A 123,892-nucleotide genomic window follows, 5' to 3' on the forward strand; every position below is an offset into this window, starting at 1 on the left:
ACACACACACACACACACAGTGTTCGTCAAGGTCTGTCTGCCCTGCCTGACAAGCAGGGGTCACCCTAGACCCACTGATCTGTGTCTCTTCTTACTCTACAAAAGGCCAGTTAGAGAGCTACCTTCCCGGCCTTCATTATTTCCAATGTCCACATTTCTTTCCCTCACTTTTTTTTCTTGCTAAGAGGTAGTTTTTACGAACGAGTCCCCAAGCTCGGCCCTTTCCAGCCTCGTTAATTCCGTGCCCTACCTCATTTGTTCCGAGGACCTACTTTCTCCTCCCAGCTGCCGCCCTCCTCCCACCGGCTATATTCGGGTTTCTGCTCCGTCCTTGGTAACCTTGTGCGCCACTTAGAGTACTTGCATGTGTTTTTCTCTGCCAAGGAACTCTGAATACAAAGGAACCGCAGAGGTCAGGCATCTGCTCGCATCCAAACCCTTCCTCACACCTGAAATAAAGATCCCTTTTCCTGCGTGCCAAGCCCAAGGTGATCTGGTCTCAACTACAAGGGCGGGGTGCTTGCTGGTCACACAGCCTGCGTAGGTACATGGTATAGTTCACTAAGTGCAGCTTCTTCCAGAAAAAGGCGGCTGGAGACTTACCATGCTCCCTTGACATGGATTCCCTCGGAGTGCTCTGTCTGAGCCTAATCTGCAAGAAGAGGGCCCCTCCACATCTTCCTTGGGCCTCTTTTGGGCCTGATGATCTTGGGATGATCACCCTTGACTTGCATTACAACTGGTACCGAGATACTTGTCCCTGCCCCTCTTGAAGCCACTGTGCTGGGGAATAGTAGGAATCTAGAAACATCTTCTCTGTTTGCACTGGATGTTGCCACTGGGCTCTCCCTGCTCTGGATCCACACGACCCTCAGAAGCACAGAGGGAAGTAATGACATAAATCTGCAAGACACTTGACAGCAGCCAGCCCTCCCCAGCTTGATGGCATTCCATGCCCTGTCCACCACCGGGTTCTGCACCCTGAGCAATGTGCACTCCCTCTCCAGAAAGCGGTTTGTTCCCCTGTCCAAGGTTGGGGGTGCAGGGGTGAGGCTGGAGGGTTGTGGTTTGAGCACTTAGCTGCCTTGTGCTAAAGACGCACAAACAGCTTGGTGGCCAGGCTCTGGCTGGGAGTCACTGGCAGTCCCATCCCAGAGTGCATTTTTGCATAAATGTCTCCTGAGCTACTGTTTGAGTGACTGTTTGAGTGAGTGCTCTCGGGTCCTGATGGTGAGTTTTACATCACTGAATGTTGAGTCCAGTGTCTTCATCTGCCCAGGTGTCTCTGCTGTGGAGGGTTTTTAGAAACCTATGGGGGGTTCTCTTGGTGGGGAGGGGGCTGCCCCTTATGAGTTAATGATGCTAAAAATCCTTCTTTGCAGGGAGAGATAAGGCATCTACCCCTCCCTCTAAGGTCCCAACAAATCAAGGTGTGATTTCACCGCACGCAGTTCACTCTGGAGAACCAGAGCTCATTTGGTGAGGGATTATAGGCAGGAGCCTGGATGGCCTTAAAGAACCCAGGCTGAGCAGTCTTCATCCATTATAGCAGCCTCCACCCATGGCTGTGTAGATGGAGTCTGTTCCCCTTGTCCTTCCACACATATATACTCTGGCTAGCACTTCCCTGAGGCAACGTGCAAGCTAGACAGAATCTCATAGAGCTGGTTGGGAGGAATGGCTGGACGCTCAGGTGAAGATCCCTGACCCACCCACCTCTCCTTCTATATAAAGGAGTATCAACAGTCAACAAGCCCAGCCATGATATTTTTTAAGAGACCCAACAGACCTGAAGATGGTGGCGGCTCGGCTCTGAGGATAGTCTTGTACAACACTCTGATTCTTTTGCCTCCAGCTCTTGCGTCCTTTCCACCCCTCCTTTCTGCAGGGCCCGTGGTCCTTGGAGGAAGTGATAAAGATGTCTGACTGTTCTCCAACTCCAGCAAAGTACGGAAACCTCGTGCCCTCTTGGCATCCGCAAGTCTTGGGGTATTCCTTCTACACAAATGAGGAAAAGTGTAAAAACCAGGAAAATATCCAAACACACTGACTTCGGTAATGACAAATAGCTATTATAATAGCGTTATAAACACAAACTCAGGGAAGCATCTTAACTGCCAGGGCATTTAATACAGCTGTGGCAATTGCTTCCCTGCTAGAACCTGTGACTTCCCTAGTCACAGGGTTTTGTCTAAGGTCACAGCACCTGATGTGGCTCCCCCTGTGTCCAATCAAAAAGTTGCTCCTACCTATAAATGCATAACACACACACACACCACACACACACAGCACACACACACAGCACACACACACAGCACACACACACACACCACATACCACACACCACACACACACACCACACACACACACACACACACACACACACACACACGGCACACATACATATGGGGAGCCAACAGAAGGCAGCTATCATCCTTGCAGCCATCTTGAGCCATGTACCCTGACAAGAGACTTGATTACATTAGCCTACAACAGCTGAGCACACTCTGATAACATCTTGTTTTAGATACCCAGGATTTTCCCTTGGGTGTGTGAGACTTAAAGGTGTGATTTAGAGATAAGACCTAAGGGCATGACTTAAAGGCGTGACTTAAAGGCGTGGCTTAGAAGTGAGACATAAAAGGCAAGAGGCAGACAGAAGAAATTATTAGACACTTGAGACAGAAGCGAGCATTAGACTTTAGACACTTGTACTTGGAAGAGTACTTGAGACTGGAGACCAGAAGAAAACAACTAGGAACTAGACACTTGGAGGCACTAGGGACTAGGAACTAGGGACTTGGAACTCAAGACTTGGGACTTGGGGAGAAGAAGAGTGACTGAAGAATAAACGGGATTGAATCACACTCTGTCTGTCTGGTCTCCATTCTTCAAGTCTGTCCTCACTCTCTCACTTGTCGAACCCCAACCCACGACTGGAGCAGCTTGGAGCAGTGCGGGCTCTAACAATTTAGCCCCCAAGGCTTTTGGCAGTGAGGGTTGCAACACTGATAGAGCGTTCCCCGACATTTTGGCACCCAAGCATGGGGCAGTGCGATCCGCAAGACATACACACATATACACCACACACATACCACACACATACCACACACATACCACACACACACACCACACACATAAACACACATACACCACACACATACATCACACATACACCACACACACTACACACATACCACACACACACATACACACACACCACACACACAACATACACACATATACATCACACACAAACACACCACACAAAAACACCACACACACACACACACATCACTGTTACACAAGCTGGCGCATCTTTTCTGGCACTTCCATCATGAAGCGTGGTGGATCCAGCATCCTTAGTAGCAACTTCTGACAAACACCACAGGAGCCAGCTTGAAGGGAGGAAACACTTTTAGCCCAGCCTGAGCCTTATTTCTCCAATGTCTGCAAGCCGTGCATGAGGTGCCCTCAGCGATGGGGCCTCAGCACCTGGTTCTGGAATAGAAGGGACATCAGCCTGTATTGACCCTCCACTAACAGTGGAATTCTCTGCAAACTTCTGGGATTACCTATATCCATGCACAAGCCACCCTTGTTTATTCTATAGCATTTACCAGCCCAGGCTGGTGCAGAATTCTTCCAGCTGGCACCTGTGTCTTACCCAACCATAAAATTCCCACGAATGCTTCAGCTACACCTAGCCTTGTACCCTCCATAAACTCATGCCCTCTGCTAACTCTTTCACACCCACTCCTATCTTTCAAATGGGCTCTCAGATCTTCCAAGCACTCAGAGGTCAGCATTATGCCATTTATAACAAACCTTCTTTCCAGAGGATGGGCAGGACAACTCCATGTCCTGAGCCTGCCATTCCCATAACAGAGAGTGGGGGGTTACAATGATAACCTTGGGGAAGCACTTTGAAAGCTCCTTGTCATCTGTTCTGAGCACGTCGGTGATTATTTAACGTTCAAAACCAAGATGCTCCACTAAGGTCAAAGCTAAGGCTTAGCACAGCACCGAAAGATTCATCCGTTTGTATCAACTGCTTCCTCAACGGGTCAGTGTTGGAGAGAGAGGAGTGTGGACGGGAGGCACTGACCTAGCTCAACATCCTCCCCAGCTCTCTGAGCCTCTTCACTTCACTGTTTCTCCGCCAGAGGAACCCAGTGGGGTTTGCTCAGAAACCCTACCCTATAATGACCAGGCGAGAACGAGGCTCCTCACTCTTCTCCATTGTGATGCTGGTTACCTGGGGCCCAAGAGGCCTTGGACTGGTTATCACTGTGGTTGTAGATGCAGCTGTGGCCTTCCCACCCACCACACCTGGCTGCCGGGGAGGCCCACTCCTACCACAACCTTTTGCAGGAGGTAGCCTGGTGTGGAGATGATAACTGCCCATCCCCAGGACAGGCTTAATTGTCTCCGGCTGCATTGTTTTATCATGGCTGCCTTCTGTGAACTGCTCCTCCGGCTTTAAAGCCTTCCCACAGGTCCTTAAAACAATTTGGCTTTCTAATGTTTCCCCGCTTAGGAACTTGGGTTCTACACAAATCTTGTCGTTTGCCTTGGACTAGTGACGCCAGATCTCTTTCTCTACTTTGCCTCTCCTATCTCTAGACTGCTGTCATTGTACAATGCTCTTCCCATGGTAGGTCAAGCTGCTTCAAGCCTCCAAAGCCTTCCCTATTTGATGAAAATCTGGTCCCACAGAGATTCATGCAAACCTGGCAGCCCTTAGTGAACCAGTCCTCACATGTCTGGTGAACGCAGGCCTTTCCTGGGAACTGGACTTTATACATCGAGTCCCTTATATCTAGGTCCCTCGGCAGTGCCTGTCCCTCTGTTGTCCTGCAGCCACTGCTATCTGTGGGGACCTCCACAGTTCACTGACAAGGGTCTCTGATGGATCCTATAAGCCAGTCCATCAGGGACCAATCCCTCTTGTCCTGCCTCAGGCTATGCAGCTCCTGTGTCAAGGACAGATGCATGGTTACGTCACTCAGTTTCCCTGCTTCTGCAGGACTCAGATGGCCCCCATCTGCCCCCATACCCCACAGCCTCACAAGCCATGCTACGAGAGAGATCCTTTATTGCTTGTTTAAAGCCTTACCTTAATTCCAGCAATTTTCGAAATTTTAGAATATTCACTGATTACCAGAGTGTCTCACGTTGACTGTTGCTAAGAGCCCTGTGCAGGGTCTCTCACACCGTTGCTAAGCCCCCTGTGTCTGCGTGCTGGGTCCTAGTTTTTCCTTTCTCCATATCATATCTTGGGCTCCAGGGTTGTCTTCGGCCACCTCTATTTTACTTTTTTCTCTTTGCTACCTGATTCAAGGTTTGGGGGGTTCTAGGAAGAGCTTATTAAGACAGAGATGAGGGTTCTTTCCCCCTTTGGCCTCCCAGCTATGAGAAGGGCCAAGCCAATACCTCTATCTCCTTCCTCTTGTATCCAACCATCCCATAGTCAACCCGAGGATGTCAGTTCCATGTCTCTCTCACTGCAACACCCCCCCCACACACACACACACAGTCACCCTCCAGGATGCCACCTTGGTCTCAGATCCATTGTTATCCAGGGTCATGGCCAGGCCGCCTCTGCAGCTGCTTGCTGGTATTGCCACCGCCGCTGCACAACTCCCAGCGCTGGCATTGTGTGGTCTAGACCTTCATCTGTCTTCAGAATATGGCTATACTCCTGGCACAGACCCCACCCATCAAGCAGAAGTGTCATTCCATACCACCTAGAAGACGGACATGCAGGGATTCCCCTGAGACGGCTCCTACTTAGGTGGACTCACCTCAGTGATGTATCTCACAATCTTCTGCTTTTACCATGCCAGGGCCACTACTCCCCAAAAGCACAGGGACAAGAAGCCATGGCGAATTTTCCTCAGCAGACACCCCACCCTTAGGCAGCATGACGACAACTCTTCCCGAATTCATCTCGGCTTTGTTGTATCCCGCCTAACCTGCCAGCTATAGCTGAAACTCTTTCTTCTGGGGAGATGTGAAGAGTGTCTACCCCTCCTCCAACCTTCCCAGTGACAAACCAAGGTTCAATTCTGCCAAAAGGTCCCCCAGTGGTTCACCCTGGGAACCAATGAGTTTGCTAGGCTTACACACAGAGCAATGGGAAAGGCATTATGGGAAGGAGAGCAAGTGACCTTAAAGCAACTATGTTGGACAGTCCTAACCTAACATGGATGACAGAGCCCTCCCCCAGAGTCCTTCCAAGCCTAATCTTCTAGCCCCTTCCTGAGACCATGTGCAGTTAGGAAAGTATTGCATACAACTGGTTAGGAGGAACGGCTAGACACTCAGGTGACGATCCTTCTATGAAGCGATAACATCTGTCAATAAACCCAGCTCTGATGATCTTTTATGAGCAGGCACAGATGATCTAATGAAGATGCTGGCGGTTTGGGTCAGAGAATACTCTGGTATAAGAGTCAGTGCCAGTCCCAGGTATGGTCATCACAGACGAGCTGGATAAAGGCGCTTGCCTGCTAAGCCCAAATTTGATCCCTGAAACCCACGTGGTGGAAAGACAGAACCAGTGGGAGTGTGCATGTGCCTGTGCACACACTAAATAAATGTAATAAAGAATAATAAAGTGGGTGTCGGAGAGGTGGCTCAGGGGGTTAAGAGCACTGGCTGCTCTGCCAGAGAACCTGAATCAGTTCCCAGTAACCACATGATGGTTCACAACCATCTATAATGAGATCTGGTGCCCTCTTCTGGCATGCAGGTGTACATGCAGATAGAGCCGTCATACATAAAATAAAGCTTTTTTTATATAAATAAAGAAATAAAGAATAAATAAATAAAAAGGAGGAGGAGGAGAAGATATCATCCCCACCCAGCACCCAGGGAGGGAGTTTACCCAGAAGCTGCATTCCAGAGAAGGAGAAAGCCCAAACAGGGACCATGAACCCCAGCACTACAGAGCAGTGAGCCACCACCTCCAGGCCTGACCCATCCATAACCACCCTTAGGCCCCCAGACAGGTTCCAGAAGCCCAGAGGGAAGAGCTTGGACCAAGGGCAACTTAAAAGTGCAGAGAGCCACGGAGGACCAAGGATGGAAGGTTTACTATTCCAGGGCCCAGGAATCTCGGACCCAGAAATGAGCATCAGATGTTGGGCAGAAGTTGACTCGTGCTCCTTCTGGTGAAGACTCAGTGTGTGTCACTACACCCAAACCTTCTGGGGTGGGTACAGCAGGTGGCCATGCCAGGTAACAGACACGTGGAGACCCGAGAAAGGGCAGGGGGCCAGGAGTCCAAGACAAGGACCACTGCTTAGCAAACTTCACACATGAGCTCCATGGGGGGGCGGGGGGGTTCTCCACACTACCCTAGGACCTACCATGCTGCTGCATGCCCCTTTGTGGGACATGTCCCAGAAAGCTGGCAGCCTGACACCACCAGACAGGAAAGAGTGTGTGAGGGCCAGGCAGCAATGGGACACCCCCAGGGTCACATCTGGGCTCCATCAGGAGCTATGGCTGAGAACGCCTTTCTTCACACTCTGGGACACAGGAGTCCTGGCTAGTCACTGCCCTATTAGAGCTGAACTTAAAGATGAAGCTCTCTCAGGAGTGTGTGTAGTCAGAAAAACAGCTACGAAGAGTTGTTTGGCTGGACTCCAACACTGAGAAAGAAGAAGACTGAGGCTTGAGGAGTGTGGCCAAAACTGAGGGCGGATGGAGGTCAGGTAGGGATAGCACACTCGACTTCTGATGAAAGCTAATGTGTCCTGCAGCCCTCTGGGGAGACTGGTTTCCTTCCTTGGTTTCCAGGTGACCTTGGGCCAGTCATCTTGATCCCTCTGGCATCTTCAAGAGACCTGCTGCTAACTTGGGGATGTATGCTTGTGAGAGAAGAGCTGCCTACAGCCAGATGATGGAAAGGGAGCAGAGCAGGTGTCTCTGGAGCACGGAAGTCCCCTGGTGCTCTGCTGGACTGATCAGCAGGAAACCAGGACCTGATGCAGAACTCCAGCTCAGAACTCACTTGGAGGGTAAGGGTACCACCTGTTCCTCCGACCACCCCATCCCCTGTAACCATCACTGGTCCTGACCAAGCCACTCCAGGAATTTCTCATGCTAATATATCACCTTTGCTTATCATCTATGGTAGTTCTAGGGGTGAAGGTGTATGTGTGTGCACACATGTGGGTGCACGCATGCCATCTAAGCCCAAAGGCATATGTGTGTGTGTATGGCAGTGGTCAGGGTTATCCAGAGCTTTAGATGTGGAGATAAAGAAAGGTTTCTGGTGGTAGTCATAGGTATTTAAAGCTGTGTGTATGTGTGTGAAAATACTTGTATGCATGTATGCATGTTTTATGCCTCAACTTACCCATTACTGAGAGGAGACAGAGTGGGGAGTCTGAGCAAGCAGGGTGGATGGGGAGAGAGTCATAGTGTCTGGGAGCAGGGGTGTGGCAGGGTGAAGCAGCTGCACACACAGCTGATGTCACTTGATGCTGACCTTCTACCACAGGGATGAGGAGACTGGACTTGTGTGCCTGCATTTTCCTAAGCCTGGAGACCCAGGCGACTCTGCTCCCAGCAAGTGGGATGTCTTGCAGTTGGGGTGCCCTCTCCCCACAGAAGTGCTTCTCTGCCTATGTTGCCCACCTGAGTCAGAGTGAGACCCACAGAGGGACCACATCTCTGTCACAAGGCCAGTTTGAAGATGTTCACTGCTCCCTGATTTATGAACTCTGACGTTCAGCGCAGGTAAGAATTACTGGCCTAGAAATGGAGAAACTGAGTCCCAGATAAAGGAAGCAGAACCGTGGGCCATCCGGTCAGAGGAACAGTCAGAAGGCAGGACTTCAGTTACTGGTCTTGACCTAGAAATGCCCTCTGAGGTCCTGGGAGGAGTGGGGCCCTGAGGGAGGGGAGGGGCCTAGATGAAGGGGCGTGGCCCTGGGGAGGGGAGGGGACACCTCCTCTATGCATCTGTGCCGCTGTCTTCCTCTTGCCTAAGCCTTAGACTGAGGCAGCCCTCCCCCTCCCCGTGTCCCCAGGCTCCTCCACGCAGTAAACCTGTCTTATAAAAACCCATGAAAGGCCTGGCTGTCGGCCACAAAAGCCTTCTTGGTCCTGTATTCTGGCCGCATGTGGCTCTTAGCAAAAGCAGGAGTCAGTGAGATGCAGGCACTCAGAGGCTCTGTAAATCTGTCCAAGATATTGTTTATCACTTCCCGACATGCCTCTGTAAAAGCCACTCCGCTGAGTTTACAAATTATGGAATTCATTTGATGCTGGGGACCTGGCTTTTAGCCTGGGTGAATCCAGCAGGGTAAGACACGGGGGGCCTGAGCTCAGCGACTGTCTAGCTGGACAACCAAGCCACAATAAATATTTCTTCCTCTGCCTCTCCATCTGTAAAATGGGGGTGCAGGCAGCTGGACTAATGATGTCTTGGATGTGCAGACCCTGCTCGAGGCTTGGTACAGATGAGATGCTCACACAGGAAGGTGGAGGTGATGGGCATTATACCCCACCTGGACTAAGGGGCAGGGGGACAGATAACACATAGACAGCTAGAAGCCTGGGGCTCCTGGCTTCCTCTGGCACAATTCTGTGGCAGCCCCTCCTCCAATCCCTGGATAACCCAAGCCTCTCTTCCAAGGTGGACACAACAGAACCCTGCACTGCCCCATTTTAGCTCGCATCTACAAAGGAGGGTGGCTACTGTCTCTTCCGAATGCCCCCTCCTCCTCCCATGTAGGCATCCTCTACTCCACCTGCTGTGCGCCCAAACTGAAAAGGGGGAGGGGGTATCCCCATCATCCCACCAATCCCCACCATAGTCTCACAAAGGTGAGAGCCCCTCAGCACAGGCTGAAGGCTCAGAGCAGTTGTAGGTTCAACACCAACACTGTGTAAATTTAAAACCTGCTTTTGCAGCCTCTCACCTCCGGGGGGCGCTCCGTAGTCCCCCGTACCCAACCAAGAACTCACGCCCTATGGCTATATATTGATGTGGCGACGCCCTCTATCTCCTTCACTGAAGCGGGAGGGGCAAGGGAAGCACCTCTCTCAAAGGAGGCAGAGGGAAGTGGGATGGTGACCCAAGTGGCTGGGGGTCACTGTTTGAACATCCTGTTCGAGCGCCCCTGTTGAGGTATGTCAACAGGATACAAGAGGCTGCAGTCTTAAGGGCTTCAACGCGCTGTATCCAAGGCAGGGGTGGAGGAGACTGGGTGGCCCTAGTGAGGATTTGGGGTTGAGGGCCCGAGGGAGGCAGAGAGAGGAAGGAAAGCTGAGGGTTTTGTTTCCAAGCAATATTTTGTCGGAGCAGACCCCATGAGGTGCTTGGCTAAGGTGCCAAGGCTAGATCCCAAAGGCCAGACCCACGAGGCTCTGCATCTGAGCTCAGGTCCAGCTTGGCCACTCAGGACTCAGGAGCCCATCTCCTATACAGGTATCTACTTGAATGTTTGTTTTGATTTATTTTAAGATAGGGTCCTCTGAGTTGCTCAGGCTGGCCTTGATCTCCCAATCCCCCTGCCTCAGCCTCCTCAAAAGCTGTGATCACAGGTACTCACCATCATATATGGCTTTCTTAGTTTTGGCGTTTGGGGTTGGGGGGGAAGAGGGCAGGGTTTCGAGACAAGGTGTCTCTATGTATCCCTGGCTGTCCTGGAACTCTGTTGACCAGGTTGGCCCCAGACTCAAAGATCCGCCTGCCTCTGCCTTCTAAGTGCTGAAATTAAAGGTGAGTACCACCACCACCATCGCCAGGTGCTAGGGCTCTCAATCTTGTTAGTCTCTGGGTTTATAGCAAGTATGAGGGGCTACATGTGAGCAGCAGTCCTGTGGGGAGAGATGAGCCTGCAACAAGTCAGGAGAGCTTCAGCCAAGCTCACAAGCTCCCCCTGCACAGGAGATTGACAGCGAAGAGACTGAGGAAGGAAGGGCTGGATGAACCAGTGCTCAGACGCTCTGGTGTCTCATCCCCTCCTCCGTGGACTGGGACGGTGGCCACTAGAAGACAAGATTGTCGTGAACAACACAGTCAGCACCAAGCAAGCTGTACCCAGTGGCACCAGAGAAGTAGCTATTATTGCACAAGCAAAGGCCTTTGCCCCTCGGGGTTCATGAGCTAATTACCTCTCCATGGTCGGCTGTCACTCCAAACTCCTGCAGAAACTGCAGATCAACCTATGGCTCCTGAAGTTCAATCACCGTCTAATAACGTCCCAGGGCTTTACAAACGCATGCCCAAGTACACACTCGGGCACAGAGCACACGCAAACAAGTATTGAAAGCCGGGCTGTCCTGGGTGTGAAAGCTTCTGCAGGTATTTCTGGGTTTCATCTTAGAAAACAAAGTTACTGATGACCGTCCACCCCCTGGGGGCATTGGGGAGATCACAGCCTGCACCCACTCAGTGGCAGCCCCTCCGTACCCCAGGAAGATGGGAGCTCTCCCATGAGCTCTCCACCTATCCACACGTCTCCTCATCACTGGGTTGACAGATTTGATTCCTTTCCAGCAACCTGACCTGTTACCACCAGTTCTGGGGGTCATGAACTGCAGTGGCCAGGCCAAAGCAAGCCAGAGAATGAGTCTTGTTTCTAGGCTGTGAAATGCAGGGTCACCAGGGACTTGAGCATCTCCCTCAGGACCTCCATGTCTCCAAAGCTCTTCTCAGAGAACCATGCCCCTCCCACAGCCTAATTACTTCAGTAAATGTTCACGGAAAGTCTGTTCTAGGCTAGGTGGAAAGAGGCCCAGTCGTCAGCAGCCTACCTCAGAGAAGCCTACCCCAGCCAGTCACCATGAAATGAGCTCTGTAGGGGGACCTGCGGTGAGAGAGCCCAGCTAGAAGCTTGTGGCCAAGGGACGCAACTCTGCTGAGCCAGATATGACTATAGAAATGGGTGACTATGTGGTGTGGGCCCAAGAATGTATAGGAACAGTGACTCCTGTCAAGATACAAAGGGATCTGAGTCCCTGTTCAGACTCACCTGAGGCCTTTCTCTAAGATATCTCTGAGTTCCACCTACATAGCAGCTATTGCCAAAGGGACATCACGGTCACTGCAACCACCTGCCTCCAACCAGGACAGAGAGGGGACACCTGCCATGTGGAACTTGGCAGAGATCACAGACCTCCTTTGGGATGAAAGGGTCTGTTAAGCATAGGGCCCCTCCCCCACCCCCTTACTTCCCCCAGAGAGACAAGGCAGAACTTGAGGTCTGGTACTTAGGATCCATTTTGTCCCCCTTCTGGAACCAGATACAAGCTTCCCAAGCCCTGACCCAAGTCCCCATCATCACCTCCTCCAGGAAGCCTGCCCTCTCTCTCCATACCTGTGGTTTCCCTGGTCCTCATTAAAGACCAAACTCAAAGCTTCATTTCTTGCCAAGGGCCGGGGTGGGGGGGAGCAGGGGGGGAGCCTATGAGACCTTTTGACCTCAAAGGTTAGGGAAGAGTCACAGTTGAAGGTGGACTCCGTGCTGCTACCATCAGAAAAGAACCTTGCTCTAACTTCAGACAAAGAAACAAGAAAAGAAGGGAGATGATGTCCCCAGTCACCTGTCTTTGCTCCCGATGGCATCTCATTTGCCTTGCTCTGCTCAGCCCAGAAGAGGGAAAGGCCAGAGAGAGATGGCATGTGAGTGTTAAGGAAAGAAAGACAATTCATAAAGCAGGGAATATCTCTCTCTCTCTCTCTCTCTCTCTCTCTCTCTCTCTCTCTCTCTCTCTCTCTCTCTCTCTCTCCCACTCCTGCCCATGCCAGCCAGCCCAGCAGCCACAGCTCTGCCAAGAAGAGCACAGCTCTTCTCCATGCAGTTGGAAGCCCCGCCCCAGGACGGCAGCAGAGCCCAGGTCCTTGGGTGGCTTCACGCCACCCGTGGGCAGAGAAAACAAAGCGTCCACAAGGACATGTATGACTTATGGCTTTAATCTCCCTGATAGAAGGCCTTTAAAGATTATTTCAGGGATGAAAAAAAAATAATCCTGGGTAATGAATCAGGGCCTTGAGAAACTGATAAGAAGCCGGGGCCGAGTTCCTGATTTAATTAAAGTCTCTCGGATACTCCCTGAGACAAAATCCATGGAGGCCATCAAGGTGATAAAAAGACTGCAGGTCCCTTTAAACCAACTCACCTGCCTCGTGAATCTTCTCTCGAGTAGAGAGGGTGGACAAGGCTCCGTGTCAAGGGCCCAGGGAGGGATCACTGCAGATGGCCTGGTTTGGGGCTTGCTGAGAAGACCTCTGGGGGGACGGAAGGTACTAACTACACAGAGCTCAGAAGCCAGGATTGAGTCAGAACCTAAAGGATGCAGGGGAACAGGTGAGATCTGGAGCAGGATGCTGTGTGCCTGTGGATTGTTGGCTGTCCCTCTCTGGGACTCAGTCTCCACACCTGGTGTCCTCCAATGAGAGTTGAGAATGGGTCTTTAGGAAACACGCCAGAGCTGGCCTTCCAGGTCTGAAATCATGTGTTCCTTAGTTGGGAAGAAGGAGCCGGACAGTGTCTCTGTGTAGGTGAGTCCCTCTCTTCCAGGGTAGGCTGGGACGTAGACTACAGCCAGCTCTCCCACTAGGTTCTGCAAAGGCTCCGGAGAAGCCGGAAGGGCTGGGCCTGGGAGGACGGAACCGGTGAGCAGTGGTCAGGGGGTCTCTGTGTCCTCAGCTCTGGCTCATCCTCATGGAGGTGATGACCTTGTCAGCCCTCAAGCCTTGGCAGGCTGGGCTGGGGCTCTGAGTTGGGTATTTGTGAATGACAGTCGCTCATACCACTGCAACAGGGTGGCTGGATGAGTTTTAATTTCAGATTTATGAAGAACAGTCTGGAGCGTGTTTGTGTCCCAAATGCTGCGTTTATTTGCAACCTCCAGCAACGCTGTGCTTGTGTCTCCTGTACCCCGTGCCCGACCAAGAGCTGCTTCAGAAAGAAGCCCCATGTAGCCAGCAATGAATCCTCACCCCTTGCAGACATGGCCCTGGAGCCTCCAAGGAAGTGGTGGAAGGGTAAAGAGAAAATTCCATCTCAAAACTGTTGTCTGGAATGGGTCAGCCCTAAGCCCAGTCCCTGCTCTCCAAATCCTGGCCCAATCATACAAGAGTTGGTGCCAGGGCAGTCGAGCACTGGCTGCCACCTAGTGGTCATAACGAGAACGACAGGCCGTGGCACCCAGAGCCACGGGAAGTGTTGTTCTATTGGGCGGCTACTTGTTAATATTTTCACCCTACTTGACAGAAAAAAAAAACTCTAAAGTGCAAGGTGAGCCCCAAAACTGTCGCATATGAATACTAGTTCCCATCTCAGCACTTCTCATTCATTTAATAACTGGGCCTAACCAGCTGTGTCTGTCAAACCAGCCTCACCATCAGCCGCTCCCTACTGCCCACAAGTGAAAGGTCTCTTCTCTCTGATGGTCTGCAGAGCCTTCTCTGAGATAGCCCAAACTGTATTCCTCCGACTCTTTATGCCTTCCTAAGAGCCCAACTTCCATCTTTCCTCCTCCCCCACGTGCCACCGTTTCCTCCCCCATCGGCCCTTTGTCCAAGGCAGAGAAGCCCCTAGTGCTCCACACTGAGCAGGCTCTGTGGGTCTGTTCAAAGCTCATCTGACTCTAAACCTTGCTATTCTGATGCCTGCCAACGCCTCTAAGTCATAGCCCACTGGGTCCGGAATACAGACTCACCTGTCCCACTGTGCCCTTGAAGTGTAACAGATTGCTTTAACTTCCAACGGGCTCCTAGCCCTCGAAAACCTCTCTCTCCACTTGTTCAAGCCAAAGATCTTGTGCTTAGAACCCCTGCCTCCAACACAAGACCCCACTCATCATTGCCACTAGCCCCCGACCCCAGAGGACACCATCACATTCATCACACGGAGCTTCTGGGTGAGGACAAACAGAGGCTCCGTGCTCCCCACCCTCATGTCTGGACCTGTCTCCAGGCTTCCTGATGGCTTCTCTATCGTCATGGAATCTCCACGGGGCAAATGCAACTCTAGAAGGTAGGGTATGTGTGTAGTGTGTGTGTGTGTGTGTGTGTGTGTGTGTGTGTGTGTGTGTACGCGTGCATACTCGGGTGGGTGCACGTGGGTGGGTGAGAGAGACAGAGATAGAGACCGAGAGAGACAAACAGAAAGACAAGAGAGATTGTTAAAGATGGGACATGGAGTGTATATCTTGTTTTTTGAGAAGGGTCTCTCAGTGACCTGAGCCTTGTCAAGTAGGCTAAGCTGCCCAGTCCCAGGGATCCACCTGTCTCTTTCTTCTCAGAGCTGGGGTTACAGGCAGGCATCACTCTGCCTGGTTTTGCCTCCGTGGGTTCTGGGAATTGATCTCAGCTCTCCAAGCTCATGCTGGTAGCACTTTTCCGGCTGAGCTATTTCCCCAACCCCCAGGAAGCAGATATTAAACAGTAGGTGTCGCAGGAGTGTTGCTGTGTTGAATTGCCAACATGGGAAGCAGAGGGGGACACAAGAGAAGACGGCGGGAGAAACCACCATGTCCCTTCATCCGAGCCCTTCAAGATGACTTTCCTGGATGAAGAATGGAGGGAGGGGGGATACTCAGAAGGGAGGATTCTCCAGGAGGAAGAAGACACAAGGGGGTCATTACTGGGCCCCCAAAAGCCAGGGATCATTGTGGGAGGGGATAAACAGCACACAGAACATTCTGGCACCTGAGCTGGGGACACCAGGAATTCATCTCCACCTTGCCCTCCGCTTAATTACCTTAGTTACCTCATCTGCAAACAGGGCACATGGTCCTCCATCTCTTCAGAAAACAGGTGGTCAGCTGCTAGGCCTGCCAGAGGGGACATGGTAAGGCTGGCACAGAGCCAGCCCTATAATGGGGACATCACATCATTCCACAGGAGGAAGCAGAAAGGGCAGGGCTCCTCCCAGGAGGCACCATGGTCCACCTGTATACCTTGCATTGCCTTCCTCACTGGCCCCGCAGGAGCTGGAGACAACTCTCCCTTCCTCACACTCAAGCCCAGAGAGACTGCACCCAACCTCCTACACCCTAGCTGCTCATACCTCCAAGGAGTCCCATGGCCTTCTGTCATCTGCTTGTTCCCATGTATCAGAAGGAAAACTGAGGCTTCTTTCTCACCATTAAAGAACCAGAAGGCCGGGAGTGGTGGCGCACGCCTTTAATCCCAGCACTTGGGAGGCAGAGGCAGGTGGATTTCTGAGTTCGAGGCCAGCCTGGTCTACAAAGTGAGTTCCAGGACAGCCAGGACTACACAGAGAAACCCTGTCTTGAAAAACCAAAAGAAAAAATAAAAAATAAAAAATAAAGAACCAGAAGGTGCCATGGGGACACATGACTGTAAATCCTAGCACTGGGGAGGTGGAAGCAGAAGGGTCAGAGACCCAAGGTTACCCTTGGTTAGTTAGAAAATTTGAGGCTAGCCTGGGTTACATGAGATCCTATCTCAAAAAGCATATATATACTAGAGTTCTTAAGATCTGAGCTCTGCCCCCACATCTTTCTCAGTAATGGAGATGTCTCCTGGGCCCTGTTCATCAGCTCAAGTAAGTCTTTAGGAAAGCCCAGACCCATAGACTATCTCACAGATACCCACAAGTAGGTTAGCCAAGGTTGGCCTGAACTCACACTGTACACATACCCTATCTCAAAAACAAAATACACTAGTTAACCCGGGGGGTGCCAGGCTTGATGGACAGCTGCAGGTTAATTGGTCTACACTGACTTTTCTAGGTGTGTTGTAAACCCTGGATCCCTCCTGCAAAATCCATCCCAGCCATAACCCAAGAACAGAACAAAGAGGAGCCGCCTCGGTTTAAAGGACCTGGGCGAGGTGTTTTGAAAAACTGTCTACACTCAACCTTTGCACTGTGGCCTCTGTGGTATCAATCTGCAAGCCTGGTCTATCTCAGTCTGCACAGCTAGGAATGGCTGGAACTGTGCCCCACCCCCATCTGCCAGGACAAACTGTGCCCTCAGTGCTCTTCAGACCCGGAGCTCCAGTCCCGAGTGTCAGACCCAGTGGTCAGCCAGGGTGATGGATGGCCCCAGGGTTGCCTTCTCTGCCACCGTCCCATATGTAGCCTTCTGGGGGCCAGAGCCCCAGATGCTCTTCCTCGCTGTCCCTAACTCAGCTGCCGCACACCTGTCGTCAGCCAGTTATCATCTCTGGATGTTTGCAGGGCTCATTCCCCCTGAGGCTGAGTGTCCTCCAGCCAAAGGGCCCTGTCCTAAGCTGGTGATGCTAGTGGCAGCATCCTGTCCAGTGCACAGCACTCTGCCTTTAAGACCAGGACGAGCAACCGGAAGTGAGCCTTAAATTCTGGGAGTGCCTCTCGGCTTATCTAGATTAACCTCAGATAGGGAGCAGAGAGCAAGATGTTCCCGTAGGCAGGTAAGGCCTAGAGGCGGATCGGATTGTAGAACAGCGACTGTGGCTCCTGACTCCTGAGTCCAGACTCCAGAGTGGACTTGGAAACGGCTAGGAATCCTATTTAAATGTTCCCAGCACAGAAAGAAATGATGCCAGGGAGCCAGCTGTGACTACACAGGGAGTCTAGAAAAGGAGGGTTCAGAGTTCAAGACCAGCCTGGACTATATAGCAAGATCCTGCCAAACAAGGAAGAAAAGAGGAAGCAAGGGAGGGGGGAAGGAGAGATGGAGGAAGTGGAGGAGAGAGAGGAGGGGGGGAAGAAAGGGGAGGGAGGGATGCAGGCACGCTGTGTACTCGTGAGGATGTTAATTATAGCAAACATGTCACCATGTATACACACAGGTAAAGATCACACCACACTCCGTAAATGTCTTCAATTACTATCTGTCAAGTTCACGTCAACGAACAAATAAACCATACTTGTGCAATATTCTGGACACTCGGGAAAGGCCAACAAAGAATTTAAATCCACCTGCTGCGTTCTGCTGGGGCTAACTCAGCCCAGGTTCCCTGTCAGAACGCTGCTCCCTCTGAGCATGCTCAGAACCTCCTCACAACTCCAACCAGGGTTTCAGAACTGTGGAGCCTGGCAGTGTCCTTCCGCGCCTGCAGAGGGCAGAAGTGGCTTCTCTGCTCAGCTGGGGCCACGCAGTCATGTCTTGTCTGGGGCCTCTTTAGTCTTGTTTTTGTTTTCTTTTGTTTTGTTTGTTTGGTTGGTTGGTTGGTTGGTTTTGTTTTATTTATTTATTTATTTATTTATTTATTTATTTTTGAGATACTGTCTCCCTCTGTAATCATGGCTGGACTCACAGAGATCTGCCTGCCTCGGCCTCCAAGTACTGGGATTAAAGGTGTGACTCACCGTGCTTACTCAGCCTTGTTTTTTTTTTGTTGTTTTTTTTTTTAATTATTTACTTAGGTAATATAATATATTTTAATATAAATTATATTTAATATAATATATAAAATAATTACATGTCTCCCTTCCCTTTCCTCCCTCCCATATGCCCCCTTGCTCATTAAAATTCATGACTTCTTTTTTCATTAATTATTGTTAGATACATACCTGTGTATGTGCATACACATATACACATACACGTATACACGTATACATATATACGCACACATAGATAAAACAACCTGCTCGGCTGTCGTTCATACATATATTTAGCATGTCTATTACTGTCCTTGTTCAGCCTGTCTCAGCGATCACATTGGTGACATTTCTAGGAGATGAAATCTCAAAACAAACGCCCTGATGTATTCACTCTTACTATCTTCCCACCCCCTCTCCTGCAATGGTCCCTGAGCCTCAGGTACAGGCCGTCTCGGTTTCAAGATGGGGTTTCTATGTACCCCAGGCTAGATTCAGTTCATAGAGATCCACCTTCTGCATTCTGGGATAGGCATAAGCCCGGCCTTCATTTACTTTTATGACTGCCCAGTGAGGCGAAGGAGAAGGAAGCTTTGATCTCCTATTTCATAGAAGGGAAACTGAGGCACAAGGAGTAAGGTTTGCCTAAGAGCACATATCACACCGAAGACCAGACAGGACCAAACCCAGGGCTGTCCCAGACATGGATGTCAATCATCTTCTTGGACTGAGCTTGCCTCTCCCTGGGCCTCCTACAAAGGTCTATCTGAGCAAAGGCAGTCTGCACTCAGAGCCCTGGAGCCCTGAGGTAAGGCTCAGAGCATGAGAGAGGGAGATGAAGATTGAAAAGCACCTCTTAGCTATGTCTAGCCCTTAGCATGTTGAGGCAGGAGGATTCCCAAGCGGTTAGTGGGTAACCTTATTTCTACACAGCAAGTTCCAAGCCAACCAGGGCTTCCTAGCAAGACCGTGTCTAAAACATATGGGGTCCAGAGAGACAGACAAGAAAAAAGAAGCAATATTTGTTAGGCATGGAGTAAAAAAAATCCAATAAATGCCTCAAACCCAGAATACAAGGAGCTAAGGATGTTCTCCGTTTGGGAGAACGCTTGTCTTGTATGCACAAAGTCCTGAGTTCTGGCCCCATGAACTGGGCTTGGTGGCACATGCCTGTCGTTCCAGCACTTGGGAGGTGAGGTCAGGGAATCAGAAGTTGAAAGTCACCCTCTGATACATCCCTGGTAGTGGTCTAGAGACAGACAGAGACACAGAGAGACTGAGACAGAGACAGACAAGAAAGAGACAGAGAGACAGATCAAGAAAAAAAATCAGACTCTAGTAAGACCTGCAGGGTCTCTCTACACAGGACTGTACAGCATCTAATAAGTGAAGTGTTTTTGACAGCATGGACAGTCAAGGAAAGACAAATTAAAGAGCCTGTGAGGAGTCATTACACTCTCCTGCCCCCACCAAAAAAAAAAAAAATGTGTGGACTCCAAGTCCTGGCAGGTGTGTGGAGCAGCAGACACTCACCTGCACTGCTGCTGGGAGGACTGCTCACCCCAGACACCTGTGAAGCCACCACGCAATAGTAATCAATACTTGGCACATGACTGTGAGTGTGATCCAGCAATCCCTCCCATAGGCATTTACCCAAGTGGAATGAAGGGATGTGACCCAGGAAGGGCAGACTCAAAAAACAGTCAACCAGGCGACCCCAGTGCCCAGCTCCTGTCGCCTGTGTAGATAAAGCATCGTACAGTCTTCTGGAGAATACCACATAGCCACAAAGAACATCAGAGGACTCTGCAGCTCTGGAGAGGAGTCTCAGGCGACACTGGAGGGAAAGAAGCCAGTAGGAATGAGAGAGGATGTTCTCTGTGTCTCAAGTGGGACGCTCACAGGGAGATGTAACTCCCTGTGACTCCAGTCTAAATCGTAGGGAAGGGAATCCTGGCTGGGCATGAGGAAATCTGCTAGGCTATTGTGGTTGAGCCACCACCTTGATCTATCCAGCATCCCCGCTGGTTCTACACCTGTGAAAACCAGCCAAGTTCTCCACAACAGACCTGAGGACTTCATAACAAGAAAAGGCACCCATAAAGCAGGTTTCTAAAACATCTCTTCGGGGGCTGGGGAGATGGCTCAGCAGTTAAACACACTTGCTGCTGTGGCAGAGAAACCACTCGGGTTTGATTGACAGCACCCACTCGGCAGTTCACACCTGTCTGTAATGCCTGTTCATTCTAGGGGATCTGCTGCCCTCTTGTGGCCCCTGAAGGCACTGCATACACATGGTGCGCAGACATACATGCAGGCAGACACTCATTCACAAAAATGGAAAATAATTAATTTTTTAATTGCTTTGGGCACAGATAGAAACTAGACTAGGCAAGGCCAGAAGAACCAGACAACCACTCAGTTGCTCTGTGGAAGGTGGGGATGTATCGTGGGTAGGGAGGTTTCCCACAATGTAGAAGGAGATCACTCACTGGCAGGTGGGTGAGCCTAGGTGACCAGGTCTGATATCCAGAGAAAGACAGAGACAGGAGAGAGGAAAAAGTGGGGACCCGATAGGCTGAGTAGGGACAGCCAGAGGATGAAGGAAAAAGGACCAGGCTATTGCCTCTGGAGGAGATAGGGCTGCTGGGGGCCACCAGAAGTAGATTCAGATGCTGAGCTGTGGCTGTGAACTAAGGACAACATAGCTTTCTGGGGCCCCTCCCTATTCTGGGCTCTGCCTCTCCCTGCCCCAACAGAGGCTAGCCAGATGATTCTGCCCAGCTTGGTGGTAGCATGGGAGAGTCAGCAGGGCTCAGGTGGGAGTCTCGCAAGAAGAAGCAAGCCAACCATGTCACTTTGCTCTCTTCTGGACAATGGACTTCTAGATCTTGTCAGCAATGCCAAGGCTCTGGGTTACCCAGGCATGCATGTCTTCTGCCCACAAGAGATCACTCTGCAGCCCTCCTCCCATGGCCAGCCTCCCACCTCCCTGTAGCAAAGCAGGCGATTCCAGCAGCTTAACATCTTTCTTACCAAAAGATCCAGCCAAGTACCAACCACTGCACCTCCATCCCTGGGGCCCTCCTGTCCCCCTGGCAACCTCTCTTTCGAATTCTGGGAAGAGAGGAAGATGCAGAGGTAGGCAGAGGGGTGCCAAAGAAAATCCATCGTGAGCACCCCGCCCCGGGACTGACTGGGTTCAAACCAAGCTATGCCTAGTGTGGTGACCACAGGGCCTCACTGAGCTGCTGTCCATCTCTGAGCAAACGTGGGAGGTGACACTCCATGCTTGGCAGAACCCTACAGACTGGATGCCCAGTGGTGTGAAAAGGTTACCCAGCCCACTAGTGGCCTCAGAGTCCCTCTATGGAAAGGCAGACAACCTGGAGCCAGAAGACAAGGCATCCTAAGTGAGTCTCCAGCTCCCTGAATTCACATCCAAAAAGATTCCCTGTCTTAATCGGTGTTCTACCACTGTGAAGAGACACCATGCCCGTGATAACTTTTTTAAAGGAAACCATTTCATTGGGACTGGCTTACAGGTTAGTCCATTATTGTCATGGTGGAGAGCATGGTAGCATCCAGGCAGACACAGTGCTGAAGAAGCAGGTGAGAGCTCTTCATCCATATTCACAGGCATAAGGAAGAGAGAGAGATAGAGACAGAGAGACAGAGAGCAACACACAGAGAGAGACAGAGATACACAGAGACAGAGAAAGAGAGACAGAGACACAGAGAAAGAGAGATAGACAGAGACAGAGAAAGAGAGACAGAGAGAGACAGGGAGACACAGAGAAAGAGAGATAGACAGAGACAGAGAAAGAGAGACAGAGAGAGACAGGGAGACACAGAGAAAGAGAGATAGACAGAGACAGAGAAAGAGACAGAGAGAGACAGGGAGACACAGAGAAAGAGAGATAGACAGAGACAGAGAAAGAGAGACAGAGAGAGACAGGGAGACACAGAGAAAGAGAGATAGACAGAGACAGAGAAAGAGAGACAGAGAGAGACAGGGAGACACAGAGAAAGAGAGAGACAGAAAGAGAGAGACAGACAGACAGATTGGGCCTGGCACAGGCTTTTGAAACCTCAAAGCCCACCTCCATCAAGGCCACACCTCCTAATCCTTCCAGACAGTGCCACCCCCTAAGCACTCAAATACGTGAGCCTATGGGGGCCATTCCTGTTCAAACCACCACATACACCTTGGCAGTTGAGGCTGGGATCTGGGAGCCCCTGAGGCCAAGTCAGGCCAGCAGACAACCTGTATCTCACTGGCCAGCACTCTTGGGTCAGAGGTAGAGTAGGAGTTCAGAGGTCACCTAAAGTCACTCCTGCCTCCTCCAGGGTACCTAAGCTGCCAAAGTTAGGCACGGGCAGGGACAGCACAAGCCTCCCGCAGAGCTCCACTGAGGGGGATAGAGAAATGGCCCTGGCAGAGCTGGGAGGGGCACCTGTGGGAGGAAGGCAGCTAACCTAGGCTAACCTAGGCTGGGGCAGGAGGGTGGCAGCCTCAGTCCATGTCACCAAGGCTCTCTTTCCCTGTCAGAGGTGCTAAACTGTGATTGAGCCATCACTGTCAGCTGTGACAGAGGGAGCCCTTGTAGAACCCAAGAGGGATAAGGTCACTAGGGTCAAAGGTCCCTAAACAGGCTGCCCTGGAACCAGCAGAGCCTCCTGGGGTCTTTAACACAACCAGCTGCCCTGTGGATACGCCCAGCCCCTCACACAGGTGGGGGCCCTGCTTACAGCCCTGCTTAATGAAATCGATAAAACTTCGTGCAAACCTGGCTGAGGGCCAGCATTTTACAGCACACCATGCTGGGCCGAAGACCAAATTCAGAGCTGCTGCAGAACAGGAGGGACAGGAAGGAGTGGCTGAGGGGGTGGAGGAGATTAGAGAGGGACAGTGCAGAGGCAGGGTGGGTGTCCAGGACCCCTCCCCCACTTTCATTTTCCCTCTTTTAGGTCTTCCCAAGCTTATATGGGACCGCACAAGAATGGGGCTGCTATCAGTCATTTACACTGTAGGGGAACTTGAAACTAGACTCCAGGGACCTGGATCCCTCTCGGTTTGGAGATGAAGAAGCTGAGGCTCTGAGAGGGACAATGGCCACAAGTTATTCTTGCTCATTAGCACCGAGGAAGCTGAGAAGCGCCTTGGCACAGGCCTGAGTCATGGCCCCCCTGGCTCTGATATGGTTTCTTGTACGTCTCACAGGTTGGGTGAGACACCAGAGTGTCCCATCTGCTGGAAAAGGCTTGTCTTCCTCCCAGGCCGGCCAAGCAACTGACAGAGGATCCTGCCAGGTCTCTCTTCAGCGTTCGTGGGTCTAGACAAGGTGGGGCCCCAAGAAGAGTCTGAACAGGCAGATATGGAGAAAAATATTCACAGCTCTCCCTCCATGCTGAGGTTGGGGGTGGGGGTGGGGGGAGGCAGCTACCAAGAAGCCTGATAACTGAAGGAGACTCCAGGTCCCAAAGAACTCAGTGTCCAGAACCGTATGTGGCTTCCTAGGTTTGTCACTCTTGGGAACCAGCAGGGGAACCTCCTTGAGGGACCTTAAAACAGTGAAAGCCACCACAGCCACCACCAGCTTGCTGGATATACCTCATGGACCAGTTACAACCAAGAGCTCTCTCTCTCTCTCTCTCTCTTGCTCTCTCGCTCTCTCGCTCTCTCTCTCTCTCTCTCTCTCGCTCTCTCGCTCTCTCTCTGGTTCCTGCCTGGAAAACAGGACTAGCTTAGCATCAGTGAATGCCCTTCCCAGCTATGAACTCAGAGCGCTGAAGATGCTCAGAAAGACGAGGCCCAGGGAGCTGAGGGAATGATGGACAGCCTGGAGGACACTTGTCACAGAGGCTTCAAGACACTTGGGGTCAGGGAAACTACAAGCCCCCTGCAGAGCCTTCCCAACATGCCCTACTCTGGGACAGGAAAAGACTGTCTTCCAAAAAAACTGCCACCCAATTCCCCAGGCTCAGTGAAGAGACATTTTCCCCTCTACCTCCCATCTGGCCCTGTGTAGACTGAGTCTGAACACCTATATGGGAGAGACTATCCCTGGGGTGGCAGCCACCCAGTGGCTCTCTTCCTGTATGAACAAGGAGGTGAAGAACAGAGCTGGAGGACTGGGACAGTTGGCACAGTTGACAAAGTATTGGCTTTGCAAGCAGGAGGAGTCCCCAGAACCTACATAAAAAAATAATAATAATGTTAGGCACAGTGCTACATGCTTGGAATCTCAATACTAGGAGGTAGAGACAGGAGGATCCCTGAGCTCACTGGTCAGCCAGTCTAGCCTGCTTGGCAAGCTCAAAGCAAGTCAGACAGAGACCCTGTTCAAAGAATGACACCTGAAGCTGTCCTGTGGCCTCCACAAGCACCTGTACACCCTAATATGTGTGCACACCAAAACCAAAAGAGAGCAAGTTCTGTAGTCCTTCTTCTACCCTGACCCTGGCAGACATCACTAATTGATCACAGAACTCCCCAGCTGAGCCTGGCAGTGCCTTGCCAGATCTTCCTTTCCCGGGCTGCTCTATGCAGCCTATCCCCTTAACCACTGCAGTGAGCCCTCAGAATGAGCTCCTCCTTCACGTTGAGGGATAGGGAAAGTTCAGGAGGCTTCCTGGAGGAAGAAGCCTTCAAATAAGCCTAGGAGTGTTAGGGTCGGAGAATCACTGTAAGACGACCCTAGACTCAAATAGTATGTATACAAAGGCAAAGAACATATATTCTGCAGAAATTACCAGCATGCTGGGGTCAACCATTTATCAAAAACGTGATGTTTCATGGGGCTTGCAGGCCCCTTTTTACGCAGAGCTGGGGGAATTTTCCCGAAGGGTTAGGTAACTTCTAAACTTGATTGGTAGGGACAAAGCAGTGACATTAGTACCATGTTGATTGGTTGCTTTGTTAGTTCCTGATTAGCTGCTGTTAGTTCCATTATATTTGGTGAAACCTCGAAGTTTCAAAGACCAGCTCTCTTCTGGCCTTGTTGTCTCCTCCAGCTAGGCGTCCCAGGAGCTGACTCAGCTCCAGACTTGTCCTCCCTAAGTCGGGCTGTCATTAACTAAAGGCCCATGGTCAGTGGCTCCTTCTGAGGAACCCAGTCTGCTTCCTGGAGAATTGGAATTGTTATTCCCAAGTTTTTTGGGCCTCTCGATGGGGGAGGAATCTAGAAGGGGGGGGGGGAAGAATAACTGAGATAGAGTAAATACAGCGTAGAAAGGGAGAGACAGCACTATATTCCCAAGGACTGGGATGTGCTGCCATGGGGGAAGTGCCCCGGGCAGCTGAGGAAAGCCACATGTGACCAAAACTCCAAGGTGGCTATCCCCAGCCTGGTGAGTTGGGCCTAGGTCCCTGTAGCGTCCTGTACTGGCCCCGACCCTCTAGCTCCCAGGTGGCCAGAAAATATGCAGCCTTTGTTAAGATCTTGCCTTGCTATGGGCTCTCTGAGCATTGGGGCAGGTGCCCAGGAAGCATGAACCATTTCTGACAGCTCAGGCCCCACTCCCCCCACCCACCCACCCCCACCGAGAATCATTGTATCTCAGAGCTTCAGCAGAGGGGTTGGCCTCCAGGAAGATGTGTCCCCATCACTGTGCAACAGGGACCAAGTTCAGAATGACCAGGTCAGATTTCAGCCTTTCCCAGTTGGGGATAGTCAGATAGTTCATCTCTCCCTCTCGACAAACTCTGGGTGCAGGAGGCTGCCACCCTGCCTCCAGAGCCTGTCTGTGTTAGTTACATTTCCCAGGACTAAGACAGAACACCTGACCAAGACAAGCACTTGAAAAGGTTTTTGTGACCTTTCTGAAGGTCTGAAGGTCCTGACCTATCAGGAAAGCCATGCCGGCAAGAGTTGATGTGGCTGAAGTCAGGAGAGGGAGAAAGGGGGGAGGGGGAGGGGGAGAGAAGAGAGATGGAGAGACAGAGAGACAGAGGGAGAGGGTTGGTGGCCCCCGCCCACGTTTGGAATTGGGCCTTAATGGCTCAACTAACCTAATCAAGACAACTCGTCACAGACATTGTCTCCCTGGCGGTACGAGATCTTAGCTCTGGCCTCAGGGAGTCTGCTGGGACTTATGAGCAGAACCCTTAGGGTATTGGTCTCTGAGTTAAATGCTAACCTGCTGTGGGCCTAGAGAAGCTACTCCTGTATCTGGACCTCATGTAATGAGTGCCAGAGACCTCTAGTGCCACAGGAGGCCTGTGAACTGAAAAGAGGGTCAGCTGCCTCTGAGGGACAAGGGAGTGAGGGGAGAGCGAGCAGAGGGGCAAGCCTGGAGAGGATCGGCAATTGCAGAGAGAAGGTGCCTCGGGCTAGGCAACTGGATGCTGAGTGCCTGGCCCTGGGAGCTCCGACCTAGGAGGGGAGGTGAACCCAGGAGAGGCCACGCCCCTGTATAGGCCACGCCCCTAGCCAGCCTACCTCAAAGCTACTATGCCTCTGCAGCAAAGATAAACCAACTTCTCTGTCATTCTCTGTGGATGTAGGAAGTGGAGCCAGAGTATCTCCACGTGTTCTGTGCCCTGACGCTCTTCAGAGCGCACAGAGGCCAGGGAGGCTGTAGCAAGGATCCCAGGACCGCAGGGACTGCAGACGGAGGACCAGTCAGCAAAGCTGAAGGTTAACAGATCCCAGGCACTGAATCTTGTGCCCTCCGTCCCCTGTGCCCAGAATCCCACAAAGGATGGACTTGTGGGGGCTGCGCAAGCTGTTTTCTTTCCAGGCCGCGTATTGCTGCCAGGACGGTGGGTACTGCAAGAGGTCCTTGTGTCATACAAGACAGAGTTGCTGGCGATATTCCCCCAAAGGGTGCAGGGGATTAGGGGAGCAGTAGGAGGTAGGAGCTGGCAGACTATGGTGATCTGACACCACAATAGCATGAAATGGGACAAGCTTCATCAAGCCTGGCTATGAGGACATCTCAATGCGCACTGGGAGATCCTGCACCTCAAATATGGCCCTGCGGTAGGATTCCCCAGCTCTGTCACTGACCAGACAGAATGAACAGAGGCAGGGGTGCCCTGCCCTGTGAGGCAGGCTGCCAGCCACAGTCCTGAGGAGCTTCTCTTGAAGAGAAGTATGCAGGCCATCCCCTTGGCTGCTGCTACTGGTCCACCCAATGAAATACACCTGAACACACTCAGAGGCATCTATCCCTTTATTATCTCAGCCCCTACCTGATGCACACCAGCATCTTGGCTTCTGCCAGGCTCAAAGGCAGTGCAGTTTACCAGGACTCATTCAGCAGGGCACAGATCTGTCTCAGCATATCGGATGCCCAGGTACCACCTCCTGCAATGCTAGGAGGAGCCCCCAGGCCAATAGATATTCAGCTCAGAAGACTGCAGGGTGGGCTGTGGGCATAGCTGTCCCTACTGACCTAGCCTGTTTCCTGCGATGCCTCTACCAATGGTTCCCTGTGGGGAGACAGCCACCAGGAAGACACAGCATGGTCTCCATCTCCTCAGCTCTGGTGCTCTCCACCACAGTCATCAAAGAGGAGTATCGGAGGTACCAGGAAAAGGGCTCTGGGTTATTTGACTGTGTCTGACTTGGCCCTCAACTGACCTGGCAACATGAACAGCTACAGCCAACCGAGTAAGGAAGGACCCAACTTAGTGAGCGAATGGCCATGTCTAGAGGCTCTCTGGGTACCTGGGAATGCTTCTGAAAGGCATAGGCCAATTCCACCCAAGTGTGCTCAGGACTTTGAGACATTCCAAGCTGGCCCCTGGGCCTCTCTTTTCAACAGTTAGCAGGCACTTGGTGATGATGTAGCCTCAGCCCTGCCCTGTAGACCTGTTCTCAAACAAGCCCAGCTCTCAGAAGGGGTCAACCAAGCAGGTCAGGACTTGAGGGTGCCCGCTAAGGAGCACGCATCACAGAAACTAGAGTCCACTGGTGGAAGCTCAGAAAGGTGTCCTGGGTGAGGTCAGAGAAACAGGGCAGATTCTGAATGACTATGGCAGCCAAGTCGAACAGATGTCATGGCAGGTGGGTCAGAAAGAGCAAGCCAGGATGAGTCCCAGGCCTGTGGCTTGAGCAGGGCTGACTCTCTGTGAACTAATTCAAGTTACTTAAGCCTGGGCCTGGCTCCTTGTCTCTGCTTTGATTTGTCTAAGTGTGAGTTAATATGTGGAGATTAATTAGAACATTAATTAGAGCCAAGTAGGTACTCAATAAACACAGGCTGTTGTTAACATCACCATTGTTATGAGGAAGCCATGGATGGATGGGTGGATGGATGGATGGATGGATGGATGGATGGATGAATAGATGGGTAGATGGATGGATGGATGATGGATGGATGGACAGATGGATAGATGGATGATGAAGGATGGATGGAGAGATGGATGGATGGATGGATGATAATGGATTGATGGATGATGGATGGATGGATGATAGATAGATGGATGATGGATAGATGGATGGACAGATGGATGGATGGATAGATGATGGATGGATGGATGGACAGATGGATGGATGGATAGATGATGAATGAATAGATGAATGGATGGATGGATGAATGGATGGACAGATGATGAATGAATGGATGGATGGACAGATGGATGGATGATGGATGGATGGATGGACAGATGGATGGACAGATAGATGGACAGATGGATGGACAGATAGATAGATGGATAAATAGATGATGAATGGATGGATGGACAGATGGATGGATGTAGCTGCCTGCAGCCATGAGTACCGGGTTCTCCTGAGATGAAGCCTGGGAATTAACGGTAATGGAGGGTGAGAGAAATGTGGGGCCAAGACAAAGTATTCTGATCAAGGCCCAAAGTTTAATAATTTGCTTTCTCATATAAAGGGGAAGCCCCACCCCCCAGAGTCTCCTCTCGGTTCAGCCCAGGGGCTGGGCAAGGAGATAGCAGTCCTGAAGGTGTCAAGGCTAGCTCAGCAGGCAGTCCATTCTTCTTAGCTCAGGTAGCAGGCTCCAAGGCGCCAAGGCTGGTAATGCAATGCCTCTCCTAGGTCCTATTGTTGTTCGGTCTATTGTGATAAAAGACTTGCAGGCTTTCTCAGGCCTGGGTGAAAGTCACAGATGGACAGATGGGTGGATGGATAGATGATGAATGGATGGATGGACAGATGGGTGGATGGATGATGGATGGATGATGGATGGACAGATGGATGGACAGATGGATGGTTGGATGATGAATGGATGATGGATGGATAGATGGATGATGGATGGATAAATGGGAAGATAGATTGATAAATAGGCAGATGGACAGAGAGATGGAAAGATGGATGGATGCATACAACGAGGAAGAGAATAGGATATGATGTGTGTATGTGTGTTTGTGTGTGTGATGTATGTGTTTGCAGTGTGTGTTTGTGTATGTCGTATGTTTTTGTGGTGTATATGTATGATATGTGTGTATGATGTGGGTGTGGTGTGTATTATGTGTTTATGTTTGTGGTGTGTGTGTATAATATGTGTGTGTGGTGTAGTGTGTGTAGTGGGAATCTGCAGTATATGTTTATGGTATGTGTGTATTATATGTTTGTATTGTGTATTGTGTGTTTGTAACCTATGCATATAATGTGTGTGTGGTGTGTGTTTGTAGAGTGTGTGTTTTATGTTTCTTGTGTGTGTGTGTGTGTGTATGTGTGTGTGTGTGTGTATGTGTAAGGCCAGGCTGAGTGTCTTCTTTAGTTGCTCTATGCATTGGTTTTTGAGGCAAGGTTTTGACTAAACTTGGAGCCTGCCAGTTCATCTAAGCTGGTCAGAGAGCAAAGTCCACCTTAGCTTTGGGATTGCAGGTGCATGCCAGAGACACCAGGTATTTTGCGGACTCTAGGAATTGAACTCAGGTCCCTCACAGTAGTGCCAGTAAACCCTTTGTGGACAGAGCCATCTCGCCAGCACCACACACTGTGTACTGAGAACCACCACAGATATTCCACCACAGTATCTGGGGTAGCTAGTACCACAGATCTGAAGTCCTGAGCTCAGGCTATGCTGGAGACTTGGGGCTCTAGGCCTCAGGATGAGAGAAAACAGAGGAGGGTGGGTGGATAGAAGCCAGACTGTACCTGTCAGAAAGCAGGCAATTAAAGATGACAAAAAAGCGAGGGGCTGGAGAGATGGCTCAGCAGTTAAGAGCACTGGCTGCTCTAGGAGAGGACCTGGGTTCAATTCCCAGCACCCACATGGCAGCTCTCAACTGCCCATAATTGCAATTCCGAGGGATCAAATACATTCTTCTGGCTTCAATAGGTACCAGCCATGCACATGCATACATTGAGACAATCTTTTTGAAGTGACAATTGAAAACTTCAGATGACTTCAGAGGGAAGCATTGAGTTGGGGACTGCTGGGGACAGGGGCTCAAGGCGGTCTTTGGACTGACTTCTCATCACTGGTTCTGTATTCTTCCTCACTGACCTGATCCTCAACGTGGTGCTCTGTGCCATGGCCAAAATACCAGGCAAAGGGAAGCCAGCGCTCGGCGGCATCCAGCGAGGCCAGACCCATCACTCTGCAACAGAAGTGGAGACTGGGCTCAGCCCAAGTAGGCCTAGATACACACACACACACACACACACACACACACACACCCTCTGGCACCACCGTTAGTCAGACCCATGAGAAAACAGGGCTGGTGAGTTGTAGAGAGAAGGAAAGTCTCCGTGGTAGCAAACAGACATGCTGCTGCTTCCAGCTGGCGCCAACATTTACAGAAAGAATAGAAGAGACCTGAAGAGCTCAGAGGCATGGACAGCACAGAAAGGTCAGGCTCCAGAAGGAGGGAGTGGCTGCCAGTGGCTGCTACAGTCACTGAAATAGTCACTAGTGGCCAAGGGATGGGGAGGAGGGGCAGTCTCGCGATAGGAATGGGGCACCATGATCAACTGCTGCCACCTAGAGGATGGGAGGGACACTGCACAAAGATATCCCTGGAGGGCACCTTTGAAGAGCAGCAGGGTAGGATGGGCCAGGGAGACAGGAGAGCCAGGGACAAGGAGGAGAGGATGGATGAAGGAAAGGAACCTAGGGAGGGTGGGACATTGGAGGAGGGTGTAAGGACACTAGTGGACTGAAGAGGAAAGAGGACAGACGGAAAGAGAGGGAATGTTTCTACCCATCACCCTCCCATTGCCCTCCCTCCCCTCCCCCAAGGCTGAAAGTTAAAAATAGGGCTTGTGGTAAAGCGAAGACAGAATGAGAACAGTTGTCTACAGAGGAGGCAATGGGGGTTGAGGGGAAGCCAGGACGGGGAGAGTCCCCACAGGTCTCAACAAGGGTGGAAAGTACCCATCCACAGGACAGGGCAGCCATCCCTAGGCTACCCCAGCCTGCCCATGCAGCTGAGAGCTGTCTTAGAACCCAACAAGGCCTGCAGGAAGACAGAGGGACAATATCACAACCCCATGCTGTGCCTAAGCAGCTCCCAGCAGCTGGGGTCAGCCCCGTGTCAGCTGCCCTGCCTTGGCACAAGCGAGAAACAGACTCTGAGTTACATGCATGTCCACAACAGTAGCTGGCCCCACAAGACCTGGCCATAGACAAGCCACACAGACCCAAAAGAACAAGCAGCGTCCTTCCTGTGACAGAGGACGAGATAGCAATCTGAGTCACACTACGCTCTATGCCAGGATATATTCTGTCAGTGGAAACTGATGACCAGAAAGGGAAATCCAGCTGCCCCAGTGAGGACAGAGGCAGCCATGAACCCTGGGAACTAGGGGAGTGTTCTGTTCCCAGCCCCACCCACCCCTCCCAAAGCTTTGCTCTCACCTGCCCTCCTGCCCACCTACTGTGGAGGAGCTAATTAGAGGCTGTGGGTGCCAGTAAACAGCACAGGAGCCTGGAGAAAGCTCTGCTCAAGCTATGCCGCTTCCCCACCCAACTTCAAGGCAGCATCACAGTATGGTTAGTGGGTGCAGTTAATAAGGCTTTCGTTTATGGATGGCCTTTCTTTGAGCAGCGTAGCGAGCATCTGCGTTTAGTTTCCCCCTCGTTGCTGGGGGTTGACAACAAAGCACAGAGCAACATTTATCTCTATGGTTTTATGAGGCCCAGAGACATTAGGCTATGCAGCAAATCAGCAACGGAGCAGGAGTTAATATTTATAGTTGGGCCGGAGATCGGCTTACGGGGGAAGATGGCTCTCTCTGCAAATGTCAGGACCCAGAGTTCAGATCCCCAGACCCAGGTAAAACTCTGGGCCTGGTGTATGTGGTTATGGCTCAAGGGAACAAGGTAGAGGGTGATAAAGAAGGGTACCTGTTGCCCTCCTCTGACCTCTGAAAGTGTGCATGGGTGACATGGCACACACAGGCACATACTCACACATATACACATATGCACATACACACATACATATGCACATACATACTCATACACACATACACACATGCACAAACACACACCTATATGCATGCACATATAAACACACTCATACACATATACACACATGCACAAACACACATTTATACACACTCATATATACACACACTAATACATATACACACATGCACGTGCACACACACACACAAGCTTACAATCTTCTGGAGCCCCACTTTCTGACGACTTGGTGCTACCTAGAGAGCTTCCTACCCTTACATGTGCACAGGGCTTCCTTTTAATATGGCTCTATCTGATCAAGGCAGAATTAGTCTAAATTAGAGAAATAAAGGGACCTGCTAAAGGTCACACACTCCTTAAATACATGAATACAACCTGTTCAGCCCGTGTCGCATGTCAGAGATGATCATTTGGTACTGGGTAACCAGCTGCTGCGCTCTTCCCTGGAGAAGACAATTTCTCCTGCACTCCGCATTCCTCGGCTGCCTTCTTGGTGGTCCTTCTTCTGGGGTTGGGGCCCTGTGAGTTTTCCCCCTTCTGTATTACCATGTGTACTCGTGTCAGTCTTGTTCAGGTCATGTTTAGGGAACCATTGTTAATGACACCTCATGGCTGTAACTTCTCTGACGTTTCTGGGACACAATCTCACATCAAACTTCCTGTTTCTCTGGCTCTCACAATACTCCACCCCACCCCCCATCCTCAACGATCCCCGAGCCTTTACGTTGTTCAAGAGTTGTCTTGTAGCCAGGCAGTGGTGGCACACACTCAGGAGGCAGAGCCAGGCAGATCTCTTGAGTTAAAGGCCAGCCTGGTCTACAAAGCAAGTTCCAGGCCAGCCAGGGCTACACAGAGAAACCCTGTCTCAAAACACACACAGGCACACATGTACACACACAGTAGAGTTGTGTTGGAAATGTACCACTGGGCCTGGGCACACAGACTGGGTCCACCTCCTTAGGCCTGCTTTGCCGAGCTTCTCCCCTGTGAGTGGCAACCTAGTGACTTTTATGGACATCTCAAGAAACACCACACGTGTGCAGCTGACTTGTTAGTGTCTGACAAACACCGTTTGCTTGAAGTCCTCCTAGCACTGGCTCTCTTAGAATGTTCTTCTCCCATCTTCCACTATGATCCCTGATACTCAGGAGGAGGGGATATGGTACAGATGCCCCATGCAAGGCTAGACACCCCACAATCCCTGAGGCCCTTCGCGCTGACCAGCTGTGGATCTCTGTGTTAACTGCCATTTACTGCAAAAAGGAGCTTCCCAGGCGAAGGCTAAAGGATGCCTTATAGTGATGTCATAAGCAGTCAGTTATTACTATGTTATTTAACACAATGGTTTTCAACCTGTGCATTGGGACCCCCTTAGGGGTCAAATGAGCCTTTCTGATGGTTTTAGAAAACCATCAGAAAGCACGGATATTTATATTACTATTGGCAACAGTAGCAAAATTGCAGTTATGAAGTAGCAACAAAAATAATTTTATGGTTGGGGGTCAGCACAATGTTAAAAGTTCCCATTCAAGGAACTTGAAAGGGGCAGCAGCGTTAGGAAGGTTAAAAGCCATTGATTTAACAGAATAACCGTGATAGTTTCTCCTCTAGGGCCTAGGACCTCTCTAGCCACAGATCCTTGGCCCTAATAATGGTGCCAGGCGTGGGTTCTGTCTTGTGCAGTGGGTTTTTTAGAACTCAGAGAAGCTGTGACTACATGCACAGGACCTGCTAAGATCAAGCCAATCAAAATCCCAGTGTGGAGGGGGGCGTGGTCACTAGGTCCCAGTGTGGAGGGGGCGTGGTCACTAGGTCCCAGTGTGGAGGGGGCGTGGTCACTAGGTCCCAGTGTGGAGGGGGCGTGGTCACTAGGTCCCACCCCTGTCTGGGGAGCTCTTGGCACTCAATAGCTGCTGGGAGAGGGAAGAATTGGTTTTCTAAATTTAATGACATGGACCCCGAGAGGCTGCCGGGTACACGATCCTACCTCCAGGCATCTGCTAGCAGCACTGAGCGGACTTGATGAGTTTTACACACACACTCACACACACACACACACACACACACACACACACACACACTGGGTAGGTAAGGAAGTAATTTTAGGGAAGGGAATGGGGGTGGACTTGATCAAAACACATTAGATGCATGAGGAGATTCTCAAACAAGGAAAAGAAAACCACCTATACACCAAACGGGAGTGGCAGAGAAATGGATGGTCAACAGTGTTAAAATGATAGAATCATGTGCCAATCTTACTAATAAAAATATGCTTTTACCACTTGAGAAAAAGAAAGACGCTCCCCTCTGCACACCACCCCTGCTTGGAAACACTTCTTGGGGCTTCCTGCAGATAGAGTCTTCACTGCCGATAATGGAGTCCCCACGTGCCTGGGGAGACATCCTTCGAGGGATGGGAGCTCTTTGCGTAGCTCACCTAGATCTCAGCATAGGGCCTGAAGCTTAGAAAATGTCCACTTAAAAGTTCTCACCCAGTGCTCCACCTTAATTACAGAGTCCAGGCGAACCCATATCGTTTCCTGAGGGTGCCCTGCCCCCTGTTGGTAGAAGGCAGCATTGCAGGGACGCCTGGTGATACAGCAGGACTCTCCAGTCCGCAATCATCCTCCTTACCCCTCCCACTCCCGACCCAGCTTTCAGGCGGGGGAGCCCTTAATATCAGTGATTCTGAAGCTCCCTAATGCTGCAACCCTTTAATGCGGTTCCTCGTGTAGTGGTGACCCCAACCATAAAATTACTTCATTGTTCTTCATAACTGTGATTTTGCTACTGATACGTAACATGACGCAAATATCTGATTTGCAGGATAGCTGATATACAACCCCGGTGAAAGGACTGTTTGGCCTCCAAGGGGTCTCGAATTAATATAAACATGGAGGCCTTCTTCATCCTCTCCCTCTGACCCCTCCAACCGAATACAGACTTTTCTTACAGAATCCTCACTTCCACAGTCCTGGTGTCAGTCAGATTGCCTTCTCTCCCAAGACCCCCATGATCACTCCCCACCCCATCTCGGTCTTGCTGCCTCCTAGGAACTCTCAAGCACCTACCACCCATGATTCTCTGTCCCCCTGTGGAGAGTCCCTGTGTGTCTGCTCCAGCCTGACCACTCGCCCACCCTCTGTCACAGCACAGGTAGCACATAGCTCTGGAGCACTTGGGTGTGTCTCCTTCCCAAGATCAAGAGGTCCCTGACAGTACACGGTCTTTCAGCATGGCTGGGACATATAATTGAACACGCATATGTAGTAGTTCCCTCACTATCAACAAAATTCTCTCTGTCCCCCGAAAGGCAGGAGGCTCGCTCCTTAGAAAGGAGGTGGGCTTTTGGTCCTCCGTAAGGAGCTCTCTACTTCTCTTCTTTCTTGTGTTTTGTTCCGTGTTGTTACTGTTGTTCTTGCTTGACTTTTGACCCAGCAACTCACTATGTAGCCTTGGCTGACCTGGGACTTGCTGCGTAGGCTAGAGTGGTCTTGAACTTGCATAAATACTCCTGCCTCTTACTTACAGGTCTGCTTCTCACAACCAGACCTGCGTTGTCCCTTCTGGTAGCTGCGGCCACTTGTGGCTGTTGTCATCCCCTGCTATATGGTGAATCTGAGGCCAGTCAGGAATGCATGAGACCCATCTCAAAGGGAAAAAAAAGTAAAAGTAATTTCAAATTTCCTTTGCTCTTTTTTAATGAAACTACTCGGGACCTGGAATTCCTGTGGAGCCCACACTCTGGGTTCCTATCATGTTCATACTGGGTGGCACTGTAGGAGGCAGGAGTTTCCCAGCCTTAGCAGCTGCTGTCTGGAAGTACCCTGATACTAGACAATGCGTCTTTAGTTGGTACCCACTGAAGACTGTACCACCTCCGTCCCTCAGATATGACTATTGAAAATGTCTGCCAACATCAACAGCTGTCCCCTGGAGGAAGCAAGAGCCATCACCACCCCAAATGAAAAACACTGTCCTGGACCCTCTGCTGATCTCCCTGTGACAGACATTAGTGCTGGGAGTGGAAGAAAAATGTACAAGGCATGTGGCCTAGGAAAGGGACCAGAGGTGGACAGTTCAGGACTGATGGGCTGGCCCCAGGCCTGCAGTCCTTATCTACAGGCTCCATGGAGACAGACAGAGAGTTAGTTTCCCAGGGGGCAGTCTCCATTGCTGGTCAGCTTAGAAGCTGCTTTGTGGGGTAAGCTCATTGTGGGCTTGGTTTGGATGCCCTCTTTCAGGGCAGGCTATACACAGAGCTGTCATTTCTGTGCGGGAGTCTGAGAAGGCTCCAGAGGGGACACAAAGGTGTGTGGGGGGGGGCATTGGCATCATATACAGTGAAAGCAAAGACAGCAACTAGAAGCTGGCTCCTGGGGAGCAGCTCCTTCTTTGGTATCATGCAAAGACCTGGGTTCTGGTAGCTTATTTCTTCGCTAGTGAAATGAGCCCATTCAGGCCAGATTAGACTATATTAAAGTCAGGTTCATTGAGAAGCTGGTTTGGGGCAAGTTCATTGCCCCAACTCCAAGAACTGAGGCCAGGGAAGTCACCAAGGGAGAAGGATAGAGAAAGCAGAGAGAGAGTGTGTGAGAGAGAGATGGCGGGGAGAAGAAGGGGAGGAGAGAAAGGGGAGAGACTAAAATGTCTGGGTTATATTAGGAAAAAGCCTCTGAAGGAAGGGCACCCCAGCCCCTGGCTGAAAAGTTCAGGGTTGGGGGCAGGGTATGCTAGGTAGGGACTGAGGGATGCTGGAAGAACTTGGAAGCCAGGTCTGCTTTGATCTGTAAAATATACACCTCAGTCCCTTGTCCCAGTCCCAAACCAAACAGGTTCCATCTTGGGAAGGAGTCAGTGCTGAGGTGAGGAAGCCCTGGATACAAGTGACACTCCCAGATGCTTGGCGAATGTTGTGACACTCCAGCATCCCCATGGTGGAAAAACATTTGTGTCCAGAATATCTTGGCAATCGGCTTCCCAGAACTTATGCCAGGGAGGCTGTGGAAGTCAGAGAAAGGGCTGGACAGAAGGGGAGCGCAGCCAGAGAGGCAGCCCAAGGAGCAGACACGAGGCCCAGAATCAAGACATGGAAGTTCAAAGGCCCGGCTTCATCCAACAGCCCTTGCAAGCAGCTTTAACTGCCATCCAGGGCTCTGTGACCTTCAGAGAGGTCACATTCTTTCTCACCCATACCAAACAAAACCATGAATAAAAGTTCATCAACAGGACTAGAGGTGACTTAACAGCTCCGTGCACCCTGAAGGCCAATTAGAATTGTAATTGGAAAATATCTCATATGCCATGCCCAATCCAGATTCTAAAGGAAAAAAAAAAAAAGCAAACAAGCAAGAAGTGTCCACTTCTTCATATAGGGACACAGCAAACGCTCACTGAAGGACACAAAGGCCTGCGTAAGTGGAGCGATATATCATACTCGGGGACAGGGAGACGCAATAATAGGAAGATGTCAATTCTTCCCAAATTAAAATCTACAAACTCAATGCCTATCCAATCAGATTCCTAAGGGGATTTTTATAGAACTTGACAAGCTGACTTGAGAGCTCATCTGAAAGAGTAAACAAGCCAGATCAAGCAAGAACATTTGGAAGAAGAAAAAAAAAATGGGATGGGACTTGACCAGATATCAAAATGAACTCTAAAGCTTCAGAAATTCAAACCTGTTAAAGTGGGCAGATCAAAGGGCTGTGGCAGAAAATGCAGAGCCCGATGCCAGGAAGATGGAGGAAGCGGGTTACGAAGGTGGCTGTGTCTTTGTCACTACTTTCCTCTTCGATGTGAGCCAAAGTCACCTAAGGGAGGGGAGAGCTTATCTTGACTCATGATTTGAGGGGATACAATCCACATCGGTGGAAGGGCGTGGTGTCCGGAGCACGAAGCAGCTGGTCAAGTGGTGTCTTCAGTTAGGAACGAGATAGATGCTGGTGCTGACAACTCACTTTCTCTGTTTCCCCTCTTTTTGTTTAGTCAGTGACACCACACTCTGGAATGAGTCTTCCCTCCTGTGATGGCTTGAATATGCTTAGCCAGGGAGTGGCACTATTAGGAGGTGTGGCCCTGTTGGAGTGGGTGTGGTCTTGTTGAGGTGGGTGTGGTCTTGTTGGAGGAAGTGTGTCACTGTGGGCGTGAGCTTTAAGACCCTCATCCTAGCTGCCTGGAAGCCAGTCTTCTCCCAGCAGCCTTCAAATGAAGATGGAGAACTCTCAGCTCCTCCTGCACCATACCTGCCTGGACGCTGCCATGCTCCTGCCTTGATGATAATGGACTGAACCTCTGAATCTGTAAGCCAGCCCCAATTAGATGTTGTCCTCATAAGAGTTGCTATGGTCATGGTGTCTGTTCACAGCAGTAAAACCCTAACGTAGACATTTCCCTAGTCCTCTGGAAAGACCTTCAGTGAGCAGCTCAGAAGTGTGCCTCCTAGGTGATTCCAAATCCAGTCAATGACAATGAAAATTAACTACCACAGCAGGGTTCAGGTCGTGGGGAAAGATGGACCAGTCAACAATGGAGGTAATTGCTTATCTATTGGATAAGTCAGTGATAAGCTTCGGGAACGATTTTGCATCTGTGGGTACTGTTTTTGTATCTTACATGATGCCCCCAAGTAAATGCCAGAGAGATGGTGTTGCTAAAATTCCTTCTCAGTAATAGGCTATTTCTCCACTGGTGAAATGGGCCAATTCAAGCCAGATTAGAATATATCTAAACAGGTTTATCGGGAAGCTGCTTTCAGGCAAGTTCACTGGCCCCAAGAACAGAGGGTGAAAGCTCACAATCATAGAGAGGAGAGAGGGAGAGGAAGAGGGAGAGAGGGAGAACCCAAAAGGTCCATATTATATAGGGAAGGGCCTCTGGGGGAAGGGGCAGCCAAACCCCTGGGCTGGAACGTTCAGGTTGTGGGCAGGGTATGCCAAATAGGGACTAAGGGATGCTGGAAGAATCTGGAAGCTTGGTCTGCTTTGGTATGTAAAACGTGCACCTCAGTCCCTTGTGAGGAGGTGTCCAAAACCAAACTCCCAGGGGGACATGTAAACACCTGCCTTTCCTCCTAAGATCTCAATAACACACCAGGTACAATTCCACCAAAGTTCACTCCGGAGAACCAATCAATACCTTACTGGGCTTCCTTTCAGAACCTAGGCAAGGGCTTAATTACTGGAGTTTGAGGGTGCCTCCTTCAAAGGCCAAACAGGAAAGTCTCCACAAGGCAGTGAGGAGGCCTTTCTCCTTGATGGAGCCCTTCCCCTAGTCCTCCCAGCCTATACACTCTAGCCCCTCCCAGAAAGTTTAAGGCAGAATTGTATAAGACTAGTCAGGAGGTGTGGCTGGAGACCCAAGTGAGGGTCCCGTGACCGTCCAGACCTCCTTCTTCCAAGAGGGAGTGTCAACAGACAACGAGTCCAGCTGTGAGGATCTTTTGTGGGCAGATCCAGCCGAACTCCCCAAGATGGCAGTTGTTTGGCTCTAGGTATAATCCTGTATAACAAACACAGCTTTTGCCAGCTGCTTTATAAACAACAACTGTTAATATAAAAAATATTAGGAGATCACTGACAAATCCTCTCTGATACTGGGGTGAGGAAGTCTCCCTCAGCAAGCCACAGACACAGACATGAACAACAAGCCAGACAGATTGGACTATGGGAGGATGTAGTCGTTAGGGTGTCTGCCTGGGTTGCTAAGCTGAGAGACAAATGAGACTGAAGAAATTCTTCAGTGCAGATCATAAACAAAGGCTCCTTCCTGCAAGTCTATGAAGGATGGAGTTGCTGCAACAGGGGGGCCACTGGGGTGATCCAGAGGGTTCGAGTGGTTGGCTTACAGACAATTCTGCTAGACTCCTCCCAACGACCTAGCAACAGTTACGTTATCACCTGCAGCCACTATTACCTGCCCAGCAGCCTGGACTGCTCACTACCCCAGCCTGTCCCTCTTCCTCCTCCATCTCCTCCTCCTCCTCTTGCTCTTCTTCCTCCTCCTTCTTCTTCCTCTCTCTCTCTCTCTCTCTCTCTCTCTCTCTCTCTCTCTCTCCCTCCCTCTCCCTCCCTCCCTCCCTCTCTTCTCTCTCCTCCCTCTCCCCTCTTTTTTTCCTCTCCTCTCTCTCCCCCTCTCTCCTCTCCCCTCTCCCTCTCCTCTCTTTCCACTCCTCTCTCTCACTCTCTCTCTCTCCCCTCCTTCCCCTCCCCTCTCTTTTCCTCTCCTCTCTCTTTGTTCCCATGTGTTCCCAGCCATACTCTCTTTCTCTGTCTGTCCTCTGACCCCACTCCCCCATTCTCTGCCTCTGCCTCTACCTCTACTGTTTCTCCAAGTCTTCACTTCCCTTCCCCCACAATAAACTTCCCTTATATCAGGTCTGTCTCATGCCGTGATGTCCGAGGGAGACGCCTTGTAAGGGTCCATGATTTGCTGAAGAATGATACCCTGGAGTCAAATATTATGCAAATACAGAGTGTTTTATTCTGCAGAAGTCCAGTATGCTGAGGTCTCCCATTACCAAGATAGAGAGACACTTGAGTGAACTCACAGGGTGGGTTTAAAGCACATTACAGGAATTCCAGGGTAGGTGACCTTATCAGAGCATGCTAGGTTTAAAGCACATTATGGGAATTCCAGGGTAGGTGACCTTATCAGGGCATGGGGGGGGGGGGGCGGGCTGGAATCTATTGACAAATTCCGGAGTAGGTGGCCTTATCTTGTTCTCTCTCAAAGGACATTCTATTACCTGGGGCTGGGGGCTGGCTGGAAACTGCTGACCCATTGTCCTTGCTTCAGGCTTGGTGGTTGGGCAGTTTCTGAAGGCAGGCAGGTCAGTTTCTGACTAGCTACCTGAAGCCTGGGTTTTTAGGCTTAATCTCTGAACTGCCACTTTGAAGCCTGTCATGGAGTCAGTCTGTCTCATCAGAAGGAAAGAAGGGGAGACAGTGGGGTGTTCGAGGGGGTTCCAGTTCTTGGTTTATAGACAATTCTGCTAGACTCCTCCCAGAGACCTAGCAATAGTTACGTCATCACCTGAGGCCACTATTACCTGCCCGCTGCCTGGTGTGGGTGGCCTGGCAGCATACAAGAGGAGTGCTGGCTACCTCAGCCCACCCCCTCTCTCTCCCCTAGCCTCTCTCTCTCTCTCCCTCCCTCCTATCTTCTCCCTTTCCCTCCCCTCTTCTCCCTTCCCCTCCCCTCCCCTCCCCTCCTCTCCTCTCCCCTCCCCTCCCCTCTTCTCCCTTCCCCTCCCCTCCCCTCCCCTCTCCTCTCCTCTCCTCTCCTCTCCCGTGTGTTTCTGACCAGCCTCTCTTTCTCTCTGTCCTTCTCTGACCCCTGCTTCTCTGCCTCTTCCATTTCCCCAAGTCCTCACCCCTTTCCCCCACAATAAACTTCTCTTACACCAGGTCTGTCTCATGGTGTGATTTCTCAGGGGGACACTTTGTCAGGAGCCCACCAGGTACCCCCTTACCACACCACCACATCATGACATTTCATAACCCCAGTGCCCCTAAGCAGGTTGCTCCTGCTGGCAACCTGAGAACTATGTGCAGCATACCAGACTCTTCCTTGCTCACTGTCTAACCAGGAATGGGAAATTCCTGCTTACTGTCAAACCTGCCCACTTTTGTTTGAGAGGGGACCTTAACTCCCTGTACCTTGAAGTCTGTAGGGGTCGAGGAGAGAGACTGTCCCCAGACAGAAACAGACAGTCATGGCTTGGAAGGTGACCTTCAGGTTGGGGCAGTGAGGACACAGGTGGCACCAGTATTTCTCATGAAATGTTGGTTATTTATTCACTACAACAGCCCTACAAAGCTGTTATTATTGTCCCCTCCTCTCAGGTGTCCCATAACTAAACCCAGAGAGGAATGGGACTCAGGGCTATGCTGTCTTTAAAGATGTTGATGTAGACATGTCTGTGTGGGACCATGACAGGCTCAGGCTGGTATGGGCAGGCAGCATTCTCCTTATACCTAAATATATACTCTCCAGCCCCTTTTAGATGGAGTACTGCCATGTAGCCTGGCTGGCTTCGAACTCAAGATCTTCCTGTTTCAGCTCTTAAGTGCTGGGGTCTGTTTTGTGGCTGTGGCTAGTTTTATTTGGTTTTGGTTATTTTCTTCCCCCGTTTCTCTTTTATTTTTTTCCCAGTATCGAGAACATGTGTTTTTTTTCTTTTCTTTTCTTTTTTTTTTTTTTTTTTTTTTAAAGTTTTTAAAAACTCCTTTGGGTTGTTAGTCCAGGACCTGGCTCAAAATTAAATAAGATTTAAATAAAATAAAATATTGGCATATAAATGGCAGGGTGTCAACTGTCGTGAAATAGAACTTATAGAGCTTGCTGGTGCTGTGTGAAATGGCTACACACACACACACACACACACACACACACACACACACACACATTTAAGAAGATTTGTTAAAAGGTTTTAAGTACGACGGGGCAGCATGCCAGACCCCGTGGGAAAATAAGAGCTCTGGTATCCATGACCCTTCAGGGGCAAGAAAACAGAGTGAAGCTGAGAAACGACGCTGAACAAAGAATGAGTGAGCATCGTCTGGTTTTGCAACGAAGGTCTCAGAGAAGGGAGAGGGGAGAGGAGGGGAGAGGAGGAGAAGCAAGAGAGAAAGGGGCGGGGAAGGAGCAAAGAGAAGCGGGAGGGAAAAGCTAGCTCTCAAACTCTGGACAACTGGTTGATTGACGTGCCTATTACCCTATCAAAGCAGACACTGGCTGCCAGGCTCTCTGCTTATCAGCCAATACCGGCCACCGAGTCCTGGCTCCTTCAAGCATTCTCACCCCGCCTCCCACCTGCAGCCTCTACTCTGTATAATCCAGCCACTGTGGCTTTACAGGCTTGCCCTCCTGTCATTCTTGGTCTCTGGGCTGACTCCTGGCTCCTCCCTCTTCCTCTCTCACCTAGCCCCCTCCTCGGCCTGGTTCAGTCTGGACCCTTCCATGTGCCTCTGGCTGTACTCTCCCTCAGATCTGTAATACATTTTCTCCTCCGCCATAGCTAGGAGTATGAGTCATATCCTGATTGATTGATTGATTGATTGATTGATTCTAGAAGAGCAGCAGAAGGGAGGTGGAGGATGAGAGACAATCAGAAGAGCTGGGACAGAATAAGAGCCCTTCCTCAAGCCCCTTCCTCAAGCAGCACATCCAAGGACCAGTTTGTTTGTTTGTTCGTTTGTTTGTTTGTTTGTTTGTTGGTTTTCCTGCAAGCCTTGTGACTCCTTCCACTTCCTCATTCTCCGAGGTATTTTGTGTAGATGTTGGGAACGCCTATCTGGGTTCCAAAGGGCACATTTATGTGACACTAAATTCCTGTCGTATCTGCTAGATGTCCCCGTTGTGGGAATGCCCTTTCGGGGCATTCCCACTTATGAGAGGCCCCAGCCTCTGGCCAGGGAGGAACAGCTCAATGGGAGCAGAACCAGCATGGCAGGGAAGATCTCCACACAACCGGTGTGCAATGCTTGGGAACCTATGCTTTCCGTTAGTTTGTGTGTTTTTGAGACAAGGTCTCATTCTGTGGCCCAGGCTGACCTTGAACTTACAATCCTCCTGCCTCAATCTCCAGAGGTCTGGAGTTACATGTGTGTGCCAGGATTACAGATGCGTGAAACCATGCCTGGCTCGTTTTCTCTTTTATTTTTATTTATATTTGTATGCTGTTTTGTTTTTTGCAGGTCTGGAGAGAGAACCAAATGCCTCTCACATGTCAGGTGGAAGCTGCTAGTCACCCTGAATCTGTGTGTGTGTGTGTGTGTGTGTGTGTGTGTGTGTGTGTGTGTGCGCAAGCTTTGTGTTTGTGGGTATCTGTATGTGCACCTGCATGTGAAGGTTGAAGGCTGGTGCTGGGCGTCTTACATATTTATTACTCTTCACCTTACTCTTTTGAAACAGGGCCTCTTGAACCTGGAACTCAACAATTCAGCTAGGCTGGCTGGCTGGGCAAGCCCCCAGCATGCTCTTGGCTTCTTCACCTTCCCAACACAGGTTACTGGCTCGTGCTGAGCACCTGTCTTCTTTACATGGGTGCTGGGGATTTGAACTTAGCCCCTCCTGTTGTACAGCAAGCATTTTACTCACGGAGCTACCCACCCCCAACCCTCCACTCCCAGCTTCTGAATTAAGGTTTCAGGTTAGCCCTTGGTTTACAGTAAGCACTGCTGAAGCAGGGGGCTATAGTCAATTGTGCTGGTACACGTGAAGCCCTGGATGTCCGTTCCCAGGACTTTGGAGAGCGGGGGATGTAAGAATGTTTTTGTTGTTTGTTTGTTTGTTTGTATTTTGTTTTTTTTTTTTCCTTTCTCATTTCTCATATTAGTTTACAACAATTTGGGAAAGAATACTTTTAAGCAAAGTTAAAACATTTTCCTCATAATGATTGATCATCCTTTTAAATCTTGAAACTATTATCGGAAATTGTTATTTTATGGTAACGCATGTATTTCCTTAGGCTCAGTGGGACTCTGGTTTTCTGTGGTGTAGCACTCACTTGCCTGGCATGAGAGTCTGGGCTGAATCTCCAGCACTGCTCCTTCCCAAACATCCACGGCTAACATTCAAATAAAAACAGCCTATCAGGACGAGAAGCACAGCTCTTACATGCAGTCAGAGTTTATCCTGAGCCAAATATGAGCAACCATGGCTTCAGGTACCCAAATAATGTCAGAGAGAGAGAGAGAGAGAGAACCTATCAGTTTCACCTTTTGTCATGTGCAAGCACCCTGTGTGGGAAGTCACAATTGCATTCAAAATGGCAATAATAAAAGACAAAGAAGCATACACCTGTAATCCCAGCACTTGAGAAGCAAAAGAGGAGGTCCAAAACGCAAGGTCGGCCTCAGCCACACAAGGAGTTTGAATCAAGCCAGGACTACAATGATGCCTTGCCTCAGAACCAAAAAATAAAATAAAATAAATGACAAAACTGAAAAACAAAACAGTTATTACAACAGCAATGTCCCTCTCCTGACCTGTAAAGAAATGCCCTTGCCTTGCTAGCTCCTCCATAGAAAATGCCAATGCAGGGCTCATACCTGTAATCCCTCCACTTGGGAGGGAAAGGCAAGAGGTTCACAAGTTGGACTGCACAGCAGAACACTCTCCCAAGACAAAACCAAACATGCTGAAAGGAAAGCAGCTCATGAAGATGACCACTGTCACATGCACGTGAAAGTGAGTCACTACTAAAAGGACGAGCAAAGGAAGGTGAGCCATCGTCAAGGGAAGATAAACCGCCATCACAGGATGATAAACCACCATCACAGGAAGGTGAGCCATCGTCAAGGGAAGATAAACCGCCATCACAGGAAGGTGAGCCACCATTGTTAGCTTTCTGTCTAAACTCCACCCCCACAGTTTCCTGGCAACAGCCTGGCAGGCCTGGCCCACTGTAAAAGGGGATGCTTTCCCCCTCCTCTCAATCTCTCTTGCTCTTGTTCTCTTGATCCCTCTGTCCTCTCACCCCTTTCCCCTTCCTTCCCCCCCCCCCGCCCACGTGCTTATGGCCATCCTCTATTTCTCCTCTCTCTCTCTCTCTCTCTCTCTCTCTCTCTCTCTCTCTCTCTCTCTGCCTCTACTACTCTCTTAACTCTATTCTATACTATACCGGTGTGGCTGGACCCTCAGGGGGAAGAGATGCCTCGGCATGGGCCCGCTGAGACATCCCCTTTCCTTATACCTCTCCCACACCCACAGAACATATTCTCTTTATCTTTTTATAAGCACATCAACCATCATAGGAAGACGAACCTCCATAGGAAGATGAACCACCATGTTCTTATAGGCTATCAAGATGGCTACAGGTGTTTGCCTCCAAACCTGACGACCAGAGTTTAATCCCTGGGTCCCACAGGATCAAAGGAAGAGAATCAACTCCAGGAAGCTGTTCTCTAGCTGACCATCCTTTCCTCCCTTCCTCCCTCTCTCTGCCAACACATGTAACCTAAAAGAAATTGTGGCTAAAGTTAGTGTATGCATGGCCAAGTGGCAGAAGCTGTTTCCATGATATGAGGCTAATATGCCCTGATGTCTACATAGAGACTCACAAAGAATCAACTAAAACAGAGAAAGAAATATAAATCCTAAAAGACTGGCAAAGGGGTATTACAAAAGCAACTCATTTTGGCCGCTGATAAGCCTTCAAAGTCCTCACTGTACTCAGTAACCATAATAAGTCACAGAAAAAAGCTCCGAGCTCAGTCTGTACCTGTCAGCTTAACAACAACAAAACAACCCCCCCACACACACACACACACACAAAGTCAGACTCTGTGGAGGATAAAATGTGTGAGGAAACAGGAAACCTCACAAGGCACAGGTGAGAACAGCTGCTGCTGTCCCTGTTCTGGAAACACCTGGATGGTTCTGGATGCACACCTCTGTGGGGAAGTGCTGACTTTGCAGGCAGTGTCTGTAGGGATCTTCCCATGAGCCTGGGAGCTGCCAAATATGCAAGCACAGCTTTGTCCAGGGTTTTGGTTTTTTGAGGGGGCTGGGGGGTGGACATTAGATCACATGCTTGGGAGTTAATTGTGCTGGGGTAAAGAGTTGGAAATTACCTGAGTGGCCATCGCTGGTAGGATGAGAAACCAGGGTGGACTTTATCACAGAACACGGAGCAGCAGTTAGAACCCTTGCCACCACAGATTAACGCATCATGGATATGACAAAACAATTGACTCAAGTGTTATATTTTATACAAGACAATGTATACTATAGCATTCTTGCATAAATTAAAGTATATGCAAATGAAGCAACCCAAATTTTGCAAGAATATATATAGACAGAATTTGCATCAGTACATTATTACAGTGCTTACAGAGGGGGAGAAAGGGGATGTAGGAAGAAAGGCTAATAGAAAATAAGGCTTTACGTGTTAGGTACCAGACTTATTAAAAAGTTGCGGTGGTCAAGACAGTGATGCCGGTGTCTCCACAGACAGCAGATCCAGGAGCACACATTGGTTTTCTAACAATGGTCCAGACAATGCAGGAAGGAGAAATTGGGCTCTGAGATGGCTCAGCAGGTACAGGCACTTGCTGCTAACACTTGATGGCCTGAGTTCAATCCCTGGGACCCACGCAGTGGAAAGAGAAGACTGATTCCAGTATACTGTTTTCTCACTTCCATACGACAGTATTGCACAAGGTACCCACATGAATTCACATGTGTGCACACGCACGCACACACACACATACACACATAGGCATGCATGCATGCACAAGACAGATTTTTTTTTAAGTTTTCTATTATACCAAACACAGGCTTCTTGCTGAGTCACTGGTGAGAAACCCAGCCCCCCACCATGAGTGAAAATGATGCTGTAGATTATCTACTGTTCACTGTAGATAAGGTTCCGCAATATTTTCCAGGCTTTCCATGCTACCCAGAATGACCAATCAGGACTGCAGCAAAGCCTCCAGCAGCAGGTCTGGCTTCAGCTGCCGCCATACTTGCTTGCATTGGTCTTTGTAACTGGAGTGGAGTTCTCTCAGAGTGACCAGGAAGTAATCAAAGCAGCTGGTCTGCCATGCTGACAGTGGAGCTAATTGCCAAGGAAGGAGCTGGTGGATTGACAGTCTCCCACCCAGCTCAAGACAGCCAGGCACAAAGGAAGGGCCTGCGGCTGTCAATCAAGAAGAATGGCTAGTTCCTAACAGCTCAGTTTGTTTAAAGAAAGAAATCATCACAGCAAACTCGGCTGAAGGCTGCCCACTAGAAAGACCTAGCAAGGAATTAACATTCTCAACAGCCTTTAACTGTCTTAACCACTAGCTTCATATTCTTAGGAAGAACTGGGCCTTAAGGGACTAGAGAAATGGCTCAGAAGTTAAGAGCACTTAGTGCTCTTCCAGAGAAGCAGGGCTTAATTCCCAGAACTCACACTGGGTTGCTCACAACCGCCTGTTACTCCAGCTCTATGGGAGGGGCCCCTGGAGGTACCTGCACTCATGTGCACACTAGCACACACACAGACACAAATAATTAAAAATAAGATAGTGATTTTTAAATTGTTGGGGCCTTAGAAAGAGTTACATACACCCTTCTGATTTGTCCCATCACTCGGAGTTTTTGTTTGTTTGTTTTTGTTCTGTTTTGTTTTGAGACAGTCTTTATAGTTTTGTCCTAGCCTGGCTTAGAACTCATTATGTAGACCAAGCTAGCATTGAACTCACAGTTGTCTTCCAAGCCCTGGGATTAAAAGCTTGTGCTACCATGCCCAGATCCCTGAGATTTTATAAACATGTGTCTGTCAGACAATCCAGATGTTTTTCCACATCTACATATTGACTCCTTACAAAATGAAAGCATATGTTCATGCACACACACACAGACACACAGAGATTCCACACTAAAAAGGCTAGGAAGAGTGTGTTCTGGATCCAAATATGGGTAACGGAGGTGCAGGAACACTCACTTGGATACCCCAAATTCCAACATAATGTTTTCCTTGTTTTTTTTTTAAAAGATTTATTTATTTATTTTATGTTTATGAGTGCTCTCTTTTTATGTACACCAGAAGAGGGCATCAGATCCCATTACAGATGGATGTGAGCCACCATGTGGTTGCTGGGAATTGAACTCAAGACCATTGGAAGAGCAGCCAGTGCTCTTAACCACTGAGCCATCTCTTCAGCTAGATGTTTTTCTAATAACAGAACAAAGAAACTTTTTTTTTTAAAAAAAAATCAAGACATTTTCAAACATGTTGGTAGAAGCATCAGGTAGATGAGTTCCAGAACAGCAGCCACTCTCAGTCTCTCCCCCCCCCCCAACCCCGCCTTTATAACCATCGGGTTGGGGGAGACTAGTGCTCTGTCTATACACTCCAAAAGATTTTCCTACCAGACACCAACATGCTAAGTCACACTCAGAGGAGAGAAATAGGTGGTTTTAAGGGAGCTACAGATGACCCAAGATGAGCAGAGTCTGGATCTGCATCATTCCAAACTCTATACAATCAATGAGGTTCCCGGTGGTTCTCAATATGGGGGTCTCATCAGATATTTACATTATAATTTATAACAATAGCAAAATTACAGTAATGAAGCAGCAATGAAAATAATTTTATGGCAGGGGGTCACCGTATAAAGAACTCTATTAAAAGGTTGCAACGATGAGAAGCTTGGAAACCTTGGTTAATCGCCTCCCAGAAGGCTCAGCGGAAGGTATAGTCCTTTTCAGGAACTTTCACTCACAGTCCAAACAGGGATTTCAGAGAGCTGTCAGTCTGAGATCTGGGAGGTTCTAGAAGACTCTAGAGAGAAAAGGCAGCCCCGTTCCCAACAATTAACCTACACACAATACCCCTTTTGGAGCTAAGGAAATAATATACTTACTCATGAAAACAAGGAACTCTTGGAACATGGAACACGGATGAAAACAAGGAACTAGGGTTGGAGAGATGGCTCAGTGGTTAAGAGCACTGGCTGCTCTTCCAGAGGTCCTGAGTTCAATTCCCAGCAACCACATGGTGGCTCACAACCATCTGTAATGAGATCAGATGCTCTCTTCTGGCATGCAGGTGTACATGTAGATAGAGCACGCATACATAAATAAATCTTTTTTTAAAAGAAAGAAAGAAAAGAAGAAACTATTGGTACTCCGTGGATGGGCTTCAAAACAAACAAGGTAAGTATAAACTAAATGGTTTCAATGCATGGGAATGTCTAGAAAACGCAAACTACTCGACAGCAATTGAAGAGCACTGGCTCAGGGAAAGCCCTGGAAGAGAGTGGATACCCGGTGGCGCAGGGAGGGGTCGGAGCCGATGTTCCTGATCCATGCTGATGGAGATTTAAGAGAAGCACGTGTCCCACCATATCACTGCGGTTATTGGGGTCAGAGCCTGGACCCTGGCAGCCCTGGCAAGCCAGGCTCCCCAACCTGCTCTCTTTATGTCAACTAAAGAGACAAGTCATAGCGGAGGGGCTGGGGAGAGGGCTCCGAGGTTCAGAGCACTTACTGCTCTTGCAGAGAATCTGAATTTGGCTCCAGCATCCATATCAGGCTCACAACAGCATGTAACTCCAGTTCCAGAGGATGCAATGTGCAATGCATAAACCTGTGCGCCCACACACGTGCACTTATACACACACGTGCACGCACACATACACACATACACAAATAAATAAATCATTTTAAAAATTAAAACAGCAGAATACAAGCAAGGTGGTTTGCTCAATATAGCCTTAGTGGGAAGAGAAACGAAGAAGTCCGGATCCTCCTCCAAGTCCAAGTCCATCTTCTGGTACCTAATAGACGGCTCAGGGTTAAACAGAGGGCAACGGGAATGCCTTACTAAACAAGGTGGTCTGGCAAGTTGTCAGAACAGTGTGAAATCTTTCCAGAAGACAAATTTCTCCTCTGGCTGGCACCAGACCTCAGCCTTTTCCTTCTCCTCACATGCCTTTCCTGGGGGAATTCTGATTTCTTGGCGTCCATTGTTTCAATAACCAGATAGCCCAAGGGGAGGGACACAATGACTCCCTTTAGAATATCGTCTCACCTGTTAAGATGGTAACAACAGTGCATTTTATGTATGTGCAGTCCAGTGTATGTGACATTTATCTGGGCGGCTTTTGTTGTCGTTGGTTCATATAACCATAGGTCAGGCAGTCTGATGCCCAGAGTCCTCCGGCAGACAGGGAGCAGAGGGACAGAGGTGCCAAAGCCTTTGCCCCAGAGCCCCTCACAGCCATGCTCACAGAGCACAGACCGCGCTGCAAGGACGTGGAGCAAGGAGGACCCATGTTAATTATTACCCGCGGCCACCGGATCTCTGCCCCGCCCCCGTGGTGGCCTGCTGCCTGCCGGCCGTTCTCTCCCTCGCTGCCGCCACCTGCTTCCCGCACTGGACATGGTAAGCGCAGGAAGTCTGGTGGGACCCTGAGAAGGGGCTGGGAAGCGGGGACTAAGGCTCCGATGCTGGGGGTGCGGATCACGCTGAGCCTCCCGCAGCGCCATCCAGCTAGGCTAGAGTCGCCTAGCCTCCCTTAGGGGCGCTGGGGTGCAGATACCGGAGGTGGCGGTGGCGGTGGGCCTGGAAGCCTAGCCTGTCCTGACTCCCAGGCCCGGTGTGCTGGTGGGCTCTGGCGGGGTGTGGCAGCAAGGCAGGTCTCTGTGGCGCTGTCCTGGCCATACAGGCCAAACTGGGGGGCAGGGTGGGGGAGCTCAGTTCTCTACACCTCAGTGCTATTCCCGGCCTTACACCCCGCCCTAACACCTCGTTAGGGTGCTGTGTCCCACCTTGGCGTGGGGGTGGGTCCCTGGACCTCCCTGCAACCCTCACCAAACAGTGAGGTTCCGTTTCTTTGTACTCCTTCAGGGACGGGAGGGTGTTTTGGCAGCAGAGGCCTGATAAGAGTCACTGGGGACCAAAGACACCACAGGCTTGGATAATCAGTAATCCCTCAACCCCCACTAACAGAGGCTGACAGAGCTTCGCTAAGCAAATAAGGCCCTTACCCCCTGACCTGAGTTCAGAACGTTGTCAGCCTGAGACTTGGTTCTGGAAAATTCTAAAGAGAAGTACCTCCTAACACACACGCACATGCACACGCATACACACACTTCTGGTGCCCTGTTGTTACCTGGTTGCCTGGTTACAAGGGTCCAGCTTATCAGCCACTGAAGGGCCATCGTGGGAAAGATTCCCCCCTATTAAGTACAGTGCAGATCTCTGCACCCAGATGGAGTCCCTTGTTTCTGAGAGCACACACACTGGTGATGGTTGTGTAGGCCCCACTGCTGGCCAGGGACGCATCACAAGTCTCCTTCTTGTCCTAGCAAGTGCCGTTTAAATGAAGCTGACTTTCACTTTATAATCTTGCAACTTACTCAACTATTCCCACCGGCATCTCTTGGCCTAAGGAGTGGATCTCAGCCCTTTACCCATGAAGCCAAGGGGCCGACTGGCCCACTCACCCCAGGGTACTGAATTGATGGGTGACTTGCAGGGCACAGTCACCTTCTTCCAGTTCCCCAAGCCAAATCTGAGTGATTGTCAGTTGAATACTGTGTCCCTGGGTGATTTTATTTCACAGTCCTTACTTGTTAGACTCATGGCCCCTCGTTCCTCTAGAGGACAGAACTGACTCGAACTTCTGTTTTCTGAGGGTCCACTCAGGACCTGACCTTGTGTGTGCTGACAGTCACACCATGGGCACTTTTCACCACAGGCTAATGAGCAAGCCAGGTGCCCTTAACAGACTACTCCCTTTATGGGTCTGGGCCCTGAGGTCCTAGGTTCCTGAGACAGCACAGCAGCCCCAAGAGCCTCACCCCGACAGCTGTGGACTACACAGGGGCATGGAGGAGGTGGCAGAGACTCATCTGGGAATGGGTTTGAATGGGTTTCTGCATCCAGCCCCAGGGCTACAGCTCTAAGAGACCACACCTTGAGTCGGTGATGTCACTGACTGAGGATGACTGACAGATGAGGGAGGATGACATCCCCTTTGTCTGGGCCTGTTTCTTCTCTAGAACACCTGAACGTTGCAGAATGGGTTTGGGGATGGAGCACAGAGGGAATGCAAAAAGCAAAAACAAAAACAACAACAACAACAACAACAAAACCAAAACAAACAAACAAACAAAAAACGGGATGCCAGGAAGAACATATTGTAAGGCATTGGAATTAGGATGAATTTTGCTTTAACCACCTTGGGAACACGAGAGCGAGCTCCCTTACATGAGAAGATGAAGGCAGGCATCTGTGAGGCTTTGGGAGCAAGAGTTGGGGGAGCACTTCATCTCACTACAACACATTCTCTTTGGCGTTCTCTATGAAAACAGGTACAAAACCCAAGATCTGGGTTGCACACTTGGCTTAGTTTGTGAAATGCTTTCAAGTATAAAGTCTGGAGTTCTCATTCCCAGAAACCACACTTAAAACCCTGTCATGATAGTATGTGCTTGGAATCCCAGCACTGAGGGAGACAGAGACAGATGGATCTCTGAGGCTGGATGGCCAGCCAGCATAGGCTACTTGGTGAGAGACCATGTCCAAAAAAAATAAAGAGGGAACCAAAAAAATAAAGGGGGACTGGAAAGTTGTTCAGAGGTTGAGAACACTGACTCCTATTTCAAAGGACCTGGACTTGACTCTCGGCACCATCGTGGCAGCTCCCAACGGCCTATGACTCCAGTTCTAGGGTATCCAACACTCTCTTCTGGCCTCTGCAGAGACCAGACACATAGGTGGCACATAGCACAGACTTATGTGAAGACAGAACATAAAATTAAAAAATTAAATTAAGAGACTGGTGAGATGGTTCAGCGGCTAAGAACACTGACTGCTCTTCCAAAGGACCAGAGTTCAATTCCCAGCAACCACATGGTGGCTCCCAACCATCTGTAATGGGATCTGATGCCCTCTCCTGGCAGGCAGACAGAGCACTCATATAGTAAATAAATAAAATTTTTAAAAAATTAAATTAAAATAAAGATAAATGATATCCAAACAATAACATCTGAGGCTGTCCTTTGGCCTCCACATGCCTATATAGACACCCTTTCTTGAACCCACCCACACAAACACATACCAAAACGAACAACATATACAAAACACACAAAAACCCAAAACAAAAAAACAAAAAAATATATAGGACCCATTGTCTATCAGTCAGCAGGCCCAGACCCTACCTCCTGGCAAGGCACTTTCCTGGAGGGCGCCTGAATCCACTGCAGCCAGCACTGGCTGAATTTCTCCCAAAGCTCTGACCTGCAAAAGGCATGCCCTGGGGCCTCTCTGCTCTCCCTCTTCCAGGCGGGCAAGGCACACAGGCTGAGTGCTGAGGAGCGGGAGCAGCTGTTGCCAAACCTGAGGGCTGTGGGGTGGAATGAAGTGGAAGGCCGAGACGCCATTTTCAAGCAGTTCCATTTTAAAGACTTCAATCGGGTATGTGGAGCAGGCCTGAGTGGGCCACCCTCTGTGTGTGCATGTCATGTCCTGTTAGCCAAGGGGAAAAGACATTTCCAAGTGACTACAAAGAGAAGGGCCTTGGATCCTCCCTTCTAAAACTTGGAAGTCTTTGGAGGAGACAGTCCGGGTAGCAAGCACCTGCCCTTTTGAAGGCACTTTAATAAAAGGCAAAGAATTGGCAAATACTGATAGCTTTTGCTGTGTGCACCACACTGGGGATGCTAGAGACACTAACACAGGCATCAGGACCAGGGGCAGGATGCTACAGGAGGGACATTAGAGCTCTGGGACTCTCTGGAAGAAGCTAGGCTATCCTCCTGCATCAAGGCCTTATTAGCCATGACCCATTGGCCCTTCCTTCTTTTTATCAGGCTTTTGGCTTCATGACTAGAGTCGCCCTTCAGGCTGAAAAGCTAGACCACCATCCTGAGTGGTTTAACGTGTACAACAAGGTGAGTGGAGTTGTCCCCTGTGTTGTGCCCTGCCCCGTACATCTCTTAGAATCTCAAGTCTCTCCCAAGGGTTCATCCTTGGACTGTAAGTCCTTCCTCACCAATAAACTGCTATCCACCTCTTCTGTCTCCTTCCTAGAGCCAACAGAGACTCTTCACAGAAAGTCTCACTGAAGATAAGAAATACAAATTAAAACACTTTAACACGCTGTGGCTAGATATTAAGGCCAAATTCAGGAAGGGAAAGGCAAGGGAAGGGCATGTTCACTGTTAACAGTAGTAATGGCATTATTCTAGATGGAAGAATGAGAGAGCAATAAAACCAAACTCAGATACCCGCGCATGGCTGGCAGATCAGACTGGGATGAACATGCTAACGGCTGGACTGTTTAGGAAAAGGTGGAGGATATGTTCAGGAGCCCACCTTAAGTTCTGATTTTAACTTTGGCTTTAAAAAACTTTTTAAAAAAAAATTATTTATTTTATATCTATGAGTCCCTGTAGCTGTCTTCAGACACACCAGAGAAGGCATTGGATCCCATTACAGATGGTTGTGAGCCACCATGTGGTTGCTGGGAATTGAACTCAGGACCTCTGGAAGAGCAGTCAGTGCTCTTAACCACTGAGCCATCTCTCCAGTTCCCTAAAAAAAATTATTTACATTTACTTAAATGTAAATATGGGCACATATAGGCTATGCATGTGGGAGTCTGTTCTCTCATACCCTGTGGCTCCTGGAGGTTGAATTCATGATGTCAGGTCTGTTGGTAAGTGCCTTTTCTCACTGAACCATCTTGCTGGCCCCTGGGTTTAGGTTTTTGGTGTTTTGGTTTTTTTTTTTCTTGATATCTAGATTTGATTTTTTTTAAATTTATTTATTTTATGTATGTGAGTACACTGTCACTATCTTCAGACACACCAGAAGAGGGCATCAGATCCCATTACAGATGGTTGTGAGCCACCATGTGGGTGCTGGCAATTGAACTCAGGACCTCTGGAAGAGCAATCAGTGCTCTTAACCACTGAGCCATTTTTCCAGCCTTGAATTTGAATTTTTTCCCATTACTGAAACCATCATTATTTTTGGAAACTTTCAAGGGAAAATGATGTGTACCACCTATCTTGGAGCAGTCAGGAAAGCAGTGACCAGCTACTGTCTTCAGGAATTACTAGTGTCCAGTTCCTGTCATCAGAAGCAATTATAGTGACTGGCTACTATCCTGCAGTCCCCGGTAGACCTGAGCCCGTAGCTGGTGGCTCTCTCGCTCTTCCTGGGAAGGCACTTGCCTGCCCCTGAACTTCCTGTTTTCTCTTACTCAGGTCCATATCACCTTGAGCACCCACGAATGTGCTGGCCTTTCAGAACGGGATATAAACCTGGCCAGCTTCATCGAACAAGTCGCTGTGTCTATGACATAGATCTACCTTGTCTCTTATTTCCTTGGGGAAAGGAGTGACTGGAGGAGGAACCTAGGAGGCTGGCCCTTGTTGCTCCCTGACTCTTGCAGTGAAGACCACCACCTTCAGGGATATAAATCCCTCCCTGTGCAGAATGATGTCCGTGTTACTGGCAGGGACTGAGACCTTTCCCCATGCCACTCCTCACTGGGGCTCTGCCATGTTACACTAATTTGAATAAGCTCTCCCTTTATCCGTGGAGTTCTCAGCCTCAGTAGTGTTCCAGGTAGCTGTGATAAAGCATGACATAAACTCAAATTCAGATCCTACTACTAAAACAAGCCCCAATATGTTATGGAAACATGTGCTTTTATGCCCCCAATAAAACTATGCTATCAATAGGCTCAGCTTCTAGAACCTTCTTTACCACAGGTCATGCTGAACTGGACCCTATCACGTTTGATTTTGAAGGGTCTGTCCTGTTTTTTGTGGATCTAGGGATCAGACCCATGGCTTTCTTTGCACATGCTCGGCCAACTAAGGCACTGAACCTGTCCTCAGCCAAGCTGCAACTGAATGGAAGCACTTATTATGCTGGGTAGGAAGCCAGGCAGGGTCATGGTATTGAGGGAGAGGGCAGAGCACTCTGCCTTCAGGCTCATTGTCATATGGGATATTCAGACAGGAAGACCACGAACTGTTACTAGACAAGATGAGATGTGAGCTAAGGGGACACAAAGAAGTAACTAGGGTGACAAGGAAGGATGCGAGTTATACCTCAGAGACCAGAACTGCTGCTGGGGCATCAGCAGGAGGGCAATGTGTACATAGTATGTGAACACACATCTAAAAAGGCAGTCTGCCACCATTATTTTCCTCCTACTGTTATCATGGCTAATTCTGTATGAACGAGCTTAGGTATGCCATGAGGTACCAGACATTAGATCAGATAGGATTCTGGGTATGTTGGGACAAAGGGGTTCTGGATGAGGTTAAGCTTTGAATTGGTCCTAAGTATAGCATATGGCTCTAATATAGGTGAGCTCCATTCAATCAATTGAAGGCTTATATAGAGCAAAAAGGCTGCCAATTCTCCTTCAGACGGAACTCTGGGCTCCTGTTTGAGCTGGGATGTCAGTACTTTCCTGACTTCATGGGTCTTGAGCTCTAGGCTGGAACTCCTCTTCTAGCTAGCCAATGTGACTTCCATTATCACTGGAACCATTTCCTCATCCAAAGTCCCCTTCTGGGTATACCAATCATTTCCAATATACTTTCTAATACACTGAGACCAAAAACATCTTAAGCCCTCTGGTTCTGACAGCTGCAATTCTTACATCTTAGGGCTTGCCTGTTGTCACTCTACAGAGAGGACAAAAGGTAGTGAGGGATTAATGGACTATTTGCTTCTACTGGGAGCCAAGTCCAATCTCATCTTCACCCATGTGCCACCAGACACTCAGAGCAAGGAGACAGAGCACCCTTCCCCACTGTAGTCCACATGACCTCTGGCCTGGAGCCCAGGCAGTCTGGGTAAGTTGATCTCCTGGGGCCAGAAGAGGCAGAGGATGGCTCCGCAGAACTTAACAACAAAACCACCCAGACTTAAGACAGTGGCATCATCTGTTCCACTTCAGACAATGTCCTCAAGTAACACCTGAGTATATGGGACAAAGACAGAAAACATGGTGGATCTGGCTTTGTTAATGGCCTTCCTGTTCTAATTATGGATTTGGATTTGAAAACTCCAACCCAGGTGGCTCCACATCTGTATGAGGCATATCTATCTACAAATGACAGGCAACAGCTTTTAGAAACCTGTTTGTTTTTGTTTTGTTTATTTTTCTCAGATCAACCCAGGTAACTAAAGTTCTAAACAGAGACAAGGTGAAATGACAATCACATGAAATCACAAGTAGAAGGAAGGCCTGAATAACCATAGCTAGAAAAGGCTGTCAAACTGGGCCTGATGACACAGGCCGGGAAGCTACCTACTTGGGAGGCCAAGGTAGGAAAATTACAAGTTAAATCCCAGTCTGGGCAACTAAGAATCTATCTCAAAATAAAAAATACAAAATAAAATAGGGCTGGGAACATAGCGCAGTGGTAGGATATTTACCCACTCTGCTCGTGGCTCTAGGTTCAAAACCAAGTATTACATGGGGAAAAACGAGATTGTCAAAGCCTGACTTTTGTCCACCCAAGCTATAGTTGGTGGCCTGACATAGCTTTTGTCACTGCTGGGTGTAGCTGAGGCAACTCAATACTATCAAGAACCACACAGAAGACAAAGTTATGCAACCATCAGCATCTCAGCTGCTGTTCTGAGTTCAGCCAGGTCTTCCCAGGGTATACTGGTGATTGATCGCCTTAAGTTACATACTTATTGATCATCTTCAAGTGTACTGGTGATGATTTTATGATTTTTGGTGACCAGGGATCTAGGCCACTTGTCAGGAACCTTTGAAAAGATTCTGGCAAAGCCCAGGAGAATGCCCTGAAAGCTCACTAGTGTTAAAGTTAGGTTACCCGAGCTATCGGAAGCCTTTTTCTTATGTGACACCCAGCACTTTGAGTGATATCGGCCCCCAATCAAAATGACGGGCTTTTGACTGGTCAGACAGAGCCACGTGGTTCAGTTGGTAGGTGACCATCCAAGGCAGCTAATCCATCAGTGTGAGAAAACTCTGATAATTAAGGTCAGAGTCCACCATAACTGGATAGCCTCTGAGCTTGGAGCAAAACGAAGACTCCCTTGTTAGGAGGGTTTCTCCTTCTCTGACCTTGTGCAGGGGATTCTAAGTCCCCACACTCACCTCTGAGGAAAGTTATAAAAAACTGAAGTTCTCTGTGCTAACGGGGTATCTAGATAGGCCTTGAGTGTTCAGCCAATGAGCTTCCCTTCCTGGGCATTCCTTTCCACAAAGAGTATTTAATCTCTGGTTCACCCTAAGTAAGGTGCATACAGTCACATTCACCATCAAATGAAGCAGTTTGAACAAGCAAGGACCTTCCAAAGAAGGCCTTCTTTATTATAGCCCCTCCATACTCTTGGCACTCACTCAGAACCAAACCTGGATCCGCCCCGTTCTGGGCTTGTGGACATTCCGAGAAGGGCAGACCAGGGACCTGGTATAATGCCCAGTGGTACGCCAGGGGCACCTGGGTACACAGTAGACTGGAAACCACAGCAATCTTCCCATACTCCACCGTTTCCCACCTGGGAAAACACAGACTGAGGACCCCCATTATGGACTGTGTTCTGTCTCCCCTGAGCGGTGTGCCCAGAATGCTCTGAACACCGCAGTGGCCAGGCAAACAAGCAGGCCAGCATATCAGTATATTCTGGTAGAATGGATAGAGGAGTTCAGGGCCGAGGCTCCAGGGAAGGGCCACGATTACAGGTCTCTCCAGACAGACATAACCACAGCTTCTAGACAACTAAGCTCCCAGCTGAAGTGTCTCATGATGGACACTGTTGCAGGTATGTCACAATTCAAATGCCTCCAGAGGAAGGGGCAATGGGGTAATGTTCACCAGTTTCCCATTTAGCAACTGCTGTATTTATGGTCTGTATGAAAAAAATGCAACCATCCAATGATTACAGTTTGGGATGTTTATTATTCAGTTGTTTCTGAAGAGTTATTGCTGCAGTTAGGAAAAGACATGGAAATGGTGGAAACATTAGAGGAGACAAAACAGATTTCAAAGAGGCAAGTACCATTTTCCAAGTATAAAACTGGTAATATTAAAAGTGACATGGCAGTATAGTCACATGACTACCTACATCTAATATAGAAACAAGACAGTACAGTGTTTGCAGAAGCTACTGTGGCACCTACTAAGCCACATGATACCATGATACTAGACACCCTACCCAATCCTGTCACCAGCTAGCCATGCATGCACACATAAACACACAATGAAAGTCTTAAGTCACACTAAGGTTCCTAATCATGAATTAAAATGGCTGCAGCAGGTCCCTCTGAAAAACACCAGCACTCAACACCAGTGCTACCACAAAAGAAGGGAGCGACTTGGTCCCTGGCTCTGCTGAGACTATAAAGAATGCTTCTCCATTTTAGCCACTGGCAAGCCAGTGGTGCCTGCTGGGTAGTCCCTGGATCTCTCCAGCGTGATGCACTGTAGGCCCAGAGACAAGTCCTGCATAGCCCTAACCACTGGAAGTGTGTGAGCTCAGGAACTCAGTCTCTCTCTGACACACATTAACACCAACCATCCCTGAGCCTCATAGTGCACTGTAGAGCATATAGAAGAGAAGTGGACATATGTACATGCCCTGCAATGAGCCAGCTGGTAATAGCTATGGGGTCAGAACAGTGCTGAAGACCACTTCCCAAGGAGGGTGAGGAAGAGTCTGGTGGTTTGGCTCTCCCAGCCAGCAATACTCAGGCTGAATACTCAGGAATCCCTGAGAAGGGGAAGGAACAGAGCATGGCTTCTGGTGATTAGTCCCAAGTTCTCTCCTACAAACAGACACACCTCAAAGAGTGGTCCATTTCTGCCAGAGCCTGGGTGAGGACTAAGCTTGTTACTCACTGATGGGTAGAAAGGCACATGGTATGGTCATCAGAGAAGGACAGGGGCTCAGCCTACCTCAGAGCCCCCAATCCCTAAAAGGGAGAAGCAAGTGAAAAGTTGGTCAGGGACTGGTCCTGTCCCTGTACAGCCCTGGGCAATCAGTCATGAAGGAATTCCAAGCCCCAAGTGTAATGGCTGTAGCCATCCCTTTCTACTCCAAAATGCCTCTTGCCCTATGCTGCTTCCTTTTAATGGGGCCTGAGGAATGTCCAGTACCTGAAGCTAAAATGGCGTCGTACCTTTGGAAGCTGAATAAAGGGAGAGAAGGAGCAGGAGGAACACGCTGATGGAGCAAGCGTCCTCTGCACATCTTCACACCCACTGAGGAAGTCAAGGACACTTGTGGAGTGTTTTCTTCAATAAAAACAGATTCTCATTACATGAAGGCTTAAGGCAATGCTGAAGGGAAGACCACCAGCCACACGTGCACGACGTAGGTGCTTACCTATGCTGCTGTTCAGGAAAATATGGGAAAGGGTCTGGTTTTGGCTCCTCTGGCCCAGGAGAGATCTACCCCTCCATCCAGAGAGGCAGCGCCAATAGCCAGAAAGCCCTAGGTTCTCTGAGCAACATGTTCATTCCCTACCCTTACAGCAATAAGAACAAACAAGTGTGAGTATCACTGCCAACAAGCATCTCCAAAGATGGCAGCAGCCACAGTCATGCACCAGGTAAAGGAGCATTTCAAACCCTGCCAAGGGAGCATACTCCAGTTATTAAAAATAAAAAACGAAAAAAGAAAAAAAAAGAGGCCAGTAGACAAGGTCAACCTGTGCTTGGAAAAGTAAAGCAAGCTGTAATGACAGTGATCCTGAGAGACAAGCAGCTTCTCCTGAAGCAGAGACTGAAATCTCCCCCTGAGTGGGATAGACTAGCACCCACCTGGGGAACAGTACATAAATGCCTCCTTCCTGACACCCAGAACATTCCACTGAGGTAGCAGAGACACCGTCTTGCTATCTCATACTTTCCCTAAGCAATCAGAACAGGTCAGAGCCACCACACAATGATTAAGTGAAGACGATGATAAAGACGTTAGAGAAAAATATGGTTAAAACAATTTCTAGGGTAACATTAATAACCAGAGCAGACTCATTATGCAGTGGGATTCTTCAGGGTCTTCAAACTAAAAGCCCCAAAAGGAAACAAAGGAGTCCTGAGGCTGAAGCTATCTTAGGGTTTGTCCTATTGTGCTCTAAGGAGCCAGTCCAGATGTCAAGTTGTGTGTGGTCTGTTCCAAATGCCAAGAACCTTCTGAAGGCCTGAAGCTCCATGGATCTAAAAAGGGTCAAAGTTCAGCGGGGCTTTGGAGAACCATTCATCTGGCTGTCCTGAGTCACAGGGTCTGTACTATAAAGGCTGTCCAAGAAGACGGAGGATATTTCTGTAACCATCTTCCTGTCAATGGTTGCCTGGGCCATGCCGTAGATGGCACCCTGCAAATACAATCAGGGATGTGTTATTGGTGATGTAAGCACAGCTGCCATTCTCTGCCATTCTTATGCACCCAGCCCCCATTCCTAGCCCAGGCATCCTTCCATCAGACAAGCAGCTGCCACAGGATGTTTGTCACAGGTACTTTCCAGCCTGACTTTCCAAGTAAAGGAACTACTCTGAGATTTACTGTCTTCTTTAAAAAAAAAAAAAAAAAATCCAGAGTGTTCATCTCCTTTTCTGTGTCAAAAGTTTCTTTTCAAACACAGAATGAGAGCAACCCTGCTTCTGTTCAGCAGCTCCTGCATTCTATCTCACCTGAGATGCCTCACAAGCCCAGAGCAGGAACCAGTATGACAGGCTCCCACACTACTCCTCATGTTTCTAAGCTGGGATGCCCTGGTATTTTTTTTTTTTTAAGATTTATTTGTTCATTTAATATATGTGAGTACACGGTAGCTGTCTTCAGAACAGGGCTTGAGATCCCATTACAGATGGCTGTGAGCCACCATGTGGTTGCTGGGAATTGAACTCAGGACCTCTGTAAGAGCAGTCAGTGCTCTTAACCACTGAGCCATCCCTCTAGCCCCCTGGGCTTCTTACCATTCCTGTGGTCTTAGCTTTAGGATTCTTCATGATTTGTGTGACTGATTCCCGGATATCCTTTAGGAACTGGATTGCCACTCGCTTCCGAGTATGTACTGATGTAATGCAGAAATGAATGCTATGGGAGAAGAGAGAGGGACAGACCTTGAGAAAGAAAGAAACCCTAAAATAAAGCCACTCCAATGGAGGGATGCACTGGCTGACTCTCCATACTGCTACTATTTCCAGTCCTGGGAGTCAGGCTCTCAAATCTATGGATTTTTACTCCAGGAGATCAGGACTTTATTTTTGGCATGAACAAGAACCATCTTAACAAAATGAACACAGCTAGCTGTCTGTCCTGACTCCACCCCCAAAAACTGTCAATGGTGGCTACTTAGATTATGTGTGAGCAATGAAGGGTAAGAGGTTTTCATCTTAGAGAGTAAGCCCTGGTGGGGAGAAAACCATAGAGCTGGAGTCCTGAGGGACCTCAATGCTCTTAAGAAACCCTAATTCACCCTGGGGAAGGATGCAGTTGGAAAGCAGGCTGTAGATGGGTACAGACCCATCTAGCTGGAGTGAAATATTAAGTCAGAAAAGCATATCGAAGGGTACGTCAGGCCTGCATGATCAGAAACTCTTTAGAGGGCTTTGAGGCAACATCAACACACATCAATGGTATCTGAGAAAAGCAAGCTGATAGGTATAGACAAGATAGATCACAGAATACAGAGGCCACAGAAAGAACAGAGAAGAACCTGTTCTACCTGAGCTTCAAGCAAACCACATTGTTCTATCAATTCCAGTTGCTACCAATGTGCTGGGCTCTAGAAGCTAAGGACCAGGTTACCTTGTACCTCAGCTCTTCAGGTCATAAAATGAAGGGAGGGGCTTTAGGCATTACCCTTTTGGGAACTGCAAGTAGTTAAAATTCCACCCTTTAGCAGACATCATATTAGATAGTCGGTAGATGTCAAAATCATTGGATCCCAGAGCAAGAATTGACAATTGAGGATTTCCAAAAATAAAGATGTTTTTGATGTTTTCCAGTCTAAAAAACAAAACAAAAAAGGAAATGCAGAAATTGAGCACATCCATTCCATCAGTCCTTATCTCAGTTGATGATCACAGCCTACTCTACCGGGACGTGACTTGTCTCTTACACCAAAGAGGCTAGGCTGGGATAGGTGGGTTTTATAGAGATCAGACTCCCAGACAGAACATCAGGAGTTTTCCAAGTCCCAAACTCCATCCAGAACCATTGGCTTTTCCCACTCTACCCCACTCCTAAGTCATAGCACAGAATGGACATTTCTCTTCTCCCAACACCATTTGGTAAGGGGCTGGTCTAAATTCCAGTCTATCAGGAGACAGTAAGTGGTCAAAGGGTGTGCCACTAGGCAGAGATGCCTTGGGCCAACTAGGAGAGAAAGCAAGAGACAAAGCAGAACCCCATTTTCCACACATACTCTGACTTGAGGAAGCGAGCAGTTTTGATGATCTGTTTGGTAGCTTCAACATAGCCGTTCTCACCAAAGTGCATCAAGGCGGCCCAACAGGCTGCAATGATGCCACCAGGCCGGGAGCCAGCTATGCTTGGAGATGCGTAGATGCCACCTTGCCAATCTGCAGCAACAAAGAACTGGTACTTCCTGTACTTCTCGTCAGAGTACAGCACCACTGATGAACCTTTGGGAGCATAGCCGTACTGAGGGGAGAAGCAAAGAGGTCAGAGTGTGGCTGTATCTGGCAGCTCTGCCCACAGAACTACACAGGTAATGCTGCTTTCTCATGGGAGCTCTGATGCTTCCTATAAGGTAAGGCTCATACTTCACAGTGTTGACAGACAGAAGGAACTTGAGGGATGGATTCCACATTCTCAATGTAAGGGGTAAGCCATCTGAGATCCACAGAACAACTAAAACTATGTTTCCTCTCTCACTCAGCCTTTGGCTTTCCTTATTTAAAATCTTTCAGAAGCTGAGCGCAGTGGCATACACCTACAGTCCTAGCACGTGGGAGGTGGAGGAAGGAGGATAGGAATTCTAGGCAGGCACAGACACATCAAACACTAGAAGTCAGTTGCTCCTAAACACACAGGTTTCCTTCCCCAAAAGGACTCTGCCATCAGCATAAACATATTGTCACATAGGCTCAGGGACTCCAGAATCAATCCTTAGCACCACCTCAAGACCTCGGAGGCTTTTGGCACAAGGGCCAGACAGTTGACGGGAAGTCAGCCCAGTATAAGGAAAGGCAGGAGCTCCTTTTCTCCATGACTTGTCACCTCCACATGCTGACAAACAAGAGTCAGACTTTATATGTGGTGGTTTAAATGAAAATGGCCCCTGTGGGCCCACAGGGAGTGGCACTTTTGAGAGATGTATCCTTGTTGGAGCGGGTATAGTGTTGTTGGAGGAAGTGTGTTACTGGGAGTGGGCTTAGAGGTCTCAGATGCTCAAGTCAGGTTTAGTGTGACATTATCTTCCAGCTGCCTGCAGATCCAGATGTAGAACTCTTAGCTACTTCTCCAGTACTGTCTGCCTGGATCCAGGTGAACTCTCAGCTACTTCTCCAACACTGTCTGCCTGCATGCCACCATGTTTCCTGCCACAACAATAATAGACCAAACTTCTGAACTGCAAGCCAGCCCCAATTAAGTGCTTTCTTCTATGAGAGTTCTTATGGTTGTAGTGTCTCTTTAAGCAACAGAAACCCTAAGACAATGTGGAGGGTGGGGTGGGGGTGGGGGAGACCTAAGGCTTTAGTCAATTCGTTGTATAGAGAACAGTCAAATCACCAACTGTCAGCTCTTGGTTATTTAATCCCCTTAGCTCACCTTATGAGTATCTGCTGAAATGCTGGTCACACCTTTCACCCGGAAATCAAACGGTTTCTCCAGTGGGTACCCTGCTTTCTCCATGAAGACAATGAGGAAGCCCCCCAGACAAGCATCGACATGGAATGGGATTTTATATTTGACAGCCAGCTAGTTAAAAATAACATATGAAAATATAAATAAATCCTAAGCAGAATAGGAGTGGAAAGATGGCCTACTCTGTACTACCTCACAGGTACTAAAAGGTGACTATATTTATTTGAAAACAGGGTCTCATTTATCTCAACCTGGCCTTGAACTTACAACGAAGCCCATGGGAAACCTTGAATTTCCCTGCTCCACCTGCCTCAGATGAGCAGTACCTACAACAATGCCCAGTTTTATGAGATGCTGAGGACCAAACACAGGACTTCACACATGCCTGGGACATACGATACCAACTGACCCACAGTCCCAAATAGTTATTTTTGACATTTTTAAATGAAGTTTATTTTTCTTCAAAGTGTCCACCTGAAATATATATTCCATGTAATTTGTAATTTAAGTATGTCTGATCTCAGGCTCCCCCAACCATCACATGAGAAACAGCAGAGCTCTTACTTAACAGCCTCTAGAGGGGAAGGTTCTACTTTAGTCATTATACAGTAAGCTTGTTCCTAATGGCACATTACTTCCTGGTAGGAATCTAAGAGTCAGTACTATTTAAAAATACCTTATTTAAAGGCAGCCTGGGTCCTGTACTACCCTTCTCCCAGTGAAGCTGACCTTCAGAGGTTCCCAAAAGAGGTACAAGGACTTGCCTTGGGGTTGATAAGCACTAACGATCTCTCTCTGCTATGTTCAAACCTAAAACCAAAACCTTTCTCCTCACAAAGCCCTGCATCGTCATATCTATTTTCAAGTACTAATCTGCATGCTGCAAATCTGCACAGTCAAAATCTCTCACCTTAGCCACTTCAGGGATAGGATCTATCACACCATGAGGATACTGTGGAGCAGAACAGACCAGCATAGCTGTGTTCCTGGAGATGGCTCTTTTCATTGCCTAGGGATTTAAAGTTTAAGAGAAGTAAGAATCTTAGTCAGAGCTGCTCATGCCTTTTGCTGTGAGGATGATGTGGACCACTGGCGTAGAGTCTCTACACCCTGGGAGAAGACTGCCTTCTGCTATGAAGGGTACACACAAGTCCACATGAAAAGCGTACCTAAGATCAACACTATGCAAACACCATGGAAACAGAAACCACACTGAGCTAGGATATAAAGGACTGAACTGTGAGTCCCAGTCCGCAATCTACCAGAGACGGTTTATCAAAAACTTAACCTTACAGCTTCAATGGTGGGGCAAGTTCATCCACAGTCATTTTACAAACAAAGCAAAGAAAGTAAAGGAGCTGAAAGTAAAAAGCAGACACCATCAGGACCAGACCATCCACCTTGCAGTACTCAGAAACACAGCTGCCTGTTACACTGCCAGTTCAGTCTCTGCTCTGGCTGCTCTAGTCTGAGCAGAGAGCTCATCTGTGTGCAGATGGAAAGGTGACATCCTGCTCTGTGAACCTTTCAGAACTCACCCGCACATCCACCTCCATGTTCTTGTTCTGTGCAACGCGTACAATCTTCATTCCAAAATAATGAGCTGCTTTGTCGAATGCGGCGTGGGCACTCTCGGGAGCCACACTAGGTGATGGAGAAGAAGGGGGCTAATGAAACGTGGAACACAACAACCCAGGAGAACTCAGCAGCACTTTAAGTCACCAGTTACTGATAAGTCTGATTACTTTTCCTCACACTATTATGTTTGTATTTTCTTGGTGCAAACAAAAAGAAGCACATTGATTGTCTATAGACAACTTCTCTCCACTATTTAGGAAATCATTTTTGCAACAGGAAGGAAAACTCAAAACACAAAAGGACACAGACCATAAATTGGGCCCAACAGGAAAAAGCCAATAGACAGAGGGTTTGGATGAGGGTGTATGAGGCAGAACTTCCTGAGGAGGGCTGATCATCCAGAAGACCTCTGTGAGAAGCAAAATGCTGTTCTAGCAGATAGTAAGGCTGCCTGGCATAGTAAGGCTGCCCGGAGAAAGAAGAAGCAGTCAGTCAACCTCAGGTCAAAGTGGTCTGCCAGCCCCGAACAATCACTAAACTATGAAAAACTAAAATCTGACTCTCCTACATGGTTACAAATAGTTTTCAAACAATGTTCAAAGAGACAACAGAGTCACAGATATCCCCACTACTCCTCTCTCACCACTACTGTTTTCATTAAGGGAGAAAAATCTTTACAATCACTAAGTATCAGGTATCAAAGGTTTACATGTGAAGAAAGTTAACAGCAGCTAGGTTTATTCTCCTAGGCAAGTGATTACAGTTTGATGATACAACAAACAAAAACTACTTAGTTACCTATACTTGGAGGAAAAAAAAAAGAACCCATTAGCCCAAGAGGTATAATATTAATACATCATACAGAAGGTAGTCTAGAAAACCAAGATTATAATCATACAAAAAGCATTATAACTAAATCTCAACAACAAAACAAAAACCTTGTTTTTAAATTCTTCCTTCCTAGAACTAACTCTCAGATGCAAATGTTCCTGGGGAGCACTGGAGGTAGTCTAAGATACTTTAGAAATGTTCACTCAACTACATGACATGGTCTACACAGACAGTCTTCTTTAGGCTCTGGATAAATTAACAATACGGGATTCAGAGATTAGTTCGCCTCTAGAAAAAAGATATTACTACTCTTGCTAAAAATATGCCCCATGTTTAAGCTCATAACCAGCTGCTGGATATGACGGGACCAGGTAGAGGTGCTGGGCAGGGGCAAGAAGACTGGAATTGTAGGAGAACGAAAAGCAGCAGAGAAACAGGTTGGGCTCAGTTTACACTGTGCTGCCTAAGCAGACAATATCAGAGGGGAGACAGACAGACAGACAGACAGACACACACACACACACACACACACACACACACACATACATTTCTGGAGTTTTGATCCCTTTTTCTAAGGCCATGTCCCGGTAAGCTTTGCAGGCCATCAGGATGCTTTCTGTTCCCCCAGAAGTCACCTATGTGAAGAAAAGAGGACAGAGTAAGTTAGGGGTGGGTATCAGGAGGCATAGGCTGCTTTGACCTTAAAAATGTTTGATACAGAAACAGACATGGGCAGAGAAGATACTACTGTATCTTCAAGACAGTGTGATTCAGGGATTACAGGGTGTGCCACGGGGTCAGCAATTCATACTTCTGAAACCCAACTTGACATTCAGTAAACACACCCTATCACCACCTCACTGTCTTTAAGTAACTGAGCTTGAATAATTTCCCAAAAAGCCAAAGGCTACAGCACTGAGCCAGCATGATATCATCTTAGATTTAGCATCTGTGAGGTTCATACAATCTTGGGTTTTTCTTTTCAAAAAGGAAACTGAAGTCCCTGGGCAATCATTCAGTGTCACCCATTACAATTGTTGATAAGTAAAACCTTGTGAATTTTAGATGAAAAATGTCTACTAAACTTTCCCAACATCTGCATACAGAATAAAAATACCATTGGGTATAGAATCCCAGTGGTCAAGAGTTATGAAGATTAACTCAGAAAATGAGTAATTTATTGACTCAGGAAGCCTTTCATGAAACATGTGGCCACCCTCCTTAAAACAGCTCATGGAATGTGGAAAGAGGGCCCTTGTTTACAGACCTCTATGCTGGAGAAGACAGCTTATAGCTGAGATAACTGTACAAATCAGCAACAACACCTGTGGTCTAGCCTAAGACCTCCGAGCTGTCACATGAGGTTCCAAGACAGCTGTGTAGAAAGTTGAGGAATTACCAGGCCTTACATTCTTACCAAGGCCTGACAATAAATGACTTAAACAGAAAAATTCCCAAATTCCTAGTCATCTACAATCATATGTCCTATCTTCGGGACAGAAATTTAGTTGTGGAATAAGAAACAGAGGCTTCGAGTCACTAATGTCTATCAATTCCTTTCAACATATATAAAAACTCTCACTATGAGTTACACGTTTCAGGACACGAAACATTTCTTTTCAGGTATGATTGAACCTGGCTGCATTTATGCAAGCCAGTCAACATTCTACTGTGATCTGATTTTTTTATTACATGAATTTGTCCCTTTAATCCTCTGTGAATGACAAAAATGAAGTTAATATAGGGAAAGATATTTTGAAGCAGAAAAAAAAAAAAAAAAAAAAAAAAAGGACCTGAGAATTCTGTTAGTTTCAGTCTAAAGATTTCACTTTAATTTGGCCTAGCCTTCTTGCTTCTCTCAACAGTGAACCCTTGCTTTTTCACCAAAACCAGCTCTCATCAAGAGAAACACACAGAGAGAAGCAGAAACAGACAGAAAAGAATGAAAGACTAAGAAGAGAGATAAAAACAAAGAGAGCTCTCTATAGAAGTTGGAGAGGTTGGAATATGCTTGGCTCAGGGAATGGCACTATTTGGAGGTGTGGCCTTGTTGAAGGAAGTGTGTCACTGTGGGGGTGGGCTTTAAGACCCTCCTCCTAGCCACTTGGGAGACAGTCTTCTCCTGTTTGCCTTCAGAACAAGATACAGAACTCTCAGCTTCTTCCACACTATGATTGCCTGGATGCTGCCATGCTTCCGCCTTGATGATAATGGACTGAACCCCTGAACCTGTAAGCCAGCCCCAATTAAATGTCCTTTAAGAGTTGCCTTTGGTCATAGTGTCTGTTCACAGCAATGCAAACCCTAACTAAGACAGAAGTCAAACACAAGAATAGACTGGGATCAAACATCATCCTTTCTCCTAGTCCCTGCCATACCACTAAAAAGAGGATAACTGGAGAGAAACAAGGTTTAACTGCAGCAGTACGAACGTCCTTAGGGTCGTATTGATATGGGAGACTTACTACTCATTACCTGAATAAAATGAGAAAGAAAAAACAAAACACCCCACAGCTCTGCAATAATAACCACCAGATAAAGAAAGAGAAATCTACAACAAATTTCAAGCACTGGCAAAGAAACAGTATGGTGGTTTGAAAGAAAATAGTTCACAGGGAGTGGTTCTAGAGAAGATGTGGACTTGGAGTATTTGTTGCTTTGTTGGAAGAAGTTTGTCACTGGAATGGGCACTCAGATGTTCAAGCCAGGCCCAGTGTCACTCTCTCTTCCTGATGCCTTCAGATCCAGATGTAGAACTGAGCTGCTTCTACAGCATCATGTCTGCTAGCACGCTACCACGCTTCCTGCCATGATAATGGACTAAACCTCTGAACTGTAAGTCAGCTCCAATGAAATGTTCTTCTTTATCTAAGAGTTATCATGGTCATGATGTCTCTTCACAGCAATAGAAACCCTAGCTAAGACAAACAGTAACACATAACAGATGCAGAGGTACAACCAAATATAGTGCCTAGTCAACTCTGGAAATCAGGGTCGTCAGGAAAGTCATAAGTAGTATCATGATCATACCTTTCCACTACAGAGATTTCCTTATCCTCTGCCTTTTTATGTAGAGGACATGACCAATGGAGACAAAGGAGCAACACAGAAAAACAGAACAGCAAATGTGACCCCTTTTAAGAAGAACAGACCCTGAAATCCTAATAGAGAAGAACAAAGCTTCAGTCAGCCCTGCAGATAAGATGCCTACCTTGCGTCAGCCCAAACAGAGCATTGAAGAACCAAGATGAGCAAAGGGTGACTACTGCAAACATGGGGTTGGGTATAAAAACACATATTTCTGATGGTCTTAAGAACCCCCAACCCTAAATTTGTTTTTGTTGCTACTTCATAAATATAACTTTGCTATTGAGCAACGTCTCAGTTCCTAAAACCATCAGAAATCTGTGTTTTCTGGTGATCAAGATCCACAGGTTGAGAAGCACTGCTCCAGCACATGATCATAAGATCACAATTCAATACAACAGGAGATCATCAAAGCTAGACAAGAAAACAACAAAATGAGACAACAGATCAACAGCAGAGGAACAAGTATGTCAAGAACACTAAAAAAAAGACAAAGACAGAAAGATCAGTGCCGCTCTACTCAAGAGAGCTGTGTGGTACGGCCAATGCCTGGACAGTTGGAGATACAAGGAATCACGCAAATCCCTGAATAACCTAAAAAAGATGTAAGGGCAAGAAGATTCAGAGGAAAAAGGGCTTTCAATTGATATAGGCCTATTATGTAAGGGGAAAAAAATGACAAGAGCTTCTATTTCCAAGAACATACAGTAATACCCTAATTAATATTTCTAAAGAAACAACTAAAATCCTTGACAAAGCATTAAAACAATTATATCCATTACTGAACTAACATTAAGAACTATCTAAGCCCTAAAACAAAACATAACCAAATTTTCTGCAAGACAGTCTACCAAAGCTTCTAACAGTATGCAATCTAGGGGTTTGCCCAAGGTCACAGTGCAATAAAAAACTACAGAAAACCCAAACTCTTCACTGTACAAGAAATAAACCTCACTAATGTGAAAGAAGGTACATTTTAAAAACTTGACACTGGGGTCAAGAAAACCCACTTTAAAAGAAGAAAATGCAGAGAGCCAGGGCTGTGGTACCACACACCTACAATCACAGCAATAGGGAGAGGGAGGCAGGAGGATCAGGAGTTCAAGGTCATCCTCAGCTACAAAGCAGGTTTGAGGCCAACCTGGGCTATGAAACTCTAACTCAAAATACCAAGAAAAGCCGGGCAGTGGTGGCTCACACCTTTAATCCCAGCACTTGTGAGGCAGGCAGATTTCTGAGTTTGAGGCCAGCCTAGTCTACAGAGTGAATTCCAGGACAGCCAGGGCTATACAGAGAAACCCTGTCTCGAAAAACCAAAAACCAAAAACCAAAAACCAAAAAAAAAAAAAAAACAAAACAAAAACAAAAAAGAAACGGGGGAGGAGGGGAGGTGAGTGGATAAATGGCAATCAATAAGTATATGAATGAGAAGGTGAGAAAAATGGAGAGAAAAAGCCAAGCAGAGAGATGCAGCAAAAGGTCTGGTGAATGCAGTGTTCAATAAACTTTCCTAGCAACTTTATATGGGCTGAAAGATAAGTACAAGTAACATTTTAAAACTGCACTTCATCTAGATCATTACAGTAACAGTCCAATAACTGTATTCTATCTTAAAACCTCTATTACAAGCCACTCACACATCCGCAGGCGTCTGGTCCCCCATTGAAGAGGGAACACGTCATCCTTACGATTTCTGCCTCTAACTTCCGTAGTCCAGGGAAGATGTCTGGATGCAGTGGATTGCTCCATGTGAATTCTCCATAGGCCTGCAAAGAAATGCAAGGGGTATAAGACAGGCTGCTGTCCTAAACAAGACAAAGAATCATGTACTGAGTAAGGTTTTCAGTTATTGGGTCCAACAGTTAAGAACTGGAAAATGGAATGATATATTCCCCAACTTAAAGACCAGAATATAATGTAAGAGACAAGACATGTAAATAAATGATTTTACAACATGATAAGGAAAAAATATAAACACAGGGGTATTAAACTGTAACATCAACAAATTGTCATTGCCTGGAGGTGGTGGCGCACGCCTTTTTTAATCCCAGCACTTGGGAGGCAGAGGCAGGCAGATTTCTGAGTTCGAGGCCAGCCTGGTGTACAGAGTGAGTTCCAGGACAGCCAGGGCTATACAGAGAAACCCTGTCTCGAAAAACCAAAACCAAAACAAAACAAACAAACAAACAAAAAACCCAAATTGCCATCACTTTGAAGTCGCCCCTTTGCCTGCCACTTTTAGCTATACAGGCCAAATCCACCCTGTGAGGCTCATTTTCCTCAAATGCAAAGGGGACTAGCCATTTCTACCTATGGGGTCCTAGCAATAATTAAACATGAAAATGACAGTCTGTTTGCCACAAAGCAACCGCTGCTGTGAGTTCATCTGTCTGCATGTGCTAAGGGACCCTGGTGGGAAAACTGCTAGCATCCTGAGTGCTCTAGAGGAGTTTATGGGAGGAACCTGAAGAGAGGAATGGAAACTCATCCTATGCAACAGAAGGGAAAGAAATGGGAAAGAGCAAGATCCATGTCAACATGGAAGTAACGGGGATGGCTAAAGTGATAGGTGGGAGCTGGGATGTAAGAGACACATCATTCCCACTGCTTGAGGACCTGGGCTTCATCTACAGCTAATGAAAAGTTAGAGTTATGAATATTATGCCAACTAAGTAGGGCCTCTAACACAATCATAACACAAGACCCAAGAAATCACAACTTTAATTTCATATGAAAAATGAGCTTCAAAACTAAGGCTGATTAGAAACAAAAGCAGCTATATCCCATGCTAAAGTCAGGCTCATCTTGTGCAGTCTGCTCTGAGAGTCAGTTCTGCCCTGACTCCCACATCAAACAACATCAGCTGTAGCACTGAAAATCTCAAATGAAGCCCTGCATAGCAGAACAGACCTTCAGTCCCAGCACATGGGAGGTAGAGGCAGGAAGATCTGTGAGTTTGAAACAGCTGGTCTACATAAGCAGTATGTAGCTTGGTAATGGTAAGCTCCTTCACTAGAAATACAGAGGACATAGCAAAGTCCAGAGATATAAATGACATTTCACATTTTCTGAAGTCTGAAGATGTATTTGACACTATTACACACATTTACCTATTTAAGTGAAAAGAAACTTTTGAATCTCTACGGTTTTATTTCAATAGTAAATTTCTATTAAGTGAATATTATTACAAGAATGAGATTAACTAGTTAAATGAACTAGGAATGGCACCCATGCACATAAGCACCCAGAGTTCACCTGCACCAGCAGCTCTGTGAGCTTCGGTTCCCCGCTGTACACAGCTCCTGAGGCTTTCCCTTCTTGCCAGGAAACATCTGCAGAGAAAGTTAAGGTCACTCTGTCAGTGAGCAGACATCACTGGAGACATAGGGATTAATACTGACAGGACAGACAAAAACCTAAAGTTCAGGAACCAGATATATGGCTCAGGAGTTAAGAACATGTATTCTGTTGCAGAAGACCAGAGTTCAGTTCCTAGTACCCATAGCAGGCAGCTTACAACTTCCTGTATTTCCAGCTCAAGGGGGGGGACCCAATGCCTTCTTATGGCTTCTGAAAGCATCTACACTCAAATATACATATTCCCACATACACACACACCGACACATATAATTAAAAGTAAGTGTTTTTTAAAAAGAGTAAAAGAGTTGAGTAGAAACTCAATCCTGTTCTTCTACTAAGAACAACAATGGGGATGAAAGGTCATTCATTAGTGCCAACAATTGTAGGAAAAAATAGAAGTGAATCAAGGTTCGGTGAAGACAGACAGTAATGTCGCCCTCACCCTCAGCTACCTTCTCTCAGCATAAAAGCAGCCCTTTGCCTCCATGCAGTTCCTGTCCTCAATATGACCTTTTTCTGTAGTAGTTCCCCTCATTGCCCTATCTAGTCATAGGAAGTCACAGGAACTGCTATAAGCAGAGATGATAGAAGAGGCAACCGTAAAATCTTGCCATACAACCTCCAGAGCTGTAGCTAAAGCACAAAGCATGCTAGTGGAGGAGCACAATCATTTCAGACCTGGAAATAAACAGTGCAGGAGCCACTTCCTGTGCCATAACTAACATTCAAGCACAGGCATGGAAGTGACCATGAAACAAGGCTGAGCAGGGTTACCCGCCAATTCTGCTGGCTGTCTCAGAAACATTCTGTTATACTAACAGAATGAGATGGGCCCTTCAAGTCCTTGCTACCACAAGGCTGCACCCTATTGAAAGTGATCTGTGAGAGGGGTGTCACCGAAACACTAACTGAAAAGTACCCAGAACCACCTGCTCTACAAAGCAGAGCTCTCCAGTTCTCATGAGAGCAGAAGGCTGGGCAGCAAATGCATAGGCAAAGCCCTCCTTCCCACAGCCACATGTGGATCCAGTCTGACTTTCACTCTTTTCTCATAGGACATGGCTGTGCACCATGCGGTAACTATAGACAGACAGGTACATAGTTTCATATCCTGCTCTTTGACTCTTCCAAAGAGTATTGCATGGGTTATGATATTTAAAAAATTTAAAAAGGAAGGATGACAGCCTGTGTGTATGTCTGTATATACACGTGCAAGCCTCCTGTCAGGGAGACTAGAGGAGGGAACTGGAACTACAGAACTAAAAATACAGATGGTTGTAAGCCACCAGGTGGGTGCTGGGAATTGAATCCCAGGACTCTGGAAGAACAGCCAGTGTACTTAAGCCCTTTCCAGGCCCTGTTCACTGACTTCTATTACCCTGTGTTCATTCTCTTTGATTTTTAATTTTGCTTATATTTTGAAAGAGCATCTACATAAGCCCTAGCTGGTCTGCTACTACATGACCCAGGTTGTCCTTGGGCTTGCAGCAATCCTCTCATCCCGGGCTCCCAGCTACTGAGATTACAGGCAGGCACTGTCACTCTCAGTTCTGTGCTCATCTCTGGATGGTAGAATTACAGTCAATGTTTTTACTGTCTTCTGTGACTTTAAACAGATATCATAATTTTGACATAAGTCTGTACTTCATCTACAATATGAAATCTGGTCTTTGAAGTAGAGAATGGATCCTCCTGTACGTGTAGTAAGCGCCAAGTGACCCCCGGTCTATGCCCACATTAGCCAACAAGGACAGAGGCAGCCCAGCACCCCTGGGCCAAGGCTTACCCATGGAGCTGTGCTCCTTGAGTCTCTCCAGAACTTCCGCTGTGCTCAGACCCTGAGCAGGCAGAGTTTTCACATAATCTTTGTCCACCTTCAGGAACGGCATGTGCTTGACAAGATCCTTCTTGGCTTTGTTCAACTGCTGTTCAATCTCCAAGGATAAAGAAAAAAAAGAAGTTTACTAGAAGGTAAAAAAATGAAATACAGAAGCAGAAAGGCCATCTCTGAGACCAAGTCAATGGCTTAAAACCAAACATAGGTGCTACTAAATTAGAAGGGTTCGTCTTTTTTTTTTTTTTTTTTTTTTTTTTAGGAAAATGAACACTATCTGTTTAGCCAGCCAGCGTGTGCAATACCTCTTAGAATTTAAAAAGCCAGCTTTCCTTCTGAAAGTCAAAGATGCATTAAATTTCCCCTTTTCTGGGCTGTGCTGATGTCACTAACACTGTATTGTCCTTGGTTTGAACTGACTTAAGCCAGCCTGGCCTGAGAGCAACATTAGATCCCTGTTGCTGTGTTGGCAACAGCAATACTGTGATTGATAAAGACAGTCATGAAACAGGCCAAGCTACAGTAAAAGGGGATCCTGACTGTTGTGCAATTGATGAGTAACATCAACAGATATTTGAAAAGAACCACAAGTATGGAGGTCCACAGAGCTCCCAGGGTACCCATACAGGCTTCAAGACTGCCGGGATGACTATGCTCATCTCCTCAAGGGCTATGGGTAGCTTGACCCATCTGACCCACAAATGCTAGGAGAACTATGGTCCTTTCTGCCATGTAATTTATCAACTATGATTCTTTTCCATTCTCTTAACTACACTTTCTGAGTAATTTCTTTTATTCATCTACTTACACATTTGCTCAACAAATACTTGCTGAAAAAACTATTACATGCTAGGGATGTAGCCATTAAGAAACAAACAAACAAACAAACAAAGCCCTGTAGTACACAATTTGTTTTGTTTCTTTCTATTAAAAAAAAAAAAAAAAGCCCTCATCTCATAAAGCTTATTTTTAGCAAGAAAGACAGAAAAATCTACTAATGGTACTCAGGAGAAAAACAAAAGAGGAGTAAATTATGGACACAAATGGCAGGAGATGCTACTTCTGAGACTCCTGGGTGACAAGTGTAGAGAGAAAGGCTGTATGTTACAATCTATCTATAGGTTACAGTGCTGTGGTTTCCACAGAGAGTAAAGCCCAAGATATCACACCCACCATTCACATTTTTCTCAATCCTGGCCACGGGTGATCAGAATACAAGAGAATCTTCTTATGTGCACCTCTCAGTGCAGCCCCAGGAAACTGACTCCTTTAAAGCATGTAAATAGTCAGCAATGTCTAAAGTACTGGACAGTGCTGAGGCATGCTATGGACACAGAGGCATTTTTAAGGTCATAGATAGAAGATCATGCTACATCACAGTGTTCATGCAACAGGAAAAAAATATGAAAGACAAGTACTCAAGGATAAATTATGTTGTTTTAAGAAGGAAAGAAAACACAAAAAATTCCACTAGGAGTATATTAAAAATCATAACAAGTACTAGTACTTGCCACTCCCAGTTCTTGCCTCCATTACATTTATTTCAAAATGCAAATGTTATATGTTTGTTTGCTTTCTGTTTTTTCTACTAAAATGCAAGTTCTATAAAAGGAAGGACTTGATGCTCTTCAACACTGTAACCCTAGCAAAACAGTAAAAAGAACTAAGACCGAGGAAGTGCTCAATAACTGTGTTGAATAAATAACAAGGCACAAATGCGTATGTGTATGCACACAGTAACTTCCTGTCTCTAAGCCTTAGAGCCTGCATCTGAAAAAAATAAAGGTTTGATTGGATTACATGGCCTCTAAGCATCTTCAATTCTACAATTTCAAAAATTTAAGGGCTGGAGAGGTGGCTCAGTGGTTAAGAGCATTGGCTGCTCTTCCAGAGTTCCTGAGTTCAATTCCCAGCAACCACATGTGGCTCACAACCATCTGTAATGGGATCCAATGCCCTCTTCTGGTGTGTCAGAAGACAGCAACAGTGTACCTATACATAAAATAAATAAATCCTTAAAAAAAAAAAAAAAGAAAAAAGAAAAGAAAAGAAAAATTTAAGAATGGGTTAAGAATGGGTTCTAGAATCTTAGCATTTATTTGTCTCAAAACTTTGAAGGGGCTAGGAATGCAGCTCAGGAGTAGAGTGCCTGCTAGCATGTCCGAGGTCCCACATTTGAAGATTATCACCACCATCGCCATCACCAAACCTCATCGAAAGAAACATTTTATAGCCTCTAGCAGTCAAGTGCCTGCCTAGTATCGGTGAGGTCCCAGATTCAAACCCCAGTACCACCACTACCACCACCAAAGAAGGAACATTTCTTTGGGAATGGGGCTCAGTGGTAAAGAGGTACCTGATTTGATTCCCAACTCTGCAAAAATCAACCAACCAATCAATCAGTCAAATCAAATCTTAAAATTAAAGGAGAAAGGTGGAGATATTAAAATCTCAGGGAACATTAAGGAAGTGTCTGCTGTCCTTTGCAGCACATCATATCTTATTCAGTAGCCTTCCTCCCTCCCCTCCCCATTCACAATCCACCCCCAACCCCTCACCCCTGATTCCAGAAGACTCAAAGGTGTAGGAAAATCTCAAAGTAAGTAAAGCTGGGAAAAGCCAGAAAAAAGGTGAGAGATAGGTCAGAGCAGGGCACTGGGGCCTTGAAGACAGGCAGGATTCATAGGCCTTTCTTATACCTTGCAAGGAGCCTGTCCTGCTTATCTCCCCCTTGATAAAGAACCCAGCCCTAAGGAGAAATATCTTATCCCAGTATGATAGCAGAGAGGGACACAGTGAAGAGAGCAACTCTGCTGTAAAGCGGAGCAAAGAGCAAGAAAGCAGCTATTATCTCCTTATGTTTCCAACCCGGGAATGAGGAAACTGCTCCCAGAGGCCTACCTGCTTTTCTGAATACAGTTTCCCTGGAACTGGCAGGTTCATTCCTTACCTATGCTCCTCTTGCGTGGACCCAGAGTAGACAAAAATGTTTCCTATCTGGCTCTTCACAGAAAGTCTGCCAACCCATGATTTAATCCCAAGATGGGTATCTAAATTCAGTTCAGCCAAATATTGTTGTAAAGCACAGTAAGACTTCAGATGGATTTTCTATTTCAAGTTATTCCTTAGCAGATTTCTCATCTCTCCTTTGGCCAAATATGTTGGAGACAGTGCTAACTAAGCCTTAGCCTTTCCAACCTTTTAAGTCCTATCTACTGCAGGGCAGTCCATACTATGCCCATAGTAAGTGTTTTATAGCAGCCCGCATTCTGCCCATAGACTCCAGGAGCCTGCTGTCAGAGTTGTCACAACCTAACAAGTTCCCAAACAATGTCAAATTCCCAAGTCTGGTAGACAAAAATCATTCCCCTCTTTTGAGAATACTAATCTAGCAACAGGGGGAAAAGATATACACACCAAACAGGGAAACAGATTGTACCTACCTTACGTCCAATAAATGGCATCTTCCTTATAAGCTTAAATAATTTATTTTTAAACCGAGACCATAAACCTACAAGAAACAAATAGTTCTGTTAGTCACATGAAATTCCATGGATATAACCTACCAGTTAACAGACAGCAATCATTCCATGCCTCTTACAACTTCACTTCCTCCAGAGGGAGAGTTTCTTTCAATTTTTTTATAAAAACGTTTAATTTTTGAGTAATAAAGTTATGTGGCCCAACTTTTCAGTAAATAGACACATGCAGTAATGTTTCTTCACCCTCATTTCCTTCCACTCAGATCTCATCCTGCCCTTACTTTTGTTTCCAGCATACACTTCCAGAGTTTGATGTATTTACTAGTAACAACAAACATAAACTCTCATTTATTTCTCCCTTTTACTGAAGAGGTAGTATAGGCTAGTACTGTACTAGACCTTGTTTTTCTACTCAGAAATCAGTATAAAGATTAGTATTTCCTCATTCATTGTTGTCTGAGTGCATAAGGTAAGAGTAGATGTGTGCCCATGTTCATGTATATGCCAGTGTGGATGCACACTTGCATTCATTCCATTAAAGTAAAGTTTCATAATCTATTTAACCCTCTCTTGACTGAAGGACACATAGGCTCATCTTAATTTTTGTTGTTAAACCATGCTAAAAATAAGATTTTAAAACATACTATAAAAGTATATCCATAGAATAAACACCCAGAAGCAGAATTGCCAGTCAAATGACACACATATTCCAGAGGTTTATAACCTTCCCAAGGTTTCCAAATGTCCAGATGTCTTTTTATCCCCAAAACGCAGGTCTGACAAACAACACTGACCCAGATAACATTTTCCAGACCTAAAAGGAGTCTGAAAATCATTCATATAAGAGTCCACTTTCAGGCAGTTACAAAGAACAAAGAATTCTGCTTCTGTTAACTACAGTAATTATAAATCAACAAGCTGGAAAGACACTTGTGCATTCATACTGAATACACCTCCACTGATCCTGGCAGTAGCATTTTAAGGCTGGGATGGCAGGCATAAAAGGCAACCTTGGATCCGAGAATTAGAACTTGTTCAAGGCAGAGCTCAGAGCAGTGAGAGAGTAGTCCAGGACTCCTGCAACTCCACACTGCCTTAAATGCACTGTAGAGATTGTTTTATTATCCAGGTCAGCCTAGAAGACCCCAGACCAACTGTTCTCTGAAGCATGAACTGAGTAAGAACTTTGCTGCATTCCTAAGGGGTCTGGGTAGAGCAACTCCTGACATGATGACACACAGGTGTGTCTACTCCCTCAGCTGGTACACATCAAGGCCTGCCTGCATCCTTGCTTCACTGTGCTTGCTTAGGTAGGTAGCACTGGCCTTCTACTCTTGCATCCTACCAACACTATAAGTTCTGCTGTGGTGGTTTCAATAGGAATGGCCTCACAGACTCGTGTTTGAATGTTTGGCCCACAGGGAATGGCATTATCAAGAGGCATGGCCTTGCTGGGTGTCGTTGTGGGGTGGGCTTTGAGGTCTCTTAGGCTTAAACTATGTCCAACATGGCACAGTCTCCTGCTGCCTGTGAATCAAGGCATATAACTCTTAGCTTCTTCTCCAGCACCATGTCTGCCTGTATGCTACCATGCTTCATCCCATGATGATAATGGACTAATCTTTTGAAACTGTAAGCCAGCCCCAATTAATGTTTTTCTTTATAAGAGCTGCCATACAATGTCTCTTCACAGCAAAGGAAACCCTAGCTAAGATAGCTGGTGACAGAACCACTGAGACCCAGACTATGATAAAGCAACAAGAAAAGAGACTAAAGTCACTCATTTGTGGGCACTATTTTGTTTTCAGAATATTTTCTTCTAGACACTGTAATATAGAACTAAATCTTTTTACATGAATTAACAATACCCTTTTTTCTGTATTAAAAATTCTTCTGAGCCAGCAAGATGGTCAGACTTGCTGTCTGACTACCTGAGTTCAATTTCAGGAACCTAGATAAAGGTAGAAAGTAGGAACTGACACCCAAGTTGTCCTCTGACTATATGCGTGCTCTGGCAACATACACACATCATGTATATACCCATACATACATGCCTCCATTATAAATAAAGATTTTAAATTTTCCTTCTGAATATGGTGGCACATGCTTTTAATCCTAGTGCTTGGGAGGAAGAATAGGTGGACAAACTCTGTGAATTCTAGGCTAATTTGGTCCACAGAGTGAGTTCCAGGCCAGCCAAGGCTACGTGAGACTCTTATTCTAAATAAATATATGCATTAATTAATTAATTAATTAATTAATCAACATTTTCTTTCAACATGTTACTTGTGGAGTCAAATCCTTTTGGCAGGATTAAGTTCGGGAGAAGAACCTTTCTAGAGTGGGTGTCTAGGGAAAGACAGACCTGCTCCTTTTGCCAATCCTTTTCAGTCACTGGAACCTAGAGTCTTTGGCCTTCTACAGTGTACTAAGGCCAATGGCTCTCATGAATCCCGTAGGCAGGCTGTGAGCCCAAGACTGGGACTACTGAAGACCCAGCTCCAGACTGAGCAGCTACTAGAGTCTCAGCTTTCCAATGCAAAGACAGTCATTATTACTACATCTACTCACTCCCTACCACATAAGCCAATCTAATGAATCTTTCATAATATGAATTCATTTTATTGGTCTAGTTCCTCTAGGAACTCTGACTAATATTAGTATACTAATTGGTATACTCTAGTAGCAATAGGTTAATTGGTCTCAGTGGCTTATTCATATTGTATAAAAGTTTCCTATGGTGAGCACAGGCTCCTTTTTAATAAAAATATATATTACAAGCTAAAATGACTCGGGGTTCAACCAACAAAGACTCAAATAGAACACCCTACTAATATAATGGTTTTGGTAGTTTTCAGATGGACGGCTCAGAGTCAGGAAGCAAGCAGGCCCCAGCACCCAAGATGATTGTGTTTCTGCTGTAAGTTCAGCAAACTTGATGGCACAACCATCTGACAACTAACTAACTATGAAAACACAGAGGTAATAAATGTTAACTAGCTCAGCTTGACCATCATGCAACACATACACACTTCAAAACAACATGTTCTAAATAATATTTCCAGTTAAATAAAATTTTAATTTAAAGTAAATACTGAAAGTTAATACTAATTTTAACAAAGAAGTAAGAATGTCAGCAGCTCTAATGTTAGTCTGGTTTTATAAATATACAATTTTTTTTTTTTTTTTTTTTTGGTTTTTCAAGACAGGGTTTCTCTGTGTAGTTCTGGCTGTCCTGGAACTCACTCTGTAGACCAGGCTGGCCTCGAACTCAGAAATCCGCCTGCCTCTGCCTCCCAAGCGCTGGGATTAAAGGCGTGCGCCTCCACCACCGGGCTAATATACAATCTTAAAATGGAAAGTACCCAGAATGGTGATTTTAGGGCTTAGAAAAAATAAGAAATGGAGACTTTGATGTTTTCTGGGTTTGAGACATAGTCAATATAGTCCAGGCAGGCTGGCCTCAAACTTACAATCCTCCTTTCCAAGGGATAGGAGTTCAAAGTTGCACCACCATGCCTGGCTCAGGAACTGTTTATCTGTTGAAGTTCAATTTGAACTAAAGAGAATATTCTGGAGATAGAGACTACATAACAATGTGAATATTAATTAAATGTGAATACTACTATACTGAATACTTTAAAATGAGTAAAATGAGAGACTGAAGTACAGTTCAGTGAGAGAGTACTTCCCTGGCATGCACAAGGCCCAATGTTTGATCCCAGCATGTTCCCTCCCAAGCTTGAAAGAGTAACATAAGGCATGAACGTGGTGCACAGACATATGTATATGTATGGGTAAAACACCCTAACACATAAAATATAAAGTAAGTTTTAAAAGACAACATACATTTTTTACATATATATGTACTATCATAGTTTTAAAAAAAAAAAAAAAAAAGCCAGACATGGAGATACACATCTGCACATCTTAGCATTCAAGAGGCACGGACAGGAGTACCACTGCAAGCTATAAGCAAGCCTGGTCTACACAGTGAGACTCTATCCCAAGTTGAAACAAAACAAGACAAGGACAATGACATGGGGAAGGGGAGGTTGGGAGGAAAGGAGAGGAGGGAGAGATAGAGAATATAAACGAATAAATAGATATGTCCGCCATGGGGGCTGGTGAGATGGCTCAGAGTTTAAGAGTGCTGGCTGATCTTCCAGAGGTACTGAGTTCAATTCCTAGCAACCACATGGTAGCTTACAACTATCTGTAAAGGGGTCTGATGCCCTCTTCTGATATCCAGATGTACATACAGACAGACTACTCATACAATAAAAAAAAGAACATAAATTAAAAATTATTAAAAAAAAAAAAAAAAAAAAAAAAGATATGTCCGTTGGGCTCCTCATTCACTGAATCAAACACTTCCTGGGTAAGGAGCACACCAGAACAGGCTACTAAGGCTATAGCCACATATTAACCATGAACTGAAATGAAAGGCCAGTCTCGTCAACAGTGTAGGAGAAAATCAGGCAAGGATGAGGAACAGAAACTGAAGGCCCTGTTTTAAAGGTGCAGTGAGAACTATAATTTGAGACAGAACAGTCACGTCTCGTTTCCACTTTAATTAAAAAGGTCTAAAGAAGTGGAACTTGCCTCTGGGCTGTCACAACTGTCTGTAACTCCAAGATCTCATACTCTCACATACACATACATGCTGACAGAACACCAATGCACATAAAATAAAGAAAGATACATTTAAAAAAAAAAAAGATAAAAACCACCTGGTGGTGGTGGCATACACCTTTAATCCCAGTGCCTGGCAGGCAGAGGCAAGTGGTTCTTAGAGTTTGAGGCCAGCCTGGTCTACAGAGCTAGTGAGCACCAGGATAGCCAAGAATACACAGAGAAAACCCATCTCACCTTTCACCATACCCCACCACACCCCCGATACAGACACCGCGCCAAAAATAAAAACCATCTAGTTCGTGGGAAAACAGAAAGTAAAGCAGAAAAAATAGTTAAAGTGCTCCCAACAGATGATGCCACCAAGAAAGTGAAGCAATTCAGAAATATCAAACAAATAAAAAATGGTTAGATTTTTCTTCAGTTATTTAATTCTTCTCCCAAGGAAGTTACTCAAGATACCAGCAGTGTGGGGGAAAAGCCAGGGAGTGGCACAAAATAGCCAATGCTAACATCTACTATTTAGATATCAATATAATCAAACAGCTTCCCAAGCACTGCCTGTGGGGAGAAAATAACTCACAGAGTCATGATCACAGTCACCTAGAGGTGTAGGCAGGGAAGAGATAGGTGTGCAAGAGCTGTTTACACCTTAGGAAGGGTGTAAGCCAGTCACTGACCCAGTATTTCCTCCTCAGCAGCCCCTGAGAAACTGTGTTCTTCTTCCCAAGTCCATCTGACAAGTCAGTACTACTGTCCCTTGGCAGAAGTTAGCTCCAAAGGAAGAAGAGCCATGCGTTACTTAACGCAGACATCCTAGAGGCCACTTGGCAGCCGAGTGGTGGCTTACTCCTACTCTTTAATCAAAAGGAAGGCCACAAATGAAAGCAATACATTTCTACTCTGGAAATCTCAAATAACACAGTTATGCTCTAGGAAAAAACTAGTACTGAAAGATATGTACGAACATTCTGAGACATCTGTGAATCTTTATAGTAACTAATATCTAAGAAGTTTTTACCTAAACTACAAATGAAAAAAAAAAAAATCACAAAACCATAAATAGTAACAGTTACCCAAAAGTCCTAACAGAATTTCACAGTTCATAAATCAGGGTCTATTTCCCATCTAAATAGATTTTAAAAGGCAGAACCAAACCAAAAGAGATGCTTCCAACCCACCAGCCATAAATGAGACTCCAGTCTACCTTTATAGAAGTGGTAGGATACTTACTCTCTGGCTGGAAGATAAGCTCATACACCCAGACTATCAGTAAAGTACACAGGACACTCCATGCAATGAGCTGCCAGGGCTCGTATTTGGTGCAATACCCATTCACATAATTCTTGGCTTTTGTGGAATATGCTTCCAAAATCTCCAAATAAGGTTCGAAGTCCTTCTAGAAATATAAAAAAAACAGAAACATTACATTCAGAGAAAGGAAGTCTGTTCTTGGTTTGTTCAATTCTCATTTTTCAAGGGCAAAGCTGTTACTGATGATGGCTCCACCTCAGCAATAATCTTATCATCTTCTACAGGCCTCAAAGTTTATACACCAGTCGCTCCCATCTGACAGTGCCAGGCAGACTTTGACACAATGTTGATCTGCTTAATTTGTAAAATAAGAGGACTAATCTAAATCAAGTTCCTGTGAGCCATCACCTTTATCTCAGTGCTGGTATTCCTGACAGTTCCTCTCTGTGACCAATTCTCAATGTGAGTGCCATTTTCTCTCTACTCTCTTTGAGTTTCCCCCTTCTCTATTCTAGCTATAAACAGAATAGCTCTGTGTGACTATTTGGGGTGCTATGAACTGATTCTATTACACCTACTCACCTCTGGTGCTGTGTATACAGTGTGCTAAGATTCCTACAACGTTTAACTACATGCACGCTGAAATCTGACTTTATGTAACTGCTGTATCACAAAATATTCTTTTTAGCCAACAATCTGAAAATGTAAAAATTAATAGGGGCCATCTCTCCAGCCCCTATACTTCTGTGTATACATTTTATGCATCCATACATAAATGACAAAAGTCTTTAGAGGAAAATGTATAGAAAGGGGCTAGTGTATGCATTGGGCTAGCTAAACTTGAGTCTGTGAGTAAGCCAGCAAGCGTACTCCTCCATGGCTTCTGTTTCAAGTTCAGGCCCTAACTTCCATCAACAGCAGACTATGACTTGGAAGTGTAAGCCAAATAAATTCTTTTCTTTCCTAAGATGCTTTTGGTCAGTGTTTTATCATAATAACAGAAAGGAAACAAGAACAGTACATTTTTGGCTATGAGAATTTATGGATTGAGAATAATTCAAATGATTCCAAACTTTCAATTCAAGTTTGAGAGATCTGTTAAGTGGTATACCATTAATTATGATGGTAAGACTACAAGCAAAAGAAAGCTAAAGTAGTAAGAGGATGTTTTGAAAAGAAAAAAAAAAGATGGTACTGACTTGAGATCTGTTCCTCTTGGGTATTTATTATTAAGAACACAAACCTCACAAATAGAATGGGTAATTAGCAAGTCTTTTTTGTTTGTTTGTTTTTGTTTTTCGAGACAGGGTTTCTCTGTGTAGTCCTGGCTGTCCTGGAACTCACTCTGTAGACCAGGCTGGCCTAGAACTCAGAAATCCGCCTGCCTCTGCCTTCCAATTGCTGGGATTAAAGGCGTGCGCCACCACCGCCCGGCCAACAAGTCTTTCTTGAAGCTGCTATGAACTAAATGCTTACATTCCCCCACAATTTCTGCTGAGATCAAATCCTTGAGTGTTATCAGGAGGTAAAACCCTCAGAGGTTATAAAGTCACAGAGGAATCTCCATGAATACAATTGGTCCCCTTACAAAAGACAGACCTCAGAGAATGAGCTTGCTCCTTCTAAGTGAGGTCGCAGCAGACAGACACTGTTTAAGTACCCCTTTTAGGAACTCTCTTTTGAGTGCCACCTTCTAGAAGTCGGCCCTCAGTTTATACTGCCTTGATCCTCAGACTTCCGAGCCTCCATAACTGTCAGAGAAATAAGGTTTTGGTGTTTAAAAGCCACTCTGTTTAAATGCATTATGCTACAGCATCTCAAACACACTAAAGAAATACCTTTAGTAATTGGATTAATAATAGGCAATTAACATTAGACAAGTTTTAGGTTCCCTGAGGGTGACCCATGGAAACTGCTTATCTACAACAGGTGGCTATTCCACAGAGTCCACTGTTGCTATCAACAACATCAATCCGACAAAGCAATGGCAACCCCAGCAAAAATTGGGGAAGACCAGGAGTCTGTCACCATCAAAGGGATGCTCTGATTTCTACCAGAGAAGACTCAGGTCAAAGCTGTGATCAAAGCACATAGTTAAACAGTATGCTGTAAGTGGTGGTACTAATTCCTAATTCACATAGAAATTACATTTTAATGATTCAAAGATGACATCAAAGGCCAATTCTTCATGACAATGAATGAAAAAATAACAGAATATTAGAGACAAAGCAAAAAACCAGGAAATAAAAAACAAATGTTCAAAAGCCTTAAATATAGTATGAATACAGTACTCATTAACTCAATTACAAAATTAAATTCTGAAAGAACATATTTTCTTGGTGACTGTGACAATTCTTTTTGAAATTATTTTTAATTTTCATGTACATACATTTGAGTGTAAGTGCCTGAAAAAGCCAGAGATATCACAAGTTACTAGTGGTTAAAAACCACCCAATGTGGGTACTGGGAACTGAACAAGGGCTCTCTATAAGTGCTCTTAGCCCTTGGTTATCTCTCTAGGCCCAACTGTATTGGTTCTCAGGAAGACAATGGGAATCCTGGAGTTCTGTAAATTCCCTATCTCCAAAGATAGAATAATAACAAAGTAAAACAGGTCATGACAAGTTTTTTTGTGTAGGCAACTAAGTGACCGTGGAAATTACTTTTGGCTTCATCCTAATGTCCTCTTTTGGTTACTACAAACAACAAGCTCATTCCCCTACGAAGAAGCACCTCACCACAAAGACAGCCCATTGAACAGTTCTGTGGAATAGCCTAGTATTATCTCCTTGGGAAAAAAGGCAGCTCCTTTGGGTCTTGAAAACAGAACAAGCCCCAAGTTGGGTCCTGATGCAACACTCCAACAGAGAATCTAGGAGCTAAAGGGAGCCTTAGTGATCAAGGACAACATAAACATTCTGACTTTACAAGCAAGGGCCCCAAGGGTTTGAAATGATGTGCTTATGCTCCTATAGACAGGTTTGGAACAGAATAAAAGGCCAGAAGCCTAAATTTCCTAACTCATTATTCAACCCCTTCCCTCTCTCTGTTGCTATTGCAATTTTGGGGACTGAACCAAGGTCTTCTTGCATACTAGGCATAGACTCTATCACTGAGCTACAACCCCTTTCCAGTCTTCTTTCAATGATTAGTGTCCCTGGGCAAATTACTTAACACTTTACATTCAATGGTACCTCAAGAACTTTCTGTTTATAATTTAAAAGTTGTATATAGTTGTATAAAGACCTAACTATCTACCAATATCCACTGGCACAAGACTCTAATGAGGGTTAATAACTTAAAACCAGAGTTAAGAAACTCTGGACAGCAAAGCTGACAAGCTGATAACATCTTCTTTAGGATGTTAGGATCCAGGGACTCATGAGAAATCAACATACTGGGACTGGAGAGATGGCTCAGCAGTTAAGAGCACTGACTGCTCTTCTAGAGGTCCTGAGTTCAATTCCCCAGCAACCACATGGTGGCTCACAACCATCTGTAATAGGATCCAATACCCTCTTCTAGTGTGTCTGAAGAGAGTGACAGTACACTCACATATATAAAATAAAAAAATAAATCTTAAAAAAAAAAAAAAGAAATCAACATACCATTTCCATAGGTATCTATAACCTCGAGACTGCAGGTGATCAACTCTGCATGTGGAATCTTCTACCCCCAAAATTCCCTTTTCTGCCCTAAAAAGCTCCAAGCCCCACCCCAGCACCTAGGCAAAGTCTCCATTCCATGGTCGAGACTGTTGTCCTTTAGTGTTAAGATTTAAGGACAATCTGCCTCCATAGAGATCTGTCTATTCTTTTATTTTCACATTGCCTCAATCAATCCCGATCTAACACCTAATCCCTACTACTGTCTCCCACAACAACTGGCTATTGGTTTTTAAATAATGGAACATAAACTAAGATTGCATGGTCAAAATTAAAGTACACATAAGCTAGCTACCTCTCAAATTGCCAGTTTGTCTGAAAGCACACATCTGGTCATAGCTGAGACCTCAGGCAGAGAGTAAGTAAATCGGTCACTAACCCAGGAAGACATTGGTAATAATTTTCTTGATCTCTATAGATCACTATAAAACTAGTTTTGGGAAAGCTACCTTCCAACAGAAAGTTGATCCTTACATCACAGTATAATGTCTTTTTTGAACTTCTAATGTGTTAAATATCTAGCATGCCTTGATTCAGTCATTTCTTATGAGTCAGTCACTGCCAAACTGCATTAGCCTAGGGGCATTGTGATTTAGTCTGACCTGAAGCAAAGCATTAAACCCAGTGAGGGAGAACAGCTTAGAGATTTTAATCCACGGTCTTCCAGTGCTAGTAAGAATACAAATAAGTTGGATATTAACCTCCTGTCTGCTAGAGTGCCTGAAAGCAGCTTTACCGTGTTAGGAATTCGACACTTATTCAACTAAAGTGAAATAATTATAATACTTATATCCTTTAGAACCTATGTTCTGCAAGGTCCTAGAATTTTTACATCTTTACCACAGAAGCTGTGCAGAGCAGAATGGCTTCAGACTGAATATGGAAAAGAAAAGCCAGTCATTTGAACTTTGTATACTCAACTGACAAGTCACAAGTCACCATATCACAAGCCATCAGAGCAGATTATGTCCTTCACAAACAAAGATACTGAGATCCAAGGATCATACTGCAAAATAGGTTTGGGCATTGGGGAGGGGGGGGGGGAAACAAGCCTGTTTCATTTTTATCTCCTATCACCTGTTCTTCAGAACCAAACCATCAGTGTTGTAAACCAGAGGTTCCACTGGTTCAACACTTGCATTTCTCAGTTTCTCCCATCTCACTTATCCTAATGGCCAAAGGACCCACAGCTTCACTACCCCCAACCCCAAACCCGAAACTAGAGTTACATACAGATGGCTGTGAACAGCAACCATGTGTAGTTGCTGGGAACTGAACCTGGTTCCTCTGCAAGAGCAGCAAGCTTTCCTAACTGCTAAGCTATTGCTGTAGTCCCCAGAGTACTTTCTGAATCAATTTCTATTTCTTTTATAAGCAGGTAGCAGGTGTATAAGTTTGCAGTTTGAGAAAGCTACACACAGAGTACTTGGCTTGTGTAGATACCATTCTGGTCATTTGGCAGTGTTGTCTTTCTTGGTTTGGGGTGGGGGTAGTGAAGGCACTCTCTTTCCTCATCTCTTCCTTTCTAGGAAAATAGCAAACAACCCACTTATATTACTGAGACCCAATCACCCAGTTCTTGGGAAGGAAGGAAAATAAGTTCACCAAGCTTTCTCAGGAAGTGCTAAATCAGCCATATCAATCCACCAGGTCAAATACATCAATTGTTCCTACTATTTATTCATTGGACAGATACCAGAGAAAATTTGAATCTTCTACTTTGAAATCCTGCAAAAAAAGGCATAGAAGTGACAAAGCCCTTGCCTGCCTTAGCATACATAAAGCCTTAGCCTTAGCATACATAAAGGTGTAACTACCCGCATAAGAAAAACTGCTATTCCCTTGGCAAGAAATAAAGCATTGCCACCCATTTTTAGTACAAAGTATACTTAGTGCTCAACTCATGAAAAAGGCACAGATAAGCAGAGGCCCCTGTCTCCCCTCTGGCAGCTTCCTCAGAAATCAAGAGTTCTTTACTGATTGTTCACAGTCAGAGAAGAGAAGGCTTAGACGATTAGATGAGGCTTTGTATCCTAAAGGATGGGAAATTTAGAGAGCAGCCTGTGCTACAAGAATGTGAAGACTGTAATTCTCTGAAATACCAGCCTATAGGAAAAAGAAGGCAAAAATTTCTCACAATGGGGGAACCTTAAAAACCACTGCTAGGCAGTGGTGCATGCTCTTAATCTCAGCATTCAGATGGATGCTGAGATTAAGAGCATGGTGGATCTTTGATTTCAAGGCCAGTCTGGTCTACAGATCCCAGGACAGCCAGAGCTGCACAGAGAAATCCTGTCTAGAAAAAAAACAAAACCAAAATCAAAACCTAACCAAACAAACAAACAAAAAACAAAAACTATTTCACTCCAGGACAGGCTATAGAGTGAAATCATGTCTCAAAAAACAAACACACAACTGTTCTGTTTTCATCAGTATGGTGAATTTGTTATTACAAAGCAAAGGTCCTGTTTCTCACACATTCCGATGTGGCAGGGAGAACTTAACTTTTGGTAGGAAAAGTATTCATTTCCTCTTCCCATTCAGCTCCATTTGTTTTGCACTTCTCCCTGACCACAAAAAACAAAAAAAATAAAAAATAAAAAATAAAAAATAAAAACAAAACAAATTTGAGCTTTAGAACAGAAATTAATTACCAAGAAAAAGAAAAACCTGTTTTACCCAGATCACCTACTGAGAGTTCTATAATTAAGACACAGAATCTGATTCTCTTACATATCATTTTCTATAAAACTTCAAAGCACAAAGTAAACAGGTAAAAGAAAAAAATATCTCTAGGAGCCTCAAAAGGCAGCAGAGTTAATCAGCAAAAGCAGATCACGAGCCCAAAGGAAAAACTCTCTGGGGTCATTAAAGAAGAAGTGAGAATTGAGCAACAAACCAAACAGCCATTGCAACCAACTATCTGTGATATAGAAGAGACAGGCTCCATCAAGAACCAACTGTACACCTCCCCTAAACTTCCACAGCAGGAGTCTAGATGCTTAGTATCTCAGAGTCATCTCAGAAAGCTTACAGGTCCACAGGTATATTAGCCTGTATGCTCAGTATTACTTCCAAGTTCAATTATTCTACTTGCAGCCCTGAGGTATTATGCACAGCATTTCCCCAACCGCTGAGATACCAAACAACCCTGGCCACAGGAAAGAGGAGGGACACAATATTCCCAAGCCACTGGGCATAAGCTCGTGGAACAGTAAAACCTTTTAAGAATCTCACAAAGTAGACAAGCCAAGTAGACAAGGTAAGGTACCTTTTGGAAGGTACTTTTACTGTGCATGTGTGTACAATCAGGACAAAGTATCAAATAAAGACAAGATGCTTTCTTTAAGGAACAATTCTGAGCATCTCTCTTCTGAAATACATTAAAAATACATAGGAGCTGGCAAGATAGACTGGCAAGAATTGCTCTTGCTCTTTCTCTTCCGGTCCCAGGCATTGTGGGAGCCGCGGGTTACCATGGCCAAGTCCAAGAACCACACCACACACAACCAGTCCCGCAAATGGCACAGAAATGGCAACAAGAAACCCTGGTCACAAAGATACAAATCTCTTAAGGGAGCTGACCCCAAGTTCCTGAGGAACATGCGCTTTGCCAAGAAGCACACAAGAAAGGCCTGAAGAAGATGCAGGCCAACAATGCAAAGGCAGTGAGTGCATGTGCAGGGGCCATCAAGGCCCTTGTGAAGCCTCAGGCCATAAAGCCCAAGATGCCAAAGAGCCCCAGCTGCAAACTCAGCTCATAGATCACCCCAAGCTCACCCCAATTCAAAGCTACATGGCCAAGGGTCATAGGCTCTGCCAACCAAAGCCCAAGGTTCAAACCAAGGCAGAGGCCAAAGATCGAGCTAAGTCCCAGGCTCCAGTTCCAGCTCAGGCTCCCAAAGGTGCCCAGGACCCTGTGAAGGCCCCATAGAAAAGCTTCCTGCCAATGTGAAGATAGATGGACTGGTGTGACACACCTACCCACACACTATTTTGCAGATGACCAGTGTCCTATGCGGTTTTTACAAATAGACTCAAGGCAAGAGGAAAAAAAAAAAAAAAAAAAAAAAAAAAATCTGCTCCTGCAGAGGGCCCAAGTTTGACTCTCAGCCTGTAACTCCAGCTTTAGGGGGATCTCACACCTCTGGCTTCCACAGGCACTGGACTCATTCATTTGTTCATGCCCATACATACACATATAGTTTTTAAAAGATAATAAAAATAAATCTTTAAAAGTATACTATAGGGTGCATTTCTAAATAGATTAAAAGAAAAAATTCATAAAACTAAATGCAACTAGCAAAATAAATGCTTAGAAATGTATTCTATATTGGGGGCTTACAGTGCAGAGGGTGAGTCTATGACCATCATGGCAGGGAACATGGCAGTAGACAGGCAGGTATGGTATTGGAGCAGTAGCTGAGAGCTTTAAAATATCTGATCCATAAATGAAATGGAGCCAGGTATAGTGGCACACTCAGGCTGAGGCAGCCCAGGTTGCTTCATTCATATATATATATATATATATATATATATATATATATATATGTGTGTGTGTGTGTGTGTGTGTGTGTGTGTGTGTGTGTGTGTGTGGTGTGTGTGTGTGTGTGTGTGTGTGTGTGTGTGTGTATTTGTATATGAAATACTCTTAGCCTATGCAAGCTTCCACCAATGTGTTATTAAATGTGCTCTGAACTAAATGGCTTACTGTGCAGACCCAGTCAGGCTGCCTTTCAAAATATAAAGGAAGTTTATTATCTTTTGTGGGAGTTTGAATGAGAATTGGCCCCATAGACTCATATATTTGAGTACTTGGTCCCTAGTTTGAAAAGATTAGGTGTGGCCTTGTTGGTGGAAGTGTGTAACTAGGTTTGAGGTTTCAAAAGCCCACACCATTTCCACTTAGCTGCCTCTTATTTTGTGGATCAGATATAAGCTCTCAGCGTCTGCTCCAATGCCATGCCTGTCTGCTTACTGCTGTGATCCTCTGAACTGTAAGATCCCAATAAACAATTCCTTCTTAAAGTTGCATTGGCTGTATTATCACTGTAGTAGGAGGAGTGTAAGACATCTTTAAAGACTAGAAATATGAACTTACTAAATAAGTAAGATCCATTAAAATAATGTTATATTCTTCATAAAAGTTTTAATTTCTTTGAGTATATCATGACTGAGGAAGAAGATCATAAATTAGATAAATATAATTACCATACTAGATTTATCACTGAATTAAGAAGCCCAGACCAAAAATTTATTTTTTATTTTTAATTATGTGAACATGAGTGCAAGTATCTGCAGAGACTGAAGCATCAGATCTAACTAAAGCTAGATACAAGTAGTTGTGAGCCACCTGATATGGGTGCTGGGAACCCTTGGGTTCCCTTAAAATAAGAGCATACGCTCTTAACTGCTGAGCTATTTCTGCAGCCCTGGCTTTCTAAGGTTTTAACTATTTGTGGAAGTCTTTCCCTTATAATAAGAATGCCAATATTAGAGCAAGAAATTTTAAGATGCACAACCTAACAAAGTCACTAAGTCACTGAGGACTTCCGATCCTGTTCACAAGAACAAAACAGGGACTGAATCTTGCTCTCTGACCTACACCATATACAAACACCCTTGGGAAAGTCTACCATCCAATCTTAAAATGGAACTAAGCAATGAGGAAAGTCCGTCTAAAAGTAACATCTCACAGAGTCTCAGGTATTTTAATAATCTGTGAAAAGCAAACAGGAAAATATTTGCTTCCAATGGAAAGCCAGTATTATCTAGGTCACCTTCTGGGTTACAGCTTCTGACCCTACGGTAATATTACAGCTCTCTCATCTGTAGATAATTGATGGACAGGCAAACAAATTATCATATACAAATAACAAAGTTTGCCACGGTTCAGTAAAAGTTCTAACTTCCATCCCCACTACTTGCAGAAACCAGTCTCACCTCCATTTGCACCATTCTCTTTTCTTAGGTTTCTTTGTTTATTTGTTTTGTTTTCCTTTGGTTTGAGACAGAAACTTACTACTATGTGGTTCTTGGTTGACCTGTTACTTAATATGAAGTCCAGGCTGGGCTCAAACTCACTGAAACCCTGTTCCATCAGCCTCCCAATTGCTGGGATTACAGGTGTGTGCTACCACGCTGGGCTCATTTGCAATATCTCTGCTATAGAAATGTATGGTTTTTTTTTTTTTTTTTTTTTTGATTTCTCTTATAATTAATTTAAAAGTGACAAGTTTCCCTATTATGACCAAAAGTTTTTAATATGTTCACTTTAATATTTGGATATGAATCATGATTTCACCTTTTTTTTCCCTAAAGCACACAGTTAAGAAAAAAATACATTAAAATAAAAATACAAACTGGAAAGTCCCCTCCTCTCCCCCTTTACTCTTGCTCTCATTCTGGATAAGTGGACTCAAAAAGCAGGTGAATTTCTGGCACAGTTAATTTTCTATTTAAAAATCCATTTAGTGAGCCAGGTGTGATGGTACATGCCTTTAATCCCAGCATTCAGGAGGCAGAAGCAAGTGTATCTGTGTGAGTTTTGAGGCCAGCCTGGTCTACATAGCGAGTTCCAGCAAGACGGCTCGGCAGGTACAGAAAGGCATTTGCCGAGTAAACCTGGTGACATGGGTTCAATCCCTAGGATCCACATAAATGTGTAAGAAGAGACTTGAGTCCACAGTTGTTTTATCACACACACACACACACACACACACACACACACACACTTTAATCACTGTAGAAACTGGGCACGGAGCTTCACACACTTGGGAAGCTAACACAGGAATGTTTTGAGTTCCAGGCCAGTTGGGGCTGCTGAGGCAGTTCCAGCCTCAACTACAGAGTTAAAACCCTGTGTTAAAAACAAAAATAAATAAATAAATAAACCCATAACAAATCACTACTGATAATCAACACTTACTAATGTTTGACAAATGAATTATTTGATGTTAATTTTTTTTTCTTCTTCACAAACGGCAACATAAAACAACCTTTGCAGAGACCATGAAAAAAGTCAGGAGCTGGGAAAGGCCTTAAGCAGTTTAATTTCTATGCTTAACATTTTATTTTTCTTACAGAAACAGAATAAAATAGAAATAGAATATACTTTAGTAACCATGTGCCCTGGTTTGGTAAGAAATATATTACAGACATTTTTAACCTTTAGTATCAAATAAATCGATCAGAAGCTGCAAGTGCCCTTTAACCTACCAACAAACAAAACTAAATCAGCTACCTACTATGCTTGCAGATCATAAACCTGTATGTTTCTGACAGCCAAACAGATTCTGGGAAACTATGTGAAAACACTTTTTAAAAGGACTAAGCAAAACAAAGATTTTCTTCTATTCTTGACAAAAAAACAAAAACGAAATACTACATGAAGACCAGGTCTGCCATGGCATCTTTGCCCTAGATTCGTCAGTTAGAATTTGAAAACAAAATTTTTCTTCTAATGTTTTTAAATCTAGGAGCCATTAAGACTGAAATTCAATAAACTACTCTATTCAATTTTAGGCCTGTCAAACACAGTTCAAACTATGACTTTACACGCTTTAGAAAAATGTCCAGTGAATAGTCACTCCAGTTGCAAATATAAGGAATTCAAGGACAGCCTAAGATTCACAGTGGTACTCTGCCTCAGAACTAAAGAGAAAGAAATGAAAGGCTAAGGATGTAGCTCAGCTGGTAAAATGGTTACCTAGTATGCATGAAGCTTTGGGTTCAATTCTCAGCACCTCATAAACTGCATGTGGTTGAGGCATGCCTGTAATCTCAGTCCTCTGGAGATAGGAACAGGAAGAATGGAAGTTAAGGTTATCCCCAGCTACAAACAACTCAGAAAACAAAAATGAATTAATCAGCAGGCAGTGATACACATGCAACCCAAGCACTCAGGTTGTGAGTTTAAGGCCATCTAGTGCTGCAGTGTAAGGAAGGCTCTGTCTCAAAATTACAAAAAAAGTTAGGGGGTGAGGGAGTGATACATGCCTGCAATTCCAGCATTTGTGAAAAAGAAAGGAAGATATGAAGTTCAAAGCCAGACCTAACTATGAATGAAGTTTGATACTAGCCTTGACTACATGAAACCTGTCTCAAAAGAGAGAGAGAGAAAAAAAAAAAGAGGCATGGAAATTAATAACAAAAAAGAAAGAAACAAGGAAAACACTATAGAAGTGTAAGTTTATTTAAATTTACTATACAAATCTGGCACTATACATTTTGACAAAGTTTGATGTTTACAAAGAGACAAGTTCAACAAAGTAACAATGTCATTCATACCACCCAAACAGAAGAGACATAAATGTTTTGAATTGAATGAAATGAATTGAATAAACTACCATGTATTTATACATTATAATATTACACAGTAACAAGAAAACTAAAGCTACAAAACACTGAACAAAATGGCTAGTTAGAAAATAATGTTCTGCCAGGCGGTGGTGGGCACGCCTTTAATCCCAGCACTTGGGAGGCAGAGGCAGGCGGATTTCTGAGTTCGAGGCTACCCTGGTCTACAGAGTGAGTTCCAGGACAGCCAGAGCTACACAGAGAAACCCTGTCTCGAAAAAAAACAAAAAAAAAAAAAAAAAAAAAAAGAAAATAATGTTCCCACTTAAAATCTAAAGTGAGAGAAATAACTGCCTTTGAATGTGAACTAGGAGTGGAGGGACATGAAACCTGTTGGAGTACTAAGAATTCTTTTGGGGGGGTTGGGGATTTAGCTCAGTGGTAGAGCGCTTGCCTAGCAAGTTCAAGGCCCTGGGTTCGGTCCTCGGCTCTGGGAGAAAAAAAAAAAAAAGGAATTCTTTTTTTTGATCTAGGAAGTAAGGATCGTTACATATTTATTTATACATATAGTATTTACTGACCTGTACAATTATGATTTGCAGTCTTTAGGACTGGGAAGATAGTGGAACTATCTTGAGCTTGGGATGACAGGTGGGATGCCTACTCTTGGTTGTCAACCTGACTACATCTGAAATTAACTAAAAATCTAAGCACATGAGCATACCTGTGAGGTATTTTTCTTGAACTTTCATTTGAAGTTAGAAGACCCACCCTAAATCTGGGCCACACCTTCTCATAGTGTGGCTGATATAGGCTTTATATAGGCTTATATAAAGGACAAGCTTATATAAAGAAAGAAGCTTTTGCTTTTCACCTGCCCTCATTCTCCTTGGCAAGTTCATATATACTGCTGCTGAGTCATTGCTTCACTGGTGTGAGAACCTAGTTCTTTGGGTCTCCAGTGTATACTGAAGACCAGCTGAGACATCTAGCCTCATGAACTGAACAACTACTAAATTCTCGGACTTTCTGTCAGGAGACAGTCACTGTTGAACTAGCTGAACCACAACTTGTAAGGATCCCCTCTTTAGATAGATAGATAGATAGATAGATAGATAGATAGATAGATAGATAGATAGATGTATAGATTCATTCATTCTATCTGTTCTGTTCCTCTAGAGAACCCTGTTTAGATGTTTAGTTTCCAACATTTTTAATATGTACCATCAACCTGACTAGTATGTACCACCACTCATGGCTCCCCATTGGTTTTAAACCTGCCCTGCCTTGGTGAACAGTCCCTGAAACACTGAAAACACACATCGTGAATGTGCCAGATGACTGATAAAGCCACATCAATTTAGCCTTCACTATTCCATTTACTACATGGGCTTTTCTCTCAGTAATTAGACTCTGTGTATTTATACATGAAGACTGATTCACTACAAATCAATTCCCCATGGAAAATTCTTAACCCCAGGCTGTTTCTAAATTCTGCCACCTATGTGTACAAACTGTATGTAATAGTAATGTCTATTAATTAAGAAGGCAAATGTTACTAAAAATTACTGGTACCTAGAATGCAAAGCTGAGCTGAATTTGGGGGTTGTAGCGTATCTATTTATAATCTCCCTTTTCTTTAGACTAAAGGTTGTGTAAATTATTAAGAGTTCTGCATAAAGACTGTATAAATTATTAAGAGTAAGACTGGAACAATATAAAAAAACCATACCTACTTTACCTATTTTTTCCAGGGTGCCCACACAATTTTAAGTGCTGTAACAAATGAAATTTCTGGCCAGGCAGTGGCGGCACACGTCTTTAATCCAGCACTTGGGAGGCAGAGGCAAGTGGACGAAATTTCCCTTTCTTCCAATATTTATTAATTGGAAGAAACCTGGCTCAAATAATAAAAATAACTTTTTATGTCAATCTCAGTTTATTTTTTAAATTCCATTTGAGATTCAGAAAGAGGTATGAGAGAGAGAGACAGACACAGACAAAGGACAGGGCTGGAGAGAGGACTGACTCAGTGGTTAAGAGCAATCAATGGTTGCTTGTCCAGAAGACCTGGGTCAATTACCAGCACTCACATGGTGGCTCACAACCATCTATAACTCCAGTCAGAGAGGATTTGATGCCTTCTGGCCTCTGTGTTACTGCACAAAGAAAACATCCATACACATAAAATAAAAATGCAAAATAATAAAAATGATTTTTTAAAAGTCAAAGGTCATGAATCAAGTTCAAAGACCTGGAAAGATTTGATTTTTTTTTTTTAATACGATGAGTATTTTGCCTGCACATGTCTGTGCACCACTTACATGCCTGGTGCAGAAGAGGTCAGAATACATTGAATCTGCTAGAACTAAAAGTATAGTTGTTAGCCACCATGTGGAAATCAAACCTGAATCTTCTGGAGTAGTAGCCAGAACTCTTACCACTGAGTCATCACATCTCTCCAGCCCCAAGATTTAATTTATTATTCTTTGTTTTAAAAACTGATGGCAGCTTGACTTAAAAAAGTATTGCAGAAATGTTGAACAGGAAAGCATTAATTTCTTCAGGAATCTGTTCTCCTGCAGATGATCGTACTATAGATTCATCCAGATGCATCCCAAGATAACAAGGCTTGAGTCATGGGCAAAATAACCTAAGTAACATTGCAAGAGGCTTGCTCATTCCCCTACTCATAGAAAAATAAAGCCTGCAGATAAGCAGTCAGCCATATTAGAGACCTGCAACTGGGGTTTTCAACCTCGGCACTTCAGACATTCTATAACACACCCTTAGCTGGGGAGGTCCTAGTCATCACTGGACACTTGATTTCATTCCTAGCTTTAACATAGAAGATGCTGGTAACCAAGGCCATTAAAAGTTCCTCAGAAGCAAAACTGCCCAGGTTAAGCACTTAACTAAATAAACAATTACCATTATAATATGGTAAACTTGTCTTATCTAGAATACCTACAAACTTATTCCTCCAAAGATACCTATGAAATATACTGGCTTTATGAAGTAAACTTTCCTTTAAAACTATAAATATTTGACAACTCCCAAAGTGATTATCATTAGGTGAAACTGAGGAGAACATGGATGAAAATGTTGCCAGAGTTAAGAAAGGCTGCCACGAAACTGCCTAACCTGAATTCCCTCTTGAAATAGCCTCTGTAGAGGAACATGCTCATTTATTCTCCCTGAGACATAGATGGAAAGTGTTACAGTCCCATGGCATGTCACGTGACTAAATGGAAAAAAGACAAGTAAACCACCCTAACCAGAGCGAAAACTGAGAGCAATAACACAAAGAAGTCAAGCTTCCTTGATTATATGCAGACTGTAGGAGAGCTTCACACCTTCTCTCCAACACACTGTTCACACAGATAGGGTTTTCAGCCCTATCACCCACTAATCCCTTTACATGTAAAACTGTTCAACATTTCCACATTATACTTATAGGTACAAAGTTCAAAATTTCAATGCTTTAACTGCAATATAAAGGAATGCAAGATTATATAATACATCAGGGACTTTAAGGCAAGATGATACTAGGAGCCAAGAATCTTTCCCCACTTGCATTTCCAAAGTGCACCCCCAAATAATTACAATTTCTGTTCTTCCTAAACCCTCCATTCTCAGCCACAATGATCAATAACCTCTACCTATCAGAAATGTGTTCCAAAGGCAGTATTACAAAGGTGAAAGAGAGGGATCTTCTCAAATCATTCCACATAAGACAAAACTACTTTGCTACTTAACTGCTATTGAACTCAACAGAATCTATTTTTTCATTTATTAAAGGAGGACATTTATCAGGGTTTTTGTTAAAGATTTAGTAAGTATGTAGACTATCTCGTTCTGCATCTAATAAACTCTTGATGTGAGTTGTAAGAACTATACTATTATTCCAGAATCCACCTAATACTGATTTCCTATTTACTGTTTATCTTATTCTGCTAACATAAGGGATGAATATCTATCTAGATTCATGTACAATATTAAGTTCACCATATGATTTTTAAGATTGTTTTTAATCAGGGCCTGGTGAGCAGGAAGATTCTAAGTTCAAAGCCAAAAACAATAAGATCCTGTCTCAAAATAAAATATTAAAAGAAGTGATGAGGATTTAAGTACAGCACTTGCCTAGCACGTAAGACCCTGAACACACACACACACACACACACACACACACACACTCACACACACACACTCACACATTTTTTTTTAATTATAAAACATTTTCCTGTATTGAGGTTGTTTTTTCACTTTCTTAGGCCCCTTTTTCCAGTTGGCACAACAGTTTTATATATCATAAAAAGCAGAAAGAGAACCTTGAACTCAGGTCATAATAAAAATGTATTATGAAAACTTAGGTCTGGTCCTTTTTTTTTTTTTTTAACTTCTTAGCCCTAGGCAATAACACACTATAGTTGAGAAAGATGATAGCCTTTCTAATGAAAGCACTTTTATGCAACCTCTATGTTATCTTTAGAAAATGACTTGTCAAAGATCATTCGTATCTGTGTCAATTCCTTACTGCAATTAAGTTGAACAAAATCTCCATTCTACAGTACCAGGAAGTCACCAATGGGTATGATGACAGCAAGAGAAATAACTCAGAACAAAAAGGATTCCAAATATACTAAATGAATGTAAGTCCTAATCAGACTTAGAGGTTTATTAACCTTCCCCCCAAATAAATACAAGTCCTCACAGGAAGAAATATTCTACTTCTGTATGGGAATTCAGCATTTACGAACACGTCCAGCTATATTAGAGGAAAGCCAGCGACTTCCCATTGTAGGAACCATTCTCCATTGACCATCCAATATGCCAACAGCAATTGTCTCTTGGTAACAGACTGTTGCAAGGAGGGGTGAAGGGGGATGGAGAGATTAGACTCCTTTTATTTAGTTTCCAACATTTTTAAACATAATTCTCTTGCAATAAAAATTTGAATAAGGCTATTTATTACCTACTGAAAATTCATGAAATTTGGACAAGATCTATTTTCAGTGGACTTTTCATTAGACTCTGAAGACTAACAAGTATTCCTGTCTCTCATCTGCACTATACAGAGTTCAAGGCCAGCTCCAGCTGCCTAAAGTGTTCATAGACATCCAGCATACTTAGTGATATGCTGTCTCAAAGAGCCCAGCATGATGGCACACTTAGGAGGTTGAAGAAGGATTGCTAGTTCAAGACCATCCTAGACTACACTGACAGCTTCTGCCTCAAAAACAAAACAAGCTTGTGGTTACTCTTTGTTTAATCCCAGCACTCAAGAAGCAGAGGCAAGTCAATCTCAGAATTCCAGGCCAGCCTGATCTAGATAGCAAGTTACAGGTTAGCCTGGACTACATAATGAGTTCCTGTCTCCAAAACCAACCAAAAAACCTCTAACAAACAAAAATCCCAGCACTAGAAGGTGAAGGGAGGAAAATTACTAAAAATTCAAGCCAAGGATACCTGCTGAGTTCCAAGCTACCCTGAGTTACACGGGCAGCCATTGTTTCAGAAACAAAACAAAAGCAATTGCTCTAGTGGTAGGAGCAGGAAGAGCCAAGAGCCACCAGCAAGGGCTGTAAAAAAGATTCTCCAGGAATTTCTAAGTTCTACATTTACTGGATTCATCCATTTAGTCACCCTGATCTTTAGCTCCAGCTTCAAAAAAGAGGCAGAGAATGCTCAGCTTTGAGCAAAAGCGAGCCACAGAGGGGAAACGGCCACATGACTCAGAGTCTTCTGACTAAGAGTGAAGGGATGGGACTCACCAACTTGAGAATGTCGGTACTAGGCATCTTCCCCTGCAGACGGCTCCTCAGGGCTCCTCTGCTTCTGCGTCTGAAAAGGGGAACCGCATCATCTGTTTACTCTAAGACTTGCTGAAGTCGCCACTCTGCGGCATCTGCTGCCTGCCTGGCCCCTTGGAAGGTTCGGGATTTCCCTGCGGGGGTTTGTCAGCAATCTGGCGGAACCCAACACCAGAATCCCGGAGAACAGAAGCCCGCGGAGTGCGTGCGGGGGACACGCCCCTTCCCCGGGCCCAGGGCTCCACCGCCTCTGTGCCAGCCACACTTGGGGTCCTCCAGGCAGACCTCCCTCCCCCACTCAGCCGCTCATGGCTCTCGGCACCCCGAAGCTCGGCAAGAGTGCTGAGCCCCTGAACCCTGGCGCCACTTCTCAGCCCTGGCCACAAACTCCCGCCTGGGTCTCCCCCACCCCCTCAGCCTGGCTCCCCATCAATCGGGACCCACCCCCCTCAGACCAGGCCTGGCTCCCCATAACCCAGATCCTCCTCAGTCCGGATCCCTCTCAGCCTGGGCCCTGATCCCCTCAGCCCGGACCCCGCTCCCCTCAGCCTGAGCCCTGCTCCCCTTAGCCCAGCTCGCCCTCAGCCTGGCTCCCCCTCAGCCTGGGCCCTGCTCCCCTCAACGCGGCTCCCCTTCAGCCCAGGCCCTGCTCCCCTCAACCCGGCTCCCCCTCAGCCCAGCTCCCTCTCAGCCCCGGCCCCGCTCCCCTCAGTCCGGGCCCCGCTCCCCTCGGCCCAGCTCTCCCTGAACTACAGACCCGCTCCCCTGCTCCCCTGAACGCAGCTCCCGCTCAGCCTGGGCTGCGCTCCCCACAGCCCGGTTCCCTCTCGGTTCCCCAACCACAGCTCGGCCTCCCTCCTGTCCCTTCAACCCTGGCCCTGATCCCTCCGGTTCCTCCTGGCTCCCCACAGCTCCGGCCGGGGTCCGGCCGGGCGCAGCGGCTCCACCTTCTCAAGCCGTGGCCCCGCGCCTTCCTCCCCGCAGAGGCTCAGCTGGCCCACCCACCTCACGCGCCTCGGCTCCGCGAGCGACTCACTCGCCCGCCGCTGGACCTGGGTTCCCCCCTTCCGCCGCCGCCGCCGAGATTGGAGGTGCGCCGCCGCCGGCCCCGCCCCTCCCGGAAATGGCCTTGGGGTACCCGCCCGCCTCCAGGAGCCCCGGGGCGTGCGCGGCCTCGCCGCTGTAGGGCGCGCGCACGTCCGACGCTGCGCGGGGGCTCGCCCTGCCGCACTCCGCCCACGGACTGCTGGGGCTCGGCTGATGGGGAGCCGGGGTGCGGCCTCGGGGGAGACCCAGGCGGGAGTTTGTAGCCAGGCCTGAGCAGTGGCGCCAGAGTTCAGAGCCTCGGCGGCGAGGTTCGGGGCGCAGAGAGCCGTGTAGGCGTGCGCGCCGCCTGCCGGCGGGGCAGGGGCTGTGTCTAAGCCGGATGGGGTGTCCAGGGGTCTCGCCTAGAGCCAGTCATTGGCCCTGTTGGTTTACAACTTCTTCAAGCCACTCTTTTTATTTGTCTTTTATTGCTCCTGCTGTTTGTTGTGGTTTTATGATGCAGGCTTTTTATACTAAGTTGCCTAGGCTGGCTTTGAGCTCTTTCTGTTTTCTCTGTGTATTCTCCCACCTCACCACAGCCTTCCAAAAAGCTAGACATCTAACAATTCTTTGTTTCGTTTTTGAGCCAAGTTCTAATGTAGGCCATGCTGGCCTCAAACTGGTCGTGTGTCTTGGGATAACTGTGAACTCACAATCATCCTGCCTGCCGCCTCCCAAATGTTGAGATTGTAAAGGTGTGCCATGCTTAGCAGTTTGGGGGATGGTTAGTGTTTATTCGTTTGAGACAGGGCCTCACTCTGTCCTGTGAGCTTTAGACTGGCCTTGAGCTTGAATCAATCCTCCTGTCTCAAGCTCCCGAGTACTGAAATTATATCCATAAAAAGTTAGTTGTTTGAAGGGACTGGGGAGAGAGGGCTTAGGTGAGGCTGGCTCCTAGCACCTACTTAAGATGGCTCCCAACCACTACTTTGGGTCCATGGAGTCTGACATTGTCTTCTGGCCTCTGAGGGCATACACACACAGACACACACACACACACCACTTAACACATAAATAAAAATAAATGTTTGAAGTAACTAACTTGAACCTGGTGTGGTGGTTTGTTCCTGTAATCCCAGCACTCAAGAGGCTGAGGCAGGAACACTGCTGCAATTTTGAGGCCCACCAGGGCCTTAAAACAAGACCCTTACTCCCCAACCCACACCCCTTGCATTCTGAACACAGTTGGTCACTTCCAGCCAGTGTCTGCAGACAAGACTGATCTAAGCAACCAACTGACTGGGGTCTTTAAAGAAAGAGCTTTGAGACTTTTAACCGAGTGTTTTAGGCTTTTGTAAGCAGCTGACCTGACAGACCTGACGGCTGGAAGGCACCACAGGTCTGTCAGCTTGAAAAGCGGCGACACTGCCGCCAACTCAAAACGGCTGTCCGTCTTTTCTCACGGCGCCGCTGACTAAAAGCGGCTGCCTGCTTTGAAAAGTGGCAGCCATGCCTGCTTCGAAAAGCGGCTGCAGCTGCCAGCTGAGAGAAGCAGCGCCCCAGCCTCAAAGCGGATGACAGCGCTGACATTCGCTGACATTCAGCCGCTCTGAGGCACAATCCAAGATGGCGGCTACTCAGGCTCAGGTAAAACTATCAGTGAACTTAGGAATTTGACTCCAGCCCCTCCCAAACGGGGCATGCAAATGAGGTACAACTAGGGTACCACGAACCTGGCCAATCACCCCCTCCCAGGTGGGGTATGCTAATGAGTATGCTAATGAGTCATTGCAAATTGACCAATCGGACACCTCCATGTGCTTTGCCACGCCCAGGGCTGGGGGTATATAAGCAGCCCGTTCTGGGCATTCGAGTGAGTCTCTCCCAGAAAGCTAAAAGAGCGCTTCCAATAAAGGCTGTTGAGAAGAATCTGGTTTGTCGCATCTTCCTTGCTGGACAAGCGGGGCGCGACAGGCTTTTTATTGCTATGCTGAAACACCATGACCAAAGAAACTTGGAGAAGAAAGGGTTTATTCAGCTTACACTTCCACATCACTGTTCATCATCAGAGGAAGTCAGGACAGGAACTCAAGCTGGGCAGAAACCTGGAGGCAGGGGCTGACACAGAGGCCATGAAGAAGTAATACTTACTGCCTTGCTCCCCATGGCTGGCTCAGCCTGCTTTATTATAGAACCCAGGACCACTAGCCCAGGCATAGCACTCACAATAGGCCAGACCCTTCCCCATCAATCCCTAATTAAGAAAATGCCCTATAGTCTTTCCTATAGCCTGAATCTCATAGAAGCATTTTCTTTTTAAAATATATTTATTGTTTCATTTTTTTAAAGATTATTTTATTTACATGATTGCACTGTAGCTGTCTTCAGACACACCAGAAGAGGGCATCAGATCCCATTACAGATGGTTGTGAGCCACCATGTGGGTGCTGGGAATTGAACTCAGGACCTCTGGAAGAGCAGCCAGTGCTCTTAACTGCTGAGCCATCTCTCCAGCCCCTCTTTAGTTTGTGTTACGTTCACTGAGTAAGTAAGGGACTGACCACCCTTGATCTCTTTTCTGTGTTCAAAACTTGATTTTCCCATCAAGGTTAAAGATGTTTGATGAAAACCAGCATGTCAACTTGGTTAATGGAAATAATACCACCCTAGCCTTCACACCCTCAAAGGAAATAAACAGAGGACAAATGGTATAAGTACTTGGCAGAAATGGTATTTTCAGAAGCAAAGCTGGGAATCACTACAATTCAAGTGGAAGGATCCACCCACCGGGGTCACAAAGGTTACCCTTCACACCAGGTTGGGAAAAAAAAACTGCCGCTCAAATATGTATGACTACGCTTATGTGCTGGAGCAGGTGACAGCACACTTAGAACAGTGACAGCCAACTTTGCCCCCTTGTAAATGGTGATTCTCAAATAAGGGCATGCTTGCAATGCCATCCTTATCTCCATCTGGTGTGTCTGGGATGGGACATTGTGCCACTTCTGCATCCCGTGGCAGAACCCATTCTCCCTCTCACAGCAGTTAAGACCCTGAAGAAATCTGGCAGGTTGCTGGGGTCCTCCTCACCCTTACACAACCAAAAGCCCCAGGCACCTCTCTCCGCCATCCAGATCCCCTGAGATAGCCCCTGATGGACACACCCCTTCCAATGCCTGCTCTTGGAGAGTTACATAAGACCCACCCTGAATACTCCAGGTCTCCGGTTTTAGGACTTCTTCAGATCAGAGGTACTGTCTCCAGCCTGCTCCTTAGCTGCCAGGTACATATAGAATTATTTAATACTTAAGAATGCCCCCTCCCGTGTGTGTACACGTGTGTGGTTGTGCATGCTCTATGCACATGCACAGAGGCTTGCAGATGATGTGTGGATAGTCAGGACCCAGTGATCACCTGTTTGAGCCCCCTACCCAACCCCAACACTGGTGAGCATGGCTCTACATGGCTTTTCACATGGTGCTGAGGATTCGAACTGATGTTCTCTTACCTGCACCTGCTAAGCAATTCCTAGCCCCTCATTCTTGAATCTAGAACTCATGCACCCAGGTGACTGGAGGGCAATGTCTGATCCCCCCATACGAGTCTGATCCTTCCCAGAAATACAAACTAGGTCAACCATTTTGACTGATCTTTTCTTTGGCAAGAACTATATATACTCTGATCTGTGTTTCTATGTACATGCCCATTTTGTGTCCTGGCTTGCCCAGGTCCCTTGACTCTAAATCCCTCCTTTGCAACTGACAAATAAGGGCACCTGGCGACCTGAGAGGATGACCTTCTTCCAAAAACAAGGGGAAGTAGAGCTTAACTGGGAAAGCCAAGGCTTCAGACTTCAAAGGAACCTGGGGGAGACTTGTTAATTAATGACAAAGAGTGAGAGGGGCCTTGAGCTAGCTATTTGTCTGATGGAGTCTAGAACTGGCTGGAGAGAGCTGCAGCTCCTGGCACTTCTCAGCAAAGTAGAAACTACAAAACAGGTCTAGGCTCGCAGCCTCTGATTCCTGACTGGTGCTTTTGTAAGCTCTTTCTCTCTCTTCCTCCTTCCCTCCTTTCCCCTCCCCCCCCCCGTGTGTGTGTGTGTGTGTGTGTGTGTGTGTGTGTGTGTGTGTGTGTGTTACAGACAGACAGACAGACAGACAGACAGAGAAAGGGTGGGGTGAGGGTGGAGGCAAAGAGTAACAGAAACCTAAAGCTTTGGGGCTCTTCTCCTAAGCTCAGCTGGCTGAGAGAAAGAGAGAGGGCTGCCTAAAACCACCTTGAGCGAATTGTCATTTCCCAAGAACAATTTTGGCATCACCTGGGAACTTGTTAAGTAAAACTTGGGCTTTTGAGCCTCAAACCAGGCCCGAATCAGTACCTACACTGTAACAAGCTCCCCAGGTCTTTATCTTTACATAACAAGATCTGAGAACACACACACATATACCCCTCATTTGCAGAGAATGCTAGTGTGTTCTTATTACAATGCATTTGTTTGCAACTCTTTAGGAAGGTCAATGAAGAACAAGCATGGGTCACGTGTGTTGAAGGGAGAGCTTATGTCCCCAGGCTGTCCCTTAGGAGGTACTTGGTGCCTCCTAAGATAACAAGAGATTGAGATGGACTAAATGCTGCTGGGAACCAGTGAGGAGCTGGAGATCTCTCTGAAGCAGAGTTTGAGGGAAGGAAAGAAGCCACTCTGGGACATACACACACACACACACACACACACACACACACACACACACAACCATGTGATGTGTTCAGTTTACGCAGGGAAGATTTCACTACAGTGCCTGTACCTAATCTAATAACTGAAGAGAGTATTCACACCAGCACATCTGATTCTGCTTAAAATGATAGCCACCACGGCCTAGTAAGTGATGTCTCCTCCATATACAGGCACATTTCCCCCCTCCCCCCTCCCCCTCCTGCCTTTTTTTTTTTTTAATAGAGGGTAGTGAGAAATTTGCTTTCTTAAAAAAAATATGTTATGTGAATATGTTTTTGTTTTAATCTCAGGTGTGGGAGAAGAGGCTGCTTCACAGCAGGTGATTATGATTTGCCTCGTGCACTAGCAGGGGCTTAACCTTTGCCAGCCGCAGATAGCTTAATTCTGGGGACACTGGAGAGGGTATAAATGGGATAGCCCCAAGAAGGCCTTGGTGGCTGCTGCTGCTGCTGCTGCTCTCTGCTCTTGCAGTTTGTCAAATGCAAAGAAGAGAAATTGTATATCCTCACAGCGAAGACATAACTTCCCCTAAGGAACCCAACACCCCTAATCAGCAGGAAGTAGTCTAAAGTAGCTCAAAAATATGTGCCAACAATAGGATCTGTGTAGTCCTGGAACCTGCTGTGTAGTAACCTCCCAAGTGCTAGGATTTGAGGCAAACATCACCACAGTGGGCCTGACTTCTGTTTCTGATACACCTTGCTCAGATTGGGCTCTCTCTCTCTCTCTCTCTCTCTCTCTCTCTCTCTCTCCCCCTTTCTCTCTCTTTCTCTCTCCCTCTCCCCTTTCCCTCTCCCCTTCCCTCTCCTTCTCCCTCTTCCCCTCCCCTCTCCCTCTCCCCCTTCCCTCTCCTCCTCCCTCTTCCCCTCCCCTCTCCCTCTCCCCCTCCCCTCTTCCCCCCTGTGAGTGTGTGTGTGTGTGTGTGTGTGTGTGTGTGTGAGAGAGAGAGAGAGAGAGAGAGAGAGATCGAGTTCCTGCTGGAGAGGAATCTGGAAACATAAAGATAAGCTGACAATAGGCAGACAGACAGGAGAGAAACCACAGGATTGTAACATGGGATTCCAAAAAGGAGCCCAGCAACTATGAGCCTTGAAGAAATCAGGAAGGCAACCTGCAGAATCCAACAAAGAGTTCATAAGCAGTTAGTACATGCCTTTAATGCCAGTACTGAGGAGGCAGAGGTAAACAGAGCTCTGAGTTCAAAGCCAGCCTAGTCTACACTACACATAGTGAGTTCCAGGACAATCAGAAATACATAGAGAGCTGGGCAGTGGTGGCGCACGCCTTTAATCCCAGCACTTGGAAGGCAGAGGCAGGCGGATTTCTGAGTTTAAGGCCAGCCTGGTCTACAGAGTGAGTTCCAGGACAGCCAGGGCTACACAGAGAAACCCTGTCTCGAAAAACCAAAAACAAAACAAAAAGAAAAGAAAAGAAATACATAGGGAAATCATAGGGAAAAAAAAAAAAAAGGTTCATAAGGCCAGAATGAACATATAGTTCCAGGAGCAGGCTGGGTTCAACCTTACTGGCCACCTATTAGGAGATTTGCTGTGTGACAAGCAGAGAGGAACAGTGAGTCGCTGCACCTCCCCTCCCCCCCACCTCCTCACACCCACACCCCACACACACACCCCTGGCTTGAGTGGCCTCTTGTTCTCCCTCATCTTAGGTGTTCATCTCCAAAGACACTGGGACCAAGCCTTCACAAAACTAATTTTCCAAGGAAGCCCCACCCTTCCCAAGGATGCCTACTGTGGACAAAAAAACCAAACAACTACAACAACAACAACAACAAATAAAACCTTCAGAAAACCTTAACTTTATTAAAAAGCTAAACAAATAGAAACTTCCTTTGGCAGAAGGAAATCAGTGAAGATTACAACAAAACAACTTTGAAGACAGGTGGCCTGTCCTCAGACACACAGCATGTGGGCCTCGGCTAGCCCCTCCCCCACCCCACCCTGATATAGAGGTGTGTGTGTGTGTGTGTGTGTGTATTCGCGCCCGTGTGTATTTAACTTTCCAGTAATTAAAATCATTTGAACAACAATAAAAGACACTCGGGTTAAACTGCACGTCAAGGCCTGCCAGAAAGCTTAGATAGCTTGGATCTTACTCTGGATGTTTGTCTACCCAGCATCCTTCTTCGAGAACACACAAGTTCTCACTGTCAGCCAGGTGGATGCGAGGGATGGATGTGGTGTCTGCTGCCAATGCGTCCGTCCACGCTATTCTTTGAGGTGAAAGGGACAGCATTATCTTTTAAACTCTGTCCAGTGCCTTTGCATGCTATGAAATTAGGTAAGCTAATTTACAGAGATTCGGTGAGACGGCTCAGAAAGTAAAGGACAAATGAAAAAGACACCCTTGCTGTCCTGAGTTCAATCAATCCCTGGAATCCACATGGTGGAGAGTGAGAACAAGCACAAACACAAATGCAATTTAAAAGTGAAGAAAACACTAAAAATAAATAAATAAATAAATAAATAAATAAATAAATAAAAATAAAATAAAATAAAAAAGAAAACACTAAAGTTCCACAGCAAGAAGAAGCAGGAAGAGCTGCATTTGTAGAATGCATACCGTGGGCCTTGTTCAACTGGCCAGCTGGCTTCAACTGGTTTTGTTGTTTGCTGATACAGGGTCTTCTCTATCCCAAGCTAGCTTCAAATTCAGCTGCGATCAACCCTGAAACCCTCTTCCTATTTCCTCCTCCCAAGTGCTGGGTTTATGGGTGACACCATGCTCAGTTTATGAACATGCTGAAGATTGACCCCAAGGCCTTCATGTATATTAAACAAGCATTCTACCAACTAAGCTATATCCACAAGCTACTTTATTTGTGTGTGTGTGCATGAATGTGTACGTGTGTGTGTGTGTGTGTGTGTGTGTGTGTGTGTAAGTATGTGTGCAGGTGTGTCTTTGTTTTGCTTCTGTAGATAGCATGTTGTCCAGGCTGGTCTTAAATTCTATATGTGGGCTGGAGAGATGACCCAGTGGTTAAGAGGACTGACTGCTCTTCCAGAGGTCCTGAGTTCAATTCCCAGCAACCACATGGTGGCTCACAACCACCTGCAACAGGATCTGATACCCTCTTCTTGTGTGTCTGAAGAGAGTGACAGTGTACTCATACACATAAAATAAATAAATCTTTTTTTTAAAAAATTCTATATGTAGCTGAGGATGACTTTAAACTCCTAATCCTCCTGCCTCCCCCTCCAGAGTGCTGGGGTCACATCCATGTGCCGTCATGTCTGACTCTGTTGCTTCTTTGGAAAACACTGAGTTTTTCTCTTGTTTCTGTCTAATCAGAGTTCTTCTCTCAGCCATGCAGGGTTTGTCAGATATGTCTGATGGAATAAGGTACAGGCAAGTTGTTCTAACTCTCTGAGCTGGATGGGCTTCCAGGATTCTCAAATCAAAATTTATAATGTCGTACTCGGGCTATTGCAACAGCTATGCCCAGTACCCACACTGGGCTCGTCTCTCCAGTTGACATTTATAAACATTATCCCACTTACTTTCTCCATTGCCAGATCCCTGTCAGAGTTCTGAGATGAGCTAAGCACAGTTAAGGACTTTATCTTAGCAAGTTGCTTGGCCCCTCCCACCAGCCTCTCTCTAACTAAGCCTTTGTAAAGCTCCTGTGGGCTGCCGGGCTACTGGAAGCCTATAGGTATTGCTATTTGGAGATCAGTAAGTCCCCCAGTCCTATTAAATCTAATACTCATATTATTATAACTCCCTTTTACTATCCCAGCATCAAATTATTTTTTAAAACATGTTTTATGCTTATAGATATAATTTTGCAGGAGAAGCTGCATGCTACGGTGTGCACATGCGTGTGGAGTGTGTGCATGTGGAGATGCAGACAACAACTAATGGGAAGTTCTCCCTTTCCACCTATGTGAGTCCCAGGTGTGAGTCCTGGGTATCGAACTCTGGCAGCAGGAATCTTTTTTTTTGTTTGTTTTGTTTTGTTTTGTTTTGTTTTGTTTTGTTTTTCAAGACAGGGTTTCTCTGTGTAGTCCTGGCACTCACTCTGTAGACTAGGCTGGACTGGAACTCAGAAATCCACCTGTCTCTGCCTCCCAAGTGCTGGGATTAAAGGCGTGTGCCACCACCGCCCGGCGGCAGCAGGAATCCTTAACTGCTGCAGATTCGATGGTTTATCTATGAAGTTGATGGTAGGCAGGTGAATAGGAGAGAAACCACATGATCATATCATGGGATTCCAAGCAGGAGCCCCACAAATATAATCCTTAAAGAAATCTGGATGGTTGACATTTATCTAGCATGCTGAGAGGCTACTACCCAGGACGGTGTGACAAGGCTTGGTAGGGCAGAAGAGAGGGAAACACACAGTCAATGAAGGTTGTCTTGCTAAGTATGTGAAAGATCTCTCAGGTAATGTAAGTTGCCTGGAAGCAGCCATTAGAACAGGTGACCGAGCCAATGACACTGCCTGGAGTCTCTTTCTGCCCCACCTTGCTGGTGAGGGAGAAGTTCGTGACAGCTGAGTCTTTCTCTGGATCTCCAGGAAGATAAGGAATGGTCAGAAGATAAAGTCTCTCCTTAGGCTTTGAAGGGAAGGAGGGCAGGAACCAGGAGGGTCAGAAGTACCTGGGTTCTTCAGTTCAAAGGGCTCAGCAAGTCAAAGCCATAAAGACTCTGGGAGGATTGTCACAGAACCACTAACCTGCTATTATCACAAAGAGGAGAGCTACCCATGCAGGCCAGACAGAGACAGTGGCGGTGTCTTGGTGACTCAATTACTATATGAGTAGTCTTGTCACAAGGCATGTAATTTCCCAAAACTGCAAAATGGACAATTTCTTGGGCTGGAGAGATGGCTCAGTGGCTAAGAATACTTGCTGCTCTTACAGAGGAAATGAGGTGGAGTCCAGGCTTCCATGTCAGGCAAATCGTAACTGTTAACCCAACCCCAAAAGATCAGATGCCCTCTTCTGGTCTCTGCAGACACCCACATGCATGTTTGTGTACACACACCACACACACACCGAATGCACACACGAATGCATTACACACACACAAAGTAAATCTTTAAAAATTTCAAATACAACATATGGGTAGCTTGCAACACCATAATTGTATTTTTTCCTGGAAGAATAAATAATGAAACCAGCCCTTCCCCCACTCCAAAAAAACAAAACAAACAAAACATGAAATGCCATGACTGAAGATTTAGGAAGTTGAGGCAGGAGGATCACAAGTTTGAGGCCAGTGTTGGCTGCATAGTAAGTTCCAAGCCAGCCTGGACTATACATTGGACTCCTTTAAAACAAACAAACAAACAAAACAGTAACAGCCACAAAAACAAAAGCAATGAATGGAAACAAAACTTTGATTTTTGTATGTGAAGCTAAAATTTTGGATCTTTTGGCCAAAGTGAAAGACGCACAGGTCTTCATTATGGGGAGCTGCATTCTGTCACTGAATCTCCAAGGGGACTATTTCTGTAATTGTGATCATGAGTTTTCTCATTTCCAGGATGCTCTAGAGGGAGCCTGAATGTATCTCTGTATACCATGGATGTGCAGTACCCACAGAAGCCAGAAGAAAACATCAGAACCCCTGGAACAGGAGTTGTGGATGATTGTGAGCTGTTGTGTGGGTGCTGGGAACCGAACCAGGTCCTCTGGAAGATCAGCCCATGCTTTTAACAGTTGACACAAACCTTTAGCCTCTGCTTTGCACTTTGTTTCCAGGGTGCAGGCAGGAGACAGGGTCTCTCACACAACCCAAGCTGGCCTCAAACTCACTATGTAGCCAAAGTCGGCCTGCCTTCAGCTCTGAAGTGCTGGGATAACAGGCAGGGACCACCATGCCCAACCTCCCAAGAGCTTTTTTTTTTTTTCGAGACAGGGTTTTCCTGTGTAGCCCTGGCTGTCCTGGAACTCACTCTGTAGATCAGGCTAGCCTCGAACTCAGAAATCCACCTGCCTCTGCCTCCCAAGTGCTGGGATTAAAGGCGTGCACCACCACCGCCCGGCTCCCAAGAGCTTCTCAACGGCTACATATTGAGATTCTCCTGCAGATGAAGTGAATAAAGAATGGAGTCCTGGGCCCTGTGTATGTCGTTCACTTCTGGGTAAAAGCTGGCAGTTTGTTTCATCTCTTCCTATGCCTTGGTCTTGCAGCTAGCAGAGTCTGAATCCAGGTTTCCTGATATTTTAGACCCAGAACTCAGAGCCAGAAATATAGTTATTTCTTGTGTTGGCTTTGGGGATATGTGCTATATAGTTTTGATGCACCATTTACAGTCTCTGAATTTCAATTCCCTTATCTCAAAACTGAGTGTATTGATACAAGCCTGTAATCCTAGCATTTGGAAAGCTGAGGCAGGAGGATCTCTCTAACTGAAGGCTTGAGTTCCACAGTGAAACCCTGTCTTACTCCTTCCACCACCACCAGTCGATCAACCAATCAATCAATAACATAATGATTAGGTAGAAAAGGGAAACTACTCTCCAGGTCTGTAGTCTAGATTTCTCTATGACTGCTTGAGTTTCACTTCCCAGAGGTCTCTGTTTGACGACTCCAGGTTCCTAGGAGGGGCTGTCTGCCTTGCAATCATTTGTTGGAGAAGCTTTTGTCCCGGTTCTGCTGGGAGGATGAACAGTATGAGTAGATGCCCTGAGAGAGCAGGCTAGCTCCCGGCCTTGTCTGCACAGACAGAGCCTATTGAAGGAGTACTTAGGGTAATCTAAGTCCTGGGTAAACAGAGACCAATAAAATCATTGCAAACCTGGTATGGTGGTTTGAACATGCTTGGCCCATAGGAAGTGGTATTAATGGGAGGTGTGGCCTTGTTGGAGGAAGTGTCACTGAAGGAGTAGGCTTGGAGACCCTCTTCCTAGCCTCGTGGGAGATAGTCTTCTCCTGTTTGCCTTCAGAACAAGATATAGAACTCTCAGCTCTTTTTAGCACCATGCCTGCCTGTACTTTATCATGCTCCTGCCTTGATGATAATGGACTGAACCTCTGAACCTGTAAGCCAGCCCCAATTAAATGTTGTCCCTTATAAGAGTTGCCTTGGTCATGGTGTCTTTTCACCCTATATAAGATCTCTAGGCACACAGTTTCTCTTGGTATGTTCCGGTAGAACCAGTTTCCAGGGTGACTCAGAGGGACTGGACTCACAGAACGCAAGACAGTACAGCTCTCCAGTTCGGAGGTCAGGAGAGTCAGCAGCCATCCATCTTTACGAGATGACTATCGTCTTTAAAGACAGAAATCAAAAGCTGAGCGTGCTTAGATGGGAGGACCAGCACAGGTTCAAGGCCAGGCTGGTCTGTGTAGCAAGTTCCAGGCTAGCCAGGGCTACATAGTGACACCCTGTCTTTGAAAAGTGAAAATGCCTGGGAAGGTGGCTCAATCAGTAAAGTGCTCGTCATGCAAGGATGATGATCCAACTCTTAGATTCCCCAGAACACATCTGAAAATGCTCGACACAGCCTAGAGGGACGACTTGACGATAACAGCCCCAGATGCTGTTGCAGGGGACCCAGGTTTGATTTCCAGCACCCACATGGCAGCTCACAACCATTCATAACTCCAGTTCCATGGGATCCAGCTCCCCTTCTGGCTTCCGTGTACTCATGTGGCACACAAACACACATGCAGCCAAAATATCCATGCACATAAAATAATTGCTTCATAAATTAAAAACTTTAAAAAGAGAGAGAGAGAGCTGGAAATAGTAGAACAGGCATGTAATCCTCTACTGGGTGGGGCAGAGACAGAAGGGTTCCTGGAACTAGGCAGCCAACTAGTCCAGGGCAATCAGTGAGCTCCGGGTTCAGTAACAGACTGTCTCACAGAGTGATATAAGAAGAGTTGAGAAAGATGTTCAAGGTTGAACACTAGTCTACACATAAACACACACACAGAGCACAAAATTAAATATGAAGAATGTTCTCAGAACTTTTTTCTTAAATTCTAAAGTTAGTTCTTCTCCTTGCCGAGTGGCGTTGACCTAAAAACAGGGATCCAGGACCATCCCAGCTGAGCACACAGACAACTAAGGACTAGCCATGCAGAGGCAGGCAGGCAGGAGAGGCTCTGGCTGAGCAAAGTGCACTTGTTCAGGCACTGGTCTGGGAAGAAAGGCCGATGTGGCCAGAGACAAGTCCAGAGGAGAGCCTGGCGTGCCAGTTAGCAGCCACAGATGTGTTAGGCCATATATGAGCAAAGCACTTGCCTTCAGGAGCCCTGGGTAGGTCAAGTGACCAGCCATCTGGGAATGTAGGCTACAGACTCAATCGTCCATTCAGTCAACTATTAAACTGCTAGGTGTCAACATCTTGGGTGTGGAATGTATCCTTGAGCAAGACAGATCTCTGCCCCTGCTCTGGTGGGAGGGGAGCGATAAACATAACAAATCATGCTTCTTGATCCTGTTAGAGGGTGCCTAGGCTGTAGGAAAGAAAGCAGAAAAATATGGGAATAGAAGATAGGGCTTAGTGCTGGAGGTCACGGGCACTACAGCTTTAGACAGACAAAGGGAGCCCACCATGATGGCGCACACCAGCACTTGGGAGGCAGAGGCAGGCAGATCTTTGTGAGTTCAGGGCCAGCCTGGTCTACAAAGTAGGTCCAGGATAGCCAGGGCTACACAGGGAAACCCTGTCTCTAAAAAACTGGAGAGAGAGAAAAAGAGAGAGAGAGAGAGAGAGAGAGAGAGAGAGAGAGAGAGAAGAGGATCAGCATGTAGCTTTTCCAAGGCAAGATAGAAACGCTCCATAAAATTCTCAATTTTATTTTGCTAATCTATATTATTTATTAGTTGATTATTTTAAGACAGAATCTCATCATTTTATTTTATTTTATTTTACTTTTGGCAATGCTAGCAATCCTGTCCAAAGACTCACACATGGCAGGCCAGTGCTGTACCAGTCAGAGGCTCATGCCTGCACAGTAAGCACTTATCAGCTGAGCTATCTCCCCGTTCCTAATGGGTTCTACCTTTAATTTACTGCAGCAGAACAGGGGCCTCGCCCTTAACCATCACATTTCTGCTTTTATGGTTTCCCATAAGTCAGAATCAGTACAGCAGTGACCAACAGGGTGTTGTCTGGTGCGGATGGTGAGACCATCGGGGATGAATTATGCCCTTGGCTATCCCTATGTTGAACTCCTAACCCTCCCGTTCCCAGATTGTAACTACTAGAACATGAAAGCATCGAGGACACCGTGTAGTGCCTGGACAGGTTAGGTGTCTTGCCCCAAGTGACTGATATCCTTAGGAAGAGGTAACTGATGGTCAGCAAGATGGCTCAGCAGGTAGAGACACTTCCTACACAAGCCTGACAGACTGAGTTTGATACCTCAGAGCCCATGTAGAGGTAGAAGAGAAATCTATGAAGTTGTCTTCTGACTACATGTACCCATGCCCTAACACACACAGAGACACACATACACACACATATACCCCGTGTTTGTGCACACACAATAACCCTTTATTTAATCTAAATTTTAAAAGGGGGAAATTTGAACGGGCGTGAATAGAGCTGATGGGTTTTCTAAGGCAAAGGGATTAGATCATCGGCAAATCACCGAGAGCTAAGAGATAGGAAACCTTTCTCCCCCGCCTTCAGAAGCGCCTACACTGTCCCAGCACCTTGACCTTTACCCTCGAGAGCTGTGAGACAATAAGTTTCTGTTTATTCGCCGCTATTTTATCTCAGCATCCTACTTAGCAAACAAAGAGACCTAGATTTTCAAGCTGCACAGCTGATCTTGCCCTGCATGTTCGAGTGTTATAGATTTCCAATGATCACGTGTTATAAGTGGCTGCAATGCAAGGGTGTAGGGGGTGGAGATCTTTAAGAAGCAATTAGGCCATCAGAGCTCTGCCCTCTGGAGTGAATTCCTAATATCAGCATCACCATCAACTTGAGCCTCCTCTTGCCCTCAGCCTCACTCTGCCCTTCTGCTGGGGTATGATAGAGTCAGAGGTTCCTCAGTAGATGCTGGCCCCTGCATCTTGGATTTCCAGCCTCCAGCATCCCGAGCCAATACATTTCTGGTTGTTATACATTTCCAAGCCTGTGGGGATATTGTCCAAGCAGGACGGGGGGTGGGGGTGGGGCATCAAGAAGAACCCCCAAGCCTTGATAAGCTTGCTCTGAATATCAGTGGAGACACCCGGTTGGGAGGTGTCCAGAGCCCTGTTGTAGCCACTGCCTACCTGCTTCCTGATGGACCAGTAGTTTGAAGCTAGCCTTTGTAGACCAGCTTGAAGGGACTGCCGTTCTCAATTACCCACTATAAACAGGAAACAGTGTTGCAAGGGGGATAGTTGCACCTGCTGAGTGACAATTACATGCTCAAACTAATTGCAAAGATCCATTCTTACTGTTTACCGCCCATTTGCGAATTTCAGACGTTTCTATCACGTCTGTCTGCGGGTCAGGTCCCGGGGCTGCCTATTCAGACATCCTACGGTCTTTGCTATTGCACTATCGAAGAGTCTGTTTAAACTGGTTTCTTCTGTGAAGCCACACAAGTCCCTTCCGCACAAAAACCCCACACGAATCAAGCAAACTGTTTACAGCCATACGGCTTGCCTGAGGACTCCAGGGAAGCCTTACAGAGTTTCTGGTTGAGAACAGAAAGCCCTACGGGGATTGCCCAACATCTCTGCAACATCACAACCATGAAAACAAACTAAAGCCCAAGGCCTGTTGGCAGAGAATCAGTCACAGGACATGCATCAGTGAGGGTCAACAGAGGTGGCCTGGGCCTTCCCCCAAGCCATGTGGAAAGCTCTTGGCTGGTAAGATAAGAATGCCATTCATGGTAATCAGAAATAATCATCTGCCATTACCAGAGTATGGAACTGGTCTGCCAATGAAGCCCACCACATCTGAGGAAGACATCAAAGAGAAAGGCACCATGCAGAGCCTGGTTAACCAAAGCCGTGGTACTTAAGTCCCCTAAGGATCAGCCATTGCCTCGGTTTACCTCTCCTCATCCTCACTAGGGTGTCCTCCTCACCCTAGAACTATGCCCCTGCATGTATGTCTATGCACCACTATGTGCAGAGCTTGTGAAGACCAGGAGAGGGCATCAGGTCTCCTAGAACTAGAGAGACAGACTTGAAAGGGTGTAAAAACTCAACCTGGGTCTCTTTGACAGTAACTGGTACTCTTAATCACTGAACCTTTCTCCTGCCCATCGATCCCTTCACCCTTCTCTTTAGCCCATTTCCTGATGGATCTCGTAAATGATTCTGGGACTAGTCTGGAGAGGAAGCTAGGTATGAGAACCAAAAATCTGAAAGGTAATTATAGCCAAAAAAAAAAAAAAGCGTTAGACTCTGTGAGACTAGCAAGATAACCCAGAAGTCTCCAGAAAAACACATTAAGAACTTGCCAGTTAGCCGGGCGGTGGTGGCGCACGCCTTTAATCCCAGCACTTGGGAGGCAGAGGCAGGCGGATTTCTGAGTTCGAGGCCAGCCTGGTCTACCGAGTGAGTTCCAGGACAGCCAAAGGCTATACAGAGAAACCCTGTCTCGAAAAACCAAAAAAAAAAAAAAAAAAAAAAGAACTTGCCAGTTGGGCTGAAGAGAGGGCACAGCAGTTAAGAGCACTAGCTGCTCTTCCAGAGGTCCTAAGTTCAAGTCCCAGTAACCACATGGTGGCTCACAACCACCTGTAATGGGATCCGATGCCCTCTTCCTGTGTGTCTGAAGACAGCAACAGTGTACTCATATAAATAAAAATAAATAAATCTTTAAAAACAAAAACTTGTCAATCAACAGAACTATACCACAGACTCCGAGGCAAGCTTGGGCCAGTGCAGTTATTTAAGACTAGCCAGGCTTAGTGCATATGAGGCAAGGATCCAGGGGTGCAGTAAATAAATGGATTAGGCAAGCACCCGAAACTGATTGATTGATGGATTGATTCGCTCATTCATTTGATGATACTGAGCACCAGGTGCTGTAGCAGGTGCTTGACAAGTGATCACAAAACAAACCCGGGGAGCTACTGCACAGATCAAGGGCCCCGTGCCTGGTGACGAACAAGAAAGGAAGCCTTTCTCTTCCTGAACCTTGCACACTTGCAGAAGGGACGCATGAAATTATGAGGACCAGTGGGCACTAAGAAAAATGTAAGCAGAGAACTAGGAAAAAGGCCAAAGAAAAGATGCTTCAGTTGCTTGTTTGTGCCTGACCTTGGACTTTCCAAAGAGCTCAGCTGCTTTCTGTGTCTGCATTTCCAGTTTATTGACCCTTCCCTGTGTTGGCTTAGACTAGCCCACACATGTCAGCCCCAGACCTAAGAGTCCAGCAAAAGTGACAGGTGACCAGGCTTGGCTGCCTGGAGGAGTCAAGTGGGCTCTGCAGCCACACCCTCCTCTTTCTTCCCAACTCCACAAAAAAAAAAAAAAAAAAAAAAAAGGCTCTCACAAACCTCAGAATAACAAGACACCAGCAATGCCAGGGCAGGTGCCAAGAGTCTGGCACAGACCCAAACCCCAGAGTAGCCAGCTATCACCAGAACAACTCAGTGGCATTGCCCAGAATCCTGACAAAGCAGAGAACGTAGAGCCTGTGAGAAAAGGGCATGTGGGCACACAAGTTCTTCCTACACACTCATAGAGAATAACATCAAAATAGAGCCGCCATTCTCAAAATGATCTGCTTCGGTTTTTATGAACAGTGGGCTGGCTAGGCCTTGTGCTGGCTGACCACCATTTCAGTCTTGTCTCACATAGCCATCAAGCAGCCTCGAGGGATGAGTGGAATCCTTGTCTCTGTTTTGTAATGAGGAAACAGAGGCCTAGAAGCTGCCAATGTGTACCCATAGTCACATAGGTTCATAATGGTGACCCTTGTGTCTCTGGGAGCTGGGGTTTCTCATCGATTCTGCGGCCCCTCTTGCAGACTTAGATGAGCGCTCACTAAATCGTAGTGAGTTAAAGTAAGCTGGCCCCTCCAAGGTCTGAAAGCAGGTAAGCTCCCACCAGTTTACAGCATAGCCAGAGGAAAATCTTTTTTTTTTTTTTTTTTTGAATGAGTTTACAGCAAGAACAGAGCTAGAAGATATACAAAGGAGAAAAAAGAGCCTCTTTCATATCACGGAGAGGTTGTCGCTTTGGTAGTTACATCTATAAACCTGTGCTAGAAAGATATGGCAGAGGTCACAAAATTCCAGCACTCGGCCATAGAGGAATATGCTTAGCTGCATTCATTGAACAGGGAAAAGGAAAGCTATGGTCAGGCAGCATCTGTTTCCATTAAGTTGGACAGATTTATGGGAAGAAGCTACAGTGGTCCTAAAGAGATGAAACATTTGAAAGCCAGCTATCAGTAACTTCATTATGAATAGCATAGTTTTCTCAGCAAACTATAAGAACCAGACCTGTGGATCCAAGAGCTTGGGGTGATATTCGGAATTAAGAGGGCCACCAGCTAAGTGTGTTACCATACTTCTGTTTTACTGTCACTCAGGAATCTGATGCAGGGGGATCATAAGTTTGTGGTCTGTGGGTGGTGGTGGTAGCACTCACCTTTGCTCGTAGCACTTGGGAGGCAGAGTCAGGTAGATCTCTGACTTCGAGGCTAGCCTGGTCTACAGAGTGAGTTCCAGGATAGCCAGGGTTACATAGAGAAACCCTGTCTCAAAACAACAACAACAAAGTTTCTGTTCAATCTAAACTACACAGTGAGAAGCCTATTTCAAGAAACACAAACAAATAAAAAGGGGACCAACAAAAAAATAGACAAAGAGGAAGATGAAGAAGAATAAACAGATAAATAGACAATAAAATCCATATGAGAGCAAGGAACTCGGAAAGCACAGGTTAGAAGCATGCGCTTGAAAGCAGAGCATAGGGGCCCATGTCCCCTCTGGAAAGCCCCAACACTGTAAGCACAGTGGCTTGTGCTGTACTGTGAGTCCGGTTGCATCTGCTCATGCTACCTTCTCCACTGCAGCCAAGACGATTCCACATGTCCTCAACCCACCAGGGCCGAGATGTAGGGCCTGGCTCCCAAGGGAAGTTCAGTTTGAAGAGAAACCAGGAAGGTGTTTTTAAAGGTATTTATTTATTTATTATGAATATAGCATTCTGCCTGCTGTATGCCTACATACAGAAGAGGGCACCAGGTCTCATTATAGATGGTTATGACCCACCATGAGGTTGCTGGGAATTAAACTCAGGACCTCTGGAAGAGCAGTCAGTGCTCTTAACCACGGAGCCATCTCTCCAGCCCAACCAGGAAATTCTTTAAGGTGGCATCCTTTAAAAGCCAGGTGGTGTCTCATGAAAATTCCTTCACAAAGCTCACTTGGGAATAACAGGTGCC

At 46.3% G+C, this 123,892-nt stretch overlaps 2 protein-coding genes across 2 annotated transcripts; one reads left to right on the forward strand and one right to left on the reverse strand.

Annotated features, from left to right (window-relative positions):
• Nucleotides 1-51,408: 51,408 nt before the first annotated feature.
• On the forward strand, nucleotides 51,409-56,857 carry Pcbd1 (pterin-4 alpha-carbinolamine dehydratase 1). Its single transcript, XM_034524477.2, has 4 exons — nucleotides 51,409-51,543; nucleotides 54,451-54,582; nucleotides 54,978-55,058; nucleotides 56,379-56,857. Exons 1-4 carry the CDS (start codon nucleotides 51,541-51,543, stop codon nucleotides 56,475-56,477), a joined length of 315 nt encoding a protein of 104 aa, XP_034380368.1. The 5' UTR covers nucleotides 51,409-51,540; the 3' UTR covers nucleotides 56,478-56,857.
• Nucleotides 56,858-60,057: 3,200 nt separating this feature from the next.
• On the reverse strand, nucleotides 60,058-104,933 carry Sgpl1 (sphingosine-1-phosphate lyase 1). The gene is made up of 15 exons (XM_034524219.2): nucleotides 104,798-104,933; nucleotides 103,754-103,823; nucleotides 85,996-86,161; nucleotides 80,089-80,156; nucleotides 76,598-76,745; nucleotides 74,707-74,783; nucleotides 73,089-73,217; nucleotides 68,911-68,999; nucleotides 67,494-67,599; nucleotides 66,866-66,964; nucleotides 65,920-66,069; nucleotides 64,550-64,788; nucleotides 63,985-64,131; nucleotides 63,096-63,216; nucleotides 60,058-62,494 (listed from the first exon to the last, which is right to left on the reverse strand). The coding sequence occupies exons 2-15, from the start codon at nucleotides 103,778-103,780 to the stop codon at nucleotides 62,354-62,356; spliced, it is 1,707 nt and encodes a 568-aa protein (XP_034380110.1). The 5' UTR covers nucleotides 103,781-103,823; nucleotides 104,798-104,933; the 3' UTR covers nucleotides 60,058-62,353.
• Between the last annotated feature and the right edge of the window lie 18,959 nt (nucleotides 104,934-123,892).

Source organism: Arvicanthis niloticus, chromosome 20 (genome assembly GCF_011762505.2).
Source record: "Arvicanthis niloticus isolate mArvNil1 chromosome 20, mArvNil1.pat.X, whole genome shotgun sequence".
NCBI classification, from domain to species: domain Eukaryota; kingdom Metazoa; phylum Chordata; class Mammalia; order Rodentia; family Muridae; genus Arvicanthis; species Arvicanthis niloticus.

What these genes read in the sequence shown, in the direction of transcription:
- Sgpl1 (XM_034524219.2), bottom strand. Translation starts at nt 103,780, where the DNA reads ATGCCTAGTACCGACATTCTCAAGTTG. An exon ending in GACCAGACGCCTGCGGATGT is followed by an intron (nt 69,000 to 73,088) that starts GTGAGTGGCTTG and finishes TTCTTCACATAG; the next exon opens with GTGACTTCTGGGGGAACAGA. An exon ending in ACATGGAGGTGGATGTGCGG is followed by an intron (nt 66,965 to 67,493) that starts GTGAGTTCTGAA and finishes TTAAATCCCTAG; the next exon opens with GCAATGAAAAGAGCCATCTC.
- Pcbd1 (XM_034524477.2), top strand. An exon ending in ATTTTAAAGACTTCAATCGG is followed by an intron (nt 54,583 to 54,977) that starts GTATGTGGAGCA and finishes TCTTTTTATCAG; the next exon opens with GCTTTTGGCTTCATGACTAG. An exon ending in GGTTTAACGTGTACAACAAG is followed by an intron (nt 55,059 to 56,378) that starts GTGAGTGGAGTT and finishes TCTCTTACTCAG; the next exon opens with GTCCATATCACCTTGAGCAC.